The sequence below is a fragment of the Triticum aestivum genome, chromosome 1D (genome assembly GCF_018294505.1).
Source record: "Triticum aestivum cultivar Chinese Spring chromosome 1D, IWGSC CS RefSeq v2.1, whole genome shotgun sequence".
Lineage (NCBI taxonomy): Eukaryota > Viridiplantae > Streptophyta > Magnoliopsida > Poales > Poaceae > Triticum > Triticum aestivum.
Genome location: NC_057796.1, coordinates 327,885,270 through 328,028,330, shown reverse-complemented (window position 1 = coordinate 328,028,330; position 143,061 = coordinate 327,885,270). Strand labels below are relative to the sequence as shown.

Here is a 143,061-nt window from a genome sequence, read left to right as displayed (position 1 = left end):
TTTTCTTCATTACATTTCCATTTGTCGACAATGTTTGTACATTAAACTACTCTTCCCGTGAATCAGCCATTTGGGTGGGAGATGGAAAATCTGGAGCGAAAACAAGGCCTTCAGAGCAGACAGTGCTACATGTCGAAGCAGATCTCTTGTTGGGTCCCGATAGCTCCTCAAAGATGGATTCAGAGATAGATGACCAGCCCTATTCCCCCACCGAGGTGTATGCTCTAACTTGGCATGGTTATACTGCTCATATCATGCGTATGGTGTCTTGCATTGCATAGTTTAGACATCATATACACAATATTCAACACCATGTTCTTAGTTCAAAGATCATATCGAATGCCCTCTATTTAGCATATAAATCACATGTGTGAATAAAATCATGTGATCCTGATTACTTAGATAATATGTATGTGAATTATGTCATGTGATCCTATTTAGTTATTCATCATATCTTTTGAATTATGTTATGCTATGCTATCTAGTTTAGATAGACATCATATATGTGAAATTATGACATGCTATCCGTTTTAGTTAAACAATATACATGTCAACTATTTCATGCCCTCTTTTTTCCACACTATCTATTGCATCTGTCTCTCATACAATGTCTGTACATTCAACTATGTTTCCTGTTTATCAGCCATTTAAATTGGAGCGGGTGATGCTAGTATCTAGCGGAGTAAAAACACGGTCTTCAAATAAAACAGTGCTACCTCTTGGTGGAGATAGTACCCCAGTTGTACATGCACGAGAACCAGCCCTACCACACATAACCTAGACTCTCGCAAATTGTACCCCTACTGCGATGGTCAGAGAACCAGCTTCACCCAATCTAACTGTCGGAGTTCTAGGAACGGGGGTCCCCAGACTTGCCTGCCTGCGGCCCACGGCGTGGCTAAGCCAGCAGGCCATACGGCCCATCTTCGTCAACAAGGCATCCAAGACCCTCGCGAGGCGGACGACGCAAGACCTCCTCTGGAGTGGCCTAGCCAGGCAGACTCATGAGGAGCAGAGATATCAAGGCGTGGCAAACCTCACGAGGCTCTCGTGACATGAGCCATGACGAACGACACCAGGCGGGCGCCAGCGCGCGCAGCGTCCTTATTTCCTCTTTGGTGCTAAGGAGGCCAGCGCATGCGAATAGTACCGAGGCATCAGGCAAAGGTTTCTATATTGGTGCAACGAGACCAAAACCAGGAGGACGGCAAGACGGAGGTCATCATGGAGCCCAAGACGGCGTCACCACCAGAGCTTTTCGCAGGCGAAGACCGCTTTTGTCAGGATAGCTTGTACTAGCTGTCCCCCTTCAAATTTGCCCGCCATTGTTGGCTCCCTTCCCGCTCGATATTTGGGAAGAGGACCAGGGCCTATATAAGTAGAGCTAGCCACCATAGTAGGGGCATCTCATCTTAGCTTGATCCAACCCGATTGAGAGCCTAACCTAGCCACAAGAACACCTCAACCTCAGGAGGCTGTTCTTCCCTTATATTGTTCATCATCAGCCCTAGAGGCAATCCACCACCACCACACTGGAGTAGGGTATTACACCACAACGGTGGCCCGAACCAGTATAAACCTTGTGTCTTTCTGTGTTGCGAGTTCGTCGAGTTCGTCCGGGAGATCTTAGCGAGCTAGGGCGTAGATCGGTAGGAGGGAAAGACTTCATGCGCACCCCAGTGTTCGAACCTTAAGGGCTTGCCGGAACCCCACATCCGACATTTGGCGCGCCAGGTAGGGGTGCGCCGTAGCTTCCCTTCCATCAGTTCGACGCTCCGTCGCTCCGTCGTCTCCATGGCGGACGCTCGCCGTGCTCGAGCTGAGCGTCGGGCTGCCCTCACCGCCCGCGTCGCTCAGACGGCTCCCGTCGGCGGGCCACCTCGTCGTTCTCCGTCTCCCGCCGCCAACGCTGCCACCGGCCCGGCGGGGAACGAGCAGCAGGCGTCCTCGCTGCACCCTTCGGTGCGGCAGGACGGCCGCACCGCCACTCCATCGCTGACCCCTGCCGGTTCTTCGTCTCACGCGCGCCGCGCTCCCATGGAGGCGCGGGCCGCTCCTCGCGGCGAACGAACTCCTGCGCTACCGCCCAGTCGACGACCTCTATGAGGAGTGGCTCGACCGTGTCGCCGAGCTCGTCCGCGCCGCAGGGGGCTCTCCGGCGCCGTCCCTCTCTCTACCTCCCCCTCAACCAGCCATGGGCGACGAGGCTCATGGCGTGCCTCCACCACCCCTGCCTCAAGACGGTGCCTTGGCACCAAGGCGCGCGGCCCCGCGGCATGATCCACCGCGCCCGGTGCCCGTGCGCGAAGAGAGAAGCTGCCAAGAAATCCCTCGGCCGCGAGAAGCTGCACCTGCGCTTCCCGCGCCGCCTCCTCAAGACCGCGCACCGCCCGCAGCGGCGCAGCGTGGACCTCGTCAAGACCAAGCTCCACCTCCGAAGCGGGCCCCGGCAACCACGGCCGGCTGCCGCGCCTTCACCCCCGAGCTGCGTAGCGTCGCCTGGCCAGGCAAGTTCAAGCCGGATCTGCCTCCTCGCTACGACGGCACCGCCGACCCCGCGGAGTTCCTGCAGCTCTATGAGCTGAGCATCGAAGCGGCCAACGGCGACGAAAAAGTCATGGCGAACTGGTTTCCCATGGCTCTCAAGGATGGAGCCCGCTCCTGGCTCCTGAACCTGCAGCACGGCTCGATCTCCTCTTGGGACGAAATGCGCGACCGCTTCGTCGCCAACTTCCAGGGCACTCGCGACCGCCCGCCGGCCGCGGGTGATCTACGCCGCATCAAGCAACAACCAGGAGAGACCCTCCAGAAGTACATCCAGCGCTTCAACAACACCCGCCTCAAGATCCCCAAGGTCACGGACGAAGCCATCATCTCCGCGTTCTCAGACGGCGTCCGTGACGTCAAGATGAAGGAAGAGCTCGCCATCCACGAGGAGCTCTGCACCTCTCAGGAGTTGTTCAACCTGGCGACCAAGTGCGCAAGAGCTGAGGAGGGGCGTCTCTCTCTCTTAGAGCTGCCAGCCGCGGGTGCAGAGGAGAAGAAAGCCAAGGCCAAGGACGTGAAGCGCAAGGAGGCGGTTGTGCTCGCAGCGGAGCCCGACACCAAGCGGGGCAGAGATCAGCCCGAGTCGTCTAAGAACAGCCGACCGTTCTGCGCCTTCCACAACCTGAACACCCACAACACCAGCGACTGTCAAGAGCTCAGAGCCATACGAGAAGGACGCTTCGGTCGACGCCCCGAGCGCAGCGACCGGGGCTACGGCCGCGGAGGAGGACGTGGGGGCGGACGCTGGGACGACCGTGGCCCGCGCCAGGAATGGCGCGACAGGCCTCGCGAGGACCGCTGGCAGGACCAACCTCGCGAGGGCGCCTGGAGAGACCCGCCTCGTGAGGATCGCCCTCAGGGCAACACCGGTCTTCCCCCACTGCCGCCACCAAGAAGGAACGACGACCACCACCAGGACGAGGGGGCTGGGGGCTTCCAGGAGCCGCGTGCGATCGCTTGCATCTTGGGCGGCGCCCAGGCCCCAGCCTCTCAGCGCATCTTCAAACAGTTCGCTCGCGAGGTGAACGTGGTGCTTCCCAAGCTCGAGGCCACGCGCCCGCTCAAGTGGTCCCAATGCGCCATCACTTTCAGCTCGGCAGATCAGCTCAAACGCGCGGCCACCGCCGGTGCCGTGTTCCCCAGTCATCAGCAATGTGCAGGTTACCAAGACCCTCATCGACGGCGGCGCAGGGCTCAACGTCCTGTCCGTCGACACGTTCGACAACCTCCAAGTGCCATATGAACAGCTCCAGCCCAGCAAGCCTTTCTCAAGAGTGACCGACGAGTCCACCACCCCGATAGGGCAGGTCCGCCTGCCTGTCACCTTCGGGGAGCACAAGAACTACCGCACCGAGCTCATCGACTTCGACGTCGCGCACATCCGCCTGCCGTACAATGCCATCCTCGGGTATCCGGCCCTGGCCCAGTTCATGGCAGTCACCCATCACGGCTACAATGTCCTCAAGATGCCAGGAAGCGGAGGAATCATCACGGTCCCATGTGAATAGAGGGATGCGGTCTGCTCCCTCGAGCGCGCCTTCCAAGCTGCGGCAATCGACGACCCCAACAACAGAAGTGAGGGCCCTCTGGAGGCCATCCCCAAGAAGAAGCAGCTGCGCCGCGCAGGACCTCAGGAGGATGGCGTCGCGGCAGGAGCCTCATCAGGATCAGCGCCCGTCCCAGGGGCGCCTCCCTCTGTCGCATAGGAAGGCGCGCCCGGCGCCCTCCTCAGGCAGGGCTCGGGGCCTCTCTTCTGGAGGGCCTCAGACCTTGCCGACCTCACGAGGGAGGCGCTTGGGCACTACCTGGAAGCATGCTTCGCGGCACATGTTCCTCAGGAGAGCACGGGGCAAGGAGTGCCCACCACCCAGGAGTTCATCACCAAGACCACCCAGGAACTGCAAGACGCAAGAGCCATGCGCGGCGACCGCCGCTCACGAGGCGCAGCCCCCCATCCTGGCGAGGATGCTGGGCTGCGTGTCTGCATCAACGTCCCAGGGCTCAACAGGGCTGCGTCTCAGGAGCGCTTCTGGCCTTCGCGTGTGGGCCGCTGCGAGGGCCCGCCACACAGCTACGTTCGCATGCCCTTCGGCTTGCCGAGCGTGGCGTCGGCCTATCAGTGCAACATGCGGCGTGTCCTGGCGGCTCAGGAGGCCAGGTACCACGCCGTCCTGGAAGAGATGGAGACGGTCTTCAGGGAACCTCCCGAGCCTCCAGAGCCTCCCGAGGCTCCGGACTCCGGTGGCTCGTGAGGAGTCATTTCTTCAACGCACGCCTTCAGCCACACCGACTCTACTTCGTCTACAGAACCAGGTGACATCTTCCGAGCTCGTTTAGCTGGGAGCGCCCCTCGGGCTGCATTATTCCCAGGCCGCATGGGTCCGTCCCTGCGGCATGTATCCCTTTTGCTTATGTCTTTAGCTTACCTTGCTGGGGGCGCCCCTCGGGCTGCATCATCCCCAAGCCGCTCGGGCCGGACCCGGTGGCATGTATCTTCCTGCATTTATCCATGTTGATCTGCTTTTCATGCTTAACCTGCCAACTGCTATCGCCTGCTCGATCGCTGCCCGTCACGAGTCTGTTCATCCTATGCAATTCGCTTGCGCGTTAAAAGGGGGGCTCCTGAGCATCGCGACTCAGGAGCTCTTACTGGCTCTCCAGCCCTCACCCCCTGGCCTTGACCACGGCATCGCGACCTGGCATACCAGCGGCGGCTGAGCTCGCTCGAGGGCCGGGACCTGAGGACGTAGAGTGCTTGCATCTAACCGCCTTGCAGGAACACACAGTCACCAAGGCCCAAGACCAGGTGCAACCCGCCTTGAGCTAGGGCCTCGTGAGTCCCGCGCTGGCTCACGAGTGCCCAGATACACCTCGCAGCCCTGCCCTGCAAGCCACGTGTCAGGGCGGGGCTGTACACGCCCCGGGGCTCCTCCCGGAGGGGGGCCCCATCCCACGCACAAGTGGAAGCACCATGCTCCGCGCTGGCTGACGACACTGCCGAGGAGCGGCTATGCCCGTGCACAAGCGGAAGCACTATGCTCCGCGCTGGTGATAAACAACTGAGGGCGGCCCCATGGTCGTACCAACCTCAGGGAGCCCAGAGCTCAGCGTCCAGCCTCACCGCAATGCCTCCCCTCGGGAGAGCCACGCGAGGGGGCTGGGCACGGGGGCTGCGCTCGGGTCGCGCCCCAGCGCACGCCACCCAACCAGGTCTCCCGGACCTGGGCGTCGCGCACCCCTCCCGAGGCCTCGGCGAGGGCAGGTATGGAAATTGTTTGCACGTCAAGGGGGACTCCTGAGCATCGCGACTCAGGAGCCTAACTGGTCACGTAGCCCCTCACTCCTTGGTCCGTCCTGGTCTCCGGTTGGCCCAATGGCGGTTGAGGTATGCGCGGGGCCGGGCTCTGCCGACGTAGAACATTAATCTATCCTCGCGAACTCTCCCTATAGGCTGTTTGCGCGTCAAGGGGGACTCCTGAGCATCGCGACTCAGGAGCCTAACTGGTCACGTAGCCCCTCACTCCTTGGTTCGTCCTGGTCTCCGGTCGGCCCAATGGCGGTTGAGGTATGCGCGGGGCCGGGCTCTGCCGACGCAGAACGCAAAGCAAATAGGAAGGAAATCGCAAAATCTCGAAGAAAATATTACAAGCATATTGTCCTCACAGTACCAAATGAAAAGTCTAAACGCCTCCACGAGGCCTGATACATGTTGCAGGAACGAAACGGGAGAAACAGCCGCAGGTCACCCCTGGACGTCGCCATCGCCTGCGGAAGGCGCTTCCCCGTGGGCAACGATGTTCTCGCCTTCACCACCCGCCGCAGGATCGGCGGCGTCGCCGGACAGAGGAGCGGAGACAAAGCCGCGGAACTTCTTCAGCAAGGCCTCCACCTGACCTTGCACGGCTGCGGCGGCGGCCTCGCATTGATCTTCAGCAACAGGCTCCAGCAGCTCGTCAAGGCACGCGCTGGGGTCACGAAGGTGCAGGTGGCTGAAGACGCGGGTCAACGCAGCTGAAGACAGGACGCGAGCTTCCGCCTCCGCCATGGGACCAACGCCATCAACGACTTCCTCCAGCGCCTCCACCAAGAGAGGAAGCAGCTGGGCGGGGCCGTCCTCGTCAGTGGCAAGCGACTTCTCCAGGCCGTGCTCGTACAGCGTCTTCAGCGCCTGGCGAGATCTCTTCTCGAGATCGGTGAAGGCCACGCGGTCTTCGGCCAGGAGTCGCGCCTTGGCATCGAGATCGGCCTCCCTCGCCGTCGCCTTCCGCTCCAGCTCTTCCAACTGGTTGCGCTCGGCGGCCTGCAGCCTCCCCAACTCCGCCAGCTCAGCATCACGGTTTTTGACGGCGTCCTCCCGGGCCTTCATCTCCTCCTCCCTTGCTTGGCGGCAGCGTGCTTCTTCGGCATGCTTGTCGCGCAGACTCTGCAGCTCGTCCTCCAGCACCTGGCAGCGATCACGGGCGGCCTTGGCGTCTTTCAGTGCCGCCTCGCGATCGGCTGCGGCGTTGGCGGCACTCTGCTTCTCCTTCTCAGAAGCCGCAGCGGCCCGGCCCAGCGCCGCACGAACAGCCAAGTCGGAGTGGAGCCAGCCTGAGGCCAGCTCCAGGCGCCCGGCCACAAGGCATGGGTCCGCGCTCAGGAGATCCGCCTGCAGCTGGGTCATCTCCGAAAGAGCGCGTTCCAGAACAGCAGCAGGAGCAGAAGAACCTGGGAGTGGAGGCGCAGCAGTGGGAGGAGGCGACTTCGTCACCAGGACCTGGGAGATCACGGGTTCCGGAGCAGCTGGGACCTCATCAGCCGCGCCAAGAGCCGGCACCTCCGGAGCCAGCGGGGCCATGGGGGCTGATTCCACGCGGCGATGCTCCTCTTGGCCTCGCGAGGACGATCGGGCTGGGGAGATGCGGGCGCTACTGCCTCCTTTCTCCGCGGAGGGAGGCACGGCCGCCGTATCCTCTTTCCTCTTCTTCGCCAAGGACGTCGGCCTGATCAACCAAGGGCGAGCATCAGGAAATGGCGAGCACAAACAAGGACAAGGCGAAGCTCAAGACACTTACCGATACACTGTGATGTATTCCACTGTCCGCTTGGGAAGCTTGAAGCCTGACAGCTTCGGGACCTGAGGAACAGGCGTTCGGGCTCCGGCGGCGCCAGGTGGAGCAGAGGCAGAGCCGGAGCCAGCCCCAGGAGGTGCCAGGGCGGAGGCGGCACCGCGGGCCACCAGCGACGACCTACCCCTCGTCGGGACGAGGGGCTGCTCTCTCTCCCCTTGGTAGGCGTCGGCCTCGGCATCGTCAGGAAGGGCGCGGAGAATCTCGGCCTTGCTCAGAGGGGAAGTCTCCCCCACCTCTTCCAGAGTCTTCTCCGAGTCCACCTCCTCTTCCCCCTCTCCGCGGGACTCGCCAGAAGACACCTCCACCGGTTTCTGTGCCGCAGGAGCCCCTAGAAGCGCCGGCGGCACCAGCCCGCGCGCGTCAAAAGTCGGCCTGGAGGCGACGAATTCCTCCCGGTCCCTGCGTTGAAACAAGGGAACGAAGGCGCTAGGCGGGTACTCCTGGTTGTCCCCGACTATGAGGCGCAGGACGGCGTCCAATTCATCGCCAGGCAGGTCCCCCGGCCTCAGGCGGGTCTTGTTTCCCTCTTCTTCAAGCTCCCACAGGGGGCGCGCGCGCGCCTGGAGTGGGGCAACCCGCAGCATCAAGAACTCCCTCAGGAGCATTGCCCCCGTTACCTTGGCCGCCCTCGCGTTGCCCGGCTTCAAATCGGTCATCATCTGCCCCAACACTGGCGATGCCCGCTCATCGGCAAGCTCCGCCTTGGGCCACCCCCCGTTGGAAGGGGGCGCCGCCGTTGGCAACGCCAGGCGAGGGTCGGCGTGCTTGGCGTCCATCATGACCCATTTGGATCGAATGTTGTTGGCCCTCTTCCCGGTGCTCGAGATCGAGTTGGCCTTGCCGCATGCAACGAAATTAGCGCATCCGGAGATGTGCGTCTCGCTGACACGGAGGAAGAAGAAATGGCGCAGGAGCGCCACGGACGGCATAACGCCCAGGTACGCCTCACAGTAGTAGGCGAAGATGGACAGGAGGAGGACAGAGTTGGGATGGAGATGCAACGCCTGCAGACCGTAGTGGTCGAGGACTTCATAAAGAAATCGGAGAAAGGAGGGACCAACCCAACGGCGACGCTGCTCGAGAAGAAGGGGAAGAAGGTGCTCCCCTCAGGCTCCGGCTCGTCGGAGGCGAGCCGGAGCTCCGTCTTCCCCCACTCATTGCTCTCCCCCGCCGTCAGTAGGCGCACGGAGGCGAGGCTCTTCTCCGTGACGGTGGGCGCTTCAAGAGCGGGCTCATACCAAGCCGGTGCCGAGGAAGTCTTGACCTTGCGCGGCGCCATGGGATGCAGATGCAGAGCAAAGTTGGAGCAGATCTGGAGGTAGCGGTGGCGAGGAGCGAGAAAGGGGATCTGGAGCGAGGCGATGAGGAAGCAATGAAGGCAAGAACTGCCCGCGCCAGCCTTTTGTCAGATCAAGCAGTTGCCGAGGCAGCGTGGGAAAGCGGAGACGCCCACGTCCAATCGACCGCCACGCGTCAACCGAGGCCGCAGGCTTTTGGGGCCCGCGGTGCTCCGAACTTGACCCTTGGCTTCGCCGCGAAGCCAAGCCCGAGCGCACCTTGGGCCCGGGGGCTACTGTCGGCGTTCTGGGAACGGGGGTCCCCAGACTTGCCTGCCTGCGGCCCACGGCGTGGCTAAGCCAGCAGGCCGTACGGCCCATCTTCATCAACAAGGCATCCAAGACCCTCGCGAGGGTCCAAGCCTCGCGAGGCGGACGACGCAAGACCTCCTCTGGAGTGGCCTAGCCAGGCAGGCTCACGAGGAGCAGAGATATCAAGGCGGGGCAAACCTCACGAGGCTCTCGTGACGTGAGCCATGACGAACGACACCAGGCGGGCGCCAGCGCGCGCAGCATCCTTATTTCCTCTTTGGTGCTAAGGAGGCCAGCGCAGGCGAAGAGTACCGAGGCATCAGGCAAAGGTTGCTATATTGGTGCAACGAGACCAAGACCAGGAGGATGGCAAGACGGAGGTCATCGTGGAGCCCAAGACGGCGTCACCACCAGAGCTTTTCGTAGGCGAAGACCGCTTTTGTCAGGATAGCTTGTACTAGCTGTCCCCCTTCAAATTTGCCCGCCGTTGTTGGCTCCATTCCCGCTTGATATTTGGGAAGAGGACCAGGGCCTATATAAGTAGAGCTAGCCACCATAGTAGGGGCATCTCATCTTAGCTTGATCCAACCCGATCGAGAGCCTAACCTAGCCACAAGAACACCTCAACCTTAGGAGGCTGTTCTTCCCTTGTACTGTTCATCATCAGCCCTAGAGGCAATCCACCACTACCACACTGGAGTAGGGTATTACACCACAACAATGGCCTGAACCAGTATAAACCTCGTATCTTTCTGTGTTGCGAGTTCGCCGAGTTCGTCCGCGAGATCTTAGCGAGCTAGGGCGTAGATCGGTAGGAGGGAAAGACTTCGCGCGCACCCCAGTGTTCGAACCTTAAGGGTTTGCTGGAACCCCACATCCGACACTAACCCCAACCCCAGCAGATAGTAACCCAGTTCCTGTTGACACAGCACCATCTCCACCACAGATCCCAAACAAGAGCAGTTAGTAAGGCAGCTCCAGTGCCCAAAGGGCCAGTACTACCACGGCGAACCCCAACTCCACCAGTTAGTACGCCTATTCCTGTGGAGGAAGCACAACCAGCCAATCGTAGTTTCGCATCTATCGCATTTGATGTTGTTAAATCCTATGTGCGTATCTACCCATCTTGGAAATATTATATTGAAGATGAAGGAAAATGCCAGTTGCAGGTGTTTGTCCAGGAGTTATGTGTAAGTATGTTATTCATGGCAATTACTTTGCTTTGTCCAATACATTCTACCTCCATGATGGTTATAATACAGCAAATTTTCCCATTTTTCTCTATAGTGAAGGACCGATTTGGAAACTCAGGATGAGGTAACTTGTGCTAATACCTCTGCTATCTTCAAGAATGCTTGGTGGCAGTATCGGAATTACCTGAAGAAAACGTACTTCACTGGGAAGGAAACTCATCAAATTCCCTTACGTTCTCCTGAGACACATTTACTGGACGATGACTGGGAACGCCTTGTTCTGTACTGGTCCCGAACCAAGAATGTGGTAAGGTCTATGAGCTCATTTTTTTAAGTACTATATTCTTGTGTCTTACTATACTCTGTTCATGTAAAACAAGTGCTTAAACCTGAAGAACAACTGTTCTAATTTAAGATTCCATTGCTATCGTGCATACTGCTTTGCTCTTGTATCACTGTATTTACTCATACAAACTTATTTTTAAATTGAAGGATCCAATCGAAACTCCAATGGCACAGCAGGTATGTTCACGCATGTTTCTTTAACAAGTTTGCTCTTATCAATAGCTCTGTTGATTTCAATTTCAATTGTGTATACAGTTGACTTCTCATATCATGCACATTACTAGCATCACAACAGAGCCAATAGTGTTGTTGTACATGTAGACCTGTGGTACCCATCTTAAATCTTGTTGTGCCGTGTAGTTTCCCACACTTCGTATTCTTTCACTGCTGCTTTGTCTTGAACTGATATGATTTGAACCGTGTCTCTATTTTGATTTGGCAAGACAATGCAGTGACCATAGGACATAGATATATGTTTGTTTGATGCTTTTATTATGTACTAGTACTTGGCAATAGAAGACTTGGTAGTTTAATCCTGTCCACCTTACTAATGAACTAGTTCACCGAAATGAGTTTCATATACTAGTACATGCTAAACATGTTATGTGTCTGCTTGTTTCTTCTTTCAGAATGCTGACAGAATATTGGGGAAGAGTGCCTTATTAAGCAATGGTAAAGGAAGTAATGTAGATAAGGTTCAGGATAGTGAGATATCCTTGTTGGTCTCCAACAAAGCTGATAAAACAGCTAAGGAAGACTATCTTGAAGACAGTGAGACAACCCTAAAGTCCTGTCTTGGTTTAGTGTTCGAGTTACTGGCTACTACCGCTTGCACAAGCTATTCAAACTCACTGTCTGAATCAGTTCGGTTTCTTGAGTCTCAACTACAAGCTGAAAGGCATCGATCAGTTGTGCTGCGACAAGAAGCAGAAGGACTGCGGAAGTCCCTGAAGCATTCAGATGCATACTTTCTGGTGCAACAGCAAGCGTTGGAGGATTTTAGCGCCAAACAGGACAAAGCTAATAAGCTTGCTAAGCTTATTGCAAGCATGGTGGATACCCAGGATAACGTTTCTTGAGCTCTCCTGAAGTTGTTTCAGTTATGCTCTTGTTTTGCTGTCGCGTTTATTTGCACCGGTGGCTAATTTTGACGGCTAGTGTATGTAATATGCTGCTTTGTTCCCTATATTTGCATTGGTGGCGAACTTTGATGCCCAGTGGGTGTAATATGTGCTGCAATAGGCTAGCATTAGTTGCTTGCTTATTTATTTCCTTATTGTCTTGTTTAGTTGTTTGCTTGTAGTCACTGCAGTTCATTTTCCGCGTTTTTCTAGTGGCCACAATAACCTATTTTTGGTAACTAGGCCACAATAATCATGGCAACACACGGGCTGTTGTAACCATGGGCCTCCTGCGGGCCGTAGGATCCATGGGCCTTCTACGGGCCGTAGGATCCATGGGCCTTCTATGGGCCGTAGGATCCATAGACTTTCTACGGGCCTTATGATCCATGGGCCTTCTACGGGCCGTAGGGTCCATTGGTCTTCTACGGGCCGTAGGATCCATGGGCCTTCTACGGTGCGTATAATCATTTCGCCAAACATGGGCCGTACTATTCATGGACCATAACGGGTCGTTAATAGGCCGTATTTGATAACGCTATGAAAACAACCCAATGGTTTAACGGGCCACAAACAGGCCGAATGTAACCACGGGCTGAATTTGGCCCACAAACGGAACATGCCAGTAACGGACCGTAACTAACAGAATTCTAGAAATGAGCCCAAGAATAAATGGGCCCTTAGAAGGCCTAAAGTTAACACGGGCTGGAAACGGCCGACGGAATAATGGGCCGTTAATGGGTATAAAGCGATACATTGTTCATTATGGGCCATTTTCATCTCGGGCCTTTATTGGGCCCAGAGTTACAAAGGGCCTCATATGGGCCGAAAGACATCATGGGCCATACATGGGCCGGAAGTAACAACGGGCTGGAATCATATTGGACGGCCCAGATGAAGCTATTGGGCTTAATTCCGATAGGCCATAACGGGCCGAGAGTTAGCGGGTCGTAAATGGGCGATATACGAACATGTCGTTAACAGGCTTTCTGTGGGCTAGCCCGTTACTTTTTAACCAAGTCAAACGGGCCGGCCTTTTCACCGGAATAGGCCTCTGTTGGGCCGTGTCACGTGTCGACGTATCATAGGCGCCTCCTATCCAATGAGTGGATGACATCTGTCCCAACGGTGAGCCAACACGTGTTTCCTCTGGCCAATGAGAATTTTACACGTGGAAAATCCCCATTGGTCCGGGCTATTAACGGGTTATCGGATCCAAAACCGGACCCGATAGCTTAACGTCGACCTGTTATGGTGGATGCCACGTGTCGCTCACCCTTGACGAAAACACTTCTATGATGCATGATTTATCGTCATGGAAGTGGACACTTCCGTGATGATAATTTTGGTAATGTCATGGAACACTTCTACGGCAGCACAGGTATGGCTATCTTGATTCTGTCATAAAATCGTCATGGATGTACATGCATGACAGAAAACGTGACCTACTGTGACAAACACGTATCATCATGGAAGTGTATTTTTTTGTAGTGTATGGGGCCGTCCGCCCCTTGTGGTTCGGCAAGGGGGAGGGGCACGTTGCACAAAGAGCAAAGACCTTAAAGCGGCATGGCAATGGTGACGCGCGTGGTTTGTACCCAGTTTTGGGCCGTTGCGAAGCATAAAACTCTACTCCTGCTTTGGTGGATTGGATGGAGGACCGTGGCGAACACGCGGCGCTCAAGCCCGGCAAGGTCGCCTTGAGGAGAGCAGCTACGCGCGTAAAAGTGTACAAGGGTCCGAATCCTATTCTAGGTTGCCATGGCCCTCCTTTTATAGGCTAAGGGATTACCATGGTGGCAAATCAGTCATTATACACTGATTAGATAGCCCACAGTGCTATCATACCTAACTCTGGTAGTTAGGACAAAGTGCATTAAATGCACTGCTAGGTGTCATGCTGAGGATGAAGCCCGGCAAGCCTGCCGCGCAGCTCAACCACCCTCTTGTCTGTCTGCATGACACGCCTCTGGACGGGTGTCATACATGATGAATCTTCTGTCCAAATGGCTGCCACATGCCAAATGACAGCCACTTAATCACTCGGGGGCTCGACACCGCACTGATAAGTGACTTGCGTCGATATGTGGTGGAGCGGCGGAGTCTTGGCGGGGTAACTTGCCCTTGGCGGCCCTGGCAAGCCTGCTGGGGAGATCTTAGGACTAGTATTTGGTGATGTTGGGGAACGTAGTAGTTTCAAAAAAGATCCTACGAACACGGAAGATCATGGTGATGCATAGCAACGAGAGGGGAGAGTGTTGTCCACGTACCCTCGTAGACCGATAGCGAAAGCGTTAACACAACGCGGTTGATGTAGTCGTACGTCTTCACGATCCGACCGATCAAGTACCGAACGTACGGCACCTCCGAGTTCAGCACACGTTCAGCTCGATGACGTCCCTCGAACTCCGATCCAGCCGAGTGTTGAGGGAGAGTTTTTGTCAGCACGACGGCGTGGTGACGATGATGATGTTCTACCCACGCAGGGCTTCGCCTAAGCACCGCTACGATATTATCGAGGTGTAATATGGTGGAGGGGGGCACCGCACACGGCTAAGAGATCAATAGATCAATTGTTGTGTCTCTGGGGTGCTCCCCTGCCCCCGTATATAAAGGAGCAAGGGGGGAGGCGGCCGGCCTAGGAGGAGGGCGCGCCAAGGGGGGAGTAGGACTCCTCCTTTCCTTATTGGAGTAGGAAAAGGGAAGGGAGAAGGAGAAAGAAGCAAGGGGGCGCCCCCCCCCCTCCCTAGTCCAATTCGGACTAGTCCATGGGGAGGGGTGCGGCCACCCTTTGGGGCCTTTCTCTCCTTTCCCGTATGGCCCATTAAGGCCCAATACGAATTCCCGTAACTCTCCGGTACTCCGAAAAATACCCGAATCACTCGGAACCTTGCCGATGTCCGAATATAGTCGTCCAATATATCAATCTTTACGTCTCGACCATTTCGAGACTCCTCGTCAAGTCTCTGATCTCATCCGAGACTCCGAACTCCTTCGGTACATCAAAACACATAAACTCATAATATAACCGTCATCTAACTTTAAGCATGCGGACCCTACGGGTTCGAGAACTATGTAGACATGACCGAGACACGTCTCCGGTCAATAACCAATAGCGGAACCTAGATGCTCATATTGGCTCCCACATATTCTACGAAGATCTTTATCGGTCAGACCGCATAACAACATACGTTGTTCCCTTTGTCATCGGTATGTTACTTGCCCGAGATTCGATCGTCGGTATCTTAATACCTAGTTCAATCTCGTTACCGGCAAGTCTCTTTACTCGTTCCGTAATACATCATCCCGCAACTAACTCATTAGTTACAATGCTTGCAAGGCTTATAGTGATGTGCATTACTGAGTGGGCCCAGAGATACCTCTCCGACAATCGGAGTGACAAATCCTAATCTCGAAATACGCCAACCCAACAAGTACCTTTGGAAGCACCTGTAGAGCACCTTTATAATCACCCAGTTACGTTGTGACGTTTGGTAGCACACAAAGTGTTCCTCCGGTAAACGGGAGTTGCATAATCTCATAGTCATAGGAACATGTATAAGTCATGAAGAAAGCAATAGCAACATACTAAACGATCGAGTGCTAAGCTAACGGAATGGGTCAAGTCAATCACATCATTCTCCTAATGATGTGATCCCGTTAATCAAATGACAACTCATGTCTATGGCTAGGAAACATAACCATCTTTGATCAACGAGCTGGTCAAGTAGAGGCATACTAGTGACACTCTGTTTGTCTATGTATTCACACGTGTATCAAAGTGTCCAGTTAATACAATTCTAGCATGAATAATAAACATTTATCATGATATAAGGAAATAAATAATAACTTTATTATTGCCTCTAGGGCATATTTCCTTCAGTCTCCCACTTGCACTAGAGTCAATAATCTAGTTCACATCGTCATGTGATTTAACATCAATAGTTCACATCACCATGTGATTAACACCCATAGTTCACATCGTCATGTGACCAACACCCAAAGGGTTTACTAGAGTCAGTAATCTAGTTCACATCGCTTATGTGATTAACACCCAAAGAGTATTAAGGTGTGATCATGTTTTGCTTGTGAGATAATTTTAGTCAACGGGTCTGTCACATTCAGATCCGTAAGTATTTTACAAATTTCTATGTCTACAATGCTCTGCACGGAGCTACTCTAGCTAATTGCTCCCTCTTTCAATATGTATCTAGACCGAGAATTAGAGTCATCTAGATTAGTGTCAAAACTTGCATCGACGTAACCCTTTACGACGAACCTTTTGTCACTTCCATAATCGAGAAACATATCCTTATTCCAGTAAGGATAATTTTGACCGCTGTCCAGTGATCTACTCCTAGATCACTATTGTACTCCCTTGCCAAAATCAGTGTAGGGTATACAATAGATCTGGTACACAGCATGGCATACTTTATAGAACCTATGGCCGAGGCATAGGGAATGACTTTCATTCTTTTTCTATCTTCTGCCGTGGTCGGGCTTTGAGTCTTACTCAATTTCACACCTTGTAACACAGGCAAGAAACTCTTTCTTTGACTGTTCCATTTTGAACTACTTCAAAATCTTGTTAAGGTATGTACTCATTGAAAAAACTTATCAAGCGTCTTGATCTATCTCTATAGATCTTGATGCTCAATATGTAAGCAGCTTCACCGAGGTCTTTCTTTGAAAAAAACTCCTTTCAAGCACTCCTTTATGCTTTGCAGAATAATTCTACATTATTTCCGATCAACAATATGTCATTCACATATACTTATCAGAAATGTTGTAGTGCTCCCACTCACTTTCTTGTAAATACAGGCTTCACCGCAAGTCTGTATAAAACTATATGCTTTGATCAACTTATCAAAGCGTATATTCCAACTCCGAGATGCTTGCACCAGTCCATAGATGGATCGCTGGAGCTTGCATATTTTGTTAGCACCTTTAGGATTGACAAAACCTTCTGGTTGCATCATATACAACTCTTCTTTAATGAATCCATTAAGGAATGCAGTTTTGTTTATCCATTTCCAAGATTTCATAAAATGCGGCAATTGCTAACATCATTCGGACAGACTTAAGCATCGCTGCGAGTGAGAAAATCTCATCGTATTCAACACTTTGAACTTTGTCAAAAACCTTTTTCCGACAAGTCTAGCTTTGTAGATAGTAACACTACTATCAGCGTCCGTCTTCCTCTTGAAGATCCATTTATTTTTATGGCTCGCCGATCATTGGGCAAGTCAATCAAAGTCCATACTTTGTTCTCATACATGGATCCCATCTCAGATTTCATGGCCTCAAGCCATTTTGCGGAATCTGGGCTCACCATCGCTTCTTCATAGTTCGTAGGTTCGTCATGGTCTAGTAACGTAACCTCCAGAACAGGATTACCGTACCACTCTGGTGCGGATCTTACTCTGGTTGACCTACGAGGTTCAGTAACAACTTGATCTGAAGTTTCATGATCATCATCATTAACTTCCTCACTAATTGGTGTAGGTGTCACAGGAACCGGTTTCTGTGATGAACTACTTTCCAATAAGCGATGAGGTACAGTTACCTCATCAAGTTCTACTTTCCTCCCACTCACTTCTTTCGAGAGAAACTCCTTCTCTAGAAAGGATCCATTCTTAGCAACGAATGTCTTGCCTTCGGATCTGTGATAGAAGGTGTACCCAACTGTCTCCTTTGGGTATCCTATGAAGACACATTTCTCCGATTTGGGTTTGAGCTTATCAGGATGAAACCTTTTCACATAAGCATCGCAACCCCAAACTTTAAGAAACGACAACTTTGGTTTCTTGCCAAACCACGGTTCATAAGATGTCGTCTCAACGGATTTAGATGGTACCCTATTTAACGTGAATGCAGCTGTCTCTAATGCATAACCCCAAAACGATAGTGGTAGATCGGTAAGAGACATCATATATCGCACCATATCTAATAAAGTACGGTTACGATGTTCGGACACACCATTACACTGTGGTGTTCCAGGTGGTGTGAGTAGTGAAACTATTTCACATTGTTTTAACTGAAGGCCAAACTCGTAACTCAAATACTCTTCTCCACGATCAGATCGTAGAAACTTTATTTTCTTGTTACGATGATTTTCCACTTCACTCTGAAATTATATGAACTTTTCAAATGTTTCAGACTTGTGTTTCATTAAGTAGATATACCCATATCTGCTCAAATCATCTGTGAAGGTCAGAAAATAACGATACCCGCCGCGAGCCTCAACACTCATTGGATTACATACATCAGTATGTATTATTTCCAACAAAACTGTTCATTGTTCCGGAGAACGGCATTTTAGTCATCTTGCCCATGAGGCATGGTTCGCAAATACCAAGTGATTCATAATCAAGAGGTTCCAAAAGTCCATCAGTATGGAGTTTCTTCATGCGCTTTACACCGATATGACCTAAACGGCAGTGCCACAAATAAGTTGCACTATCATTATTAACTTTGCATCTTTTGGCTTTAATATTATGAATATGTGTATCACTACGATCGAGATCCAACGAACCATTTTCATTGGGTGTGTAACCATATAAGGTTTTATTCATGTAAACAGAACAACAATTATTCTCTAACTTAAATGAATAACCGTATTGCAATAAACATGATCAAATCATATTCATGCTCAACGCAAACACCAAATAACACTTATTTAGGTTCCACACTAATCCCGAAGGTATAGGGAGTGTGCGATGATGATCATATCAATCTTGGAACCACTTCCAACACACATCGTCACTTCACCCTTAACTAGTCTCAGTTCATTATGCAACTCCTGATTCGAGTTACTAATCTTAGCAACTGAACTAGTATCAAATACTGAGGGGTTGTCATAAACACTAGTAAAGTACACATCAATAACATGTATATCAAATATACCTTTGTTCACTTTGCCATCCTTCTTATCCGCCAAATATTTGGTGTAGTTCCGCTTCTAGCGACCAGTCCCTTTGCAGTAGAAGCACTTAGTCTCTAGCTTAGGTCCAGACTTGGGCTTCTTCACTTGAGCAGCAACTTGATTGCCGTTCTTCTTGAAGTTCCCCTTCTTCCCTTTGCCCTTTTCTTGAAACTAGTGGTATTGTCAACCATTAACACTTGATGCTTTTCTTGATTTCTACCTTCGTCGATTTCAGCATCACGAAGAGCTTGGGAATCGTTTCCGTTATCCCTTGCATATTATAGTTCATCACGAAGTTCTAGTAACTTGGTGATGGTGACTAGAGAACTCTGTCAACCACTATCTTATCTGGAAGATTAACTCCCACTTGATTCAAGCGATTGTAGTACCCAGACAATCTGAGCACATGTTCACTAGTTGAGCAATTCTCCTCCATCTTTTAGCTATAGAACTTGTTGGAGACTTCATATCTCTCAACTCGGGTATTTGCTTAAAATATTAACTTCAACTCCTGGAACATCTCATATGGTCCATGACGTTCAAAACGTCTTTGAAGTCCCGATTCTAAGCCATTAAGCATGGTGCACTAAACTATCAAGTAGTCATCATATTGAGCTAGCCAAACGTTCATAACGTCTGCATATGCTCCTGCAATAGGTCCGTCACCTAGTGGTGCATCAAGGACATAATTCTTCTGCGCAGCAATGAGGACAATCCTTAGATCACGGATCCAATCCGCATCATTGCTACTAACATCTTTCAACACAGTTTTCTCTAGGAACATATCAAAAATTAACATATGAAAGCAACAACACGAGCTATTGATCTACAACATAATTTGCAAAATACTACCAGGACTAAGTTCATGATAAATTTAAGTTCAATTAATCATATTACTTAAGAACTCCCACTTAGATAGACATCCCTCTAATCCTCTAAGTGATCACGTGATCCAAATCAACTAAACCATGTCCGATCATCACGTGAGATGGAGTAGTTTCAATGGTGAACATCACTATGTTGACCATATCTACTATATGATTCACGCTCGACCTTTCGGTCTCCGTGTTCCGAGGCCATATCTGTTATATGCTAGGCTCGTCAAGTTTAACCTGAGTATTCCGCGTGTGCAACTGTTTTGCACCCGTTGTATTTGAACGTAGAGCCTATCACACCCGATCATCACGTGGTGTCTCAGCACGAAGAACTTTCGCAACGGTGCATACTCAGGGAGAACACTTATACTTGATAATTTTAGTGCGGGATCATCTTATAATGCTACCGTCAATCAAAGCAAGATAAGATGCATAAAAGATAAACATCACATGCAATCAATATAAGTGATATGATATGGCCATCATCATCTTGTGCTTGTGATCTCCATCTCCGAAGCACCGTCATGATCACCATTGTCACCGGCGCGACACCTTGATCTCCATCGTAGCATCGTTGTCGTTTCGCCAATCTTATGCTTCTACGACTATCGCTGCCGCTTAGTGATAAAGTAAAGCATTACAGGGCGATTGCATTGCATACAATAAAGCGACAACCATATGGCTCCTGCCAGTTGCCGATAACTCGGTTACAAAACATGATCATCTCATACAATAAAATATAGCATCACGTTTTGACCATATCACATCACAACATGCCCTACAAAAACAAGTTAGACGTCCTCTACTTTGTTGTTGCAAGTTTTACGTGGCTGCTACTGGGCTTAGCAAAAACCGTTCTTACCTACGCATCAAAACCACAACGATAGTTTGTCAAGTTGGTGCTGTTTTAACCTTCGCAAGGACCGGGCGTAGACACACTCGGTTCAACTAAAGTGAGAGAGACAGACACCCGCCGGTCACCTTTAAGCAACGAGTGCTCGCAACGGTGAAACCAGTCTCGCGTAAGCGTACGCGTAATGTCGGTCCGGGCCGCTTCATCTCACAATATCGTCGAACCAAAGTATGACATGCTGGTAAGCAGTATGACTTATATCGCCCACAACTCACTTGTGTTCTACTCGTGCATAACATCAACGCATAAAACCAGGCTCAGATGCCACTCTTGGGGAACGTAGTAATTTCAAAAAAAATCCTACGAACACGCAAGATCATGGTGATGCATAGCAACGAGAGGGGAGAGTGTTCTCCACGTACTCTCGTAGACCGAAAGCGGAAGCGTTAACACAACGCGGTTGATGTAGTCGTACGTCTTCACGATCCGACCGATCAAGTACCGAACGTACGGCACCTCCGAGTTCAGCACACGTTCAGCTCGATGACGTCCCTCGAACTCCGATCCAGCCGAGTGTTGAGGGAGAGTTTTTGTCAGCACGACGGCGTGGTGACGATGATGATGTTCTACCGACGCAGGGCTTCGCCTAAGCACCGCTACAATATTATCGAGGTGTAATATGGTGGAGGGGGGCACCGCACACGGCTAAGAGATCAATAGATCAATTGTTGTGTCTCTGGGGTGCTCCCCTGCCCCCGTATATAAAGGAGCAAGGGGGGAGGCGGCCGGCCTAGGAGGAGGGCGCGCCAAGGGGGGAATTCTACTCCCACCGGGAGTAGGACTCCTCCTTTCCTTGTTGGAGTAGGAAAAGGGAAGGGAGAAGGAGAAAGAAGGAAGGGGGCGCCCCCCCTCCCTAGTCCAATTCGGACTAGTCCATGGGGAGGGGTGCGGCCACCCTTTGGGGCCTTTCTCTCCTTTCCCGTATGGCCCATTAAGGCCCAATACGAATTCCCGTAACTCTCCGGTACTCCGAAAAATACCCGAATCACTCGGAACCTTTCCGATGTCGGAATATAGTCGTCCAATATATTGATCTTTATGTCTTGACCATTTCGAGACTCCTCGTCAAGTCCCTGATCTCATTCGGGACTCCGAACTCCTTCGGTACATCAAAACACATAAACTCATAATATAACCGTCATCTAACTTTAAGCGTGCGGACCCTACGGGTTCGAGAACTATGTAGACATGACCGAGACACGTCTCCGGTCAATAACCAATAGCGGAACCTAGATGCTCATATTGGCTCCCACATATTCTACGAAGATCTTTATCGGTCAGACCGCATAACAACATACGTTGTTCCCTTTGTCATCGGTATGTTACTTGCCCGAGATTCGATCGTCGGTATCTTAATACCTAGTTCAATCTCGTTACCGGCAAGTCTCTTTACTCGTTCTGTAATACATCATCCCGCAACTAACTCATTAGTTACAATGCTTGCAAGGCTTATAGTGATGTGCATTACTGAGTGGGCCCAGAGATACCTCTCCGACAATCGGAGTGACAAATCCTAATCTCAAAATACGCCAACCCAACAAGTACCTTTGGAAGCACCTGTAGAGCACCTTTATAATCACCCAGTTACGTTGTGACGTTTGGTAGCACACAAAGTGTTCCTCCGGTAAACGGGAGTTACATAATCTCATAGTCATAGGAACATGTATAAGTCATGAAGAAAGCAATAGCAACATACTAAACGATCGAGTGCTAAGCTAACGGAATGGGTCAAGTCAATCACATCATTCTCCTAATGATGTGATCCCGTTAATCAAATGACAACTCATGTCTATGGCTAGGAAACATAACCATCTTTGATCAACGAGCTAGTCAAGTAGAGGCATACTAGTGACACTCTGTTTGTCTATGTATTCACACGTGTATCAAAGTTTCCAATTAATACAATTCTAGCATGAATAATAAACATTTATCATGATATAAGGAAATAAATAATAACTTTATTATTGCCTCTAGGGCATATTTCCTTCAGGTGAAGCCTCGACCTGACCAGGTTCGCCTGCCCTACAAGGGAGATTTTTCCTTAGTGAAATCTTGTTCCTTTTTCTTGTCTTGGTCTTCTTGATCCGCCCTTTGATTTCTCAAAGAGCTATCTCTCCAGTTTGGCCTTGCCTTGTCATTGTAACCTTGCCCTGGTGCCTGTGTACAGTCCGAGCAACATACGCCAGTGCTTGTTGCACCGACATGCTCATCTACTCTACCCACACCCATCTATTCACAGGGTCAGTTGCAGCAATGTCAGGAGCCAGTGACCGTCAGAATAAGTCTAAAGAGCAAGTCAATCTCAGTCAGGGCACTAGTCCCTCCAGTAGCTATGATGATGGGAGCTGGAGCACTCCCAGCAACTTGCCTAAAGTAGCTACTAGGCAAAGAAAGAAAAGAACTTATGAGAGTGAAGATGATCTTGATGTGTATGGCAAGCCTAGGAAAGATCACAACTCTATGGCAAACATGTACAAGCCCATACCTGATGCAGCTTTGGAGACTCACAAGCTTGGATCTATCTATTATCTGCTTGCTGGTTTGACTACGATGAACACTATCTTGAGGCACACTCTGTTTCCCAAGTCTGGAGATCATAGGATGATACGTGGTCACTCCATCAATTTACTTCATTTGTTTGATATCCCTCAGAAATTCAAAGTCACGAGCTTGATTGTTGAGACAGCGAAGAGGACAACAGCCGACCAGAAGAGGTCTTGTGGATATGCCCGACACATCCAGACATTGATCAACTCAAAGGTGGGAACTGGGACATATCTACTGGACAGAGAACATATACCCCTGAGGCCAGACTTTGAGGACAACGAGGTTGTCATGGATGCTTCACATCCTACTTGTGCTAAAGCCCAGGAGAATATTGAGAGAGCTAAGGCTGCAAAAGCAGCAAAGGCAGCAAGTGCCCCAGATGCTTCAGTTGCGAATCTCAAGATCAAGCAAGATTAACTCAGTTATCTGCTTGAGGCTACCGTGAGAATTGAGAAAAGCTTGGCCACTTTGTCTCAAAATTAGGAGAGTCTTGAAAGGATCATTGAGACAAAGATACATGACCTTGATGTGAAGGTCACTGAGATTCAGTCCATTGTGGAGAAGCTTTGGGATGATGCTGAGGACAGTGATGATAGACCCACAACAGACACATTCCAGAGTGTGCCAAGGGCACAAAGATCATCAGTTGTGTCAGTTGCCAAAGACTCCAGGACTACCATCTCAGCACCTGCAACCACTGCCACAGTTGCCCCTCCAGTGTCAACTCCTCCAGCTCCATAGACTTCAGCAGAGGCATTTGCAGACGCAGTCATCTCAATGCCGTCTACGCACACCGGAGCGGCAAGCCAGAAGACCCCTTCAAGATCTCCTGGAGATCGTGCTTAGAGTGTCGTATAGCACTATACATTTTCGAACTTTTTGATAGCTTGTTGCCAAAGGGGGAGAAAGTGTATAGATCATAGGCTTTGAGAGAGAGTACCTTTTGCCTTTTGTTGGTTTTATTTGCCTTGCTACTCTTGCTACTTTGGTTGTTTGGTTGTTGCTTCCTATGCTACAATTTGTGCTATGCTCGTGAGATACTTATGTGATCATGTGTTTGATCATATTACGCTTAATGTGTGCTTGCATGATTATATCTATGAATGTTTGTGTATGATCAATCACTTGTATCCTTGGTGATCAGTGCATGTTACTTAACTCTTACCATTTTGTGCGCTCCACCAAGATGTATGTGACATGGAAGAGTGACCCATGACCCTAATTAGTTGTGCATTTGCATTCAAAAGCACATTTTTAAATAATGCAAAATTTTAGGGGGAGCTCTTGCTTATCACATACTTCTCAAAGCGACGACGTATTTCATTCATATTATCATTTGTCGAAGCTTTGATCTATATGTTGTCATCAATTACCAAAAAGGGGGAGATTGAAAGTGCAACTAATCCCCGGGTGGTTTTGGTAATTCATAACAACATATAGCTCATTGAACTAATATCCATTCAAGTCTAATATTTCAGAAAGTTCAATGAATGGCATGGCATGGACTAGAGATGTGGACCCCTCAAATGCTAAGGACACATATTGGCAAAAGCTCAAGACTCTTCATCTCTATTTTAGTGATCCAAGATCACATTGAGTCCATAGGAAAGCCAATACTATTAAAAGGGGGTGAGGTGTTGCTTAATGGTCTACTTTGTCAAAATGCTTAGTGATGTTGCTCCAAAGCCCTCAACCACTTTGTCATTCCAAATATGTCCAAAACTCAAAGTCAAACTCGGCCCCACCGAAATTTCCTATCCGGCACCACCGAGTTCATTTGACATAGCCACTACCAGAAACTCTGACACTTCGGTCACACCGATATGGATCTCAGTCTCACCGAGATGGCCTTGCAAACTCTTTGTTGCCTGTTGCATTTATTTCGGTCTCACCAAAATTGTGATCGGTCACACCGAGTTGGCTTGACATCTTCTCTGTTGCCTTATTGCTTCACCTCGGTCTCGCCAAGTTGATGCAATCGGTGCCACCGAGTTGATGTTTGCCCTAAGCCCTAGCACATCGGTCCCACCGAGTTGTTCCAGTCGGTCCCACCGAGATTCCTAACGTTCACATTTTAAACTAAATCAGTCTCACCGAGTTCCTCTATTCGGTCTGACCAAGTTAGGTCAAATGTGTGTAACGGTTGGATTTTGTGTGGAGGCTATTGATACGTCTCCAACGTATCTATAATTTTTTATTGTTCCATGCTATTATATTATCTGTTTTGGATGTTTTATATGCTATTGCTTAATATTTTTGGGACTAACTTATTAACCTAGAGCCCAGTGCCAGTTTCTGTTTTTTCCTTGTTTTTTAGTTTCACAGAAAAGGAATACCAAACGGAGTCCAAACGGAATAAAACTTTTGCTATGATTTTTCTTGGACCAGAAGAGACCCCGGAGACTTGGAGTTCAAGTCAGAAGAGCCACGAGGCGGCGACAAGGGGGGAGGGCGCGCCCCCCTGCCTTGTGGGCCCCTCGTGACTCCCCTGACCTAGTTCTGCGTCCTATATATTCACATATATTCCCAAACCATCAGAAGCATCAACGAAAACACTTTTCCACCGTCGTGACCTTCTGTTCCCGTGAGATCCCATCTTGGGGCCTTTTCCGGCATCCTGCCGAAGGGGGATTTGATCATGGAGGGTTTCTACATCAACTCTATTGCCCTTCCGATGAAGCGTGAGTAGTTTACCTCAGACCTACGGGTCCATAGATAGTAGCTAGATGGCTTCTTCTCTCTCTTTGATTCTTAATACCATGTTCTCCTCGATGTTCTTGGAGATCTATCCGATCTAATCTTCTTTTGCGGTGTGTTTGTCGAGATCCGATGAATTATGGATTTATAATCAGATTATCTATGAATATTATTTGAATCTTCTCTGAATTCTTTTATGCATGATTTGATATTTTTGTAATTCTCTTTGAATTATCGGTTTGGTTTGGCCAACTAGATTGGTTTTTCTTGCAATGGGAGAAGTGCTTAGCTTTGGGTTTAATCTTGCGGTGTCCTTTCCCAGTGACAGTAGGGGCAGTAAGGCACGTATTGTATTGTTGTCATCGAGGATAAAAATATGGGGTTTACATCATATTGCTTGAGTTTATTCCTCCACATAATGTCATCTTACTTAATGCGTTACTCTGTTCTTCATGAACTTAATACTCTAGATGCAGGCAGGAGTCGGTCGATGTGTGGAGTAATAGTAGTAGATGCAGGCAGGAGTCGGTCACAGACGTGATGCCCATATTTCATAATCATTGCCTTAGATATCATCATAACTTTGCACTTTTCTATCAATTGCTCGACAGTAATTTGTTCACCCACCGTATTATTTGCTATCTTGAGAGAAGCCTCTAGTGAAACCTATGGCCCCCTGGTCTATTTCCCATCATATAAGTTTCCGATCTACTATTTTGCAATCTTTTACTTTCCGATCTATAAATCAAAAAACCGCAAAAAATATTTTATCTTTTGTTTAGCTTTATTTATCTATCTCTGTTGGATCTCACTTTTGCAAGTGACCATGAAGGGATTGACAACCCCTTGATCGCGTTGGGTGCAAGTTATTTGATTGTTTGTGCAGGTCTTGGTGATTTGTGCGTTGTCTCCTACTAGATTGATACCTTGGTTCTCTAACTGAGGGAAATACTTATCTCTACTTTGCTGCATCACCCTTTCCTCTTCAAGGGAAAAACTAATGCAAGCTCAAGAAGTAGCAGCTATATATACCCCTCCACCCTCTTCTCCATATGTGAGAGAGCCATCAGAACGTGCCTACACTTTCAGCTTACATTTTCTGAGAGAGAACCACCTACTCATGTGTTGAGATCAAGACATTCCATTCCTACCACAAGAATCTTGATTTCTAGCCTTCCCCAAGTTGCATTCCACTCGAATCATCTTTCCACCATATCCAAATCTGTGAGAGAGAGTTGAGTGTTGGAGAGACTATCATTTGAAGCACAAGAGAAAGGAGTTCATCATCAACACAACATCTATTACCTTTTGGAGAGTCGTGTCTCCTAAATTGGTTAGGTGTCGCTTGGGAGCCTTCGACAAGATTGTGGAGTTGAACCAAGAAGTTTGTAAGGGCAAGGAGATCGCCTACTTCGTGAAGATCTACCCTAGTGACGCAAGTCCTTCGTGGGCGATGGCCATGGTGGGATAGACAAGGTTGCTTTTTGTGGACCCTTCGTGGGTGGATCCCTCCGTGGACTCACGCAACCGTTACCCTACGTGGGTTGAAGTCTCCATCAACGTGGATGTACGATAGCACCACCTATCGGAACCACGCCAAAAATCTCCGTGTCATCATTGCGTTTGCACTCTCCAAACCCTTCCATTTACCTTCATATGCAATGTTTTACTTTCCGCTGCTACACCCTTATAATTGCATGTGTAGGTTGATTGCTTGACTTGTGCTAATTGCTAAAATTTGCCCATAACTAAAATTCGGAAAATGTTAGATTTTATTTGGTCAAGTAGTCTAATCACCCTCTCTAGACCTACTTTCCAACGTGTCGGTTACCCTTGACGAAAACGCTTTCATGTCGCGCCATTTCTCGTCATGGAAGTGGACACTTCCGTGATGATAATTTTGGTATTGTCATGGAACACTTATACGACATCACAGGTATGACCATCTTGATTCTGTCATAAAATTGTCATGGATGTACATGTATGACAGAAAATATAACCTACTGTGCAAACACGTATCATCATGGAAGTATTTTTTTAGTGAGTGCACACTGTATGAAGGTCAGCGGACGAGAGTGAGTGACGCGCATCTGCCGGCATAGGGGATCGGCACACCAGCGGCAGCCAGCAACATAGTTGGCGGTGTTGGAATAAGCCACGGCGGTGATGATCAGTGTGCCTGCGTCTGCGTGTTAGTCGAGCCGCGCACTGGTTCGTGGCCGTGCTGTGTCTGTAGGCGTGCTTGCGTGGAGTGCGTGTCTGTGTCGCGTATGAGTCCTACACGCGTACGAGTCACAGTCCCTATGGCCGTGGCAATCTGTTGCGCCAGTCGCGTTGAACGCATCATAGGAGGGCAGCCGGGGCAAGCGAGACATGGGTGCCAGATTGTGGGGGAGGTGGGCTGCATCATGCGCACCAGCCCCAGTATAAACACCCTTCCGTGATCTGAGTTTGAGATTGTTACAGAGCGACTTGAGCGACTTGGTTCGTCCAGAAATAACAGAAAACTAAGCGTTCGTTGCCTAGGTGTTCGTCGCCAGATAGAAACAACTAGCCTACTACTTCATCTACCTTGGTCCAGCAGTGAGAGTAGGGTTCATTCCCAACAGGCCGCCAAGGCACGTCTGCAACACTACGACTCGCGGTGGGCCGATGGCATGCTGGCATAATGGTGCGGGTCTGCGACCCAGCGATGGCCAGCACACGTGACTCGCGCGACGTGATGGTGGTAGATGCTCACGGCGTGCCAAGCCAACTAGGAGTGCTGCGGCGACTCCTACTGATAGGCGTGAAGCTTGCATCAGCGCACACATATGAAGAAGGTCAGCAGGCGAGAGTGGGCGATGTGCATCTGCCGACATGGGCTCGACAAACCAGCGGCAGTGGGCGGAAGCATCAGACCACGAGGCTAATACTAGGGTGGTGCGAGTAAGCACGGCAGTCTACGGAGCCAAAGCACGGCGGCGTGCTCGACCAACACTGGCTGTGGCGGCCCGTACCGGCTGCGTATCATGGAGCCTGTTCAGTAAACGGTTGCATGTTTACTGTGCAAACGTGAAACATAGGCCGGCTTACTTGAGGCATCTAGCTAGCAGCCAGTAAGCACATTTCTATGAATGTTACACAGGTATTTAATTTGATTTTCTTCATAGAATTATTTTTTGAATTTGATCAGACACATAGGAATGTCTACACACTGCCAATGCATGTGATAACAATGCAAGTTCCATTGCATGTTGTATTTTATTTATTTGATAGATTACATTGTTTTGCAAGTGCCCATATGCCAACAGAGCTAGCTTATAATGGATTTAATTAGTGTTGTGTTAAAGTTGCACTGTAGAACTTTAGCACTTAACTACTCTTCTTGTCATGCTTGCATTGTTAGAACCTATTTTGTCTAGGCCAGAGAGCTATTTAAGAATTAGGTGCAATTTAGTCATATTTTTATTTCTTTTGTACAACTTCTTCTCTAAGTAAAAATTTAATGAATGTAGAATAGTGGTACTGATGTTCCTTGTGCTATGTTCTTTTAGTATAATAGTGGCGCAATCGTGCAAGAATATTTTTTCTTGCTTTGCCATGATCGGGTGTAGGTGCCAATTATGTATGTTGCAGCATGGCAGCGGCAGTGCATTCATCTAACAACTCTTCTAGAGTTGTCGTGCTTCAGAGTTCAGCTAGTTCGATGGCGACGGGCTCCGAGACATCAACATAGATGAGCGAGGTGTGTGATAGCCGAGTCCGCCGCGTTGGAATTGACCACGACCAGATGTCTCATTGCCACCATGCGTTGACAAGTGTTGGAAAGGAGGATAAGCGGCAATACAAGTGAAATGATGTGTTGAAATAAAGAACGTGTACATGTGGGAGGTCTTGAGCCATGTTTATCACACGCTCAAGGTGTATGCTCTTTTTTATCTCCCCTTGCAACGCACAAGCATTTTTTTGCTAGTCTTACTTCTCAAGTAAGAGAACTTCCTTTGTCTTCTTGTCGAGTCGATGTCCCAGGTGCTGGGCCACGAGCCAGTCTGCTTTATAAGTCGCCCTCTGGGCCTTGACCTTTGGTCATCACGGCCCAATTGACGATGGGTCTGCTCCTTTGAGTCACCACTGGATAACCCGGCCCTGAACGGGTGGGTCATACCATGGGTTATATCCCCAACACTAGGCCTTACCCCTCTACTCTGGCATTCTGCAGTATAGTCCACAAATACAGCCCCTTCCCATTGATACCGATGCATACTTAGCTTAGATCTGATGTAAGTCTTGTGAGTACTTTGGATGAGTACTCACGGTAGCTTTGCTACCTTTTTCCTCCCTACCCGGTTGCTGCGATAAGATGACGGATCCCAGGAGCCAGCTGATCTCATCGATGACTACTACTACACCGACGGAGCCTACTACTACGTGGACACTGACGTCCAGTAGTAGTTAGGAGGCACCAGGCAGGAGGCCTGCGCCTTTTCGATCTAGTTGTCGTTGTTTTGCTCAGCCTTCTTAAGGAAAACTTGTCTATTTATGTCTGTACTCAGATATTAGTGCTTTCGCTGACTTATGTATTTGGGTCCTCATGACCCTGGCTTGTAAATAGAGCTTTATGTTTGAATTTGTGTCTAGAGTTGTGTTGTGATATCTTCCGATGAGTCTCTGGCCTTGATCGTGCATGTTATGATTAGCCCTTGCCTTTCTTGAAACTAGTGGTCTTATTAACCATCAACACTTGATGCTCTTTCTTGATTTCTACCTCTGCAGCCTTAAGCATCGTGAAAAGCTCAAGGATTGTCTTCTCCATCCCTTGCATATTATAGTTCATCATGAAGCCCTTGTAGCTTGGTGGCAGTGATTCGAGAACTCTATCAATCGCTACTTCATCCGGAAGATTAACTCTCAGTTGATTCAAGCAGTTGTAGTACCCAGACATCTTGAGTACGTGCTCGCTAATGGAGTTGTTCTCCTCCATCTTGCAACTAAAAAACTTGTCGGAGGTGTCATACCTCTTAACCCGGGCATGAGCCTGAAATACCAATTTCAGCTCCTGAAACATCCCATATGCTTCATCGTGCTCAAAACGTCTTTGGAGCCCCGGTTCTAAGCCGTAAAGCATGGTGCACTGAACTATCGTGTAGTCATCACTTGTAGTCTGCCAGACGTTCATAGCGTCTAGATTTTTGGGAGCGGGTGGTTCACCTAGAGATGCATCAACACATAAGCCTTCTGTGCAGCAGTGAGGATAATCCTCAAATTACGGACCCAGTCCGCATAGTTGCTTCCATCATATTTCAACTTTTCTTTCTCTAGGAATGCATTAAAATTCACGGAAGCTATAGCGCGAGCCATTGATCCACAACATAATTTGTGAAGACATTTAGACTATGTTCATGATAATTGGTTCAGTTAATCAAATTATTAGTGAACTCCCACTTAAATCAACATCCCTCAAGTTGTCTAAGTGTTAAATGATCCAAATCAAAACTACCCATGTCCGAGCATCACGTGAGATGGGGTCGTCATCAATGGTGAACATCTCCAGGTTGATCATATCTACTATATGACGCATGTTCGACCTTTCGATTCTCCGTGTTCCGTGGCCATGTATGTACATGTTAGGCTCGTCAAGTTTAACCCAATTATTCATCATGTGTAAAATTGTCTTACACCCATTGTATGCGAACGTAGAGTCTGTCACAGACGATCATCATGAGGTGCTTCAAAACGATGAACTTTCGCAGTGGTGCATATTTAGGGAGAACACTTTTATCTTGAAATTAAGTGAAGGGATCATCTTATAATGCTACCTTCGTCCTAAGCAAAATAAGATGCGTAAAAAGGTAAACATCACATGCAATCAATATGTGACATGATATGGCCATTATCATCTTGTGTTTTTGATCTCCATCTCCAAAGCACCGACATGATCTCCATCGTCACCAGCATGGCACCATGATCTCCATCATCGTGTCGTCACATGGTTGTCTCCGCCAAATATTGCTAACGCATAGCGATAAAGTAAAGCAATTACATGGCATCAAATCATTGACACGCAGGTCATACAATAAATTAAAGACAACCCTATGGCTCCTGCCAGTTTTCGTACTCATCGACATGCAAGTCATGAACCTATTACAAAACATGTTCATCTCATACATCAACATATATCACATCACGTTTTGGCCATACCACATCACAACATGCCCTGCAAAAACAAGTTAGACGCCATCTACTTTGTTGTTGCAATTTTTACGTGGCTACTAGGGCAAACTATAAGAACCGTTCTTATCTACGCAAAACCACAACGGTGATATACAAGTTGCCTTTTAACCTTCTACAAGGACCGCTGTTGTTAAATCAGATTCATCTATGGTGGGAGAGTCGGAGAGACAGACACCCGCAAAGTCACTTTTATGCAATACAAGTTGCATGTCAGTCAGTGGAACCGGTCTCTTGTGTGTGGACAAGTAAGGTTGGTCTGAGCCGCTTCATCGCACAATACCGCTGGATCCAAATAAGACAAAGGAAGTAAGCAATTTGAACATCAACGCCCACAAACTCCTTTGTGTTCTACTCGTGCATATACATCTACGCATAGACCTAGCTCATGATGTCACAAATGGGGAACGAAGCATGAAAATAAAATAAAAATCCTATGAAGACCCAAGATCTAATCTAGGAGGTGCAAGGCAACGAGAGGGGAGTATGTCTACATACCCTTGTAGACCGAAAGCGTTAGCGTCGTAATGCGTTGATGTAGTCGTACTCTTCACGATCCAATCATGATCCAATCCGATCTAGTGCCAAACGGATGGCACCTCCGAGTTTAGCACACATATAGCTGATGACCCACAAGTATATGGGATCAATTGTAGCCTTTTTAATAAGTAAGAGTGTCGAACCCAACGAGGAGCAGAAGGAAATGACAAGTGGTTTTCAGCAAGGTAATGTCTGCAAGTGCTGAAATTGTAAGTAATAGAGTAGTTTGATAGCAAGATAATTTGTAACGAGCAAGTAACGATAGTAGTAACAAAATTGCAGCAAGGTAGCCCAATACTTTTGAGGCAAATGACAAGCCAAAACGGTCTCTTATAATAGGCAAAGCGTTCTTGAGGGTACACGGGAATTTCATCTAGTCACTTTCATCACGTTGGTTTGATTCATGTTCGCTACTTTGATAATTTGTTATGTGGGTGGACCGGTGCTTAGGTGCTGTTCTTACTTGAACAAACCTCCTACTTATGATTAACCCCCTCGCGAGCATCCGCAACTACGAGAAAAGTATTAAGAATAAATTCTAACCATAGCATTAAACTTTTGGATCCAATCGGTCCTTTACAGAATAGCGCATAAACTAGGGTTTAAGCTTCTGTCACTCTCGCAACCCATCATCTAATAACTATTCCACAATGCATTCCCTTAGGCCCAAATATGGTGAAGTGTCATGTAGTCGACGTTCACATGACACCACTAAGGGAATCACAACATACATACTATCAAAATATCGAACACATATCAAGTTCACGTGATTACTTGCAACATGATTTCTCTCGTGACCCCAAGAACAAAAGTAACTACTCACAAGCTATAAACATTCTCAAGATCAAAGGGGTATTAAATAGCATAATGGATCTGAACATATAATCTTCCACCAAATAAACCATATAGTAATCAACTAAAAGATGTAATCAACACTACTAGTCACCCACAAGCATCAATCTATAGTTCCGGTACAAAGATTGAACACAAGAGATGAACTAGGGTTTGAGAGGAGATGGTGCTTTTGAAATTGTTGATGGAGATTGCCCTCCCCAAGATGGGAGAGTTGTTTGTGATGATGATTTCCCCCTCCGGGAGGGAAGTTCCCCCGGCGGAATCGCTCCGCCTGAGGGCAAAAGTGCTCCTGCCCAAGTTCTGCCTCGAGACGCCGGCACTCCGTCCCGAAAGTCCTCTCCTTATTTTTCCTAGGTCAAAATGACTTATATAGCAGAAGATGGGCACCGGAGGTGGGCTGGGCTGAGCACAACCCACCAGGGCGTGCCTGGGGGGCCAGGCCGCCCTGGTGTCTTGTGCTCACCAGGTGCTCCCCCCTCCGGTAGTTATTTGCTCTAGTATTTTTTATTTATTCCATAAATATTCCTCATGAAGTTTCAGCTTATTTGGAGTTGTGCAGAATAGGTGGCCTGACATAGCTTTTTCAGGTCCAGATTTCCAGCTACCGGAGTTCTCCCTCTTTGTGTGAACCTTGCATATTATAATAGAAAAGGCATTAGAATTACTCCAAAAAGCATTATTATGCATAAAAACATTATAAATAACAGTAGGTAAACATGATGCAAAATGGACGTATCAACAGCTCGGCGATGTCCTCTCCTTCTTGATCCAACAAGTGAGGGAGAGGAGGTATATGAGATCTGAACCAACATGACGGCGTGGTGGTGATGGTGGCAGCGGAATTCCGGCAGGGCTTCGCCAAGCACTGACGAAACGAGGAGGAGGAGTAATGGGAGGGAGACGAGGCAAGCCGGAAGGGCTGGCTGCCCCCTGCGCCTTCCCACTATATATAGGGGTGAGTGAGGGCCGTGCTAGCCCTAGCCCCCTACCAAGGCAGGGGGCGGCGGCCAGGGGGGAGGAGTGCCCTCCAAGCCAAGTGGAGGCCCCCCCCCTTCGGGTTTCCCTTCCCCAGGCGCATGGGCCTTGTAGGGGCTGGTGCACCTAGACCAATAAGGCCAGGGCACCCCTCTACATCCCATGCTACTGTATGGGACATGGTGGAACCCTTTACGAACTTCCGGACCCCTCCGGAGTTCTCCGGAACCTTCTGGAAGCTTCCCGGTACAATACCGGAAAAAACCCGAACTTTTTCCAGAACCCCGACAACAACTTTTCATATATAAATCTTTACCTCCGGACCATTCTGGAGCTCCTCGTGATGTCCCAGATCCCATCTAGGACTCTGAACAACCTTTGTACTTTCCACTATTAATATCTCAATACTACCCTAGTGCTACCGAACGTTAAGTGTGCGACCCTACGGGTTCGAGAATCATGTAGACATGACCGAGACTCCTCTCCAGCTAATAACCAATAGCGGGAACTAGATGCCCATATTAGTTCCTACATATACCACGAAGATCTTTATCAGTTGAACCACAATGTCAAGGATTATGTGAATCCCGTATGCTATTCCCTTTGTCCGGCGATATGTTACTTGCCCGAGATTCGATCGTTGATATCTCCATACCTAATTCAATCTCGTTACCGGCAAGTCTCTTTACTCGTTTTGTAATACAAGATACCATGACTAAACTCATTAGTCACATGCTTGCAAGCTTCTTGTGATGTTGTATTACCGAGAGGACCCAGAGATATCTCTCCGTCACACGGAGCGACAAATCCTAGCCTCGATTCATCCAACCCAACAAACACCTTTGGAAATACATGTAGAGCACCTTTATGATCACCCAGTTATGAAGTGACATTTGATAGTACACTAAGTATTCCTTCGATATCTGGGAGTGGCATGATCTCATGGTCTAAAGAACTGATACTTGACATGAAGAAAGCTATAGCAAATAAACTAAAGTGATACGATCTTATGCTAAGCTCACCATTGGGCCTTGTCCATCACATCACTCTCCTAATGATGTGACCCTGTTATCAAATGACAACTCATGTCCATGGTTAGGAAACCTTACCCATCTTTAATCAACGAGCTAGTCTAGTAGAGGCTTACTAGGGACACAGTATAGTTTATGTTTTCACACATGTATTTAAGTTTCTGATCAATACAATTCTAGCATGAATAATAAAAAAATATCATGAACGGTAAATATGATAATAACCAATTTATTATTGCCTCTAGGGCATATTTCCAACAATTTATTAGTGTCTTAGTCGATTGCCTTGGCCGTCTCCGTCATGGTATCTTAGTTCGCCTCCTCCACGAAGTCCTGGTGCCCCCGAGGCCCCCTCGGTAAGACAATCGAGGTCGACAAGTTTATGGAAGTCGATGCCACTGTATGTGGGCCCTTCTCATAGTCCTTCCTGGGTTTCTATGACCCAAATAAGGAAAACATGATGTAGTAAAGTTGGTAAATCCACTTTCCCTTGACACACGGGACGCACCGGCGTGCCAGTGGCGTATAATACGTCTCCAACGTATCTATAATTTTTTATTATTTCATGCTATTATATTATCAATCTTGTATGCTTTATAGGCCATTTTATACCATTTTTGGGAACTAGCCTATTAACTCAGTGCCTAGTGTCAGTTCCCGTTTTTTGCTATTTCTTTGTTCTGTAGAAGAATCATACCAAACAAAGTCCAAACACGATGAAACTTTACAGTGATTTTTCATGAACCAGAAGAGACCCTAGAAGCTCCGAGGGAAGGCCAAAAGATCTACGAGAGGGCCACAAGCTCACATGGCGGTCTCTTCGAAGACCTATTCGATGTAATTCTTGCGGTGTGTGTTTGTTGGGATCCGATAAATTATGGGTTTATTATTAGATTGTTCATTGAAAGTAATTGAATCTTTTCTGAACTTTATTATGTGTGATTATTTTATAGCCTTGTATTTCTCTCCGGTCTATCTGTCTATCTCTCTGGCCAATTACATCGATTTATCTTCGGTGGGAGATGTGCTTGGTAGTAGGTTCAATATTGCGGTGTCCTTACTCAGTGACGGGAGGAGTTGCAAGGTACGTATCTATATTGTTGCTACTAGGGGTAAAATGATGGGGCTCGATAATATTAATTGCTCTTGCTTTGTCTACATTATGTCATCATGCTTCAAGCATTACTCTGTTTGTTATGAACTTAATACCTTAAGATGCATGCTGGATAGCGATCGAGGGGTGGAGTAATAGTTATAGATGCAGATGGACGTCGGTCTACTTGTCTCGGATGTAATGCCTATATATTGATCATGCCATGGATATCGTCATAATTATGCGTTTTCTATCAATTGCCCAACAGTAATTTGTCTACCCACTGTATTATGCTCATGGGAGAGATGCCTCTAGTGAATGCTATGGGCCCCGGGTCCATTCACTTTATATTTACTAAAACCCTAAAATTACTTGCGGCAATTTTATCACTTTTATTTTCCTTTTTATTCATCTATCTAACACTATCAGACTTAATCCTTGCAATTAACGAGTACAAGTGGATTGACAACCCTCTTGCCCGCATTGGGTGCAAGTATTTGCTTTGTGTGTAGGTACTACTTATAGGTTTTGTGTGGCGTCTCTTATTGGTTCGATAACCCTTGGTTCTTAACTGAGGGAATACTATCTACTACTATACTACATCACCCTTCCTCTTCGGGGAAATCCCAACGCCTATCACTACTAGCAGCGTCCCTCGCAACACCATCATTACAACACAGCCATCGACCCACTCAGTATCATCGTCCAACTCCCAATGATGCCCCACAATAGGGCTTTCCCTTATTGGCCAGCAGTACCGGTTGTCACTCGCAGTAGCAAAGGCACGTGCCGACCCCCGGACCACCGACACACCATCTGCAAAGCAATAGATAACATGTCGGTGAGCCCCACACCTTGCAACGCCGAGTGTCGTCATCACGCGGAACACCTTGCAAACACAGAGGGGCTCCTAGCACACATCATTGACGCACTATCGCAACAGTGAACAACACGCCAAATGTCCCCCCTCCGACCTTCCAACACCGAGTGCCGCCTTGCAACACTGGTGGGGAGGCTTGCATCAATCCATGGCGAACGACGAGTCAACCTGCAACATCGACACAAGCCGCAGTGGATGTTCTTACAGCACAGTTGTCTTCCCTCGTAGTAGTGGCATGGTGAGCTCCGCTGACTAGATGTGGAAGGGATAATGAGAAGAAAAGGGGAGCACGCCAGCGATGCAGGGAGGTACTTGCAACATTAGAATAGCGACGACGGCTTGCATCCATGGTGATATTCCCTTGTTGCGCACGACGGCAAAAAGCTTGTGGCGCGTGAATCATAAAAAAACGAGTCTAATCATGATGATGAGGGAAAGAGAGTAAATAGGAGAATGTTTGGTGCTACCGAGGCCCAGGTGCTACTGTGATACAGGCTCCTGGGCCGTCGGATTCTCAAATCGAACGACATCTGGAAGCTGTTGTATCTGCTGGATCTATGCTCAATTTTCGGACTCCTAAAAGGCTTTTTTGCAAATGTTTGCAGAGTTCTTAGGAGCCATCCAATCTGAGAATCCGACGGCACATGAGTCCGTATCACGGTAGCACATAGGCCTCGGTAGCACCGGATATTCTCCTAGAAATGAAGGTGGCTCCTGGATGATTCGACGCGTGCTACGTGAAGGATGCACGGGGACGCGTGGCAAAGACGGACAACACTTGTGGCATCGTCAACTGATGGATTAGAAACGTTTTCCTTAAAGTTGTAATTTTGTTTAAGAAAACATATAAGGATTTTATTTATCACTAATAATGACAAGCTAAAATTATTTACGCTGTCAGCAGACTGCGCAATAAATGCAGCGGCCAGGCCATCACCCCTTGTCCTCGCACGCACGCGCACGCAGCCTCTCTCTCTCCCACCATTTCCACTCCACCACCACCCCACCTCCTCAGTCCTCACCCGTGCGCGCCGCACTGCTCTGCTGTGCTGTGTAGCATACGCGGCGACGCCACAAGCCCAAACCCTAGCCAGCCTCACGTGGGTCCCGTCCCCGCCCCTGCTCTGCTCCACCCGGCGGCAATGGTGGCGGGCGGTGATGCGTGAGGGCGCGCGCCATGGGAAAGGCGGCCGGGGGGCAGCGGGAGCAGCCGCCGGGGGCGGCGGCGGAGGGAGGAGGAGAAGGAAGAAGAAGAGGAAGAAGCTGCAGCGGATGCCGCCGGTCCGTGCGGCCGCAATGCGTGGCCGCGCTCCTTCTCGGCGCCGCCGTGCTCCTCTCCGTCCTGTTCTGGCTGCCGCCCTTCGCCGGGCGCCACCGCGGCCGCCGAGCGGGGCCGCCGGATCCCCCGGGGGACGCGCTCGCAGGTCAGCTCGCATTGCGAGATCTCGGCCACCTTCAGTTTTTAAATTGCTTAGTTTTTAAATCGATCTCGTTGTGTGGACGCCAACGCCACGAGTAGTGACTAAATCAGCGACTAGACTTTGGAGATTCGCGAGTGATTCAAGCAAAGTTTGCGCCTCTGAGAGTAAATATGAACCAAAATACTTGCATCTGGTAGTTCTTTTATCTGTTTCCTTTTTTCTTCAATACATGTTTTTATTAGCTTCTGCCAGCCCAAATTCGGATACATACGGTATAACACAGTTATCTACTAGGTGCTATTCTTGCCGGTAAACATGATAGGAAATGTCGGCCAAACCACCAGACCTTCTTTGTGCCAATTTCGGCCAGCCTGGATGGCCGCTGAGTTGCCACATTGTGTTCACTCAGTTTTTTTTCCCTATCTGGAAAGCAAACAATTTTTTTAGGGTGCTCATGGTGGCGCTTCTAGGGGAGTTTCTGGTGCATATTTGTGAATTTTTTTTCTTCGTTACAGTGGAGCTCAATGTGTGAACGATGCGTGCATTTAGTTATTAATGTTAGCTTACAAAGGTTTAAAATCAGTTGTGGTGTATTCTCTTATTGTATTGCCTCTAGAACTATGGTGGAGGAAAAGAATAAACCCATTTTCTTAGTACATGCTGCAGTGGGAGTTTTTTGTGTATTGAAGATCTGGGTATTGATATATGCTTGAGCTAGCGGTAGGAGAACTAAAAATGGGCCTTGTTGGCTATCTATGGTATTTGTTGTTCATGAAAACATCGTTTTATAGATCCTAGTTCTTGCCAAAAAATTATTGAAAGGTCACATTAGAAGATCATGGCAACTGCATAGAAATACAAGATTTTACCGAATAGTTATGTATCGATGTTATGACATCCTGACACGATTTTCAGTTTAAGAAACGGCAACGTTTCATGGGCCGGTGAGATAATATCCCGACAAAAATTGCCATAAAAGAAAGGCAACACCTTTTGGATAGATTAGATCAATAGATAACGTTAGACTTCCAAGATCATGACAAAAGTTGCCGTGAAAACGTCAATGCTTTGCCGAATAGACTTGTTCACGACAAAAAGCTGCGATAGATAAGGAACTCCTTTTTCAATGGTGATGTTATAAAGTCCAAATAAAAAAATTGTGCAAGAAAAGACAACAGTTTAATGACGGGTTATGTCATGAGGTCCCAACAAAACTTGCCGTGGTAGAAGAGTCAATACTTTACGTAATGGTGACGTTAGAAGACTCGACAAAAAGTGCTTCCTGGAAAAAAGATTACTTATAAATAGTGATGCCTGAAGTTTCCATGCCTTAACAAAAACTGCCGTGATAGAAAAGGCGAAAGTTTATAAAATGGTGGCATTAGAAGTTGATGTTAGAAATAAGTTTCCCTTCATATATGGAATGGTGGTAGCTATATTGAACTGATGGAAGTGATTATGTCAGCTCTTGGAGATATAATTTTGATGTAAAGAACCTTTGAGGAGAGTATGGTCAATGCACGGAAGTGTGAGTTCGCTAGTTCAGTGTATGGCTGTATGCATAATTTTGTCTACAGTGAGCTCTAATCTTTCAGGGAATCAGGGAAATAGATTGAAACATTGAAATAATTGGGTTGCTATATGCAAGAAAGGGTATTATCAGTTTTAAGAATACCAATTTATAAATGAAACGAACACCTAGGGCATCCAACAAATAGCAAGGTCTTAGTTATGATACTAGATATTGTGTGAAACCTGTCTAAGTAGCTTTGATCACACAAAAGTAGAAAAAATGGAACATGGTCCTTCTACATTTGCATCCACATGATGGGGCTAGGAGAAAAAATGCCTTGAATCTTATTTACAAATATGGGGCATGTTTGGTTGGCCTCCATATTTAGTCACACTATTGTGCCACAAGTGCGGCATGCCACAGTTTTTGTGGTGGCCAAATTGGTCGCCACACTTATGGCAAAAGTTGGCTAGCAACCGAGTCTATGGCAAGTGAGGTATGTGACTAAAAAAGTGTGGAGTGCCACAGTTGTGGCTGTAACCAAACGGTTGCCACAGTTTGCCACACTTGTGGCACAGAAGTGTGGCAAAGTGTGGATGGCAACCAAACATGCCCATGACCTTTAACAATCATTAATAGTTTAATACTCATGTCCGCTCAGTTGAGGCAATGTCTGTCTCTTTTACTTGTTTACTTCACTAATGATTCCCATTTTGACTTCTTGAGAACTCGTGTGTTGTGATCTTTTCTGTTGAGCTCTAAAATAAATATTTCAGCATGACATTATTGAGAATATTTGACAATTGAAGTACTCCTCTTTTTGCAGCTGATATAGTGGCAAGCTTTATGCTACAAAAGACGGTGTCAGAGTTGAATGAAAGTATACCTAAGCTTGAGTTTGACATCTATGAGGAAATTGGCATCCCTAACTCTACTGTAAGGCAGAAATGCTTCACTTTATTTATTTACTTCATGTTTTTTTTTGCGAATCTTCTTCCTGTCATCTACTGTGTGCCCCACAATCTGTCAACGCAATTCCTGATTCCTAAATGATTGTACAGGTTGCTGTAAATTTTCTACAACCATCAGGTGCATCAAACTGGACAAATGTCATCTTCAGCGTTGTGCCTTATCCAAAATACTCAACTATGTCATCAACATGGTTGAGCATTCTTAGGTCTCATTTCATGTCCTTGGTTGTACAGCAGTCAACACTCCAATTGACAGAGTCGCTGTTTGGGAACTCATCATTCTTCGAGGTGCTTAAGTTCCCTGGAGGAATAACCATTATCCCTCCGCAAGCTGCTTTTCTTGTGCAGAAGCCTTATGCATCTTTCAACTTCACTCTGAATTTCCCAATCGACAAGGTACAGGATAAAACAAATGAGTTGAAAGACCAAATGAGGGCAGGACTACTTCTCGATACCAATGAGGTTGGTGCTAGCCTCTGGTTGAGTTCTATTTAATATTTTCCATTCTAGCAATAACTACCATGTCATGTTAGTTTAGTTTTACACACTTGTCACCACCAAATTGCTGTAGAACCAAATCTGAAAGGTTGGATGCTTGTTTTTTTTTTTTTTTGAAAGGAATGCTTGCTTCTTGTTATTTGTCTTGTTTCGATTCCTGCGTCCGCATGTGTATGCAAAAGCAGAACAACCATGTACATGACCACATAAAATTCATTTTATACTCATGTACCTGAACTCCATGTCCTCTGAGTAGTTTCTCTGCTAGGGACAAAGTACACCAGGAATATTGTGTTTTTGTATACATGTATGGCCGTATGGGCGAACATGCAAGAAACACATATGGGATTTTTTTCCTTTCCATTTTCCTATTTTTGTAGGGTTAAATATTAAGAACGAAAAGAACATACTTATATGCAATATAAATGATCTAACACAGCAATCAATACTCAATAGCAGTACGACAGTATGGGTAGAGATCGTAACTTGGAACTCCATACTTGCCCTAAGACTCTTATTTTGTTGAACGTTCCAAAATGTTGGACAGGGAAGCGTGATCTTCCAAGGTCATAATATGTGAAGTGAATATTATATGTTACTTTTGTTTTTTAGTTGATCCCCTGTTCACATGCTTTGCAGATCCTCTATATCAAATTGACAAATTTGGAAGGTTCAACGGTTGCTCCTCCAACAGTTGTTCGGTCCTCCATTATTCTAGAAGTTGGGAATCACCAGCCTTCCCCTCCAAGAATGAAGCAGTTGGCACAAACGATTGCTAATTCATCTTCAGGAAACTTGGGACTAAATCACACTGTATTTGGCAAAGTAAAGCAGATAAGTCTTTCGTCGTATCTGCGGCATTCTTTGCACAGCGGGAGTGATAGTGATGCACCAAGCCCCGCACCCATGACTCATGAAGATCATCGCCGTCACCACCATAATCATCACCACCACCACCACCACCACCACCATAGCCACCACCGTAGTCATGAAGTAATTAGGCATTTGCCTCCATCTCCTGCACCTGTACATCCTCCTGTGGAACAGCCCAAATATAGATCTCCATCCCCATCTGGTTATTCATATGGATACACCAATAAGCCAAAAAATAAGGCTCCTGTGGCCCCAGCGGCTGAGCCAGTAGTTAGGAATCATCATTATGCTTCCCCTCCCACCATGCCTCATGCAGTGTCACCATCTTCTATCAGTCCATCACCTTCTGCTCGTCACTCTACAAATATTCCCAACAGGCACCATAGTTCCCCTGCTCCATCTCCAGCAAATGTGAAGCCCCCGCTGCATACAGTGTCTCTTGCTCATGCGCATCATCCTGCTCAAGTGCCAGCTGTGGCCCCTGCTCCCAACACATGTGAGTCTTTTCTCTCTTCTCTCATTTCCGCAGCTGCCAGACATTGCTAATATCAATCAACATTTATCAAGGCTTGGAGTTGGTAGATTATTCTACAGAATAGCAGTTTTATTCCATGCAGACCTCAGCGATCAGTTTTTATGCTTGTCACTGCAAATTGAGTGATTTACTAAAATGATTTGGTGTACTGTGATGCTATACGAGTCCATGTAAACTGCACTGCTATGTCAGCGGTACTTATGAGACTAGCTAGTAGCTTAATCCTTTTCTAAAAAAAGCTAATAGTATCATCTTTGTTCTCTGTTTCAAAAATTTTATTCATGCTAGGAAATTTTTCATCCTGCTATCTGTGTTGTCATGTGTAAACTATCCAATTATACATCCTGATACCTACCTGTCATGTAAACTAGCATATCCTCTCCTGCTACTTACCATCCGCTGTTTTGTTATTACAGCATTTGCCACCCGAAGGCATTCCTGTCAATGGGCACTTGCGATCCTACTGTGCTTGCTGGCGGGTCTACCATGACAGAGCTGGCTAGCATGCTGAAGGCAGTCCAAAATAATAATAAAAAGCCTTCAAGAGCTAGCATGCTGTTTTCAGGAGGTCGCATTAGGCGTGAAAAACTGCGCACCCTATGAGCAGGGGGTGTTTGTTATAGCATGTAAATACTGGTGTTGGGGTATAAGGCAGGCAACTGGGCATCTCTGTGTATAGTGGTCAAAGCCAGAGGCGGCGGGCCCTTCAGTGTCGTTGCACATGTTTTGCCCAGTCTTGCTGTGCAGTGGTGAACAAAAGATGATGGAATCCAGTATAAAAGTTTATACTGTTTGATATCAGCGTATAGCGGTTGCCTCTGGTTCAAATTCTCAGGGGTTCAAATTTTGCGTGGACCGATAGATTCTCGATGATTATCCCGAATAGTAAACCTGAGCATTAGAAGGTGTGATGATGTGTTTTGACGACACATTGCGCCTTGAATTTGGCACCCTACATGATCATTCTGACAAACCAGGGTTCCAAACCCCTGATGGCCGTTGCAGGGATTTCCAGGCAAGCCATTTTTGGCCGGCTGGGATTCATCTGAGCATGTTTCCAAATTTCACTTGGGATCTAGGAAATTTGTGTCTGAAAATGTGTTTTTTTTTTAATTTCTTTCGCATGACCGGCAATAGCATATGGTCGGTGCAAAGGAGCGTGAATGTGAGCTTCATTTCAGGTGAAGCACCAACTTTGTGAAACTGTGTCGATGGAGCTGCAGTTGTGACTGAGTGGTTCAGAACAGCCACTTTAAAGTCGACTGGATGTAAATGACTCGCAGCCCGACAATGCTAAATGGAACTTGAGCTCCATGTAGGGCGAATTCATACTTTTATGTTTCAAAAAATTCTGGAAAAATTCACATATGCCAGAGACATAATGTATACATGTGTAAAACTTCATGTTGAAATACATTAAAATGAGAGCTGCAAAAAAGGAAAAACTTTGTGCCTTCTTAGCACATGAAGTCCATGATTTTTTTTCAGCTCACAATTCAGTGTATTTCATCATCAAATTTTACACACATATACATTACATCCTTGTAAATGTGTATGTTTATTTTCAGAAATTTTAAAACTGAAAGTTTATTTTTGAATTAAAATAACAGGCTCCATGGAACCCGTCCTCCAAAACGCCCTACTCCTCGCAATCGAGCTAATTTAGCCTAGTAGTAATATGTTCTTGAGGTGGTTTAGTGTGAAATGACGATCTACTCCTCGCGATTGAGCTAATTTAGCCTAGGAGTAATATGTTCTTGATGTGGTTTAGTGTGAATACGACGATCGTGCTTCATCAGAAATGTTATAGACATACTGAGAATTGCAATACTGGCACTCGTCCGCAAGCTCTGACAGAGTTTACGCGATCAAAAGAACCACAAAGACAAACCAACATGATTGTATCTGGGGAGAAATCACTTAAGTGACACATACAAGAGGTACGATCAGCTCATCCTAAAGGAAGGCTCATGATACTTCAAGAAGCCACTCCATCCCATACAGCATACGAAAAGGGGCCATTCACAGACAAAAATTCATCAAGACACTAGGGCACGTCAAAAGTGGAGGAAAACAAGCGGAATTCAGTAGAAAAAAGGGAGCAATTGAATGAATCAATGTCTGATGTACAATGGGTCTGAATCTGATGGTACAGATGCTACAACTATGCTGTGACGAAATACACACTTTAGCAGTTTTCAAGAATGTTGAATTGAATTGAGCCAAGATACACAAGCCCCCACCGACGACGACACATGGTGGACGCCAGAAGAAACAATGGGACAAACGATCAATTGTGCGACACATATGTACCGGTTTTTCCTGATCGTATTGGAGGGTATCGACTGGGCGCTGTCAATAAAGTTTATTGTGCTTGCTGTTGTCTCTCTTGAGTTGTACTTTCAGCTTTTTACCACCTAATTGGAACCCATTCATCATACTTATGGCTGCCTGCGCAGGAGCAGGAGAATCGTAGCTTACAAAACCTGCATCCAGCCAGGAACGAATTAACAAAAATCATGCCGTTATGATGCCAGTCCTAAGAAATCCAGCTAGGAGGAAGAATTAGTTACCGAAGCATTTACTAGCACCGGTCGTTTTGTCTACAAACACTTTGGCACTCAATACTCTACCAAAACTCTGAAATGCATTTGCTAGATCTTGGTCGCCGAATTCTTGCGGGATGTGATAGATAAACAAGTTGGCTCCAGGAGGACCTGTGCACATGATACACATCATCTGTAAAACATACCTGAGAAGAAATGAAAAATGGAATGACTATATTAAAGGAGACAAACCCTCTAGCTGAGGACCAGTGTTGCTGCTGGTACTTGAAGATGTGGGAGATGTAGCATTTGCATTCGGAACTTTAACTGAATTAAGAGAATTCATGTAAGGACGACTATTGATGCCACCACCAGGATATGACCCAGGATACTGCATACCAGGCCCAGCTGGATAAGGGCTGCCCAACTGCATTGAATTGAATGACCTAGCAACTGAATTAGGGGATAGTTCAGAATTAACACCCCGTATTGAGCTTCCTTGATTGACAGGCTGAACCATATTCTGGAAGCCTGCTTGATTTTGCATCGGAGATAAAGGGTACTGCATAAGCCCATAGGTTCCTTGTGGCTGCACATATCAATAACTGAGAGTTATATACCACAACACAAGGTGTATCATATTCAGGGCTAGTGTGGCGGGCACTAATCAAAGGTCATAGAGCATTAGCATGCCATTGATTCAAGCCATTTTGGACCTTGCTTAACAGTACTAGCACATTAAGAAAGATAGGTCATTGGTGTTAAAATTATATCTTGTAATGGTTCTGATGTAGTTGTCCATGTTTGGTACTCTATCTGTTATGTTTTGGCTTTGTTGCCTTACATCAACTTTAATAAAGATGGCTATGTGCATCACAATGATGCAGAGGCCGGGGGTTTCAACCTCCTATTCAATTTTTTTAAAGAAAGATAGGAAATCGCAGCAGTTCAAAACAATGCCTTTTCTGTTATCGTTTGCAACAGTACATGTGCAACAACTATACAAAGGTTATAGACATAGAACAACATGAATAGCGAAAGGTGAAAACAAACATTTCCACTTTCCTCAAAACATGCTCTTGAACAGTCATTTCTTTCAGCAAACTGAAAATCTATTCTAAGAATAAGCTCAAGATTATAGGAATAGCCTTTTATTGTATGGTCACAATAAGCTTAAGGTTTCAGTATCATAAATTCACCTGGTAGCCAAATCCATTATATGGAGGCACATATCCCATCTGTAAGGCACCAAATAATGAACTCTGTTGCATGGCATTTGCATTTGACATATTAGACGGCGGAAATTGAGCCTTTTGTGCTTTTCGAGCCTGCCTTTCCTTTTCTGTGTCAGCCCATTTTACAACCAAAGGTACACTTGAACCCTGACAAAAAAGATCAAGGCATGTCAGGGTATATTTTACGAATCATGAAGTTGCAGAAGAAAGGGAAATAACTAATACAAATGTGCATGATATTGTGCAAGATTCCAATTTCCAACCATTATATTTTTGTTCAACTGAAAATGTAGCAAATAAACTGGATAGTTCCTGTTTTTGTAAGCCTGGTTCCCATTACTTGTATAAGAGATCAAGAATGTTCAGATCAAATAGGTCAGCAGAATCCACCACACATGTGGGCAAAGCAATTTCTGCACTCATCTATGGTTGATTTGATCTGGATATATTAAAACTTTTGCTGCATATATAAGAACTTTCCTCTCCCCTCCCTCTCTTTGTGCACTGCAAGTGATTTTGAATTTGACTAAAGAGAACTGCAATTGCTTTGAGTCCTTATGTTTTCACAAACCTCTATTTTGTGCTTCCCATTTAGAGCTTCGATAGCTGCCACAGCCTGCTCTTTTGTTTCATACTTCAGAAAGGCACAGCCGGCTGCAACACCCACAGTTGGTAAGCAACTAAATGTACAAGCAAGTGTAGAAGAAAAGTAATGTTCATTTCAAGTCATAAGAAAATCAACTGGTCCCACAAGAAAATTTTACCTTTGCTCGTCTGTTGTGAACCTCTCAAAATCTGCAAATCTTTGATATTTCCATATTGTGAAAATAAATCAGTCATTTCAGCATCTGTTACATTTTTGGGGAGCATTCCGATGAAAAGTTTGTGCTCTGGAAGTAACGGTGAAGACATGTCAGCACAATGAGAAACAAAACAAAATTCAATCAATAATTGATACACAAGTTTGCTTGTGAATGAAATAATTTTAGAAAGCCTCATACCCAGCCTTTCCAACTCTCCATCGGCATATTTTACTTGCAATGGACTTGGGGCCTGATTCCAAACACAGACAAAATGGGAAGAAATGTTAATGACATTCAGAGAGAAGTAACAGCAGCCCTTGCAAAATTGTATTGATGTTCGGTGAATATGCAAAGATGTTAGTTATGCTCATTGATCATGATAAGGATGTGTCACGTCTTTCTGAAGTAGATATAGACAATTTATTCACATTCATATAACCCTGAAACGGATTGGTGCCGAAACAGCCCCAAAAGAAAACCTGTGATCACCAAAAGAACTACTACTAAGCCATTGGGCTGCCCTTTCCATATCTACCAGCCAACATGGTCTAAAATATCATAATTAGGACCGCAGTTGCATCACTCTTAGCTAAGCTTAGCCACCTGCTCTCTCAATTTATCCAAAATCGTACATATCAAAGATTCCTGGCTACAAGGTTTTAGATCTGATCAGCTACATCAATTCTACAAGAAAAGATAAGTCTGACAGAAATCCACCTGATACCAGTCATGTACAACAATGTAACATCCTTCATATTCTAGGGTTGCAAATGGGAATAGCAGGGTTAGATCAGAATCATCAGATCTTTAACCTTTCTGACCTGTCAACGACTTCCACGCGGAAGGGGTGGAAAATTGGATGGAAGTTTCTGAGTGGTAGGGGTTTATACAAGAGAGAATTCCTTATTTGGCCCTTTCTTAAAATCTGGTTCCCTATTTGGCCCGAAGATTTTTATTTTTCCCTTTTTGACACCACAAATTCATTTTATTCCTTCCATGACACTTCCGTCACTTTTTGCTGTTAAAACCGTCAAATGCAACTTGAAAAGTCTTATTTACCCCTCCTTTAGCACGCTGAAAAAAAACAGAAAAATCTAGTTTGACCAAACCGTACACATCCTCTCCCGATTCACTTCTCTGCCGAGACCCCTTCTCTCCCGATTCCCCTTCCTTCTCCCCGAGCCCTAACCCTACCGCGCGGTGCGAGGCACACAGCGGCGGCGCGAGGCATGGAGGAGGGCGCGGCCCCAACGCTGCTACGGATGGCGCGGTGGAGGGCGGCCATTGTGGGGAGGCGGAGGGCGCCAAGCAGTGAAGGACGGGAGGCGGCGCTGTGCAGGGAAAGTCGCGGCGCCGGAGGTCCATTGGTGGCAGGGGCGTCGCGGTGATGAGGAGCGACCGTCGCTGGCCATCTTCCGCAGCCAGCTGGACGACCACGTTGCGCCTTCCCGCCTTGCCCGACCAGCTTCCCCTGGCCGTGTGCCCTGCCCGAGTGAGTGCTTGGCCGGCTTCCTACATGATGCACGTGCTTGCCGTGCCTCAGTGATGGGCGTGCTAGCTGGGTTGCCGTGGATGCGTGCTTTCCATGCTTGAGTCTTGAGTGTGCTTGCTGTGTGTGCGTGATGTGATGTGATGTGTGCATTTTGTGCAAAGAGAGAAATTGAGATGGATCTCTTCTGTGTGCTGTGCGTGAAGTGAGAAACCGTGAGATTGTTGTGCCTGTGTGTACTGCTTATACATACATGTTTCTGCACCGGTTCTTATTAATATGAGTTTCTCAGTACAATCTTGTAATATAATTTTTTTGCAACTCCAATGCTTCGAGGCATTCTGTCCACGTGCCACCGCCACCGTTGCTTCTGACTTGCGAGTCATAATTTTGGTCACAAAATACATCAGGGGTAAAACAGACCTTTCATGTTGCATTTAACGGTGTTAGTTGCCAAAAATGACGGAAATGTCATAGAGGGAACAAAATGAAGTTTGAGTGTCAAAACAGGAAGATTTTTTTTACTAGGGTCAAAAAGGGAACCAAATTTTAAGAAAGGGCCAAATAAGGAATTCTCTCTTTATACAATCATACACTACAGTTTCAAGCAGTAGGGTCTAACTGTGCCATAGCTCCTGGAACTAGAGGTGCCAACAGAGCAATTTGGAGCAGTAACAACAACTGAAGTGATTCATAAAATATTTGAAACACTTTTGTCTGCACTACTGTACTGAATCTACGGCTAGCATAACGGATGATGACATGCATTCCACGTAGACATTAACACAGTTTGCCTTGACCAGATAAGGATTAAGGACACACCTGGACCAACTTTTTTTCTAAGACCAAACTAAAAAAAAGTGCCAAATTAATAAGTTAGATCAACTGTACTAGCAATCCATCAGTTGGTCAAGTGTGGGCATGGACGATTTTGCTGACAGTAATTCATCAGTTAACCAAAATCTTGAATGTAAGTCAGACAAATCATTCTTCTACATCATAGTCTATACGCAGGATCATTTGGGCCAAATAGGCAAACTCAAAATGGCTATCTTAAATGCAAATATAGCGACAATGGTCAGTAGGATTTTTTCACAGATCACCAACAATGAGCCAACTTCCTGGGAATCTCTCACTAAGTATTCACTTAAAACTTAACCCTAACTAGACCAGCGTAGACATGCACTCCATTCCTGGTTCATCCACTGCCAAGAGTACCCAACATTCAAGAGCTCCCAACAACAACAGATCCAGAAAGAACCCTTTAGATGCATCAGTTGGTTAAATTATACCCAAGTTACCCAGGCAGATACACGTGAAACAAGAAGGGTTGTGTCTGCATACCCCAGGAAGCGTGCGTTTGTTGTGATATGCATTCACTGCCTTGTCAGCCTCCTCCCTTGATGGGCAGATCAGGAAGCAGCAACCTGCAATGTACAGTATGCTGTATATCAAGATCAAACTAAAACATCATGAGGATAGCCATTTAGAGACTACAGTCGAGCAAAAACAGAACACAAGATACAACTAAAACATACTGGGACACCAATACCAACAAAGTCTTTCATATGAAAACGCCAGTGTAATATCGTAGCAAGTCGCAAACAGGATTGTGATTTTGCATATGCAGGAAAACATCTTATTTTATGACGTTCACATCTAACTACTCCTGGGAGAACAAATGTAAAACAATCAATCCCTAGTAACAAGTACAGATATAATTCAAACCAATCAAATCGAAGAAGCACAGATTCCCCATGGTATAGGAAAGTATCTCCTAGGACAAGTTCTAAATAGTTTTTAGAAAAGGAAGTTCTAAATAGTTACCATCAGATTTCATCATCTTGAATCATGATCTCATAGTAGGGAAATGCAAGGTAAATAGCCCAAAAAAAATCCAGAGCAAAACCTCAAAATGCAACGCGAAGGTAAATTCCTTGATGGGACCAATCGAATTCTGAAATCCACCGAAACGGCAACAAACACATTACAATTCCACTGGTCCTAAATTCCAGCCTATCGCACGTACAGGGAAGACACACCTTCGTCCAGCTATTGGTTGAAAATGAATATGTACTAACAAGGACAGCTTATATATGTGGTCCAATCTGCCAGCTTAAATTCGAGCTCAAGTCCATCTAAAAATTTAACCATGACCAAACGTTTAATTTCACATCCCATGATCGAAAAACACACGCGCACGCACGCACGCGAGAAGCAACAAAGTTCAAGTGTCAAGAAAAACTAATCTTCTCCAGACAAGAAAATTTACCAATCCGACACCAGAAAAATGAAATTCGGAGTTCAGACCCAACGCTTGCGAGCAACACTAAATTCCAACATTTTTTACTGGCATGGGTAAAACCCCACTGATTCAGCACAAAATCCGAGCTCGAGCGGCCGAGAAGCAGAGAATCTGATGCAGCTCGGAGCTCCTACATACGAGATGAGAAGTTGAGAACATCAAAATGGAAAACGCGGGATAAAGCAGACTTGGGCAACCGCTTTGACTTTTCTCCGCAGGGAGTTCACACCATAGCAGAAGCTAGCAATTCAACGCAGCCCTCCCCTTGCACAAAATTCCCCACGAGCAGCGAGAATTGCGCCTAAATCGGCACGGCAGAAGCCCAATTCCCAGCAGAGCGCGAGAAGTTTCAGCCGGGAGAAGCAGAAATCAGGCAGCTCAAATGGCCGGGCGGCATTGCCAGCCACCAGCAGAGCACAGACAGAGAGCACAGCGGAGCCGCCGCGGGCGGGAGGAGCAGGAAAAACCGCAAGCAAACGGGAACCGCGCCCAGATCCCGACCCAGGGAAACCAACAGAGAGGCAAAGCACGCAGGGAACGGCATTGCAAGGGGGGGAAATCCGGCGGGGCGGGGGCGTACGGATCCGGACCTCGGGACGCCTTGGTGGCCTTGTCGCGGATGACGGTGACCTCGTCGACGACGGCGACGTCGCGGAACATGGCGGCCAGCTCGGCCTCGGTCATGAGCTTGGGCACCTGGCCGACGAAGAGCTTGACGGAGCTCTCGTCCCTGCCGCCGCCGTCCTCCCCGCAGGCATGCCCTGCTCCGGGCCCCGCGGCCGCGGCGGGCTGCTGCTGCTGCTGCTGGTCCCTGTCGCCGGCGTCCTCCGCCATTGGGCTGGGCTGGGCTGGGCTGCCGAGCTAGCTGGCTGGCTTAGGGTTTGCGTGGGAATTTGGGGTGGCGACGGCGGAGGGGGCGGGGACGGAGACGCAGTCGGGGCAATTAATAGTAAAATAAATAGCGGCGTAGTGAATTAGGACAGGAGAGAGGGGGGAGGGAGCAATGGATATGGTATGGTGGCAGTGAGGGACAGGGAAGACAAGGTGGTGTGATTCCCACCTCCCTCCCCCTCTTTTTTTTCTCAGCTCCCCCTTCTTTAAAAAAAAATGAGACCAACCCAAGGGCTAACCCTCGTCGGCTTTTCTTTATAGGAGAAACTCCGTGAGCACCGCGCGTCCGTGCCGGGACTCGAACTCGGGTGGGCTGGCAGCAACCTCAGCTGCACAGTCAACGGGTCGACGCCCCGTCCTCGCTCCCCCCTTCTTTTGTCCCAACGGTTTTGCTTGCATGCTCTCATTTCTCTTTTTTTTTTGAAATTTTATTGATGGTGTTTTCCTTGTCTATGAGAGGGTTAACGTGTATCTAATTAAGCTGTTTTTAATGAAAATGATGTTTCTTATACTAGTTTAACATGGAAGCAAAGTCAAGATGATTTATGTGGGGCGACCGAGTGGCACGCCGCTCGGTAATAAGTTCAAGCAAGGTCAGCTCGTGTAAAATTCAGATACAATTGAGAAACTTTCAAAGTTCTTTCGCAGAAAATGCGAGAAAATCTTCACATCTCAAACGATGTGATGCTTGCAAACATGTCAAAATCTCGACAAGAAAAAAGAGTGTGGATTGATACACATACTACAATATTTATGTTGATATAAAGGTAAAACGGCTTGCCCGCAAAAAATAAAGGTAAATGACTAACAAATTGTAGTGACAGCCGCTCCCCTCCCAGCTAGTTGTTAAAATGTTACTCCCTCCCAGTCTCAAAAAAAAAATTGCCCAGTCTCAAAAAAAAATGTTACTCCCTCCCTTCAGAAATATATGATGTTTTGAATATTTCTATATGGACCACATACGGACTGAAATGAAATGAATGAACAAACACACTAAAATATGTATTTATATGTCCAAATCAAAAGAAAGTTGAAATATTTTATATTTGTGGACGGAGGGGGTACGTGCTCGTACATGCATTTTTGGGATCTTTCCCTCTAACGATCGTCCCCATGTTTTGTTTTTGCTTGCTTGAAGGTGGCAGTGAAAGTAACTCACCAACCATGCAATGCAATGCAATGCAACGGGATTATGGAGGCATGGACAAGGACAGGCAGGCTACTGAAAGGCAGAAGCGCGCCAATTGGAACTATCCCTCTCAGTCCTCCTACGGGGGAGCTGGCATGTCACCCTCTCTCTTCTTCTTAATCCCTCTTTTTTTCGAGAAAGGGAATTCGTGATCCATCTGATAAAAATGGCAGCTGCACATGAATGGTGTCGGGTGTATTCAGGGAAAAAGAACAAATTGCTAGGCGCACCAATCTTGCTGAGCACTCCCTGCAGGTGCAGGGTCAGTTGCCCAATGAAAGGTCAATGTGTGGTGCAAATTAAAGATACTCCTCAACGTTATTAGCAGATAAATATTCTACAGAAATACTAGTATCCATATTTGTTCTGATGATAAATCAATAATACAGGAAAGGAAGATCTTCTGGGAAGCACAAATAAAATTGCAAAAGGAAAAGAAAAGAGAGGGGAACCTTCTCTTTCATCAATCAACCAGAAAAAGAAAGAGAAAAGCGACATGCATGCCATGGTGATGCTGTGCCTATCAATCGGAATGATCATTTTGTGGGTCGCTTTGGCATGTGTTGAGAAAAGGAAAAGACAGTGATGTCTAGCAGGCTGCGGAGTTGCCTGAAATGTTCCTGGGCGTTACTGCCCCGGGCATTACTGTCATAGAGGATGAAGAGGAAGAGCTACACACACTTGTTCGATCTGTTTTGCCGTTGGCATAGAGGATGTTCCAGCACGTCACTCTCGCTTCGATCCAAGCTTCCCTTCTCGTGCTCGGGAAAGCGCGAATACGACCAGGCAGGTGCTCCTCTGTATCAAAAAATAAGACGTTTTTTGCAGTTCAATGCAGAGGTAGTAGCATAAAAGCCGGCATTTCGATGATAGAAAGAATGTCCGAGTAAAGTTCATCATGACACGCAGCACGCTCGACGCCAGCGAAAACCCCCTCTGCGATAACAATCGAGTTTAACTTGGCGCGCGCGGGAGAGAGAGGGAGAGACAAGGCACTAATCGCACGGAGGAGGCCAGCGCATTCCAGTTGTTGGGAAAGGGCCAAACGAAGGAAGGGAGAGAGAGATATACTACTACTCCGGCGGGCGCGGCGGGACAAAGACAGGGCGGCGCTGGATGGATCGGCTGGCGCCTGGCGGGCTCACCGGTAATTGTTCCGGACTGCGGAGTACCAGCATGTGCCCGCCAGCGCTAGGCTGGCGTCCAGTGCGGCCACATGCCGCATGCCATGCCATGCCGGTTGGCCAGCAACTGGTGCGAGCCATAGCAGGCACGGTCAACTCATAACCACCACCACCGATTTGATGCTGCTACATTCCGTTCTGCAGCACCCACTGAGCTAATCACTATAACTAATTAGCCTACTCCTCCTGGAGGCTGGAATACAACTAAGCATGTGTGATTGCTTTTTTTTTCTCTCGGAAGCAATCACCTTTATCGCAGTTGTGTGCTCTTTTGTTATCTTAGAAAAATAGCCAGATCGTTGGACCTCCGCCCACGTTAGGATACAACGGCTCGGCTCATTTCCCGCGTTATTATCTCCGCCCGGCCCTACGAGAAACCAAGAGCTTTGTTGCACGAAGTTGGCTTTTGTTTCAGCAAGGGAAAGACAGACGCTTTGAAAATGATGAGTTAAGTTGACTAATTTCACTCCCTCCCTATTAATTCCGCATCAATGGAACTATGGGAGTGTACATTATGTTTCTGCTTCAAGGATAATACCAAAACCCTTGCGCGATTTCTCCTTCATTGTCTCCAGCTACATGCGACTACTGGATAGCCAATGCCAGCCCATGAAAAAAATTGCATAACATACTAGATGACACTACTAACCTTAAGAAAAGAATATTGACTCTGGAATAGATCGAGTGTGCTACGAGCATGCAAAGATTTCATGGACAAGTGGTATTTTAGGAGAAAAAGTAAAACCGGCCTTATATCTCTGCCTGAGACTAGGAGGAATTTCATTTGAATAAAATGATTTCTTGTTTCACCAAGGAAAAGATTGAAGATCATTAGACAAAAGAGACGAGTCTTGGATACATTATAGTATGTCTCTGCTTAACAAATGTCATACTAAGCCTCCTGGAATTTTTCTCCTTCATCTTCTCCAGCAACAGCCAACAGGCGACCATTGATAGCCGACCCATGAATTGCGTACCATAGATAAAGCAAAACCTTAAGCAAATGTACACAATAACAAGATGGGTCGCCTAGGAGATAATTCCTTGTCGGTGACAAAGTGGCCAACATAGCAGCAGTTCAGCGAGAAAAAACACAAGGAGGTATCTCATTTTTCATGCGTAGTATTTGCAGCGACGTTCTAAACCTGGGCGGAAAAGCTATCTACGGGGTTCAGTACCTAACGTAGGATGTGGAGAGCGGAGGCGACGGGAGTTAGTCAGACAGATAGACGGCAGAATCTATACAATTGCCAGCTGGTACGTACGCGCAGACCAGCTTGTGTGGGGTGCGGGCCCGGCGGGGTTCCTTCACAGCTGGGGAGGAGGAGGGGGGTAGGCTGGCGGCGCTGAGGCGTGCTGGGGCGGTCGCGGCTTGATGTCCCGGGTGCGCATGTACTCCAGGAACTGCCCAGGCAGCTCCTCCAGCAGGCTCTGGACAACGGTGACCTGCCCACCTGCTGATAAAATCATCGATCATCGGTCACGCTTGTTTCGGCGGTGGTACTATGAGCAAAGAGCTGGAGTAAGTTGATGGTAACAGAATGCGAAGCCGATACTGACCTTGGACTTCCCTCATGGGGACGAACTGGACGATGTCGCGCGTCGCAACCCTGCCTGTTGAGCTTTCAAGCCGCTTACCGAAGTCCGCATCCAGGATCTGACAAAGCCAAAGAAAATTGCCAGATAAGATGTTACTGCTACTTCATGTTGCTGTGGTGACAAAAATAAAGATCAGAGAGCAGCATGTTCCGGTCCCGGCGGCCTTTGATTATCAGGCAAACTGCATGTGGTAACTAGAGCAAACTTTCTGGTAGGTGCAAGTGCATGCCTGCGGCTTCGTTGGACGCATGGCACTACAGATGCAATTAACAAGTGCAGCGACAAACTGCCGGACCAAAACTAAAGCTACTAAGAAATAGCCAGATGCCAAGGCGCAGCATGCAGATCATTCAAGACCGAGATGATAAGAAAAATGTTCAGGGGATGAAATATTTATCACGTATTCAGTAAATGATTTACCCTCATTTGAGTGAAATCGGCATTCCCGACTCCCACGATGAGAATCGACAATGGCAAATCTGATGCCCTTACAATAGAATCTTTTGTTTCTTGCTGGTCGGTGATAACTCCATCCTGCATACAACAATGCTCGGGTAAAATTTTTGAACAGAGGTCACATGAGGATATATATATGGTTACATACCGTGATAATGAGCAGGACAAAATATTTGTTGTTTCCATATTGCACAGAATGGCTGGCAATTTCTGCAGCTTTGCTGATCACTGGCCCAAACAAGGTTGGCCCCGCGAGAGAAACGCTGTAAAGAGTAGAAGAGTACGCTGACATGATGCCTTCAACTCCAACTACCTGTGATAGGAACAGAAAAATCTCTAAACATCAACTGCGGTGTAAGAAATCTAGGTGCCATCAGCGGGTAAATATAAAGATCCGAAAAACTGATCTAAGCAATATAAATACCATCAGTTATTCTATAGGTTGCTCTTATTTTTTGGCAACATTCGGCAACCTTTCAGGAACAATACCACACATCATTTGTAGCACTATATTTGCCATGCCAATAGATGACATTTGTGACTACTAAAAGAGACGTTAAGAGAAAATATAAGTAATTAAAGAGGATGAGACAGTGCAAGTATGATAAAGCCATATCACTATTTTGTAACTAATGAGATTCATGAGTCCAACAGGAATCTAATTTCTTAGTCATCAATATCTGCACACTAACATTTGTAAGGAAGCCAAAAGCAGGAGATGCAGCTGAACACAATTTGGGTTTGTAGCACTACATTCTCATGTGTGAAGCATTAGTTGTTCAGTTAATACTACTACTGCAAAAGCAAAACAAGGAAAGAAACAAAGCTCATAGCTTAAAATACACAAATGTCCAAGAGTTGGTTTATAGGGGAATGTTTCTTTTTTATATCATCCATTGTCAAAAACTAATAAAATAAAATTGGCAGTAGCTCATCAGGCATTAATCTCACCTCACAGTCATTGGTGCTTGCATTCAAGTTGAAACAGTGGGATACAGATCCTCGTGGTATCTTTGCACCAAAACCCCATGCAGGGAATCGTCTATCATTGTCATAAAACTGTAGAACTTCGCTTACCCCTAGAATTGCCTGGTATACATCAAATGGTTCAGTGAGAAGGCTTTCAGTTTAAAGAATATCCTAGCAACGTCAGAAAATTCGAAACCTGCTGGTATGAGTTTGGTCTGCCAGAGGGGTCAATGTAGTGCAAAGATTGTGGTACGCGAGGGTCACCATTTGAAGCTGGAAACACATGGAATAGTAACCACACATAAGCCACAAATGATTGACAGAGCTACAGATAAACCATTGAAGCTCAAAATTAGAACTAACCAGTAAAATCTACAGCCACCATAAAATTGAGCTCAAACCCACTGGAAATATAGTCCAAGAAAGTATGTTGAACTTTTTCCTGGAACTTATCCAAGAACAACTGTCCTTTCAACTGAACACAGATTGGTTACGTCGAGAGGTTAGATGGAGTAATTTTTTGTTAATTATTGTGTCATATAGTTGAAATCTAACCTTCTTTTGTCCCTTATGGCTGTAAAAATTTGCTCCAGCCTTTGAGTTATATAGATTTTCAAGCTGAGCGATAGTTGTCTGGAGAGACCTATTTGTCAGAAAAATAACAAAGATAATTAAACTTGGGATCAATGACAAAAGATGCCAGAATACTTCCTCACCCAACCTTCCTCACCCAACCTACCCAATAAGTTCGTGGTTGCCACTGGCATCAAAATCAAAACACTCAACTAGCAGTGGGTCATCCTGAAATAAAGTCACATATTAGAAGAAAAAACTTAGATTAACCTTGAATTACACATGTGTTAAACAAGTCCGACACAAAAATCATATACTAGAAAAATGTTACTTGCCTTGCTACTGTACTGCTGTGATGTCAGTGTTATAGGCCTCCAAACAGGGTTTAAATTGTTCTTGATCACTTCTGTTTTACATATAGGAATGGCAACAGCACTTTCTGAGAGTCTTGATACTCTCAAGAAGGGATCCTGCACAATAAAAACCATTTATTTAGATCTGCAATTAATTTGCCACCTTATAACTACCAAGGAAGTTATCCATACACTTTTGGAGAACGTGTCTTTGTTATCCAGATTCAGGCAGTGGAATTGCATATCAACTGCCATCCTTGATGAAGCAGTTTCTTCCGCATGTACTGTCACTGTGCCCTGAAGGGCATGTCCAGAACCATTTCGGAGGTTCAAAGTCAGGCTATGGTTGAACTTTGTGACAATCTGTGAAAAGAGCAAAGGGGTGCAAAATAAATATCAGGAGAGTGCATTTGTGTGTCTCTCTTCTTCATTTGCATTTATTTAGAGAAATTATATACTGCAGCTAGATTATGCATTGTACTGTATCGTATAACTGATTTTGCACAACCTCAGATAAATTGCAGAATGCTTCCCCTAGAAAATCTTGCTGAGCCAAGTTCAACGTCTGCATAACACAAATGATTCAGGCTTCTATAGTTGCATATAAAGTAATAGACTATAAATTCTAAGCAGGCTATAATGTTGCTGTCTTGTGTGAGTCACTGAAGGTAGAAGATAGCCCACAGCAAACTTATAATTATTTTCTGCGCAATGAAACTGTTAAGACAACTCTACCATCACCTCATCACCCAGATTATTTTGACCAAATATTGATAACTGTGAAAATTCTGCCGCTTGTTTTGAGCACTCATTGACTGTATGTGCACAATATTTATGTAAATTTTCATACCTTCCATCTTTTGACCCGATGTTACATTATGCAGGGCGAAAAAATGAGCAAACAAACAACAGCTAGCATGCTACATGTGTGAGGAAAAAAGAATGAGGCCCTAAACATGCAATCTGGCTACTATATGTCTAACACAGTTACTCAGTCCATTAGTTTAGGAGGGTTAACTCTTTGATGAGCAAATATGCATCATCCTGTAGTACTTTTTGGTAGAAAACATTGGACTGAAGTTCTTCACCACTTTACTTGGCACCTTCACTATGTTTTAACATAGTGGCCCTTTTCTCCTGCATGACTGCCTTGTCTTGTACTGACCACAAACCTCTTTTCAAAAATTATTATTTTATATTAGCAGGAAAGGTTATAGAAAATTGAAACACTAAATGTAGCCATAAGAAAATAACAAAGAACAGCGAAATAAAACAAGAAAGCGTGTCTTGATTTGAAGCATGGCTACACAGATATTAAGCACTCAAACTGAATTTGGGTGAAGCAAAAACATGAATTAAGGGCACAGAATATACCTTCAGTGGTGTGTTATGGTACTTTGTGTCAACGTCATATATCCTGAACCTATCATGAGCCCAAAAAGAGGTAGCAGTAAGTATGAGCTTTCTACAAGTAATCAGTATGTATATAGTTTTATAAACTTACACGAGCGGTTGCACAATCTCAAATTGGTAATTTATCATAGCTTTTGTGATCCACAATGGTTCCAGTGAATTCAATATCACTTCAGTGCGGCCGATCTCTTCTAGCCTTCCATCCATTTTTGTGTAAACCACCAACATAGGATCACTCTGCACCAAGCAGAGTTATAGCTGAGGAGGATACATACACATACACAAGAAAAGCAACCAAGCAGAATTAAGCACCATAATTTTCTGTTACACACTTTGTTGTAAAAGATTTTGTACACTACAATGAAAGTTTTGACAGTACGATGCATGTTTCTAGTGTAGCTGGTGCAAAGGAAACATACTTAAACACAATGATTGAATATGAATAGATTGGCAATGCAATAATCTTTGATGTACAAACAGATATCAAAATAAACTGACAAAAACAGCAACATATCTTGAAAATGAGCATGCTGCTTTCCGGGATGGTGGTTTCATGTTTCAGCTATTCAAAATGTAAGCCATCTTGTTGTTAGCTAAAACTGAATATTAGCTTCAGCTTGCATTGTTGTTCTTTACATATAACTTATAGGGCCAAAATAGAAATTTATTTCTATTTTCCTTATGTATCACAACTTTGATCATAGAACAAGGAGAATCAATGACAATTTAAAACTTCAAATATTGTTCATGTACACTTATTTTGGCTCTAGAAAAGGTGGAACGGTACAATAAGAGGGTAAACAAATGACATGTGGATACAGAATCACAATTCTGCACCTGTTCATACATAATAACATATAGTTTTCTTTGTTTTAAACTTGACATTTTTTAGCAAAAAGCCCCAACATTGAGCAGCATCTACCTCAGTTTCAACAGGGTTTAACTTCACTTTTTAAGTTAGGGTACAGTAAGATGCACTACAGGAAAGGGAATATAAATATATGTACAGATCGAAATGCATGGTAGTTTTTACCTTAGAAAGAGCATCCATATTTCTCAACTTGGAAGCTGAAAAGGATAGCTGCAATGCAGGAAGATGGCGACATGTCAATCAAGGCAGATCATATTGACATCCACTATCGGTTTTTTATTTATTTTTACTATTGGCTAGTTGAGAACATATTAGCATGCAGCACCGACATACACCAAACTAGTTCTACATTATCGCTGGCTTGAACATATCCAAGCATATGGTATCCTTGAACATGCATTGGAAACATTATAAATGTTCTAACAGATGAACTCTAAAATATGAAACAAGAGACCACACATTTCCTGTACCCATTGTCACAAATCATCACAAATCATGATACATAGGTGGCGCACAACTCACTGCAAGCACATCCTTAGATCCTTGAGAATTCGAAGACATGGTATTATATTGTCTGAACAACTTCTTTTAATTGAAATAGATTGAGTAAATCTTAATAAAATAAAATAAATTGTTTGGTAGTATGTAGGACATAAAGTTCATCGTCCAGTGTGTGAACGTTAGTGCGACTCTCTGCACAACATGGTTCCATTTTTAAAGCAAACGATTGATGTCCACCACCCACTTCGACCTAAAATATCTTTGATCATTCCTGACTCACTTCCAGAAAAAACTCCAGCGTCAAAACATTAATCAATATTAAAAAAATAATTCCAGAGACCAGTCCATCAAATTATATGTGATCACCAATTGAGGAACCGCATGTGGAAACTGAAAAACATTACTTCGTCAATTCCGTCAGGATCTTATTTTTTGCACAAGCAGGTCACTGGGAACTCGTATGCCGTTTTGTAAATAAAAAGTGTAACGAATATAATTGCACGCATGCAGTTGATGCAAAAACAAAAAAAACGTAGGGAACACAGTGCATCCGAGTTGACTCTGACAAAGAGGAATTTCCCAAGTACTTCGATGAGAACTTATAAGAGTATAAAGGACACGTCACACGATAGCACCGAGCAATCTTCGTGGACGCAGACCAGCCTACAGAATATCCCCAAAACAGAATCCCAATTCAGAGCCGAGCGCCGGCATTTCACAAAACCCGCCTCAAACCCAAACTCTCGAGTAAAAGCCCCCTAAATTGTGCGCATTAAAAAATTGGCGCAAAGCGAGGTGCTCTTGCAGATAAAAAAAATGTGGGATCCAATCATCCAAACCAAAATCAAAGCGACAATTGCAATGCCGAGGGGTTTGGTGGCAATAATCGAAACATCTGTACGTTGTGACAGCGGAGCACATTTATTTACAAGAATAAACAAACAATGACACCCGAAATCCACCTCACTTGACAGCGAAAGCCCACCAAATTCCGGTCGCCAGAGCCGATCGCGATTCGCGACGGCCCCCAAATTCCTTCCTCACCCCAAAAAACCCCCGCTCCAATGGTGACCACGAATCCGCGAACCATACCATTCTGGGAAAGTCTCCGCGACTAGCGAGCAGCGCTGGACTGGACACTGGCTAGGGTTTCCCGTGGAGGGGAGGGGAGCGAGCGTACCTCGAGAGGGGTGTAGAGGCGCAGCGCCTGGCCCTGGAAGAAGTGGTCGACCGCCTCGTTCGGCCCCGCCGCCGCCGCCGGCCCGCGGCCCCGCGCGCCTCCGCCGCCGCCGCCGCCGACGGCCTCCATGCCGCCGCGGACGTCGCCGGAGAAGCAGCCTCCCATCCCTGATCTCGGCCCTGGAGCCGCCGGAGAAGTTTGAAACGAGTTGACTTGTCTGAGAGTTGAGAGGCAGAGAGCGGGTTCGCGAATCCCGTGCCTTGGGCTTCCAGCGGAGCAAGCGTATTTGTAGGGCGCTTCGCATACGCAGCCTACAGGAGTCGGGAGCCGAGAGGGGCGACGGAGGGCGCGAGGTTTGGTCCAAGAGGCCCACGCGCCTGTGCCTTGCCCTGTTCCATTTTAGGAAACCGAAGGCTGGCGTGAGTTGGCTGGTGATGATTTTCGTCGAAAAGGAAAAAGCTCCGATTCTTGGGCCTATTATTGTTCACGCGGCACCGCAGTGCACGGGAAAATGCTGAGAACCAAATCTGAGATCGCCGCGATACTTCGTGAGTGGAACAAGGGGGCCTCATACGCGGTTCCGAATAACGAGAGGGCTGATTTACTTTTATTTTTATTTTGACCTTACGAGAGGGCTGAATGATCAGCCAGATGAAGCGACGGGGGCAACCTGGCTGATGGCGTTTCATTTTTATTTTATTTTGACATTACCGATGGCGTTTTTTCTTCTTTTACCAATGTTGTGTAGTCGTGTACATTCTCGCTGATCCCCCGCACAACAAAATACTAATAATTAGGAATTTTTTGATGGTCCAAATAATCACCAAGCAGGTTTAAGACACAGCCAGGCATACAATGACGAGGACGTCAACCAAACGCACCCTCAAAACCACGGCGAACCAGCGTCTGCTTCCGGTACGCGGCGTATTCTCTTTCCTCGAAATGGGCATGCCACCAAAGCCATGCACGTGTCGTCGACCCGGATTCGTAGGTCCTGCGTCGCCCGTGCGCGTCGTGACCTTGACTCCTTCCTGACTTCCGAGCGGGCGGTCAAAAGGCCTCCACGTTTCCGTCCGTCAATGATAAATTGCTTGCACTTCCCCGCACAAGAACAGCCAGATTGCGCTGCGTTTGCTGTCTAGCCGGACTTCCGCCTTGAGGACCAGCACCACCTCTCTTTCTCTCGTACTCAAAGACCATGGCAGAAGATTGACGTCCACCCCAATGCTGCACTAGTCTTGGATCCATAGATCCCAACAAAGTCAAAGTATTTGCTTGGCTGCTGTTCTTGGAAGCGGGGAGGCCCTCCTAGAGATCCGCCCCCGCGAGCTCCAGTTCCTCTGTAAGTATCCAGTGCAGTCCCTTGTTCCTCCTCCTCCCCCTCCCCCTCCCGATCCCTCCGCGGCTGGACGGACGGAGCGTGCCGTCGCGCGTAAAATCGGTGGTAGTCTCGGTGCGGCGCGCTTGTGGTTGTGAGTGACGCGTTGAAGCTTCGCTTCGTTCTGCTCATGGCGCGGCGTGCCCCTGATCAGCAGCCAGTCCAACGCCGTACTTCCTTTTTTCGGTTTATAGGGCTTATCTTAAAATTTTAGTTTTTTTATTTTATAAGGCTTAATCTGGTTGTTCTCCATCACATGTTCAGATTCCAAGGTGCATTAAATCATTGCATGTAAGTATTAAGAGAAAATTGATCAATGCATGTACTTTATGCATGCATGCATTGCAATTAATACATTGATAAACATAATTTTTTGAGAAAAACAAGAGCATTAATTAGGTGCTTTTGCAAACTACAAAAAGTATTCCACCACTCATCATCTACCTTGTTTGGTGAGATTTTTGAATTGAGCCCTATAAGCCGGAAAGGAGGGAGTAGCTGATTAGTGGGTCATGGGTCATTCTGGCTCGTTTCCTGTTCTCTCTCGCTTGTGTTAGACTGGGAAACGAGCGAGTGGATTCGTGTGAGGTTTTAAATTATAATCAGCAGTAAACTTAAATCAAAATGTAGTTTGGTTTTTGGTTTGAACCATGTAATGCATCGTTTTATTCGCTAGTAGTTTTTTATTCAAATTTTCTCTCACTGTTTTGGTAATGTTACAGATTGCTTAAATTTCGAGAATTAGTAAGTGCTCCAAAAAAAATGCAGTAACGCTGCATTATTCTCCCGTATTAATCCAGGTGAAACTACAATACTAGAAATAATGCTAGTTTAATTGGAAAATTTATGGCCTAACTGTGGGCATTAACATTTCTGTAACGTGATACATAAAGCAGGGGTTCCGAGGTCTAATTCCTCCTATGAAGCTGTCACTTTAGGAGGTTGTGCCATTTGTCTTTCTGGTCAGTGGCGGAGGACGGATTGAAATTTTGGTATGGCCAAGTCAGCACCATGGACCAAAAAGTATACGCAAAAAAGTTAGTGGCAAGCAGTACAGTCCGTTATTTGCTAAGAAGCATTCAGTTAGAGCAATGTCTTGGTGAACCAATCATACATTCATAGTAAACTCCATCTATGATGTGTGGCCAGATTAAGCTTGCCACTGTAGCTCCCCCGCCCCTGTTTATGGTGGAATTACTGTGGAAGCAGTGTGGCCGGTTGTGACTTTTGAAGGCGTAGTTTCCATAGCACGAGTGGTGTTCTTAAGTTTGCTGCATATGCTGTGCGTTTGGTGAACTGAGATTTCTACATTCCGTGCGGGTTTGTTCATTATACTTAAGCTGTGTTCATTTTACAATGGATTAAGCTGTCACTGTGGACCAGTGGCAACATGGGAGATAGGACTAGGCTAGTTACTTCCGTATTTATACCAAACAGGTTATATCTGTGATTCCGTTAGATCTTGCAAGATGATCTGAGTAAATGCCTTCTCCGTCTATGACAACATATATTTAACTGACTACACGTGATTCTGTTAGATCTTGCACTGAATGGGAATGTGTTGTCTTTTATTCCTCCCTGTATTAGGAGTTTGGAACTGTGAGATACTGAGATCCCTTTCCCTTATCCAAATTGACCTGTTGCATGTACACGGTGAACGTTTGAAACCTAACTTTATTTTCTCCATTGGAGTTTCCATACCATTTATTTTTATTTATGTAGTAATCTGGATGCATTCTTTACATATATTTTTTATATTATATCTTTTTTTCTTGTTGACAGTTGAGGTGAGGAAGCAAAGTTCATGTTCGGTCCATCTTGTGAACAGAACAGATGAGTATGTTGCATTCAAGGTTGGCATGCAATTTGTACTTACATTTAAGTTTATGTGTGGGCTTTTTGTCATAATGGTAACATGCACAAATATGCTGGACATCTGTCGTCTAGCTTTTGCACTTAGTGTTGCATAGATATACAATCAGCAATGCACTTGTTTATTACTTTAGTGATCTAAACAATCTTATATTAGTTTACAGAGGGATTACTTGACATAATGAAGAATACATATCTATTATTGATCGAACATTTTGACCAGGTTAAAACAACTTCCCCAAAAAGATATTGTGTTCGACCAAATATTGGAGTTATTCTTCCAAGGGCAACTATGGCTTTTACAGGTGCGTGTAGTCTTCCACTGGCCGATTTACTGGAAGGTATGATTATTTTGAAGTGATTTGGCACTGTTGTGTGTATTCCAGATTTACACATCAAATTATTGGTGAGCAGTGAAAAGATGAATGTTAACAACATGTTATGGTTGAATCAAAGTATTGAAATCCCTCATGGTACAGACGTTGGAGTACAAAGAGAATGTAGGAAACTAAAGAACTTGCATAACTTATTACAGGAATGGAAGACACTTCTTAATGCTCTCAGGAGATGCATTTATTAACTCCTAAAAATACCATACAATATTAATTAGTTTTCAGTAACAAGATTATGGCATTTATTGGCCTCCAAAAATTACATTCAAAATTAACTGATTCCAATACTATATCATTGGACAGTAATGGTTGCATGTTAAACATGATGCATGTCACGTTAGGTGATCTAACCAGGAGATATTCGCATAGTATAGATAGAGATAGATTCGGTTGTTAGGTAGCTCAAATATCTCACAATTGTAACTATCTCTATCTCCTCTTTCCAAGTAAACTCTCCTGGCAAATCTCTCTGTAACGATCATAGGGTGTTCGCGCCCCCTCCTTTATAACATGAACCACGCCCCTCGAGAGAGGCAAGACGTGTTCCGCTATTCGCACATGGTAGTCAGAGCCTTCCTTTTCCCATCTGAAGCTTCTGTCGAATCCATCTAGCCTAGCCATGTCTTCCTCCTCCTCCTCCTCCTCCGGTGTCTCCTGGCAAATTCTCTTGGATCTATCTTTTAAAAAGATATAGAAGAACTCCCCCTGAAGATGTGCATAGTGAGGAATTTGCTTTTGAAGCAATGCACACTTGAAGAGTTGAATCATGGATATCTCCCCCTATATCTTGTAATTCATACACGCATTTGACATAATATATGAAGAATTTGAAATGCATGATGAAATATGGTGACTGATATAATTCAGAATGCGTGCAATAACATTAACGAGGAATAAGCATGCAGAAAAAACAATCAAAAGTATCAGGCCACCATAGAGTTTAAGTTTACAACTCGATCCAGCAAAGTCTTCAAAAGAACGAGAGTTGCAACTTAGAAAAAACGCCCATAAGATAGACCCGCTTGAAGACTAACTCAAATTTCTCCCCCTTTGTCATCAAATGACCAAAAGGGTTGAAAATGAGGACTAACGCCCCTGAAGAATATCAAGGTGATGAAGGAGCGTCAGCGTTGTTGGGGTCGTTTGTCGATGTAGGGCCTGCCGTAGTGTCGTCCAAATCTTCATGTTCATCAGTGTCACGTGATGAAGAATAGGAGCTGGCCACCAAGGAAGGAACCTTGACCTTCTTGTACTTCTTCGAAGGAGGTGCAGCCCAGTCAAGATCGTCCTTGAGGCCCATTGTCTTCAGATCTTCTTCACTGTAGACTTGAGACAGAACAGCCCAGGTGCGGTTGAGGATTTCATGAAGGTAGTAGTGGTTTTTCTTCACTGCATTGTGGGTAACAGTCATGTTGTGAAGAATTGAACCAAACTGACGTTTGACCCATTTATGATTGCGATCAACCTTCTGGTGAAGACTGAGGAGAAGCTCACGGTCAGTCATCACCCTGGGTGCTGTGCCTTGAGGCTTTTGCTTGGGTGCGTTGGCGGCAGAGTCATGGGTGGCGGAGTCATCATTGGTGGAGTAGGATGCAGCCTTGCGAAATTGTCCATCCAATGGACGAATGCCTTCATCAATTACTGCAGTAGCCTTGCCCTTTTCATCAGCTGAGGAAAATGTCCGTTTGAGGACTTCAATTGGGGGCAAGTAGCTGCAATGGTTCAGTGTATCAGCTTTATAGTTGAGTGAAGACCTTGTCCTGATGAATCTCATAATCCAAGGTGCATAAGGCTTCAGCTCAAACGGTGACATGGCGACGTTGGCCAGAGTCCTCATGAAGAAATCATGGAAGTTGATGGGAATGCTATGAATGATATTGAAAAGCAGATTCTTCATGATGCCAACGACTTCTTCTTCATTTGAGTCGTGGCCCTTGATTGGACTCAATGTCTTCGTCAGAATGCGATAGATAGTCCGAGGCACATACAACAATTCCTTCACAAGGAATTTTGTTCTTGAGGTCTGACCTGGCTTCAAAGGCTTCATTAGCACTTGCATATAGTGATCGGTTAGCTCAGGCTCATTGTAGACGCAACAAGCACCTTCAAGGGGCGGACTGAGAGGTAAGGCACGAAGCAATTCAGTAGCTGGTGCCTTGTAGTGAGTGTTTTCAGACATCCAGTCCAGCACCCATGAATTCACATCTTCAGAATTTCCAGTGATGTGTAGTGTTGCGTAAAATTGAAGAATAAGTTCTTCATTCCAATCACAGATGTCAGTGCAGAAATTTAACAGTCCAGCGTCGTGAAGAACGCTAAGGACTGGCTCGAAGCACGGCAGGGATTCCATGTCCACGTGAGGAATGTGCTCATGATCGAAGACTTTGTCTTTGTCGAACAGCACTGAGGAATAGAAATTTGCCTGGCTGGAGGTCCAGAACCGCCTCTTCCTTATGCGAGCAGAGTCATAAGGGTTGTAATCAGTGAAGAATACATGCTCGCCAAAGAAGGCATCAGTCTTGAATTTCTGCTTCCTGGAGAATGGATCCTTTGGCTTGGGCAGAGGAGTGTCAGTGAGTTGCATCACAACCTCAGGAATCGCAATCTCAGGTTCTTCAGGCTGAGGAATTTCTGGTTCCTCTTCAGTGGCAGCCTAGTTCTTCATTTCTTCATTTTCATTTTCTTCAGCACTAACGGCTGGAATGTCTTCATGAGCTTCATCAGATCCCAGTTGAACTGTAGTGACTAGGGACTGAGGAATTTGCTGCAGTGGAGTGAAGAGTGGAGAATTGGGGTGCTGACTTTCCCAAAAGTCATCATTCATCACTGGTGTAGTACATCCAATGTCCACATCTTCATCTTCAATTTCTTCAACGCCGACCTCTTCAGCAGTAAATTGAGGCACAGGCGAGGAAACAACTGGGGTTGAAGGGATTTCATCCACTTCAATTTCTTCATCCATCTGCTCTGACGTAGCAGCAGAAGGAGTTTCTTCATCAGATCCGCTAGGGATCACATATTCTTCATCAAAAGAAACAAGGTCCTTTGATGGCATGGTTGAGATTGGAACAACATCAATCGGGTTTGCAAAAGAGCTGGTCATGGTCTTCATTTTCTTCGGAGCTGAAGAAGCTGATGCTTTCCTTTTCTTCACGGCTGCACGCTCTGCAGCCTTGGTCTTCTTCACATCTGATGTAGATGGAAGGATTGGTGTTGGAATTGGCGCATAAGGAGCAGAGGAATTTGGTTCAGTTTCTTCAGGCACAACTGATGCAGTTGCCCTGACCTCTTCATTTTCTTCAGGCGCACCACTAGTGGGTGCCCTGGGAATTTCTTTAGTGGCTGGAATGCAGTCATCAGCCTTGGAACTCACATTATCTTCAGCAGCCTGATTGTCATCAGCGGTGCTGGCATGTTCCTCAGTTTGCTGAGCAGATGCTTCAGCCTGAGTGACTTCAATGTGCACAGGGGCAGCGGCACTTGAAGTGAGTGTCTTCGTTAGATTGACGAACCTGACCTTGGCTCCTTTCCAATCAGCATAGTAAGCGTTGAAATCATCGCTGGGGACTTTGATTTCAGACTGGAGCTTTACAAGTTCATCAGTTGTCATAGAGACAACGTTGTTCTTCAGGAACTTCTCCTTCCCGTACTCTGCTTTCTTGAGCTGCCTGACCTTCTCATATTTCCATTTTTCTTCACTGATGAAATGAGTCAGCATGTGACTTTGGCCAGGTGTCAACTTGAAATCAGGCATATGAGTGTTTGGGTCCTTGTGCCAGAGATAAATATAGTCGAGGATCAGTTTTGGATCCAAAAGCAGTGGCACTTCTGTGCCCTTGGCTCTAGCGGCCCTGACTTGCCTGTCTCTGATGATTTCAGCAAGTTCTTCATCATCAGCATCGTCTTCTTTAGACGGTACTTGGAAGGCGACCTGCTTCTTCTGAGGACTTGGGCGAGAGCCTCGTCCAGCGGTGGTCTTTGTCTTCAGCAGAGAGGGTCCTGTTGAAGAATTTGGTGCAACTGAGGAACTAGCTGAAGCTCCTGAGGCAATGGAGATGCCTGTGGTCCTTTGGCACGTGGCAAGATGCACAGGTGCTGAGGATTTTGTCGGAACAGCTGAGGACTTTGGAGGAGCAGGAGCGGCTTGAGGAATTGGCCGTGAGGGCTTGGCTGAGGAAATTGGCCGTGAGGGCATTGAAGACGAGGCACTTGGCTTGTGTGCAAGCTTCTTTGCCATGGATTTCTTCGGCCTTACAGAGGCCTCTACAGCAGCAGTGGAATCTTCGTTGAATTTCCTCACTGCATCTTTAGCCTGTTTGGCCAGCTTGGCCTGGCGCTTGGTCCATTCTTCAGGAAATTCCTCACCGCGCTTGATGCTAGTGGGATCTGCCTCTTGGCCAGGTGCCAATGGAGGTCTTGAGCATGGAGGAGTAATAGCGAATTTCTTCATGTATTTTGGAGTCACATACCTGTACTCCCTCCACTCTTTTGCCCATCTCCTTTCTATCCTCTGAATGCGCACCTTGCGCTGATTTTTGTCTTCCTCAGGGGGTGTGTAGTACCCAACATAAATGTCCTCAGGGATTTCAAAGGCACTATTGACCTCAGGCCTCTTTCCTCCTTTCTGTGGCCTCTTTTCACTAGCCATTTTCTTCAGTTGAGGAATTTGAACAATTGAACTCTCTGAAGAAGTATGCAACTTTTCTTCAAGGAACGCTGCAAATGAGTTAAGTTGATGAGAACCTAGTGATTCAGCAGCGGACATGAGTACCTGTGAACAGAGTATAGTTGCGAGGAATTTGGAGAGGTCATATGCGTTCTCAGAAGGTTTTTCAAAAAGAACAAGTTTGAGGAATTTGACCAGATGAGTCTTGAAGAATTTCACTAAGCGTTCTTTGTCTTAGGTTCCAGAGTTGTATAGATCGAAGATCCACACAATTGAGGAATCTTGAAGAAAAATGATGCTTAGAGAAACGAATCAAGAACAGATGACATGTGAGGTGTTTTAGCGTGTGAGGATTTGAAGAAAAACACCTTTGAAGATTTTGTAGTAAATATTTGAATCAAAGAGGGCAATAAAAGTAACTTTTAATTACCCTGAACGAAGAACACGACGAACTGAGGTGTGGAGAAGTGAAGCTCGTCTGTGCAGATCTTCCACGCCCTAACTTGGCGGAGGAAGACGGCTACGGCGGCGGCAGAGTGAAGATTTCCGCGGCCGGCGTGAGTACGGCGACGACGAGGTCGAGGCAGTGAAGCTCTTCCTCACCGGCGACGATGATGTAGCGGCGGCGCTAGGGTTTGAGAAGCTCGAGCGGGAGAGAGGTCGAGCGGAGTAAAAGAAGTGAGGAAGGGAGAGGGGGTATTTATAGCCACGGTGAAAAACGGTTCGCCCGAAGAAATTGGACGAACGTGCCCCTGACCCTTCTCATCCGCATGACATGTGTCACCCACGTACTGAGGAGTGGAGATTGTGTTAGATCGTGGGTGAATAGATAAGTATATCGTGGGAAGCGGAACGGTTTGAGCGGCAAAGCCGAAAATTTTGGATAAGATAAGTTAAAAGTTCCGTTCGCAAATTCTTCAGCTGTCAAGGACACAGTGAAGATTTTGAACGAGTTTCAAATGGAACGCACATGAAGAATTTGTGAATAGATTGGGTTGAGTATTGCATAGAGGGGGAAAGGTCCGATCACATTCACTTAGCAGAAAAACCAACTTGAAGAATTAGCCATAAGTGAATGCTGTAGAGGACATAAACTTATATATATATCCAATGAAGAAAAACGACGGAAACAGTGAACATTTTGCAAAGTTGAAGAATATGAACAACTGAGGAATTTCAAGGCTGAGGAAAAACTCAAATTGAAGATTTTCATCTTTTGTGGTGGCGTGACCCACCGTATAAGAATGATGATTTCAGACACCGCGTACAATTGTCGCAGGGTTCTGAGAATCAAATTCTTCATTAATTTCTTCACACTTAGAGTGTTATTCTTCATTGATTGAAGAAAAACGTTTCTTCATGTGTTGCACATCTAAGTCATCAATTTTGCATAAGTGTTAGGATGAGTGTCCTTTTCAAAGAACATTCGAAGATTCTAAGATATTTAGCTCACACCACAACTTGCTAAATCTCTTCTCATCCAAGGGCTTTGTGAAGATATCAGCTAGCTGTTCTTCAGTCTTCACATGCTCAATAAAAATGTCGCCCTTCAACACATGATCGCGAAGAAAATGATGACGAATTTGAATGTGCTTTGTCTTCGAGTGCTGAACTGGGTTGTGAGCAATCTTGATGGCACTCTCATTTTCACAGAAGAGAGGCACATTCTTCACGTTGACGCCGTAGTCCTTGAGAGTTTGCTTCATCCACAGCAATTGAGCACAACAAGAACTAGCAGCAATGTACTCAGCTTTAGCAGTAGACAGTGATACGCAGTTCTGTTTCTTTGAGGATCAACAGACCAAAGATCGTCCGAGGAAATGACATGTACCAGATGTTGACTTGCGATCCACACGATCACCAGCATAGTCAGAGTCAGAATATCCAACGAGATCAAAAGACGAGCCCTTGGGGTACCATAATCCTAGTGTTGGTGTGTGAGCTAGATATGGAAGAATATGCTTCACAGCCTTATGGTGTGATTCCTTTGGTGTAGCTTGAAATCAGGCACACATGCAAACACTAAGCATAATATCTGGCCTAGATGCACATAAGTACAATAAAGAACCAATCATGGAGCGGTATACCTTTTGATCGAAGTCAATACCATTTTCATCAGTGCACAGATGGCCACTTGTGGGCATTGGAATTTTGATGCCTTTGCAATCTTGCGTGCCGAATTTTCTCAGTACATCCTTGAGGTATTTCTCCTGAGATATGAATATGCCATTACACTGTTGATGAATTTGAAGACCTAAGAAGAATTTCAACTCTCCCATCATAGACATTTGATATTCTTCACTCATCATATAGGCAAATTCATCACTATAACGTTGGTCAGTACAACCAAAGATGATATCATCAACATATATTTGGCATACAAACAATTCATCATCATAGGATTTAGTAAAAAGAGTAGGGTCGAGTGAACCGGGTTTGAAGCCTTTCTTCATGAGGAATTCCTTCAAAGTATCATACCACGCCCGAGGGGCCTGCTTGAGGCCATAGAGGGCCTTATTTAGTCTGAAGACTTTGTCAGGATGCTTAGGATCTTCAAAACCTGTGTGTAGCCTTGAGCTACTAGCCGTGCCTTATTCCTCACCACAAGGCCATTTTCATCTTGCTTGTTGCGGTAGATCCACTTTGTGCCAATTATATTGTGTTTGCGAGGATCTGGACGATTGACCAGTTCCCAAACATTGTTGAGCTCGAACTGATGTAATTCTTCTTGCATGGCCTGAATCCACTCAGGCTCCAGAAATGCTTCATCTACCTTAGTGGGCTCTGAGATAGAGACAAAAGCATAGTGCCCACAGAAGTTAGATAAATGTGAAGCTTTTGAGCGTGTGAGAGGACCTGGTGCTTCAATGTCATCGATGATCTTCTCAACTTGCACTTCTTTTGCAACGCGAGGATGGGTAGGTTGTCGTCGAGGAATTTGATCAGCATTTTCTTCAGCAATTTCTTCAGGTGCATTAGCTCGACGTTCTTCACGTTCTGGAATGAATTCTTCAGCAGATTCTTCGGTAGGAATGACATCCTCAGTTGCCTTGAACTTGATAGTTTCCTCAGGTGTTGGTTCATCTATCACAGAGGGTAGGTGCTCTCTTCGCGAGCCATTAGTTTCATCGAACCGCACATCTACAGTTTCAACAACCTTGTGAAGAACGGTGTTGAAGACTCTGTAGGTGTGTGAGTCCTTTCCGTAACCAAGCATAAAACCTTCATGTGCTTTCGGTGCAAATTTAGCATTGTGATGAGGATCTCTAATCCAACATTTAGCACTGAAGACTTTGAAATAACTCACATTGGGTTTCTTGTCAGTGAGGAGTTCATAGGCAGTCTTCTTGAAGAATTTGTGAAGATATACCCTGTTGATGATGTGGCACGCAGTATAAATTGCCTCAATCCAAAAGTGACGAGGCGTCTTGTACTCATCAAGCATAGTGCGAGCCATCTCAACAAGAGTTCTATTCTTGCGCTCCACGACGCCATTCTGCTGAGGAGTGTAAGGAGCAGGTAGCTCATGAGTAATACCAAGTTCATCAAGATAGTCATCAAGACCATAATTCTTGAACTCAGTTCCATTTTCACTTCTGATGTGCTTGATCTTCACACCAAAGTTGGTTGAAGCTCTCGAGAAAAATCATTTGAAGACTTCCTGCACTTCATGTTTGTAAGTAACAATGTGTACCCATGTGTAGCGAGAGTAATCATCAACAATAACAAGCCCATAGAAAGATGCGTCATTTGTGATATCTGAGTAATGGTTAGGACCAAAGAGGTCCATGTGAAGCAATTCGAATGGTCGAGTAGTGGTCATGATAGTCTTCGCTGGATGCTTAGCCTTGGTCATCTTTCCAGCTTCACAAGCTCCACATAGGTGATCCTTGAGGAATTTGACATTCTCAATGCCAATGACATGCTTCTTCTTCGCAAGCATGTGCAAATTTCTCATGCCTGCATGACCAAGTCGTCGATGTCATAGCCACCCTTCTGAAGCTTTTGCAAGTAGGCACACGGCTGGTTGCGGTCCTGTAGAGAAATCAACAATATACAAGTCTCCTCTCCTAAAGCCTTCGAAGACTTTGGAATTGTCAGCTTCCAAAACCACAACACAACGATACTTGCCAAAGACAACTACCATATCAAGATCACAAAGCATTGAGACAGACATAAGATTGTATCCTAAGGACTCGACAAGCATTACTTTGTCCATGTGTCGATCCTTTGTGATCGCAACCTTACCTAGACCCAATACCTGACTTTTGCCTTTGTCAGCGAAGATGATATGCTTCAGATGCGATGGTGATAAGGGAGCATCAATCAATAGATTCTTGTCACCAGTCATGTGATTTGTACATCCACTATCGAGGACCCACTCAGTGGCTTTGGGTTGATCATCCTGCAGATGAATTAGTGCAGCTTACGAACTTCATATACTTCATCAGTGAAGAATATGACATCAATTCATCAGATCAATTTCATCAAGCAATAGAATAGATAAAGCAGTATGAGGATGAGAGAAATGAAAGTTCACCTCTTCATGATTGGCCTGCGTCCTTTCAGGCATACATCTGGTCTCCAGCAAATTCTTCAGACGTTTAAGTACGACTGGAGACCTGACCCTGCAGAAGAGATTAGTTCTTTTTCTTCACCACCCACATCTGAAGGGGTGGCAAAGAGTTCATCACTCTGCGAGCTCCATATGAGAAAGGTGGCATAGCAGCCAATCCGTTTCGTTTCTCATAAGAGAAGTTAGGGTAAGCGTATGAATAAGCAGAGAAATTCTTCGAGGACTTATGAACATAATAATTAGAAGAATAATGCTCATATTCATAGCCCTTAGCTCTTCCCTGCGAAACAGAGTTGTTAGCACGATGATGTTCATATGAGGACTTTGATCCTTTTGAGGAATATGATCCATGTGAGGAATTTTGTCCGTATGAGGACTTGGATCCATATGAAGAATCTGGTCCATATGAAGAATTTGATCTGGGGTTCCTATTCTTCACAGGTGGTGTCATGAGGACATTCACCTGAAGACTTTCAAGGCATCTTTTGGGAACCCAGATTTTCTTCATAGGAGGACCGTTTCTGCAGTTAGTGCCAACATATCTAGCAAATACTTCACCATTCTGATTTTTGAACGGTTTATAGTTGGAGTCAAATGACTCATCAGAAGAATGAGAAGATTCACATGTAAAGCCAGATAAATTAGATGGATCAACTGGAGGTCCCTTTGCAGCAACCCATGTGGTTTTGGGGTACTGCTCAGGCTTCCAATATGTACCATCAGCATTGAGTTTCCTCTCAAAGGCAATACCCTCTTTCCTAGGGTTCCTATTGAGGATCTGCTTTTTAAGCACATCACAAAGAGTCTGATGCCCTTTGAGGCTTTTGTACATGCCTGTCATGTGCAATTCCTTCAGCCCTGCATCGTTAGTGATCCTCATATGAGGAATTAATGATAGCAGAGACAGTTGAGGAATTTGTAGCATTTAACATTCAGGTGAAGAATTAGCAGATTCACTTTCAATGCATTTCAAACATGGAGGAACAAATTCTTCCTGAGCAGCGCTGATTTGTTGAGCAAGTAATTAATCGCGCTCCTTCTGAAGATCTTCATAACTCACTCTTAGCTTGTCAAGATCTTGCTTTCTTTGAAGAAATTCATAAGAAAGCTTCTCATGATCAGATAAGAGAGTGTTATGATGACCTTGAAGGTTGTCAAACTTAGTATGAAGTCTCTGAAGACTTTCAGCCAAAGCTTTTGACTGATCCATTTCTTCACCCAACATATCATCGCTCTTACTAAGCATGTTTTGAACCTTTTCCAACGCTCTTTGTTGCTTACCAGCAAGGGAAACAAGTTTGACATAACTTGGTCCTAATTCATCATCAGATTCATCATCACTAGATTCAGACAGATAGCCTTCAGTTACCTTTTCACCATCTGCCATAAGGCATGGTGAGGAGGAGGATGATTCTGGTTCAAATGTCATCGATTTGAGAGATTCCTTGCAGTCCTCAAACTAAGGATCATGACGGGTTCGATGACCTTCATAGACATCAGAGAGACGGTCCCAGATAAGCTTCGCATGATCGAGATGCATGACGTTCCTAAACTGATTTTGAGACAGACAGGAGCAGATGACGCCCTTCGCCGTGAGGTTGAGAAGAGTGTACTTGCGAATGTCATCAGCTTCCGCCGTCTTGCACAGATCGGTAAGACCAATCTCAGTGACGGTCCACAGCTCGCTGTTCATCGCCATGAGGCGCTTTTTCATCATGGCCTTCCACTTGGGATAATCATGACCGTCAAAGATGGGACATGTTACTTTCTTCATACCTGCGGTCGACATAACTAAAACTCCAGGCGGTTAAACCAAAATCACATAGAACAAGGGAGTACCTTGCTCTGATACCAATTGAAAGTGCGTTATATCGACTAGAGGGGGGGTGAATAGGCGATTTTTAGAAATTCTTCACTGAGGAATTTGTGGGTGAGGAAATTCCTTAGCGAAGAACTACTTGCAGCGGAATAAGTACTCAAAAGTATGCATAGCAGAACACAAGCATAGTCATCATGATGAGATGAAGACAATCACAGCGTACAGAAAGCGTAAACACAGGATAACATAGGATGAAGACAAACAGACTGAAGAAATTGAGAAACTCTTCAGTCAAAGTCTTCAAACACAGATATGAACAAGTGCACAACACAGTAATGAGGAAATGAAAGAGTTGAGGAAATAGAACCAGTTGGCTTGGTGAAGACAATGATTTGGTAGACCAGTTCCAACTGCTGTCTCAGTTGTACGTCTGGTTGGAGCGGCTAGGTATTTAAACCTGAGGACACCCAGTCCCGGACACACAGTCCTCACCGTATTCTCCTTGAGCTAAGGTCACACAGACCTCGCCCAATCACTCGTGGTAAGTCTTCAGGTGACTTCCAAACCTTCACAAACTCGGTCACTCGGCGATCCACAATTTCCTCTTGGATGCTCTAGACCATGACGCCTAACCGTCTGGAAGAAGCACAGTCTTCAAAGGTAACAAGCGTCGGATCCACGCAGGATCAATCTCTTCAGTGATGCTCAATCACTTTGGGTTTGTAGGTGTTTGGGTTTGGGGTTTTCCTCACTTGATGATTTTTTCTCAAAGTCCTCGGAGGATGGGATGCTCTCAAATGACAAGTGTCAGTTTCTCTCGGAGCAGCCAACCAGCTAGTGGTTGTAGGGGGCGGCTATTTATAGCCTAGGGAGCAGCCCTGCATGATAAGACATAAATGCCCTTCAATGATATGACCGTTAGGTGGATAAGATATTTTGGGACAGCTGGCGCGCAGCACAACAACGGTCGAAAATTTGAGTATCAAATTTCTCAGGGCTATCATGTTCCTCACTGTGTAGGCAATCCGCACCGGCGAATTCCTAACTCCTCAGTCAGAACAAATTCCTCAGCGACCAGAAGAACTTCGTCTCTGTCACTGAAGAATATGACTGAACTGTATGAGATTTCCAATGGCTTGACTCGAAGGGATTGGTAGGTGTAGGATTTTGAGTTGAGCAGCACATGGAAATTTTTCCTTAGTATTTCCTCGACCCCCTTTAACAGTACGGTGTTTCCTATGACTCAAGAAATAGAAAATGAAACTTCGAAAACAAAAGTCTTCACGCTTCATATTCCTCAAATGAATACTAAGTCTTCAAGGTCACACCAATTTCTTCACTTTCAAAGTCTTCAGAAATCCAAAGTCTTCAGTCGAAGAACTTCATTTTTAGGGGTCGACTTTCTCTGTAAATATCAAACTCCTCATAGACTTATAGATCTGTGTACACTCACAAACGCATTAGTTCCTTAACCTATAAGTCTTCAATACACCAAAATCACTAAGGGGCACTAGATGCACTTACAGCTCCCGTTCACGCGGCACTCCCCGCAACAAGGGGCGATCTGGCGGCGGCAGCGGCAGCGACCGCGGCTCCTCTCCTTAGCGCGCGGGCGGCAGGGGCCATCGTCGCGGTCGTGGCGGCAGCAACAGGACGTGTCCCGACACTCCAAGGTGCCAGATCTGCGGGAAACCTGGACACACAGCCAAAGATTGCAGGTACATGTATGAGGATGATGATGATGACTCCCAAGATGATGACAAGGTTGCTGCGGCTGCTGATGGGTCCTACGGCGTTGATACAAATTGGTACGCCGATAGTGGGGCCACAAACCACATCACCAATGAGCTCGAGAAGGTAACCATGAAGGAGAAATACCGCGGCAAGGATCAAATCCACGCTGCTAGCGGAGAAGGTATGAGTATACGTCACTTTGGTCACTCAATATTTCATACCCCTAGACGTAAACTTCATCTTAAGAAAATTTTGCATGTCCCTAGTGCACACAAAAATCTTCTTTCCGTTCATCGAATTGCCATTGATAATCATGTTTTTCTCGAGTTTCACCCTAATTTCTTTTTGATCAAGGATCAGGCAACGAGGGAAATTCTCCATCGAGGTAGATGTGTTCGAGGGCTCTACCCGTTGATTCCGGAGTTTAGAAGATTCAATAAACAAGCTTGTGGTGCTATCAAGCTTACGTCCACACGATGGCACGATCGTTTAGGACATGCCTCTTTTTATTTAGTTGAAAAGTTTCTTAGGAAAAATAAGCTCCCGTTTGTTGGTGAGCGTCATGTTGAAACTATTTGTGATTCATGTCAACGAGATAAAAGTCATCAATTGCCATATCCTATTTCTACTAGTGTTTCTACCAAACCTTTACAACTCATTTTTTTCCGATGTTTGGGGTCCAGCCCCCAACTCTGTTGGTAGACATACTTATTATGTGAGTTTCATTGATGACTATAGTAAATTCTCTTGGATCTATCTTCTAAAAAGAAGATCATATGTGTTTCAAGTTTTCCAAAATTTTCAAGCTCTTGTTGAGCGCAAGTTTGGCAGCAAAATCATTGTTGTCCAATTAGATTGGGGAGGGGAGTACGAAAAGTTGAACCCCTTCTTCCAAAATCTTGGCATCTCTCACCACGTATCATGCCCACATGCTCACCAGCAAAACGGCTCAGCTGAACGTAAGCATAGACACATTGTTGAGGTCGGCCTTGCACTTTTGGCAGGAGCCTCCATGCCTCTCAAATTTTGGGATGAAGCATTCCTCACGGCCGTTCACATTATCAACATGCTACCCAGTGGTGTCATTAATAATGAAACTCCGGTAGAACGCCTTCTTCACACCAAACATGACTATAAGTCTCTTCGTGTCTTTGGTGTGCATGTTGGCCAAATCTCCGTCCTTACAACAATCGCAAACTCATGTTTCGATCAAAACAGTGTGTCTTCCTAGGGTACAGTGCTCAGCATAAGGGCGTAAAGTGTCTAGATGTCTCCACTGGTCGTGTTGACATCTCACGTGACGTTGTATTCGATGAAACAAAATTTCCGTTCGTTGACCTCCACCCTAATGCTGGCGCACTACTTCGAAAAGAAGTCCTTCTTTTGCCTCCTCATCTTACTAGTTTTGATCAAGGGGGACAAAATATTGATGATCAATTGTTGACTAACTCATCTAATGATCTGCATGAGCTTTGTGTTGATGAAACAGGAGAAAATCGTGAGAAAAATGCTGCTGAAAATAATCTGGACAGGCCATATTTCATGTGTTCCACTTGAGGAGACAGATTCCTCTCGGGATCCGCCCAGGTGCAGCGGATCAGATCCGCCTCGGGATTGCCGCCCGCTGACGAGGCAGGCACAGGCGAGCGCGTTGTAGCCTTCCCAGATTCGCGCAGCGCCGGTTCCGCGGGTGACATGCGGGCTTCGTCGGCTGGCTGCGCCGGATCTCCCGTCCCGCGCCAATCGCCGCTTGCCACCTGGCAGGTTCCAGGTGGCCCAGGAGGTGCGCGGTACGCCACCCAACCTGTGACGTACAAGCGGCGCGACAGCACGCGGTCCAGGGAGGGCGTGGTACTGGGCGCCGGTCCGACCGGCGTGGAAACCCGAGTGGATGCGCCATCATCACGCGATGATGAGCCGCACGCCCGCACTCTAGGATCCTCTGCGGCTACTCCAGCCGCCCTGCATCACGCTTCAGCCGTAGAAAATCCGATGCTGCTGGGTGGCGCTACTGGATCAGGATCCTGCTCGGACTCCGGTGTTGCAAATGATTTGAGCGCTGCTGGATCTTCTGTGGCAACAGAGATGATTGCTCAGCAGCCACGTCGCACAGGTCTGCAACAAGGGGTAATTCAACCTGTCAACTACAAGCATATAACCAAGTATGGTATGGTTTGTTCCACAGGTGAACCAGATGAACCTAACACTCTTGAAGCAGCATTGTGTGATGAGAGGTGGAAGAAAGCTATGAATGAAGAGTACATGGCATTGAAGAGAAACAAAACATGGCACTTGGTTCCCCCACAACAAGGTAAAAATTTGATTGATTGCAAGTGGGTTTTCAGGATTAAAAGAAAAGCTGATGGAACCATTGATCGTTATAAGGCTAGGCTGGTAGCAAAAGGTTTTAAATAGAGATATGGCATAGACTATGAGGACACCTTCAGTCCAGTGGTAAAGGCTGCCACCATTCGTCTTGTCCTATCTATTGCTGTTTCCAGAGGATGGAGTCTCAGACTGCTTGATTTTCAGAACGCGTTTCTCCATGGTGTTCTGGAAGAGGAAGTGTACATGAAACAACCTCCTAGGTTTGAGAGTAAGAATGCTCCTTCTTATGTGTGCAAGCTTGATAAAGCACTATATGGGTTAAAGCAGGCTCCTAGGGCATGGTATGCTCGCCTTTGTCACAAAATGCAAGCACTTGGTTTCGTTCCTTCTAAGTCTGACACATCTTTGTTCATCTACAACAAGTCCAACACATGCATATTTGTTCTCATATATGTTGATGATATTATTGTAACCAGCTCATCTGATGAAGCAATCAGAGGACTTCTTAACGATTTAAGTGCAGACTTTCCTCTAAAGGATCTTGGTGACTTGCATTACTTTCTTGGGATTGAGGTGAAGAAGCACAAAGATGGACTTCTCCTCTCTCAAGAAAAGTATGCAACTGATTTGGTTATGAAGGCTGGGTTACAAGGATGTAAACCCTCATCTACTCCGTTATCCAGCTCCCAAAAATTATCTCTTGCAGAAGGCGAGCTCTTGAATCAAGAGGACATCACCAAATACAGAAGTCTGGTAGGAGCTCTTCAGTATCTCACACTTACCAGACTTGATATATCCTTTGCTGTTAACAAAGTCTGCCAGTTTCTTCATGCACCTACCCAAATTTGATATCATGGTGTGCACGTAAACAGGCCACTGTATCCAGGTCCAGCACAGAGGCAGAATACAAGGCATTGGCAAATGCCACAGCTGAGATAATATGGGTTCAGTCCATGCTGAAGGAACTTGTTGTACAAAGTAAACAAGCTCCCTGCTTATGGTGTGACAACCTTGGTGCTACGTATCTCTCTGCAAATCCGGTGTTCCATGCCAGGACAAAGCATATAGAGATAGACTTTCATTTTGTCAGAGAAAGAGTTGCTCAGAAACAACTTGACATTCGCTTTGTGCATTCTAAAGACCAACTTGCAGATGGATTCACAAAGCCTTTGCCTATAAGAAGTTTTGAAGACTTCAAGCATAATCTCAACTTGATGAAGTTGTGATGAAGGGAGGGTGTTAAACATGATGCATGTCACGTTAGGTGATCTAACCAGGAGATATTCGCATAGTATAGATAGAGATAGATTCGGTTGTTAGGTAGTTCAAATATCTCACAATTGTAACTATCTCTATCTCCTCTTTCCAAGTAAACTCTCTTGGAAAATCTCTCTGTAACGATCGTAGGGTGGTCGCGCCCCCTCCTTTATAACATGAACCACGTCCCTCGAGAGAGGCAAGACGTGTTCCGCTGTTCGCACATTGCAAAGTACCAACTTATGTAACTCAAAGTTGATATAGTTCTAAATACTGATACTGGTGGTTTACCAAATTCAAAATTGATCCCAATCAGATATTTTGCTCCTGTTGTATCCTCCTTTCGTCTGTAGTTGATCTGAGTGTATGTCATTAAAAATATTTTTCTGCCCCCTTCTCGTGAAATCGATTGATATAATAGCAACTTAAATTATATCTACCATCACAAATTCTCTTGTCTGCTCATGTGATTCATTCATGATCAGCTGGCTCCTGGTGTATTACTTCTTGTATTGATCCAACGGAGGAGATAAGCTTGCTTCGAGGAAGAGAGAAACATATTTTCAGTGTTCATATGCTTTGGTTAGTTTTAGGTTTTTGTAGCTTAAATTACACTTGCTTTTAACTATATGTTTTGTTAACTTTGCTGCCAACTGAATTGTAGTTACTATGCAAGCACAAAAGACTGCTCCACCAATTATGCAAATAAAAGACAAGTTTCTTGTGCAAACCACCGCTGTTCCTTCTGGTATAACTGATGAAGGCATCCTTCCTGCTTTTGTAAGTTCGCACTACACCGTAATTTATGTTCCGTTCGTGATGTTGTCTTTGCATCTTCCATTCCGAGTTTTAATCTGCTTGATTTCCTCTATTCCTCTTGTAGTTCTCCAAAGAGACCAGAAGATACGTCAAGGAGAATAAGCTGAGAGTTGTCCTTGTTAGTGCAACTCGGCCTGAAGCAGAGCAACTCATCAGTGGAATTCCCGGTGCAAAGATTGCCATTGAGGTTCCTGTGGGAAAAGAGATTGAATATTGTGAATGGAGTACCTAACGTGGCGAACCAAGTCCCAAGCTTTTCCTCCCTAAGAGAATCTCCAGCTATTCTGAGTGAAATTCCTTTCCCTGTAAAAGGAACTCCCACTCTTCTGAGAGATTTCCCTGTCCCATTGAAAGAAGCTCCAGTTACTTCATCAGAACAAACTATCCATTTGAAAGGAACTCCTATTAGTTCTGTAGAAACTCAGTTTTCTTCAATAGAAATGAATACAACCTTAAAAGAAACTCCTACTGTTCTGAGAGATTTCATAGTCCCGTTGAAAGAAGCTCCAGCTACTTCAGCAGAATCTGTTACTCATTTGAATGAAACTCCTACTGATTCTGTAGAAACTCAATTTTCTTCAACAGAAATGAATATGACCTTTAAAAATGCTCCTGCTGTTTTGAGAGATTTCCCGGTCCCATTAAAATAAGCTCCAGCTACCTCAGCAGAATCAGATATCCATTTGAAAAGAACTCCTATTGTTTCTGTAGCAACTCAGTTTTCTTCAACAGAAACTAAGAGGGCCTTAACAGATATTCGTGCTTCAAAAGTAGTTGCGATCTCGAGTGATATACTTGTCAACACAGAGAATCTTCATCCATACCATGTAGGTTTCAAATTCTCAATTATGTTGCATGTCCTTTTGCCCTTGCTTATCCTATTATAAAACCAACTTTAATGTGTGACGTTAACCCACTGTTTCATTAACCCGGTGTTTTGTTGCATAAGCATCAGCGCAATTAAAATGTTCTAAATGTTACTGATTACTTCTTTCTCGAAAAGTATATTTTATCAAAGTGGTCGGGCCCTTTCCCGGACCCTGCGCAAGCGGGAGCTACATGCACCAGGTTGCCCTTTGCGTTAACTGTGCTGTCTTCTGGTTAACTTATTCATTACTCGTATCAGGTTGAAGATGTTCAGAATATGAAGTCAGAACTTACTTATCTTGAAGATAAACTAAAAGAGGTAGGAATTTTGTAAGGGATGGTTTGAATCAGTTCTGTGGACACTTTTGAAATCTCCCCTTCTTGACAGGCCGAAAATTTGATCATAAAACTGAGGGAAGATGCCACAACCACCATCCAAGAATGGGATAAGTTGCGGCATGGAATGGTAGGATCTTAACTTCGTTCTTGATGTACACTTCTCTTGAACAACCTGTTCTCATTTGTCATATATTCGTTATAACTCAAACTTCGAAGATAAATCTAAACATTGCACACCCTGTTACAAAGAGCTAAACTTCAGTGATTCTTGACTATAACCTATGGGCCCAACCCTGTCTTCGATGCATGCATGGCTAGATGCATGCATGGCTGCATGCACCAGCAGCAGCAGCAAGTTACTTAACTATGAAGTGAAACAGCTAGCATGCAATTGGTAGGTCGGCAGCGGCGGTTGCATGGCTTACTAGGTAAGGTAGTGACGCAAGTGCTTAGCTCACTACTGGTAAAATATCCTAGCTCTAAATCGGTCTAGACTGCTATAAAAGGGGCTGCACCCTCCCGGTTGTAGTCATTCCATTCCAAATCCAGCAAAGGAAGCAAGCTAGCTTCTAGTAGTACTGTAGTAGTGGTAGTACTAGTACACCGTGAGTTTCTCACTTGTATCAGTGTGTGTTTGAGTCCACAATATATCAAGTGTGTGCTACTAGTTTGTACTAGCTCCAGTATACTTTGTTTTTCATCGACTTCGTCTGATCCTTGACACCCAGCTAGTTACGAGTTTAGGCTAACAATTGGCATCAAAGCCTCAGGTTGTGGTAGCCATGGCCGGTGCAAAAGGAGTGCAACAGCGCACCACCTCGGGTGGTTCCCAGTCGCGGCTATCACATGACGGCTCCTAGTCACCGCCTCTGAAGGAGCAGCAAGGGCGCAGCCGGTCGAGGCACGGCCATCGCGGTGAGGTCGTGGTTAGGGAGATCGTGCGCGAGACCGCAGTCAGCGGTAGCGTACCCATCATCTTCCCGATGCTCACGCGCTCGAACTACAACGAGTGGGCGTTGATCATGGAGTGCAACCTCCATGCCGCGAGCCTCTGGGTGCCCATGGAGGACGACCTGGTCGAGAGAAAGGAGGACAGGAAAGCCGTGGCGGCGCTTATGCGCGCCACGCCGCCGGAGATGCGCGGCATGCTCACGGCGAAGGCAAGCGCCAAGGAGGCGCTTATGCGCGCCACGCCGCCGGAGATGCGCGGCATGCTCGCGGCGAAGGCAAGCGCCAAGGAGGCATGGGAAGCCATCCGTACCCAGCGCCTCGGCAGCAACCGCGTGCGCGAGGCGAACGTGCAGAAGCTGCGGGCGGACTTCGAGAACATCGCCTTCAAGGAGGGCGAGCACGTCGACGACTTCGCCATGCGGATCTCCAGCGTTGCGTCACAACTCCGAGCGCTCGGCGACACTATGGACGACGCGAGAGTCGTGCGGAAATTTCTCCGTGTCGTGCCACCTCGCTTCGCTCAGGTAGCGGTCTCCATCGAGACCTTGCTTGACCTGAGTGAGCTCTCCATAGAGGAGCTCACGAGCCGGTTGCGGGTGGTCGAGGAACGCCTTGAGGACGGCCGTGAGAGCTTCGGTGGAGAACAACTCCTGTTGTCGAAGAAGTGGGAGGCGAGGAAGCGTCAAGGACGTGGTGGAGGTGCGCCGAGCAGTGGAGGCGGCATCGGCAGAGGCGGCGGTCGCACCCAGGGCGGAGCCGGACGAGGTGCCGGCAACGATGACCGGGACAAGTGCCGATATTGCAGCATCAAGGGCCACTGGGCCCGTGAGTGCCGCAGGAGGATGGCTGACGAGGATGCCGCAGCCGCGGCGAACCTCGTCCAGGCTGAAGAGGACGGTGGGCCAGCAATGATGATGGCTTGCGTCGAGACCATGCAGGAGGGCCCAGCGCCTCCGGAGACCATGGTCTCGACAAGCATCGAAGCCGTGCAGGAGGGTGCAGCACCTCCGGCGACCACGGTGCCGGCAACCGTTAAGTCCGTGCGGGAGGCACAGAGCTGTTCAACTGATCCCGTCCCAACATCGGTAGCGCTTTCCCTGACAACAGCGTTCTCGGGGGCCTACGATTGGGAGGAGATGAAGACCCGGGTGTGGGGGAGCCACACCCTGGCAACCACGTCCCTTGTGACGCCGTCAAGCCCGTGCAAGTTGGCACGGCAATCGCGGCCCCGACATCCTCGGGACCAAACAAGCCCGTGTCAGGAGGCACGACAACGACGCATATGGTGGGCCACGTCCCAACCATGATGCTGGTGAGCAGTGAGCCCGTGCAAGAGGCACGACACTCTCAGGTCGGCCACACCCCGACAACCAGGTTCTCGGGGTTCTGCGAGCCCGTGTGGGCAACACGGCACTCTTCGACAGGCCTCAACAGCTGGGAGGCCATGAAGAGACGGTCATGGGGCGGCAAGGCCTCGACCGTGACTCTGGCGACCATCGAGGCTGTGCAGGAGGCGCAGAGCTCTCTGGTCGGCCATGTTGCGTGCTCGGGGTCCATCGAGTTCGTGCGGGAGGCACGACACTCTCTGGAAGGGCACGCCCCAACCACACTGGTGGCGACTGTCGAGACCGTGCAGGAGGCACGGTGCTCTATGGTCGGCCACACCGCAACCCCGACGCGCTCGGGGTCCATCAAGTCCGTGCGGGAGGCACGACTCACAACTATCGGGGGAGACCCGACAAACAAGTCTGATGGGAAGAGTGACAAGTGAAGGAAATATGCCCTAGAGGCAATAATAAAGTTATTATTTATTTCCTTATTTCATGATAAATGTTTATTATTCATGCTAGAATTGTATTAACCGGAAATATAATACATGTGTGAATACATAGACAAAACAGAGTGTCATTAGTATGCCTCTAGTTGACTAGCTCGTTGAATCAAAGATGGTTAAGTTTCCTAGCCATAGACATGAGTTGTCATTTGATAAACGGGATCACATCATTAGGAGAATGATGTGATTGATTTGACCCATTCCGTTAGCTTAGCACTTGATCGTTTAGTATGTTGCTGTTGCTTTCTTCATGACTTATACATGTTCCTATGACTATGAGATTATGCAACTCCCGAATACCGGAGGAACACTTTGTGTGCTATCAAACGTCATAATGTAACTGGGTTTATAAAGGTGCTCTACAGGTGTCTCCGATGGTGTTTGTTGAGTTGGCATAGATCGAGATTAGGATTTGTCACTCCGATTGTCGGAGAGGTATCTCTGGGCCCTCTCGGTATTGCACATCACTATAAGCCTTGCAAGCAATGTGACTAATGAGTTAGTCACGGGATGATGCATTACAGAACGAGTAAAGAGACTTGCCGGTAACGATATTGAGCTAGTATTGAGATACCGACGATCGAATCTCGGGCAAGTAACATACCGATGACAAAGGGAACAACGTATGTTGTTATGCGGTTTGACCGATAAAGATCTTCATAGAATATGTAGGAACCAATATGAGCATCCAGGTTCCGGTATTGGTTATTGACCGGAGACGTGTCTCGGTCATGTCTACATAGTTCTCGAACCCGTAGGGTCCGCACGCTTAACGTTCGGTGACGATCGGTATTATGAGTTTATGTGTTTTGATGTACCGAAGGTAGTTCGAAGTCTCGGATAAGATCGGGGACATGACGAGGAGTCTCGAAATGGTCGAGACGTAAAGATCGATATATTGGACGACTATATTCGGACATCGGAAAGGTTCGAGTGGTTCGGGTATTTATGGGAGTACCGGAGAGTTACGGGAATTCGCCGGGGAGTATATGTTGGGGATCGTAGCAGAAATTAAAATTTTTCTACGCATCACCAAGATCAATCTATGGAGTCATCTAGCAACGAGAGAGAGGAGTGCATCTACATACCCTTGTAGATCGCGAGCGGAAGCGTTCAAGTGAACGGGGTTGATGGAGTCGTACTCGTCGTGATCCAAATCACCGATGACCGAGCGCCGAACGGACGGCACCTCCGCGTTCAACACACGTACGGTTGGGGAAGACGTCTCCTCCTTCTTGATCCAGCAAGGGGGAAGGAGAGGTTGATGGAGATCCAGCAGCACGACGGCGTGGTGGTGGAAGTAGCGGGGATCTCGGCAGGGCTTCGCCAAGCTCAGCGAGAGGGAGAGGTGTCACGGGAGGGAGAGGGAGGCGCCAGGGGCTTGGGTGCGGCTGCCCTCCCTCCCCCCCTATTTATATAGGGCCCCTGGGGGGGCGCCGGCCCTAGGAGATCCAATCTCCAAGGGGGCAGCGGCCAAGGGGGTGGCTTACCCCCCAAGCCAAGTGGGGCGCCCCCCACCCCTAGGGTTTCCAACCCTAGGCGCAGGGGGAGGCCCAAGGGGGGCGCACCAGCCCACCAGGGGCTGGTTCCCCTTCCACTTCAGCCCATGGAGCCCTCCGGGATAGGTGGCCCCACCCGGTGGACCCCCCGGGACCCTTCCGGTGGTCCCGGTACAATACCGGTGACCCCCGAAACTTTCCCGGTGGCCGAAACTGGACTTCCTATATACAATTCTTCACCTCCGGACCATTCCGGAACTCCTCGTGACGTCCGGGATCTCATCCGGGACTCCGAACAACTTTCAGATTTCCGCATACTAATATCTCTACAACCCTAGCGTCACCGAACCTTAAGTGTGTACGGGTTCGAGAGACATGCAGACATGACCGAGACGACTCTCCGGTCAATAACCAACAGCGGGATCTGGATACCCATGTTGGCTCCCACATGTTCCACGATGATCTCATCGGATGAACCACGATGTCGAGGATTCAATCAATCCCGTATACAATTCCCTTTGTCAATCGGTACGTTACTTGCTCGAGATTCGATCGTCGGTATCCCAATACCTTGTTCAATCTCGTTACCGGCAAGTCACTTTACTCGTACCGTAATGCATGATCCCCTGACCAAACACTTGGTCACATTGAGCTCATTATGATGATGCATTACCGAGTGGGCCCAGAGACACCTCTCCGTCATACGGAGTGACAAATCCCAGTCTCGATTCGCGCCAACCCAACAGACACTTTCGGAGATACCCGTAGTGCACCTTTATAGCCACCCAGTTACGTTGTGACGTTTGGCACACCCAAAGCACTCCTATGGTATCCGGGAGTTGCACAATCTCATGGTCTAAGTAAATGATACTTGACATTTGGAAAAGCTCTAGCAAACGAACTACACGATCTTGTGCTATGCTTAGGATTGGGTCTTGTCCATCACATCATTCTCCTAATGATGTGATCCCGTTATCAATGACATCCAATGTCCATAGTCAGGAAACCATGACTATCTGTTGATCAACGAGCTAGTCAACTAGAGGCTCACTAGGGACATGTTGTGGTCTATGTATTCACACATGTATTACGATTTCCGGATAGCACAATTATAGCATGAACAATAGACAATTATCATGAACAAGGAAATATAATAATAACCATTTTATTATTGCCTCTAGGGCATATTTCCAACAGTCTCCCACTTGCACTAGAGTCAATAATCTAGTTACATTGTGATGAATCGAACACCCATAGAGTTCTCGTGTTGATCATGTTTTGCTCTAGGGAGAGGTTTAGTCAACGGATCTGCTACATTCAGGTCCGTATATACTTTACAAATATCTATGTCTCCATTTTGAACATTTTCACGACTGGAGTTGAAGCGACGCTTGATATGCCTGGTCTTCTTGTGAAACCTGGGCTCCTTGGCAAGGGTAATAGCTCCAGTGTTGTCACAGAAGAGGGTGATTGGTCCCGACGCATTGGGTATGACTCCTAGGTCGGCGATGAACTCCTTCATCCAGATTGCTTCATGCGCTGCCTCCGAGGCTGCCATGTACTCCGCTTCACATGTAGATCCCGCCACGACGCTTTGCTTGCAACTGCACCAGCTTGCTGCCCCACCATTCAAAATATACACATATCCGGTTTGTGACTTAGAGTCATCCAGATCTGTGTCGAAGCTAGCATCGACGTAACCCTTTACGACGAGCTCTTCGTCACCTCCATAAACGAGAAACATATCCTCAGTCCTCTTCAGGTACTTCAGGATATTCTTGACCGCTGTCCAGTGTTCCATGCCGGGATTACTTTGGTACCTTCCTACCAAACTTACGGCAAGGTTTACATCAGGTCTGGTACACAGCATGGCATACATAACAGACCCTATGGCCGAGGCATAGGGGACGACACTCATCTTTTCTCTATCTTCTGCCATGGTCGGGCATTGAGCCGTGCTCAATTGCACACCTTGCAATACAGGCAAGAACCCCTTCTTGGACTGATCCATATTGAACTTCTTCAATATCTTGTCAAGGTACGTACTTTGTGAAAGACCAATGAGGCGTCTTGATCTATCTCTATAGATCTTGATGCCTAATATATAAGAAGCTTCTCCAAGGTCCTTCATTGAAAGACACTTGTTCAAGTAGGCCTTTATGCTTTCCAAGAATTCTATATCATTTCCCATCAACAGTATGTCATCCACATATAATATGAGAAATGCTACAGAGATCCCACTCACTTTCTTGTAAACACAGGCTTCTGCATAAGTCTGTGTAAACCCAAACGCTTTGATCATCTCATCAAATCGAATGTTCCAACTCTGAGATGCTTGCACCAGCCCATAGATGGAGCGCGGGAGCTTGCATACCTTGTTAGCATTCTTAGGATCGACAAAACCTTCCGGCTGCATCATATACAATTCTTCCTTAAGAAAGCCGTTAAGGAATGCCGTTTTGACGTCCATTTGCCATATCTCATAATCATAGAATGCGGCAATTGCTAACATGATTCGGACGGACTTCAGCTTCGCTACGGGTGAGAAAGTCTCATCGTAGTCAACCCCTTGAACTTGTCGATAACCCTTAGCGACAAGTCGAGCCTTATAGATGGTCACATTACCATCCGCGTCTGTCTTCTTCTTAAAGATCCATTTATTTTCTATGGCTCGCCGATCATCAGGCAAGTCAGTCAAAGTCCATACTTCGTTTTCATACATGGATCCTATCTCGGATTGCATGGCTTCTAGCCATTTGTCGGAATCTGGGCCCGCCATTGCTTCTTCATAGTTCGAAGGTTCACCGTTGTCTAACAACATGATTTCCAAGACAGGGTTGCCGTACCACTCTGGCGCGGAACGTGTCCTTGTGGACCTACGAAGTTCAGTAGGAGCTTGATCCGAAGTACCTTGATCATCATCATCATTAACTTCCTCTCTAGTCGGTGCATGCACCACAGGAACATTTTCCTGAGCTGCACTACTTTCCGCTTCAAGAGGCAATACTTCATCAAGCTCTACCTTCCTCCCACTTACTTCTTTCGAGAGAAACTCTTTCTCCAGAAAGGATCCGTTCTTAGCAACAAAGATCTTGCCTTCGGATCTGAGGTAGAAGGTATACCCAATGGTTTCCTTAGGGTATCCTATGAAGACGCATTTCTCCGACTTGGGTTCGAGCTTTTCAGGTTGAAGTTTCTTGACATAAGCATCGCATCCCCAAACTTTTAGAAACGACAGCTTAGGTTTCTTCCCAAACCATAATTCATACGGTGTCGTCTCAACGGATTTCGACGAAGCCCTATTTAAAGTGAATGCGGCAGTCTCTAAAGCATAGCCCCAAAATGAGAGCGGTAGATTGGTAAGAGACATCATAGATCGCACCATATCCAATAGAGTGCGATTACAACGTTCGGACACACCATTTTGCTGAGGTGTTCCAGGCGGCGTGAGTTGTGAAACTATTCCACATTTCCTTAAGTGTGTGCCAAATTCGTGACTCAAATATTCCCCTCCACGATCTGATTGTAAGAATTTTATTTTTCTGTCACATTGATTCTCAACCTCACTCTGAAATTCCTTGAACTTTTCAAAGGTCTCAGACTTGTGTTTCATTAGGTAGACATACCCATATCTACTCAAGTCATCAGTGAGAGTGAGAACATAACGATAGCCTCCGCGAGCCTCAACACTCATTGGACCGCACACATCAGTATGTATGATTTCTAATAAGTTGGTTGCTCGCTCCATTGTTCCGGAGAACGGAGTCTTGGTCATTTTGCCCATGAGGCATGGTTCGCATGTGTCAAATGATTCATAATCGAGAGACTCTAAAAGTCCATCAGCATGGAGCTTCTTCATGCGCTTGACACCAATGTGACCAAGGCGGCAGTGCCACAAGTATGTGGGACTATCGTTATCAACTTTACATCTTTTGGTATTCACACTATGAATATGTGTAACATCATGTTCGAGATTCATTAAGAATAAACCATTGACCAGCGGGGCATGACCATAAAACATATCTCTCATATAAATAGAACAACCATTATTCTCGGATTTAAATGAGTAGCCATCTCGCATTAAACGAGATCCAGATACAATGTTCATGCTCAAAGCTGACACTAAATAACAATTATTGAGGTTTAAAACTAATCCCGTAGGTAAATGTAGAGGTAGCGTGCCGACGGCGATCACATCGACCTTGGAACCATTCCCGACGCGCATCGTCACCTCGTCCTTTGCCAGTCTCCGTTTATTCCGCAGCTCCTACTTTGAGTTACAAATATGAGCAACCGCACCGGTATCAAATACCCAGGAGCTACTACGAGTGCTGGTAAGGTACACATCAATAACATGTATATCACATATACCTTTGGTGTTGCCAGCCTTCTTGTCCGCTAAGTACTTGGGGCAGTTCCGCTTCCAGTGACCACTTCCCTTGCAATAAAAGCACTCAGTCTCAGGCTTGGGTCCATTCTTTGGCTTCTTCCCGGCAACTGGCTTACCGGGCGCGGCAACTCCCTTGCCGTCCTTCTTGAAGTTCTTCTTACCCTTGCCTTTCTTGAACTTAGTGGTTTTATTCACCATCAACACTTGATGTTCCTTTTTGATCTCCACCTCCGCTGATTTCAGCATTGAATATACCTCAGGAATGGTCTTTTCCATCCCCTGCATATTGAAGTTCATCACAAAGCTCTTGTAGCTCGGTGGAAGCGACTGAAGGATTCTGTCAATGACCGCGTCATCCGGGAGATTAACTCCCAGCTGAGTCAAGCGGTTGTGTAACCCAGACATTTTGAGTATGTGCTCACTGACAGAACTATTTTCCTCCATCTTACAACTGAAGAACTTGTCGGAGACTTCATATCTCTCGACCCGGGCATGAGCTTGGAAAACTATTTTCAGCTCTTCGAACATCTCATATGCTCCGTGTTGCTCAAAACGCTTTTGGAGCCCCGGTTCTAAGATGTAAAGCATGCCGCATTGAACGAGGGAGTAATCATCAGCACGCTGCTGCCAAGCGTTCATAACGTCTTGGTTCTCTGGGATGGGTGCGTCACCTAGCGGTGCTTCTAGGACATAATCTTTCTTGGCAGCTATGAGGATGATCCTCAGGTTCCGGACCCAGTCCGTATAGTTGCTGCCATCATCTTTCAGCTTGGTTTTCTCTAGGAACCCGTTGAAGTTGAGGGTAACATTAGCGTGGGCCATTTGATCTACAAGACATATTGTAAAGATTTTATTCTAAGTTCATGATAATGAAGTTCATCTAATCAAATTATTCAATGAACTCCCACTCAGATAGACGTCCCTCTAGTCATCTAAGTGAAACATGATCCGAGTCAACTAGGCCGTGTCCGATCATCACGTGAGACGGACTAGTCAACATCGGTGAACATCTTCATGTTGATCGTATCTTCTATACGACTCATGCTCGACCTTTCGGTCTTCCGTGTTCCGAGGCCATGTCTGTACATGCTAGGCTCGTCAAGTCAACCTAAGTGTATTGCGTGTGTAAATCTGGCTTACACCCGTTGTATTCGAACGTTAGAATCTATCACACCCGATCATCACGTGGTGCTTCGAAACAACGAACCTTCGCAACGGTGCACAGTTAGGGGGAACACTTTCTTGAAATTATTGCGAGGGATCATCTTATTTAAGCTACCGTCGTTCTAAGCAAATAAGATGTAAAACATGATAAACATCACATGCAATCAAATAGTGACATGATATGGCCAATATCATTTTGCTCCTTTGATCTCCATCTTCGGGGCGCCATGATCATCTTCGTCACCGGCATGACACCATGATCTCCATCATCATGATCTCCATCATCGTGTCTTCATGAAGTTGTCACGCCAACGATTACTTCTACTTCTATGGCTAACGTGTTTAGCAATAAAGTAAAGTAATTTACATGGCGTTATCCAATGACACGCAGGTCACACAAAAAATAAAGACAACTCCTATGGCTCCTGCCGGTTGTCATACTCATCGACATGCAAGTCGTGATTCCTATTACAAGAACATGATCAATCTCATACATCACATACATCATTCATCACATCCTTTTGGCCATATCACATCACATGGCATATGCTGCAAAAACAAGTTAGACGTCCTCTAATTGTTGTTGCAAGTTTTTTACGTGGCTGCTATAGGTTTCTTAGCAAGAACGTTTCTTACCTACGCCAAAACCACAACGTGATATGCCAATTTCTATTTACCCTTCGTAAGGACCCTTTTCATCGAATCCGATTCGACTAAAGTGGGAGAGACAGACACCCGCTAGCCACCTTATGCAACTAGTGCATGTCAGTCGGTGGAACCTGTCTCACGTAAGCGTACGTGTAAGGTCGGTCCGGGCCGCTTCATCCCACGATGCCGCCGAAACAAGATAAGACTAGTAGTGGCAAGAAAATTGACAACATCTACGCCCACAACAAGTTTGTGTTCTACTCGTGCATAGAAACTACGCATAGACCTAGCTCATGATGCCACTGTTGGGGATCGTAGCAGAAATTAAAAAATTTCTACGCATCACCAAGATCAATCTATGGAGTCATCTAGCAACGAGAGAGAGGAGTGCATCTACATACCCTTGTAGATCGCGAGCGGAAGCGTTCAAGTGAACGGGGTTGATGGAGTCGTACTCGTCGTGATCCAAATCACCGATGACCGAGCGCCGAACGGACGGCACCTCCGCGTTCAACACACGTACGGTTGGGGAAGACGTCTCCTCCTTCTTGATCCAGCAAGGGGGAAGGAGAGGTTGATGGAGATCCAGCAGCACGACGGCGTGGTGGTGGAAGTAGCGGGGATCTCGGCAGGGCTTCGCCAAGCTCAGCGAGAGGGAGAGGTGTCACGGGAGGGAGAGGGAGGCGCCAGGGGCTTGGGTGCGGCTGCCCTCCCTCCCCCTATTTATATAGGGCCCCTGGGGGGGCGCCGGCCCTAGGAGATCCAATCTCCAAGGGGGGCGGCGGCCAAGGGGGTGGCTTCCCCCCCAAGCCAAGTGGGGCGCCCCCCACCCCTAGGGTTTCCAACCCTAGGCGCAGGGGGAGGCCCAAGGGGGGCGCACCAGCCCACTAGGGGCTGGTTCCCCTTCCACTTCAGCCCATGGAGCCCTCCGGGATAGGTGGCCCCACCCGGTGGACCCCGCGGGACCCTTCCGGTGGTCCCGGTACAATACCGGTGACCCCCGAAACTTTCCCGGTGGCCGAAACTGGACTTCCTATATATAATTCTTCACCTCCGGACCATTACGGAACTCCTCGTGACGTCCGGGATCTCATCCGGGACTCCGAACAACTTTCAGATTTCCGCATACTAATATCTCTACAACCCTAGCGTCACCGAACCTTAAGTGTGTAGACCCTACGGGTTCGAGAGACATGCAGACATGACCGAGACGACTCTCCGGTCAATAACCAACAGCGGGATCTGGATACCCATGTTGGCTCCCACATGTTCCACGATGATCTCATCGGATGAACCACGATGTCGAGGATTCAATCAATCCCGTATACAATTCCCTTTGTCAATCGGTACGTTACTTGCCCGAGATTCGATCGTCGGTATCCCAATACCTTGTTCAATCTCGTTACCGACAAGTCACTTTACTCGTACCGTAATGCATGATCCCGTGACCAAACACTTGGTCACATTGAGCTCATTATGATGATGCATTACCGAGTGGGCCCAGAGATACCTCTCCGTCATACGGAGTGACAAATCCCAGTCTCGATTCGCGCCAACCCAATAGACACTTTCGGAGATACCCGTAGTGCACCTTTATAGCCACCCAGTTACGTTGTGACGTTTGGCACACCCAAAGCACTCCTATGGTATCCGGGAGTTGCACAATCTCATGGTCTAAGGAAATGATACTTGACATTTGGAAAAGCTCTAGCAAACGAACTACACGATCTTGTGCTATGCTTAGGATTGGGTCGTGTCCATCACATCATTCTCCTAATGATGTGATCCCGTTATCAATGACATCGAATGTCCATAGTCAGGAAACCATGACTATCTGTTGATCAACGAGCTAGTCAACTAGAGGCTCACTAGGGACATGTTGTGGTCTATGTATTCACACATGTATTACGATTTCCGGATAACACAATTATAGCATGAACAATAGACAATTATCATGAACAAGGAAATATAATAATAACCATTTTATTATTGCCTCTAGGGCATATTTCCAACAGTATATGGGCCTTATTGGGCTTTAGGGGAAAGAGAGAAGGGAGGTTGCGCGCCCCCCAAGGCCTAGTCCGAATTGGACTAGGGGGAGGGGCGGCGCCCCCTCCTTCCTTCTCTTCTCTTTTCCCTTTCCTTCTCTCCTACTCCTACTACATGGAAGGGGGGGGATCCTACTCCCAGTGGGAGTAGGACTCCTCCAGGGCGCGCCATAGCTAGGCCGGCCCTCCCCCTCCTCCACTCCTTTATATACGTGGCCAGGGGGCACCCCATAGACACACAAGTTGATCATTGATCTTTTAGCCGTGTGCGGTGCCCCCCTCCACCATAATCCACCTCAGTCATATCGTAGCGGTGCCTAGGCGAAGCCCTGCGTCGGTAGCATCATCATCACCGTCATCACGCCGTCGTGCTGACGGAACTCTCCCTCGAAGCTCTGCTGGATCGTGAGCTCGTGGGACGTCACCGAGCTGAATGTGTGCTGAACTCGGAGGTGCCGTGCGTTCGGTACTTGGATCGAACCGATCGTGAAGACGTACGACTACATCAACCGCGTTGTCATAACGCTTCCGTTTTCGGTCTACGAGGGTACGTGGACACACTCTCCCCTCTCGTTGCTATGCATCACCATGATCTTGCGTGTGCGTATGATTTTTGTTGAAATTACTACGTTCCCTAACAACAAGGAGTCCACTACCTTGGGAGAAGCCACTCCGGGTAGTGCGATGTCCGAAAAGTCATCCCCGAGAAGGGAGTTCCCAGGTAGCATGACGTCTGACTCGACGACCCCAGGAAGGGAGTTCCCGGGCAGTGTGATGTCAGGAACTACGACTCCAGCAACACTAACGCCTACGAGCGAGGTGGTTTCTGGGCAGTTCATGTTCCCGCCAACAGCGCAGTCGGACCTGTTCGATGCCAACAACAACGTTGGCGCTCCATATAGGTTCCGACGCCTAGGGGGATCTTCTCGGCGAACCTGCGGGACGATCACAGCACCCCGAGATGAAGAAGGACGAGCACGGCGCCTTCATCAAGCACAAGGCGCGGCTCGTCGCAAAAGGTTACATACAGCGCACGGGGGAGGACTTGCAGAAGGTCCTCGCTCTAGTGGCAAAGCACGAGCAGGACGTACGGGCTACACAGACCCCGAGAAGGCGGACATCCCAACCAAGGCACTTGGTTGCGTCGAGTTCCAAGAGCCGCGCGACAAGATCGGGATCATCGACATCAAGACCCTCCGACAGGGTTGAGGGGGAGATTGTGGGCCCAACCCTGTGTTCGATGCATGCATGGCTGCATGCACCACCAGCAGCAGCAAGTTACTTAACTATGAAGTGAAACAGCTAGCATGCAATTGGTAGGTCGGCAGCGGCGGTTACATGGCTTACTAGGTAAGGTAGTGACGCAAGTGCTTAGCTCACTACTGGTAAAATATCCTAGCTCTAAGTCGGTTTAGACTGCTATAAAAGGGGCTGCACCCTTCCGGTTGTAGTCATTCCATTCCAAATCCAGCAAAGGAAGCAAGCTAGCTTCTAATAGTACTGTAGTAGTGGTAGTACTAGTACACCGTGAGTTTCTCACTTGTATTAGTGTGTGTTTGAGTCCACAATATATCAAGTGTGTGCTACTAGTTCGTACTAGCTCCAGTATACTTTGTTTTTCCTCGACTTCGTCTGATCCTCGGCAGCCAGCTAGTTTCGAGTTTGGGCTAACATAAACTTCACTAATAGATCTGTTTTTGACATCCAATAAATTGAGATCATGCAGTCTTTAGCATATGCTTGTTTTGCTACACGCACGCTACCGAGATATTTACATTGCAATGATAACCGGACGCAGTGTCATCAGTTGCTAACAACTGTGGATGTTTATCTGCTGCTCATGAGTCATGAGACTAGCAGCTTCTCACTTTCTCTGACGGTTTGCACGTCTTACTGTGTAGTTGTTCTTCAAATGGAAGGGCGGTCCACGGAGCCAAGCGGGCTTCCCGCCGCTGTTTGTGGCGTACATAGCGGTTCTCGGCGTGTCACTGGGTTACCTGCTGCACCTATGAGTCTGATTGGTGTGTTGGGAGATCGACGAAGAGGCTGGTTGGTTGTACGGCAGCTGAGGCCAAAAAACCTTGCGTCAACTGATCAGAGATGAGTCCTTGTCTGATTGTATCAGATGATCGCCACGTCATCACTCTGGATGTCCTTACTCGCTCCCTGCCGAGGGCAGTAATCACTGGAGGGCATAAACCTGCTTACTTTTTGGGAATGAATATATAACTTGGTAAAGGTATGCTTGCCCTGGAGTCTACCAATGCTACGTTGGGTTGGTAAATTGTCAGCTTGGTTCTTATCAGAAATGTTCATGCATGGATGCAGTCAATTAGGACAAATGGACAATCAATCATTGGGATGCACTATAACTTTTGTTGCTACGAACACAAGCTTTGCTTCTTGTCTTGTTTATAAAGTTTAAACACGTCCAATCGTCTGTCCTGGCCACTTGCCGGCTAATGAAGTTCAATCGCCGGGGAACAATAAACATTTGAGCACGCAAACGACAAGCTGGTGGCAACTAAACTAACAGAGTTCCGGCGCGCCGGCGAGCCGGCCGGCGGAGTTTCTCTAGGGCATAGGCCGGTTGTCACCTGTCAGCCGTTACAAAGCTAGGCTGGAAATGATAACAAAATAAGAACCCAACTCAACAAACTGAAGGCCACTAATCCTTCCCTGGAGGTCGACCGCCGGACGGTTCCTCTCCTTTCCCTCTCTTTGCTGCTTTCTCTCCCTCACCTCCTCCCTCCGCCGTCGGCGCCGCCAGCGCCGGGTGCCATGGGTTGCGGTGGCTCCAAGGAGGACGTGGCCACCGGCAACACCACCGCCAACGGCGCCGGGCGCGGCGGCAAGCTCTTCCGGAGGAAGTCCACCATGTCCGCCAGCCACCGCTCTTCCCACGCCTCCTCCCCCTCCTCGTCCGACGACTCCTCCGTCGTCGTCAAGGAGCCGGCGGCCAGCGAGCCCAAGACCGACGTCGTCGAGGTGGCGTCGGACGAGAAGCCCGCCGCCGTCGTCGAGGATAAGGAAGAGGAGGTGGTGGTGGCCAAGAAGGATGTCACCCGCGACGAACTTTCTGCCATGGTGGACGAGGCGGCGCAACCTCCTTTGAAGGAGGAGGACGAGTTGCTGAAATCCACCATGGCCGATGAGGCGCCGGTGGTGGAGGAGGCTAAGGTTGATGAGGCGAAGGAAGCAGTAGTAGCACTCGTCAAGGAGGAGACCATACCCGAGGAGACCAAGGAGGAAGAGACGTCTCCTGCTTCCACAAATGAGCGTGGTACGACTCGCACTAATTTGAATTTAGCATCTACAATCGTGATTTAAGCAAAGTTAACGACTTTTTTTACACTAAGTTAACGACACTTGTGCAACAAGTGAATGTATTTTTTGTTTCTCTAGTCGTTTGATATTTGTGAATTTTTGCAACTCAAGGTCACCTCGGTGGAATAAACTGTGCTTTAGAAAGCCTCAAACAACCAAGATGTTGCAACTTTCAGTTTCTTTTTTGGAACGGATTTTATCCCCTCTAATGTTTTTTTCTTAGACATAATTTTATCTTTTCCACTTGTAGTTGTCCGGCTTCACAAAAGAAAAAGTCCAAAACAAACCTTAAATTTGTAGGCGAAAGCTAAATCAAACCCCGAACTCTCAGTCCCTAAAATTGGCACACCAAACTCTCTAATCCCGGTCTATTTTAAACCTTGAGAAGACTCGGCCGGTATTTGCTAAATTGGGCCGGCCCAGTACCGCAGTCGTTCGCGCGCGCACCCTAATCTGGTTTTTCTTAGTTTCTTTTCCATTTTTACACATATCTAATTTTTGTCCGTACCCAATGTAATTTTTAACGCACACATTAAATATATTTTGATAAAGTTTTAATATTTCAAATACATTATGTACATTTTTAAATTAAATGTTTTCAAAACTTTTTTGAATACATGGTAATATTTTTCCAAATATATGTTTTACATTTTCATAATTACAATAAATATTTTATAAAACTATACGAACACTCTTTTACATGGTTCAAATTTTTTAAATTTGCATTCACTTTTTACAAACACATTTTCTGAAACTTGTGAGCATTCTTGAAATTTACATTTTTTGAATGTACGAAACATTTTTTTCGAATCACACGAATATTATTGTACATTGTATAAACATTTGTTTGGATTGACCCCTTACGTTTATTTTGGCCTATATAAATTCACATTGTGTCATATACCGAGTGAGAACAACGTGGGAATGAGAATGGTTGTTCGTCGATCCGAACTCACAGGGCCAATTTTTGACCCAAAAGGAGTTTTATAGATTTTCATTCTGGAACCTAGATTTTTTCTATAAAGGCTTCCGTAGAAATAAGTTGGATGCAGTTCCAACAGAAAACTTTCATTGAGCTAGTCCAGCCTTATGGATTCTCTCTTTGTTTCTATGCTGTCTATATTATACTTAAATAAAACAAGTTTCTTCGCCTTCATTTGTGGTGCAATGAAAAATTCATTGTCATATATTAATTGTTTTGAAATATCTCTAGTACTCAACGTGACATGATATTTACCTTTTGTGTTTCCGGATCTCTGCTTTACTGCATTAAAAATTTCTTTCGTGGAGACAGTAAGAAGATGTAAACATGTGTGGTATTTGCAGGAGAATCGGCCGGGCAGAGCACCACAAAACACATGGAGGCCAACCCCATTGACGAACACAAGGTAAAGGATGATGTGCCCCCCGTGTCGGAGCTGTTGTCGTCACTGGAGAAGAGCGCATCTGCTGTTGTTGCCCGAAGCAAATCGCCGGTGAACTAACCGAGCGAAGGCGGGAAGGCACAAACGTTGCAAGTAGGCATGCGGGGACACATTTTTTTTTCGAAAAGGGGGGTTCGTCCCAGCCTCTGCATCTGAACGATGTATACGGCCAATATTATTAATAAGCAAAAGGTCCAACAATAATCTTCAAGTCTCAAACAAAGAAACACAAAAAAGACTCACAAAGAGCTAAGCAGTAAATATGAAGGCCACAACCGGCTAGCAAAAGATAGGAGCACTACATGCCTATCCTATTACATGACCGCCATTCAAACCGGTTGAAAATATCCCATGCTACCATCTCCCATTGGGTAGACCCAGTAACCAAACGCTCCCTGGCCTCCGTCGGAGTGAGTAGCGACCACATACGGATCAACGCAGTGGCTCTGAAGATAACCTGCAAAAAATGAAAGTTTGTTGTTCTGTTAAAGACCAAATCATTTCTGCAGTCCAGACTGCCCATAACAAAGCACATATTCCCACACGAATGTGTCTCGCTGTATCGGTATCTATCCCATTAAGCCACGTCTCAAATAATGTGTTGATAGAATTCGGTGGAGTAATGTTAAAGGTTATGTGAACCGACCGCCATATAATTTTTGCCAGAGGACAATCAAGAAAGAAGTGTTTGATTGATTAATGTTGATCACAGAAGCTACATCTTGTAGATCCTGTTTAATTGCGTTTTGCCATGATGATACATGAAGATGATACATGTATGTAGCCATGATGCTGTTGGTGGATGTGCATTTCTTTTCATATATACATGCCACGCTTGTCCGCATCCGTTTGGGAATCCGAAGGAAGTCAATCTGTGCACCGAATGCACATGCGATTTTAAGATGTTGGATAGAAAACCGAGGGATGAGACTTGACCCGAAGACGGGCTGCTGATGCATTCACATAAATATCTCAACATTTCATCATAACAGATCCGCAGCCCACCCCTACAGTCTGACACTCTGACCATTTTTGCTATAAGATATCACTTTTCACTAAAATCAACCCACATTAATTATGGTATGGCTGTGGAAACTAGATTGTGGGTTTGTTTTCTTTTTGAAAATTACATTTACATCCCGGTCTCTTCTTTCATCTTGTCCATCGCTTTTCTATCCAGTGCTCAAAACCACCTAGGTGCATAGATTACCCCATTTCACATGATATGTTCTTGAGATGAAGGGGTTGTTTGGCTTGCATTGTCACTTGCATGAGGTCCCAGGTGCCAACAGAGTCTGCCCCGCCTCATGCTGTGTGCATCGAGCCAAGCCAAGTCAATGCCACAACCAAACGACGGGGAAAAGTAAGGCCTCGTAGAAAAGTAGGTGGGTGTTGATAGATTTGCATGCACAACATTTGGTTGTGGCGGTGTGTTGTATGCCGTGTGAGATAGTCATGCAAGGTGTAAAAGGATTTTTCTTGACTCATGTTGTGTGACTCCCTGCATGAGGAGAAACCGTCGATTCGTTTGTTGCGCTTGAGCCAGGTTTTGAGCTGCTTTAAGCACCGCGGTAGCCAAAACACACGGATGCGTACATTGTCAAACAACTAAAAAAGTGAAAGATCTCGTTTTGTTTCTTGTCTACCAACTTTGCTACGAGCACATCTATTTTTCTAACACAAACAAACAACCCCTGAAGCGTATCGAGGGAGACTGTGAGCCTCTCCATTAGAGCTCATGTTTTCATGCTTAAACTACGCTGACTCAAACTGATCGGCTCTCCACTTGATCTTCATCGGAACAAAGTTGTAGGATCCAACGAAGTCTCTCTTTAGATTATTGATAATCTCAAGGAAATATAATGCAACATGTACCTTGCACTACTAGGAAAGGGCTATAAATGAAATGATCACTAATAGCGCACCAGACATATGGTGCGCCACTACTATATAGACACACGGTGCGCCACTAGTAACAATTTTTTTTTCCAAACATACTAATGGCGCATCAGGGCATAGTGCGCCTAGTAATGGCGCACCAGCCTCATAGTGCGCCACTACTATATTTTTTTATTTTTATTTTTTGCAAAACTACTAATGGCGCACCAGTGTATAGTACGCCATTACTAGTTTAAACTAGTAATGACGCACTGTGCCCTGGTGCGCCATTAGTGTATATTTTTTTTTGCGAAACTACTAATGGCGCACCACCAGCAGGTGCGTCATTAGTAACCAGGGTTACTAATGGCGCATTTGTAGGTGGTGCGCCATTTGTAACCTGAGACCAGCTAGATATTTTGGACAGCCACACCTACACACTCACTTTCCCCACATCATTCTCTCCACCTCCTCCTCCAAGCTTGTCTCGGCTGCCTGCTCCTCCTCACCTCATTTGCACCATAAATTCATCCAAATGAAGTGGTTAAATTACTTTTTTTGATAGGTAAGTAAGGGGGAAGCTATCTTTATGTTGTTCTCCCTCCAACAACGTGCACATGCACTTTTTATGGCCTAGCTAGATCTATGTATGTTTGTGGTGTTGCATATGTTTGTGGTGTTACATATATGTTTGTGTTTGCAGGTACCGGTATTTCAAATGCGATAGTTGCCAATATTTTGCCGGAATGTTGATTCATTTCCGTTTCGGCGAGAATTTTGGCACTATGCATTCTTTTTGGTCCTATTTTTAGGAAAAGTCATGTCAAATTTTTTCTTGGTTCTAAAATATCGTTTTGCTCTACCCCGCAGGCGACCATGGTCCGCACGATGACCGAAGGCATCGTGAATAGGTTTTTGAGCTCCGCGAAGGCCGAGATGCTTCAAAAGAACGAGACGGAGATAAGATGCCCGTGTCGAAGATGCAAGCTGAAGAGCCTTATTGCGGACTCGGATTCCGGGCAGGTGCGGGACCACCTGCTCTTGCGTGGTTTCATGGATGGCTATCGGTGGCAAGGTGATGAAGATGACTATGAAGTCGTCCATGGGGGTCGGGCAAGAAATGAGGAAGGGCAGCAAGACAACCACCGCGGCTCGGGCGGGCGAGAAGACGAAGAATCTCCAGGACATGATCACGACGGTGATGCTGTACACAGTCATCATGTAGAAGATGCCGGACATGATGATGAGGAAGATGCCGGAGCAGACGAAGGCCATGATCATGAAAATGAAGATGCCGCGGAGCAGACGACGATGGACCATCGATGGGCTGGGTGCAGGACCCTCATATTCAAGAGCTGCTTCTCAAGCAGACGGATAACGCAAGAGCTGCCGCCCGAGAGAAAGCCAAGCTGGATCAACTGGAGATAGACGCGGTTACTCCATTGTATGAAGGATGCAGGCCCGAGGATACCCGCCTGAAAGTAACGCTCATGGCTCTGGAGATGAAGGTAAAACACAAAATGACCGACGCATGCTTCGACGAGAACATATCATTCTGGCACGAACGTCTTCCCAAGGGGAACAAGTGCCCGACCAGTTTCGAGGAGGCGAAGAAAATCGTGTGTCCTCTGGATTTACCGCACGTGAAATACCATGTGTGCATGAACAATTGCATCATTTATCGGGACGAGCACGCGGAGTCTACCATATGTCCGGTGTGCGGCGTCACTCGATACAAGAAGAGGAAGAAAGCTCCTCGAAAAGTGGTGTGGTACTTTCCGATCACTCCTCGTCTGCAGCAGTATTTCGTGGACCCTAAGGTAGCAAAGCTCCTGCGTTGGCACGCGGATAGGGAGGAGAAGAAGCGAGAAGATGACGCAAATGATCCGGAGATAAATAAAAAAGACAAGATGCTGAGTCACCCTAAGGATGGGAGCCATTGGCAAGCGTTGAACTTTGAACACCCAGAATTTGGGAAGGATCCAAGGAACATCGTGCTGGGCGCGAGCACCGATGGAGTCAATCCGTTTGGCAGCCAGAGAAGCACACATAGCACATGGCCTGTGTTTGTGTGGATGTACAACCTTCCCCCTGGTTGTGCATGAAGATGAAGTACATTCACATGAGTATGCTAATTGAAGGGCCGAAACAACCAGGGAACGACATCAATCTGTATCTGGGGCTGCTGAAAGAGGAGCTAGACACGCTATGGAAAACGCTAGCCAATACGTGGGACGCCGCAGAGAAAGAATATTTCCCTATGAGAGCCGCACTGCTCACGACGGTGCACGACTATCTCGGTTACGGATATCTCGCGGGGCAGGTGGTCCACGGATTTTTGGATGCGTCAGGTGCATGGATGACACAACGTATCGCCAGCTAGATAGGGATCCCGGGTCTTCGAAAACCGTGTTCATGGGACATCAAAGGTGGCTTCGCGACGATGACCCGTGGAGGAAATGCAAGGATCTGTTCGATGGTGAAACCGAACCCCGAAGACGCCTGCGTACGAGGAGCGGCGAGGAAATAGACGAGCTGTTGAAAAATTGGAAAGATTGCCCACTGCCGGGAAAGAAGCGAAAGGCGCCAGAGCCGCCGCTGAAGGTATGGAAAACGAGGTCTGTTTTCTGGGACTTGCCGTACTGGAAGATCCACCGTGTGCCTCACAGCCTTGATGTCATGCATATCACGAAGAACGTGTGCGAGAGTCTGCTTGGTACCCTGCTCAACATGCCAGAGAGGACCAAAGATGGGCCGAAAGCAAGGGCAGACTTGAAATCAATGGGCATCAGGGAGGAGCTTCACGCTAATGATGATGATGAAGCGAAGCAGGACACGGAAAGTCGTCGCAAAGGCAAAAAGGCCAAGAAGACCGGAAATGACTTCCCTCCCGCGTGCTTCACTCTAAGTTAGGAGGAGATCGATCAGTTTTTCACCTGCCTCGTAGGAGTAAAACTTCCTTACGGTTATGAGGGGAAGATAAGCAGATACCTAGACTCAGCGAAGCAGAAGTTTAGCGGGATGAAGTCTCACGAATGTCACGTGCTGATGACGCAGATACTTCCAGTTGCAATCCGTGGGATCATGGACGCGCACGTCCGTGAAACGCTATTTGGCCTATGCAACTTTTTCGACGTCATCTCTCGGAAGTCGGTTGGCGTGAGGCAACTCAGAAGGCTAGAGGAAGAGATCGTGGTGATACTATGCGAGCTTGAGATGTACTTCCCGCCCGCATTCTTCGACGTTATGGTGCATCTGCTGGTCCATATCGTGGAGGATATCATCCAACTCGGGCCGACGTTCCTGCACAACATGATGCCATTCGAAAGGATGAATGGTGTCATCAAAGGACACGTTCGCAACATGTCACGTCCAGAGGGAAGCATAGCCAGGGGCTTTCTGACCGAAGAGTGCATCTCCTACTGCACGAATTATCTAGGCATCGAGAACCCCGTTGGTCTGCCCGTCAACAGGCACCTTGGCAGGCTCGCTGGATGGGGTCACCATGAGGGTCGCCGCGAAATGCATGTCGACTTCGAGGGTCGACTCGCCGACTTTGAAAGAGCAAACCTAGTCACGCTACAACACATAGACGTGGTCGATCCTTGGGTGGTAGAGCACAAAACCTTTATTGAGAACACGTACAATGACCGAGGCCAACAGAGGACGGACGGAGATATAATCAAAGAGCACAACTCATGTTTCACGCGTTGGTTCAAGCAGAAGCTTCTGTCGTACCCTTTACATGAGGATTCTTCCACGGAAGAACAACTCATATTCGCCTTGTCACAGGGCGCCGAGCACAACCTGATGACATATGAGGCGTACGATATCAACGGCTACACATTCTACACCGAGGACAAGGACATGAAGAGCGATGGTTATCAGAACTCTGGGGTAACGATGGAATCCTACACCGGTAACGACAAGGACAGATACTACGGAAGGATCGAGGAGATCTGGGAGCTGAGCTACGCTGGAGAGAAGGTCCCGATGTTCCGTGTCAGATGGGCCAAGAGCATCATAAAAGAAGACCGGTATTTCACCACCATGGTTATACCCGAAGCCAAATCCAAGACCGCAGGCGCGAACGTCACCGCGAAAAATGAGCCATGGGTACTGGCTTCCCAAGTGGACCAATGCTTCTTCATTACCGACCCGTCAAAGCCCAGTCATGTTGTCGTGAGGAGGGTGCGCCATTGCTATCAGAAAAAAAAATTACTAATGGCGCACCAGAGGGGGGTGCGCCATTGCTATCAGAAAAAAAGTTACTAATGGCGCACCCCTAGATGGTGCGCCATTACTAACCTTCACCCTTGTGTGTGTTGTCCATCTTGCGTTCGTCCTTCTCTCCCAATCTCACATCTCTCCGACCCACTGCCCGACCCACTACGCCGCCGCCCCTACTGCGCCGCCACCCCTACTAAACCGCCGCCCGTAAGCCCCCCTCCTCCTCCACCCATAAGCCCCCCTCCCCCTGACTGACTCCCCTGGCCTCCGTGCGCAGTTCACCGTCCCGGATCTCCGACTGCATCGCCTCCCGCGGCGGCAACATCCACAGCGTCGACGTCTTCGTCCCCGACGACGCCCCCGCGTCCACCAGGAGAGGAGGCCCGAGCACCTCGCGACCTCCCCGCCGTCTATCCCCGCCTCCCCCAAGCTCGCCGTCTCCGCCCTCTGTCGTCTCCGCTCCGGCCACCACCTCATCGTGGTCAGGTAATCTTCATTGCCCTCCTCCCTCTGCCTCTCTTCCTCCTCTCCTCCCTCCCGGCCATGCCCTCTTCTTCTCTCTTTTGCTAGGTTTAGGTCAAATCCCTCTCGAATTTAGGTCAAATTAGGTTCAAATCCCTCTGAAATTAGTATGTAAAGCTCACTGTTCTAAAGTTCTGATCAGTTCAGTACCTTAGTAAGCAATAAACTTGGCAAGTTTTAGCAAGATTTAGCAACAAGATTTGACATGTGCAGGCTGTGCTACCTATACATTGTTGCCCTTTTTGTAACTGATGATTGTTAGATTGGGTTCCTACTTTGGTGCAGATTGGAACTAGAGATAATTTACCTCTTCTGCCCATTTAGGACGAGCTTTCTTGCCGGGTGAGGGTAGTTTGTCACTGAGGTGTAATTACAGAAGTAGTGGAGGGATGGATACTGTCTTTTATGTTTTGTTCTGGCATTGTTTAGTTTGTGGTGGTAGCTTAGCACAACCTAGGACCATTGATTTTGTTTCATCATGTTCATCATACATACTCAACCTCCTAATTTTGTTTCATCATGTTCATCATACATAGCCAACCTTTTAATTTTGCTGGGTGCGTGTTTTTATGGTCCATATAAGTTTCTTGTTTTATTTAGCTGAAGAGCGTGTTACAGTTTTTTTGAGGCAAACATAAATATTAATTTGTAGCATATGTACATTTATTTGTTTATTTTGAATTTGAATGCTGCAGTGTTTTGTCTTTCTCTTGAGAAAATAAGCATCTGTTTGGGAGCTTGGCTAAGCGTCTGTTTATTTGGCCTCTTGGTCATGGGAAAAAAATGAGCTCACTTAGGTTCAACGCCAGTCTCTGTAGACTTGGTGATGGCGGATTTTGGCAGCCAGACGCAGTAGCATATCAATCTGGATTTGTGTTGATTCTGAATTTGTGGAGAGAGGAGTGCATTCAGAGAAGAGAAGAGAATACAAACTTACATACTCCTTAACTAGACACAAACTTGGCAAGTTTTAGCAACAAGAATACAAATGATAGTCACTCTAGCCACTGTTTGTAGTTCTAGCCACTCCTTGATGTTAGTTCCTCAAGGAGTTCTGCACAAAATTAGCTCAACAAGTTGCATCTGGCTTTTACAAAGTTGTTTTGGCTTAAGAGGATAAGTTGTTGTATATACTGTCATAAAGTTCAGCAAGAACAGGGCATCAACAGTGCTACTCTAGTATCTAGTTGGGGAGGGACAAATGGACAGGGCATCACTGTAGCTGTACCGCACAACAAACTATTAGTCTTAGGATTAACACTCCTCATATGAGATGAGAGGATTTTTTTTAAATGGCTTCTTGCAGTTTTGAAAATTCAGTTTATTCGGTTACTAAAAATTCAGTTAATTCAGTTAGGCACACAAATTTCAGAACTTTTGTGTGCCCTAGTACTTGGTGTTTGTAGAAAACCAGGAGTGTCAATGTGACTAGAATTCACTTGTTCTTATATGGGTGAAACTTCACTTGTTTTTAGGCTAGTGCAGGGTGTTGCTTTATTCTGTCATCATTTGTAACTATGTCACAAATAAATTGTTCCTTCTTCTGTATTTGACAAGTAATGACTGTTGATAAGCTGAGGCATGGATTAAGCTGTTTCTTTGCTGTAACATACTGTATATCACTCCACAATGAAATACAGTACATATTGATGTGCTTTGTAAAACTTGTTCATGTACTGAACTACTAATGCCTTGTGATGCTCTGAATTACTTGTGATGCCTCTGAATTACTTGTGATCCCATTGAGAAAGACTTGTAAAGATGATGATCATCTTTTACAGAAAACAATTTCTGTAAACACGTCAGTAACTTTGCTAGTTTGCTGGGTTTTGTCTCCGACCATCGTGTCGTGATGATTTTGCAGGTACCCCGAGAGGCCCTTGAGTTTGCTGGAATGTCGATTAACTTCCGTTCTGGCAAATTCGGGTACTCCATATGTCCTATTTTTAGCAAATGTCATGCTAAAATTTTCCGTGAATTTTAGCATGACTTTGCTAAAAATAGGACATATGGGGTACTTGTGACTAATGCATGGGCCGGGGTCTTAGTAATTAATTAAGTAGGGTCACCTGCCCCTTTATTCTTGTTGCATTAAACCATAGGTGGCAATAGAGCCAAATGATTAGGCCCAACTTAGAATTCTCCTTCCCAGCTTAGCTTTTAGGGTGCCTCGGTGTCGATGAGAACCTAAATGATGTACGCTTAGGCTTTTAGGGTGCCTCGGCGTCGACAAACCCTAAATGATAAAAGCTTAGCTTTTAGGATGCCTCGGTGTCGACAAACCCTAAATGATGAGACCATGATCTTGTTCCTTGACAATAACCAACTTTTTGACCAAACTTTTTTCCTATTTAGAGCGAAACATGGCCCACAACAATGAGGCTGGCGGTTCGGGCGGCAAGCAATTCTGGGAGTTGTCCCAAGAGCTGGAGGAAGACCCTCACCGCTACAAGGACGCCGCGGAAGACACCGATCCTGACTACACAACCCCTAGTGGCGTCGGGGATGACACCACTGATGGTGCCGCCGAGGATGCCACCACTGATGATGGTGGCGCACGCACAGATGGCAGCCAACCGAAGAGGCAACGGAAGGACCGGCGCCTAAGCGTGCTCGGCACCGTCAAGGAGGAATTTGCTGAAGTGAACTCCGACGGGCATCCAATGGCGCCCAAACAAGTAGTCAAGGGGTACTCGGTTCAGCTCGGGTGCATTCTCCGGAGCACCGTCTCGATCAACACCGAGAACCTAAGGCATAAGGACCGAGGGAATTTGCGCAGCCTCCTCTTCACGAAGCTGCACGAACGATACAAGTTCCCCGCTGACTTTGCAAACACACGCCTCTCAGGGAATAAAGTGAATAGTGCCGCCCTCACGAGGATGAGCACGGCCCTGTCTACTTGGAGAAGCACGGTGAAGGCAATGATTGAAAAAGGTGATAGTTATGAGAAGATCAAGGAGAAATATCCTTTGATCAGCGAAGATGACTACAAGGAGTTCAAGATCAAGTGCGAGAGCAGCGCAACCTCCGAATCAAGTCAGTGGGGGAAAGAAATGCGGCAGTTGAACTTAGGGGTCCACCAACTCGGTCCCGGCGGTTACAGAGTGGCGGAGCCTATATGGGACAAGGAGGACGCGGAGCGTGCCGAGCAAGGCCTACCGCCCCACTTCGAGAAATTCTGTGACAAGCAGACCAGGAACTTTGTCAGGGCCTGGTACAAGGAGGACCCGGTAACAAAGGAGCTTACCACGGATCCGAAGACCAGGGCGCTTGAGCTTGTTCTGGTAAGGAATACACCCCCGCGTAATTAGCTCCATATGGTTGCATTCTAATTAATGAAGCCAAATTTCTAAATGGTTCACATTCCTTCCGCAGGAGGCTGAAAGCAGTAGCGCGGGGTCGTCTCAGAGCTCCCCTTTTGACACCCCTTTAAATAGGGCGTTGAACGTAATGAAAAACAAGGATAAGCTCAGTAAGCCGTCGTCAGCTGGTCGTGTGGCCGGCAAAGGCTTGTCCACAAAATGGTCGTCATACTATACCGCTGGTGGGCGAAAGGAGAAAAAGACCAGCTCGGAAAGCCAGTCGCGCGAGGTTCAAGAACTCAAGGCACAAGTGGCGCGGATTCCGATGATTGTCCAAGAGCAAGTGCAACAACAACTGGGAACGACGCTCACCGCCATGGTGCCTACCTTGATTCAGGGGCTGACGACGTGGATTGCGGGCGGCCAACAGGGGTCTCCCCCGGTTCCCAGCTTCACGGCCAGCAACTCGCACAACGCGCAGACGGCGCCATTGGTGTCTCCGGCGGAGGCGGTATTCGTGTCTCCGGCGCCGGCACGGGCATTGGAGCTTAATGCACCCGGGTGTACGCCGGCCGACACCTCGCCAGCAAGTGGCCCCTCCGTCAGTTGCACGCCTGCCGTTGGCGGTGCCTCGACATTAGCCGAGCTCGACGGCATCACGGTAACTAAGCCTCTCGGCCGATGACTTCATCTCCTTGCCTTTAACTGGGCATCCCTGACGCCCTACATGTTTTCGCAGGGCGCCGCCGACGTTCCTTGCACTCTCCTGCACTTCGTGGGCGGCGAGTTGGTCGATGTCGCCAAGGGCAGAATCGTTCAACCAGGCAACCGCGTGTTCCACGGTAATCCGATGCCACCCACCTTGTATAGGGTTGAACTGGTTCGGGTGTTGCCAGGCTGCAACGAGTTGTTACCTCCGATTCGACACGCTGGGGCCGACGAAGATGATGTGATGACCCTTAGCGCCTGCATAAGCTGGCCCCTGCTTTGGCCGAAGAGCCAGATTCGTTTGGGGGCGGGGGACACCACCCCACAAACAAGACCGCCAGTCGTGCCAGCGCCAAGCCATGGCAAGAACGCCGCAACGCTACTGGACATGCCGGACATCCCTATGGCACAGGATCCGAACATGCATATGGCACAGGATCCGGACGACGACGACAACGACAACGGTACATTTTCCAACGTCGATAAGTACTTTGCCGAACATGGGTACGGTGACGAGTTTTGCGGGCCTCCTTCTCAAGAACCCAACCCTGAAAAAGACGACCGCGATCTAGCTGGTACGGTGGAGAAACCCAATTGCAACAGGCGTCGTCTGGCGTTCAGTTCTCAGGAGACGCCTCCAGCTGCCGCCTTCACCGAGCCTCAGATAGCTGAGGTGCAAAATATTATCAGCCCCAACACGCTCAAGAAGGCGGTCTGTGAGCTGAACTCGATCCCATTACAGCAGATCAGGAAGAAGGGACGGAAACGAAAGACTAACAAGGGCGCCGGTGCGAGCCAGCCGGCACCGAGTACGATCCGTGCTCAGGACGGGCCACCTTCACCTAAGGATATCTCGAGGAGGGTGCATGTGGCGGGTAGGGCGATGCTACCGACAAATATGCTCAATGCTGCAACCGGTGCTATGCGGAGTCTGCATGACAGTGTTCTTTCTTTGGAGAAGCGGCGTCTCAGAGAGAATGATGTGGCATACCCAGTTTTCGTGGCCAAGGTGCCAGAGGGCAAGGGCTTTGTGGATAGCGCCGTCGGGGGTACGATCGTCCTATGGTTTGATGACATCTTTGCTATGTTTAACCTTCATCCACTGCACTACACCTTCGTTCGGCTGTTTTCGCTGAGTATGGAGATGCGGATCATTAGAGACAAGACCCCGGACATTGTGATAGTCGACCCCTTCTACATGCGTGCCAAGATCTTGGGCAGCGCTGGGGACCGGCAAGTCGCGAGTTCACACCTCGAAGGCGTCATTCTGGCAAACCCAGATAAGGATAACTTCCTCGTGCCTTACTTTCCCGAGTAAGTCATCCCCTAACCGCCCCGTAACATATGATTTCTTAGATTTCGATCGTTCTTTTTTTCTCTAACATTCCGTGTTCTGTGCAGTGACACACATTGCACACTCATCCTCTTAAGCCCGAAATATTCCATGGCCGCGTATTTCGACCCGGACCATGACTCCAAGATAGACTACACAAATATCAAGAAAGTTCTTGATGATGCTCTCCCCGGCTACGCCGCATCTGGAGGCACCTTTAAGAGGCCAGCTCGTAGGTACGGCAGGCACGTGTTCACCCACAATACGACGTTCCCCTGCGTCAAGCAGCCGCCTGGCGCTCAGAAGGATGCCTACTACGCCCTCCATCACATGCGGGCGATCATACGGGACCATAATCACCTTCTGCTACCAAATAATCTCAAAGATTGGGCCGCAAGCTTGGCAGCAATCCAGGACGCGGACATCCGACAAGAATTCTTTCGCATCCAGTCGGAGTTTGCAGAAATCATCCATCAAGATGTCCTTCGTACCTCGGGGCAGTTCTACCTCAAATATCAACCGTCCAACAGTGAGATAGACACAACGCTACAAATGCAGGCTGGCAACGCCCGCGACTTCATGACCATCACGACAGACGGCGGCTTCATCCACGCTCCGGTCCCATGAGTCGAGTCGAAAGTAGTGATGCTATGTGTAGTTCTGAAACATCGATTAGCTCATGTTGTAATTAAACTTTAATGAACTTGTATGTCTCTTTGGTTTGGACAGTCGTTCAACTTAGATGTAATCGATGCTATTTATTAGTAGGACCATGAATCATGCTATTAATGTCTTGCTTTTCTCTTCCGATCCTTTTGTTGCATACTTATATATTGCTTATGTATTGTCTATTGTTTGGCTAGTGCATAGAGATGCCGTCGTATGTCGTGTACAAGGGTAAGGTTTCCGGAGTCTACGACGACTGGGAGGAGTGTCGGAGACAGGTTCACCGTTTCAGCGGTAACAGTTACAAAGGGTACACCACTAGGGCGGAGGCGGAATCTAGATACGCGCGCTATCTAGCGGGAGAGAGGAGGGAGCGTTGGAGGAACCGGATGAAGACCAGTTTCATCGCGATGATGCTCAGCGTGATGACCGCAGCTCTCTTCTATGTGATGGTAGTTTAGATGATCGATATCGACTTGTAATGTGAAGACAAACTCGCTACTCGCGGTCTCGAGACTTGTAATGTTCTATATTTGTTCGGTCTTTTGAATTCGGAGACTAATATGATGAATTGTATTCGGAGACTAATCTTCTATTGTATTCGATGAATCTGCTGTTGCTGTGTGGTGCTGTCTATATTCTGTCCAATAATATATTTTGTAATCTGTGCAAATATCAGAAAAGAAAAAATCCCTAATATACATACTAATGGCGCATCGCCCCAACGTGCGCCATTAGTATGCCAAAGGATACTAATGGCGCATCACCCCACAGTGCGCCATTAGTATGGCAAAGCACATGTGTAAATATCGCCCCCTGGGAGGCACACTAATGGCGCATGTTGGTCTATACTAATGGCGCACGACGTGATGCGCCATTAGTATACCAGATACTAATGGCGCACCAGTGATGCGCCATTAGTATTTAATACTAGTGGCGTGATACTAGTGGCGCACCAGTAGTGCGCCATTAGTAGGCACAACTAGTGCGCCACTAGTAGGCCTTTTCCTAGTAGTGTTGCGTTTGCCAAGGTCCTCAGCAAGCACAAGAGCTTCTCTACACACCATAACATTGCAGGGTCAGAGTACCCAGAGAAGGTCATATTTGATGCACCCATGAAAGCACCATCTGGAAGCCTGCAAATCGCTAAGACTGAATTGACACCACCACATCTTTCCTTTGCGGCGTCCACATTCAATGTAACCATCCCCGCAGGTCGCAGGATCCATCATATATAGGTGACTCATTATCGGTTGCGGGTGCTAGGCCAGATTCTTCTCTTCATCCAGTAGGCCTAAGTCATGAAGAAAGCGTTAAATGTACATGTGGGCTCTATTGCTCCCTGTCATGGATAGTCCTCCCGTCGGGCATAAAAATATCAAGGAGAAAGGGAATTGTGAGGCTCACGATTCAACTCAATTAGTTTGTGGTGCTTCCACATTCGATCCAACACAAGCAACAAAGCACGCGTGGCAGGAAGACCGAATACGGAAGGGCCGGGGCACGACAACACATAGGCTTACAGAAACTCTAGCCGCCACTACTAGGAAAAGGCCTACTAGTGGCGCACCAGTTTTGCCTACTAATGGCGCACTAGTACCATGCCACTAGTATTAAATACTAATGGCGCACCACTGGTGCGCCATTAGTATCTGGTATACTAATGACGCATCACGCCGTGCACCATTAGTATAGACCAACATGCGCCATTAGTGTGCCTCCCAGGGGGCGATATTTACACATGTGCTTTGCCATACTAATGGTGCACTGTGGGGTGATGCGCCATTAGTATCCTTTGGCATACTAATGGCGCACGTTGGGGTGATGCGCCATTAGTATGTATATTAGGGATTTTTTTCTTTTCTGATATTTGCACAGATTACAAAATATATTATTGGACGGAATATAGACAGCACCACACATCAATAGCAGATTCATTGAATACAATAGAATATTAGTCTCCGAATACCATTCATCATATTAGTCTCCGAATTCAAAAGACCGAACAAAGATAGAACATTATAAGTCTCGAGACCGCGAGTAGCGAGTTTGTCTTCACATTACAAGTCGATATCGATCATCTAAACTACCATCACATAGAAGAGAGCTGCGGTCATCACGATGAGCATCATCGCGATGAAACTGGTCTTCATCCGGTTCCTCCAACGCTCCCTCCTCTCCCCCGCTAGATAGCGCGCGTATCTAGATTCCGCCTCCGTCCTAGTGGTGTACCCTTTGTAACTGTTACCGCTGAAATGGTGAACCTGTCTCCGACACTCCTCCCAGTCGTCGTAGACTCCGGGAACCTTACCCTTGTACACGACATACGACGGCATCTCTATGCACTAGCCAAACAACAGACAATACATAAGCAATATATAAGTATGCAACAAAAGGATCGGAAGAGAAAAGCAAGACATTAATAGCACGATTCATGGTCCTACTAATAAATAGCATCGATTACATCTAAGTTGAATGACTGTCCAAACCAAAGAGACATACAAGTTCATTAAAGTTTAATTACAACATGAGCTAATCGATGTTTCAGAACTACACATAGCATCACTACTTTCGACTCGACTCATGGGACCGGAGCGTGGATGAAGCCGCCGTCTGTCGTGATGGTCATGAAGTCGCGGGCGTTGTCAGCCTGCATTTGTAGCGTTGGGTCTATCTCACTGTTGGACGGTTGATATTTGAGGTAGAACTGCCCCGAGGTACGAAGGACATCTTCATGGATGATTTCTGCAAACTCCAACTGGATGCGAAAGAATTCTTGTCGGATGTCCGTGTCCTGGATTGCCGCCAAGCTTGCGGCCCAATCTTTGAGATTATTTGGTAGCAGAAGGTGATTATGGTCCCGTACGATCGCCCGCATGTGATGGAGGGCGTAGTAGGCATCCTTCTGAGCGCCAGGCGGCTGCTTGACACAGGGGAACGTCGTATTGTGGGTGAACACGTGCCTGCCATACCTACGAGCTGGCCTCTTAAAGGTGCCTCCAGATGCGGCGTAGCCGGGGAGAGCATCATTAAGAACTTTCTTGATATTTGTGTAGTCTATCTTGGAGTCACGGTTCGGGTCGAAATACGTGGCCATGGAATATTTCGGGCTTAAGAGGATGAGTGTGCAATGTGTGTCACTGCACAGAACACAGAATGTTAGAGACAAAAAAACGATCGAAATCTAAGAAATCATATGTTACGGGGCGGTTAGGGGATGACTTACTCGGGAAAGTAAGGCACGAGGAAGTTATCCTTATCTGGGTTTGCCAGAATGACGCCTTCGAGGTGTGAACTCGCGACTTGCCAGTCCCCAGCGCTGGCCAAGATCTTGGCACGCATGTAGAAGGGGTCGACTATCACAATGTCCGGGGTCTTGTCTCTAATGATCCGCATCTCCATACTCAGCGAAAACAGCCGAACGAAGGTGTAGTGCAGCGGATGAAGGTTAAACATAGCAAAGATGTCATCAAACCGCAGGACGATCGTACCCTCGACGGCGCTATCCACAAAGCCCTTGCCCTCTGGCACCTTGGCCACGAAAACCGGGTATGCCACATCATTCTCTCTGAGACACCGCTTCTCCAAAGAAAGAACACTGTCATGCAGACTCCGCATAGCACCGGTTGCATTATTGAGCATATTTGTCGGTAGCATCGCCCTACCCGCCACATGCACCCTCCTCGAGATATTCTTAGGTGAAGGTGGCCGTCCTGAGCACGGATCGTACTCGGTGCCGGCTGGCTCGCACCGGCGCCCTTGTTAGTCTTTCGTTTCCGTCCCTTCTTCCTGATCTGCTGTAATGGGATCGAGTTCTGCTCACAAACCGCCTTCTTGAGCGTGTTGGGGCTGATAATATTTCGCACCTCAGCTATCTGAGGCTCGGTGAAGGCGGCAGCTGGAGGCGTCTCCTGAGAACTGAACGCCAGACGACGCCTGTTGCAATTGGGTTTCTCCGCCGTACCAGCTAGATCGCGGTCGTCTTTTTCAGGGTTGGGTTCTTGAGAAGGAGGCCCGCAAAACTCGTCACCGTACCCATGTTCGGCAAAGTACTTCTCGACATTGGAAAATGTACCGTTGTCATTGTCGTCGTCGTCCGGATCCTGTGCCATAGGGATGTCCGGCATGTCCGGTAGCGTTGTGGCGTTCTTGCCATGGCTTGGCGCGGGCACGACTGGCGGTCTTGTCTGTGGGGTGGTGTCCCCCGCCCCCAAACGAATCTGGCTCTTCGGCCACAGCAGGGGCCAGCTTACGCAGGCGCTAAGGGTCATCACATCATCTTCGTCGGCCCAACGGGTCGAATCGGAGGTAACAACTCGTCGCAGCCTGGCAGCACCCGAACCAGTTCAACCCTATACAAGGTGGGTGGCATCGGATTACCGTGGAACACGCGGTTGCCTGGTTGAACGATTCTGCCCTTGGCAACATCGACCAACTCGCCGCCCACGAAGTGCAGGAGAGTGCAAGGAACGTCGGCGGCGCCCTGCAAAAACATGTAGGGCGTCAGGGATGCCCAGTCAAAGGCAAGGAGATGAAGTCATCGGCCGAGAGGCTTAGTTACCGTGATGCCGTCGAGCTCGGCTAATGTCGAGGCACCGCCAACGGCGGGCGTGCAACTGACGGAGGGGCCACTTGCTGGCGAGGTGCCGGCTGGCGTACACCCGGGTGCATTAAGCTCCAATGCCCGTGCCGGCGCCGGAGACACGAATACCGCCTCCACCGGAGACACCAATGGTGCCGTCTGCGCGTTGTGCGAGTTGCTGGCCGTGAAGCTGGGAACCGGGGGAGGCCCCTGTTGGCCGCCCGCAATCCACGTCGTCAGCCCCTGAATCAAGGTAGGCACCATGGCGGTGAGCGTCGTTCCCAGTTGTTGTTGCACTTGCTCTTGGACAATCTCCGGAATCCGTGCCACTTGTGCCTTGAGTTCTTGAACCTCGTGCAACTGGCTTTCTGAGCTGGTCTTTTTCTCCTTTCGCCCACCAGCGGTATAGTATGACGACCATTTTGTGGACAAGCCTTTGCCGGCCACACGACCAGCTGACGACGGCTTACTGAGCTTATCCTTGTTTTTCATTATGTTCAACGCCCTATTTAAAGGGGTGTCAAAAGGGGAACTCTGAGACGACCCCGCACTACTGCTGTCAGCCTCCTGCGGAAGGAATGTGAACCATTTAGAAATTTGGCTTCATTAATTAGAATGCAACCATATGGAGCTAATTACGCGGGGGTGTATTCCTTACCAGAACAAGCTCAAGCGCCCTGGTTTTCGGATCCGTGGTAAGGTCCTTTGTTACCGGGTCCTCCTTGTACCGGGCCCTGACAAAGTTCCTGGTCTGCTTGTCACGGAATTTGTCGAAGCGGGGCGGTAGGCCTTGCTCGGCACGCTCCGCGTCCTCCTTGTCCCATATAGGCTCCGCCACTCTGTAACCGCCGGGACCGAGTTGGTGGACCCCTAAGTTCAACTGCCGCATTTCTTTCCCCCACTGACTTGATTCGGAGGTTGCGCTGCTCTCGCACTTGATCTTGAACTCCTTGTAGTCATCTTCGCTGATCAAAGGATATTTCGCCTTGATCTTCTCATAACTATCACCTTTTTCAATCATCGCCTTCACCGTGCTTCTCCAAGTAGACATGGCCGTGCTCATCCTCGTGAGGGCGGCACTGTTCACTTTATTCCCTGAGAGGCGTGTGTTTGCAAAGTCAGCGGGGAACTTGTATCGTTCGTGTAGCTTCGTGAAGAGGAGGCTGCGCAAATTCCCTCGGTCCTTATGCCTTAGGTTCTCGGTGTTGATCGAGACGGTGCTCCGGAGAATGCATCCGAGCTGAACCGAGTACCCCTTGACTACTTGTTTGGGCGCCGTTGGATGCCCGTCAGAGTTCACTTCAGTAAATTCCTCCTTGACGGTGCCGAGGACGCTCGGGAGCCGGTCCTTCCGTTGCCTCTTCGGTTGGCTGCCATCTGTGCGTGCGCCGCCATCATCAGTGGTGGCATCCTCGGCGGCACCATCAGTGGTGTCATCCCCGACGCCACTAGGGGTTGTGTAGTCAGGATCGGTGTCTTCCGCGGTGTCCTCGTAGCGGTGAGGGTCTTCCTCCAGCTCCTGGGACAACTCCCAGAATTGCTTGCCGCCCGAACCGCCGGCCTCATCGTTGTGGGCCATGTTTCGCTCTAAATAGGAAAAAAGTTTGGTCAAAAAGTTGGTTATTCTCAAGGAACAAGATCATGGTCTCATCATTTAGGGTTTGTCGACACCGAGGCATCCTAAAAGCTAAGCTTTTATCATTTAGGGTTTGTCGACGCCGAGGGACCCTAAAAGCCTAAGCGTACATCATTTAGGTTCTCATCGACACCGAGTCACCCTAAAAGCTAAGCTGGGAAGGAGAATTCTAAGTTGGGCCTAATCACTTGGCTCTATTGCCACCTGTGGTTTAATGCAACAAGAATAAAAGGGCAGGTGATCCTACTTAATTAAGTACTAAGACCCCGGCCCATGCATTAGTCACAAGTACCCCATATGTCCTATTTTTAGCAAAGTCATGCTAAAATTCACGGAAAATTTCAGCATGACCTTTGCTGAAAATAGGACATATGGAGTACCCGAATTTGCCGGAACGGAAGTTAATCGACATTCCAGCAAACTCAAGGGCCTCTCGGGGTACCTGCAAAATCATCACGACACGATGGTCGGAGACAAAACCCAGCAAACTAGCAAAGTTACTGACGTGTTTACAGAAATTGTTTTCTGTAAAAGATGATCATCATCTTTACAAGTCTTTCTCAATGGGATCACAAGTAATTCAGAGGCATCACAAGTAATTCAGAGCATCACAAGGCATTAGTAGTTCAGTACATGAACAAGTTTTACAAAGGACATCAATATGTACTGTATTTCATTGTGGAGTGATATACAGTATGTTACAGCAAAGAAACAGCTTAATCCATGCCTCAGCTTATCAACAGTCATTACTTGTCAAATACAGAAGAAGGAACAATTTATTTATGACATAGTTACAAATGATGACAGAATAAAGCAACACCCTGCACTAGCCTAAAAACAAGTGAAGTTTCACCCATATAAGAACAAGTGAATTCTAGTCACATTGACACTCCTGGTTTTCTACAAACACCAAGTACTAGGGCACACAAAAGTTCTGAAATTTGTGTGCCTAACTGAATTAACTGAATTTTCAGTAACCGAATAAACTGAATTTTCAAAACTGCAAGAAGCCATTTAAAAAAAATCCTCTCATCTCATATGAGGAGTGTTAATCCTAAGACTAATAGTTTGTTGTGCGGTAGTACAGCTACAGTGATGCCCTGTCCATTTGTCCCTCCCCAACTAGATACTAGAGTAGCACTGTTGATGCCCTGTTCTTGCTGAACTTTATGACAGTATATACAACAACTTATCCTCTTAAGCCAAAACAACTTTGTAAAAGCCAGATGCAACTTGTTGAGCTAATTTTGTGCAGAACTCCTTGAGGAACTAACAGCAAGGAGTGGCTAGAACTACAAACAGTGGCTAGAGTGAGTATCATTTGTATTCTTGTTGCTAAAACTTGCCAAGTTTATGTCTAGGTAAGGAGTATGTAAGTTTGTATTCTCTTCTCTTCTCTGAATGCACTCCTCTCTCCACAAATTCAGAATCAACACAAATCCAGATTGATATGCTGCTGCGTCTGGCTGTCAAAATCCGCCATCACCAAGTCTACAGAGACTGGCGTTGAACCTCAGTGAGCTCATGTTTTCCCATGACCAAGAGGCCAAATAAACAGATGCTTAGCCAAGCTCCCAAACAGATGCTTATTTTCTCAAGAGAAAGACAAAACACTGCAGCATTCAAATTCAAAATAAACAAATAAATGTACATATGCTGCAAATTAATATTTATGTTTGCCTCAAAAAAACTGTAACACCGCTCTTCAGCTAAATAAAACAAGAAACTTATATGGACCATAAAAACACGCACCCAGCAAAATTAAAAGGTTGGCTATGTATGATGAACATGATGAAACAAAATTAGGAGGTTGAGTATGTATGATGAACATGATGAAACCAAATCAATGGTCCTAGGTTGTGCTAAGCTACCACCACAAACTAAACAATGCCAGAACAAAACATAAAAGACAGTATCCATCCCTCCACTACTTCTGTAATTACACCTCAGTGACAAACTACCCTCACCCGGCAAGAAAGCTCGTCCTAAATGGGCAGAAGAGGTAAATTATCTCTAGTTCCAATCTGCACCAAAGTAGGAACCCAATCTAACAATCATCAGTTACAAAAAGGGCAACAATGTATAGGTAGCACAGCCTGCACATGTCAAATCTTGTTGCTAAATCTTGCTAAAACTTGCCAAGTTTATTGCTTACTAAGGTACTGAACTGATCAGAACTTCAGAACAGTGAGCTTTACATACTAATTTCAGAGGGATTTGAACCTAATTTGACCTAAATTCGAGAGGGATTTGACCTAAACCTAGCAAAAGAGAGAAGAAGAGGGCATGGCCGGGAGGGAGGAGAGGAGGAAGAGAGGCAGAGGGAGGAGGGCAATGAAGATTACCTGACCACGATGAGGTGGTGGCCGGAGCGGAGACGACGGAGGGCGGAGACGGCGAGCTTGGGGGAGGCGGGGATAGACGGCGGGGAGGTCGCGAGGTGCTCGGGCCTCCTCTCCTGGTGGACGCGGGGGCGTCGTCGGGGACGAAGACGTCGACGCTGTGGATGTTGCCGCCGCGGGAGGCGATGCAGTCGGAGATCCGGGACGGTGAACTGCGCACGGAGGCCAGGGGAGTCAGTCAGGGGGAGGGGGGCTTATGGGTGGAGGAGGAGGGGGGCTTACGGGCGGCGGTTTAGTAGGGGCGGCGGCGCAGTCGGGGCGGCGGCGCAGTGGGTCGGGCAGCGGGTCGGTAATGAAGAAGCATTGGTCCACTTGGGAAGCCAGTACCCATGGCTCATTTTTTGCGGTAACGTTCGCGCCTGCGGTCTTGGATTTGGCTTCGGGTATAACCATGGTGGTGAAATACCGGTCTTCTTTTATGACGCTCTTGGCCCATCTGACACGGAACATCGGGACCTTCTCTCCAGCGTAGCTCAGCTCCCAGATCTCCTCGATCCTTCCGTAGTATCTGTCCTTGTCGTTACCGGTGTAGGATTCCATCGTTACCCCGGAGTTCTGATAACCATCGCTCTTGATGTCCTTGTCCTCGGTGTAGAATGTGTAGCCGTTGATATCGTACGCCTCATACGTCATCAGGTTGTGCTCGGCGCCCTGTGACAAGGCGAATATGAGTTGTTCTTCCGCGGAAGAATCCTCATGTAAAGGGTATGACAGAAGCTTCTGCTTGAACCAACGCGTGAAACATGAGTTGTGCTCTTTGATTATAACTCTGTCCGTCCTCTGTTGGCCTCGGTCATTGTACGTCTTCTCAATAAAGGTTTTGTGCTCCACCACCCAAGGATCGACCACGTCTATGTGTTGTAGCGCGACTAGGTTTGCTCTTTCAAAGTCGGCGAGTCGACCCTCGAAGTCGACATGCATTTCGCGGCGACCCTCACGGTGACCCCATCCAGCGAGCCTGCCGAGGTGCCTGTTGACGGGCAGACCAACGGGGTTCTCGATGCCTAGATAATTCGTGCAGTAGGAGATGCACTCTTCGGTCAGAAAGCCCCTGGCTATGCTTCCCTCTGGACGTGACATGTTGCGAACGTATCCTTTGATGACACCATTCATCCTTTCGAACGGCATCATGCTGTGCAGGAACGTCGGCCCGAGTTGGATGATATCCTCCACGATATGGACCAGCAGATGCACCATAACATCGAAGAATGCGGGCGGGAAGTACATCTCAAGCTCGCATAGTATCACCACGATCTCTTCCTGTAGCCTTCTGAGTTGCCTCACGCCAACTGACTTCCGAGAGATGACGTCGAAAAAGTTGCATAGGCCAAATAGCGTTTCACGGACGTGCGCGTCCATGATCCCACGGATTGCAACTGGAAGTATCTGCGTCATTAGCACGTGACAGTCGTGAGACTTCATCCCGTTGAACTTCTGCTTCGCTGAGTCTAGGTATCTGCTTATCTTCCCCTCGTAACCGTAAGGAAGTTTTACTCCTACGAGGCAGGTGAAAAACTGATCGATCTCCTCCTAACTTAGAGTGAAGCACGCGGGAGGGAAGTCATTTCCGGTCTTCTTGGCCTTTTTGCCTTTGCGACGACTTTCCGTGTCCTGCTTCGCCTCATCATCATCATCATTAGCGTGAAGCTCCTCCCTGATGCCCATTGATTTCAAGTCTGCCCTTGCTTTCGGCCCATCTTTGGTCCTCTCTGGCATGTTGAGCAGGGTACCAAGCAGACTCTCGCACACGTTCTTCGTGATATGCATGACATCAAGGCTGTGAGGCACACGGTGGATCTTCCAGTACGGCAAGTCCCAGAAAACAGACCTCGTTTTCCATACCTTCAGCGGCGGCTCTGGCGCCTTTCGCTTCTTTCCCGGCTCTGGCGCCTTTTGCTTCTTTCCCGGCAGTGGGCAATCTTTCCAATTTTTCAACAGCTCGTCTATTTCCTCACCGCTCCTCGTACGCGGGCGTCTTCGGGGTTCGGTTTCACCATCGAACAGGTCCTTGCGTTTCCTCCACGGGTCATCGTCGCGAAGCCACCTTCGATGTCCCTTGAACACGGTTTTCGAAGACCCGGGATCTCTATCTAGCTGGCGATACGTTGTGTCATCCATGCACCTGACGCATCCAGAAAATCCGTGGACCACCTGCCCCGCGAGATATCCGTAACCGAGATAGTCGTGCACCGTCGTGAGCAGTGCGGCTCTCATAGGGAAATATTCTTTCTCTGCGGCGTCCCACGTATTGGCTGGCGTTTTCCACAGCGTGTCTAGCTCCTCTTTCAGCAGCCCCAGATACAGATTGATGTCGTTCCTTGGTTGTTTCGGCCCTTCAATTAGCATACTCATGTGAATGTACTTCCTCTTCATGCACAACCAGGGGGGAAGGTTTTACATCCACACAAACACAGGCCAGGTGCTATGTGTGCTTCTCTGGCTGCCAAACGGATTGACTCCATCGGTGCTCGCGCCCAGCACGATGTTCCTTGGATCCTTCCCAAATTCTGGGTGTTCGAAGTTCAACGCTTGCCAATGGCTCCCATCCTTAGGGTGACTCAGCATCTTGTCTTTTTTATTTATCTCCGGATCATTTGCGTCATCTTCTCGCTTCTTCTCCTCCCTATCCGCGTGCCAACGCAGGAGCTTTGCTACCTTAGGGTCCGCGAAATACCGCTACTGACGAGGAGTGATCGGAAAGTACCACACCACTTTTCGAGGAGCTTTCTTCCTCTTCTTGTATCGAGTGACGCCGCACACCGGACATATGGTAGACTCCGCGTGCTCGTCCCGATAAATGATGCAATTGTTCATGCACACATGGTATTTCATGTGCGGTAAATCCAGAGGACACACGATTTTCTTCGCCTCCTCGAAACTGGTCGGGCACTTGTTCCCCTTGGGAAGACGTTCGTGCCAGAATGACATGTTCTCGTCGAAGCATGCGTCGGTCATTTTGTGTTTTACCTTCATCTCCAGAGCCATGAGCGTTACTTTCACGCGGGTATCCTCGGGCCTGCATCCTTCATACAATGGAGTAACCGCGTCTATCTCCAGTTGATCCAGCTTGGCTTTCTCTCGGACGGCAGCTCTTGCGTTATCCGTCTGCTTGAGAAGCAGCTCTTGAATATGAGGGTCCTGCACCCAGCCCATCGATGGTCCATCGTCGTCTGCTCCGCGACATCTTCATTTTCATGATCATGCCCTTCGTCTGCTCTGGCATCTTCCTCATCATCATGTCCGGCATCTTCTACATGATGACTGTGTACAGCATCACCGTCGTGATCATGTCCTGGAGATTCTTCGTCTTCTTGCCCGCCCGAGCCACGGTGGTTGTCTTGCTGCCCTTCCTCATTTCTTGCCCGGCCCCCATGGACGACTTCATAGTCATCTTCATCACCTTGCCACCGATAGCCATCCATGAAACCACGCAAGAGCAGGTGGTCCCGCACCTGCCCGGAATCCGGGTCCGCAATAAGGCTCTTCAGCTTGCATCTTCGACACGGACATCTTATCTCCGTCTCGTTCTTTTGAAGCATCTCGGCCTTTGCGGAGCTCAAAAACCTATTCACGATGCCTTCGGTCATCGTGCGGACCATGGTCGCCTGCGGGGTAGAGCAAAACGATATTTTAGAACCAAGAAAAAATTTGGCATGACTTTCCCTAAAAATAGGACCAAAAAGAATGCATAGTGCCAAAATTCTCGCCGAAACGGAAATGAATCAATATTCCGGCAAAATATTGGCAACTATCGCATTTCAAATACCGGTACCTGCAAACGCAAACATATATGCAACACCACAAACATATGCAACACCACAAACATACATAGATCTAGCTAGGCCATAAAAAGTGCATGTGCACGTTGTTGGAGGGAGAACAACATAAAGATAGCTTCCCCCTTACTTACCTATCAAAAAAAGGTAATTTAACCACTTAATTTGGATGAATTTATGGTACAAATGAGGTGAGGAGGAGGAGGCAGCCGAGACAAGCTTGGAGAAGGAGGTGGAGAGAATGAAGTGGGAAAAGTGAGTGGGTAGGTGTGGCTGTCCAAAATATCTAGCTGGTCCCAGATTACTAATGGTGCACCACCTACAAATGCGCCATTAGTAACGCTGGTTACTAATGGCGCACCTGCTGGTGGTGCGCCATTAGTAGTTTCGCAAAAAAAAAACAACACTAAAGGCGCACCAGGGCACAGTAACTAGTAATGGCGCACTATACACTGATGCGCCTTTAGTAGTTCTGCAAAAAAATAAAAAAAATATAGTAATGGCGCACTATGAGGCTGGTGCGCCATTAGTATGTTTGGAAAAAAAATTGTTACTAGTGGCGCACCGTGTGTCTGGTGCGCCACTGCTATATAGTAGTGGCGCACCACATGTCTGGTGCGCCATTAGTGGCCATTTTATCTATAGCCCTTTTCCTAGTAGTGCGCGATAATGTCAAAAAAGTCTCCTCAAGGCTAACGCCTCGGCCCCTTCTCCTGTACAACGATTTTTTCTGGGGGGGGGGGGGCAGAGGAGTGGGAACCCGTCCCTTTCGTTCTTATTTTCCTTAGTTTTTGTTTCCCTCGCGACGTTGACGAGATGGTAGCAGCGATACCGCGTTGGAATAAGGTATCTACGGCCTCTCCCTACCTCGACAATGTCCGAACGATGCCTGAAGGGCCTGGGAGGAAGGGTCAAATTCGATTATCTTTAGATCTTGACAGTTGGCGTGTTAATCATGAAAAGAAGTTGGTTGGATCTTTGTGCGGCGATTTCAACGTCTTGTTTCGAGTTGTTCTGTAGCATGGCCCGATTTCTCCAATCCTATAGACTGGTGGTGAATGAGTACAAGCCTGCATTGTGTGGGTTTATGCTCCAACCGATATTGTTACATCGGGTCCTAGATCTCGTTTCTAGCGACGAGTGGCTATTGCGGTATTTAAATCATGGTATGGCAAGGGCGTTAGCATGTGGCCCTTTCCTTTACTGTTGATTTAGTGCATTTTTTAAACTTCGATGGGCGGCATACAATACAAAGAGTATGGTTTTCAATGTATTTATATTTGTTGATCTTTTGTCTCTTGTTATCTTTCCATTGTACCGCCTATTGTTTTCTTGATAATATTCATTTATAAATTGCTCTCTGGGATTTTTTTCAAGAAAAGTTAACTCCTCAAACAATCTCTTGAAATTTAACTTCTCAAATTATAAGGAGTTATAGAGTTGTGCACCTAGCCCTTTTCCTAAATTTCTGATAAATTTACCTTAAAATTTAGGGTCAAATATCCTTTTGAAATCTTTGGGGTGCAAACCACCTACCCCATATATTCGAAGAGCTGGTGCTTAAACATTGTTGGTTGTCATAAAATGCAGCTTGAATTTCTTATAGTCGTCCACACAATTTGGATAAAATATTCTTTGTGTACATCTAAAATGAACTATGATTAAACTTGTTTTTGCTCTAGATTACTTGGTAGTCATCGGGTGCTCTGAAAGGCCCTAGCCACCTTTAACACCTGTCACTCATTTTTTGACGGCTAACATCCATCGGGTGCTCTGGAATGCCCATGATACCTAGTGTTTGCCATCATGGGAGAAATGTAGCTCCGCCAGTGAGAGCTCTTTATCCATGCTACGTAGTGCTTGCCATCATGGGAGGGATCAATCTTGGTATTTTCTTATGGAAGGCAAGGTTCCATGTTTACCGTGAACACATTACACATCCCGTTGTGTAGATCGAGCAACATGTAACACCTCTTCAGTTAGTTTAAGCCCACCCCCCCCCCCCTTTGCTATCATAGGTGCAAGTGCCACAACACACATATGAGCTTAAACATTTAACTTTGTACTTCTGCAAGCTAGTTGGCTTGTTGTCTATTATTTTTAGTGCATCCATTTATTAAGATGCGGACAAGCAACATGATCAAATTTGTAAATGGGATATTTTACAGCTCAATCATGTACTTAAGTAATAGAAATATTAATAGATGGTAGTGAGATTTCGATTCATAGAGGGGGAGGGGGGCAAGGGCCCCCTTGCCCTAACGTAGCTTTGCCTGTAAGGGATCTTTATCCATGCTACGTAGTGTTTGCCATCATGCTACTTAAGTCATAATCTTAGTGAAGACATCTGAGATCTTCCCGAAGGCATCTTCTGATGTTTGAAACCATCCCAGCTCCACGTTCTTACGTGTATGTGTCAAAGCAAGGATGCGAATGTTGCTTGTTCCCCTGGAGTCTAAGTTAGAAACATATCATACGAATGTCGTGATGGTGTGTGATGCTGCCCAAAATGGTTTCTCATATGTCTTGTTGTTGTTCTGGAATGGTGGGTAGTCCCTTGAATTTTAATTAAGTCATAATCTTAGTTACGAGAGAACTGAGACTCTTTCCGGCTATAAGTTTTGCACAATCATCCCGTGGGCACCGAGCTATGCGATGTGTAGTGTTATATATATTCAGTAATGTCTTTGAATGAGTCATCACTACCTCACTAGTGTATGTTCTTCATGTTTGTGCTTCTTTCACCCATTGGTTACAATTTACAAGACAACATGGTTGTGGTGCTCTTTTCACCAATTCGTTACTCCCTCCGTCCCAAAATAAGTGTCTTAAGTTTAGTGCAACTTTGGTACATGACAACAGTTGTAGTATTTCACATCTTGTACTTCAGAATAGATGGGTTAGGATGTTAGATGGACTGTTGATATTCGACGAGGACCTTTGCATTTTTGTATCGTGCAGCCAATCTCTAATGAAGAGCATGCTGCTAAACATAAGGTCTATTTTTTGTATCACGTTCACAGGGTTGAGTGTATGTGCGTGTATGTCTGCGATTGTACTGTGTTAAAGAAAAAACCTTGTGGCGCAGCCTTTTGCACGGTTCCTCCTGCTGTTATTTTGCAAAATATATGTCATCTTAGTAAAAGGACCCGTGCGTTGCAACGTGAGCAATCTAGATGAAAAACATGCATTACGATGAGTCCTACATAATTAATTCTTTCAAGATTCATCGTGTTAATCGTTCAAGATCAATCCTGTGATCGTATCTAACATATGCATTCACACAAAAATTTAAGTTCATCCACATGTTGCTCATATTGCCAATTCCTTTGAGTAGTAGTGTTCAAGCTGCAAGGCATGTCGTATTTTACATACCGCTGAAAAAATCCAGTGATAGAATATGAGATGTCAACTATAGTTGAAGAAATTCAGTAATGGGTATGTAAAAAAAAGTGGCATGCATATTTAAAGTTTGTTTGCATGATGAAGTGAAATATTCCGTAAGCATACATAAAACAGTTTCTCACCAGTCCATGAGCCAAACGATGACGTACCAAAAAGGTGAACGGACGGACGAAAATACGGATAAAATTACGATGGTGAGAAGCAATAGCCTCTTTATTATTAGGTATAGATATAGATATAGATATAGATACTCATATAGATATGACATATTTACTTATGGAATTCTACAAAGGCAAGTTCCTGTCCGATACCTGCATGCATATATTTTATTTCATTTGTAAATCATCAAAAGTTAAAATGAAAAACCAGGACATAAGTTAAATGTGGTTAATAGCCAAATTAAAGCATAATATTTAGCCGTTACGAAGATAGAAACCACCGAAAACAGTGTGAATCTCTCCTGATAACAAAACCGTGTCCAGCTGAAGTTGGACTCAGCTTAGCTGAGCCAGGAAGCAATCCCTGTCTAGGAAGAAACTTCACGCTCGCTTGTCTTCTAGTGTTAGACGAAGCTGTAAGGCAACATGGCACATTTTTTTTTTAGAAAAGGAGGATGACCCCGGCCTTTGCATCTTGACGATGCATACAGCCATTTTATTAATTATTCTCACAAGATCTTACAAAGTAATACCACAGTAAGACTAAAGCTGCCGTCTAAGCAACAAACTGTCACTACACCTATCCAGTTGATGAATGGGCGCAGATAGCCTGGGCCTAATACCAAACAGACATCGCAGCAAACCTAACATCTAAGACCTGAGGACCCATCCAGGACGCCTGCCGGGCATGGGTCTCGCCGGTCCGGCGTGCTCTCAAAGGCCGCCGCCGCCAACTGCCACCGCTCCATCTTCAGAACTGTACTGATGCATCAACCTTGCTCGGTCTAGCTATCGTCGACGCCATCACGGCGCCCAACGGCACCTCCTCCCTGCGCGCAAACAGCTGTGCACGTCGCGGTCGCCACTGATACACTTCAGCACCATGCTGCCGAGTACCACCACCCGACACAGCTTGAAGTCTTTGAAAGATCTGTCGTGCGTAGCACCTGCTGACCAGACATGACAAAGCGTAGCACCTGTCGGTCAGGCATGACTTAACATGGCACATGCCATTTGCTTGGGCTTGATCCTTCTTCGGTTCTTCCCCAAATTCCCAGAAAACCCTAGTCACCGACACGCAACATGCACCACCTAATCCCTACCACCTCAAATAGATGGAGACGGGGACGTGTTTCACATTCACACCGAGATCATGCACGCGCGCTACGTTCTCTCCATCGCCATCACAATGCTATCGGACATACGGGGACAAGTAGCCATCAACCGTTTGAATTTCACCAGGAGGATATCAGAATACCAGCCCTTTGATCCTGTACTTTTCATACATGTATACACATCACCATCGATCAAGTATTGTTGTCCCCGTAATTTTCATCCGGATCGCCGTCAAGTGACCGCATCCACAAGATCGCCAGCGAGAAGCCGCGACGGCGTAAAGTTGAACAGCCATCTATCTAACATTCCGTGCTGAAAGGCAGGCGTAAAAGAAAGGCCAGATCTGTTTGCCAGATACTATGTATCTCAACATCTGGGGCGGTTGATCAGCCTAACAATGCCATCTATGACCGGCGTCAGTGGCCTGGGTGGGTGCGAGCATAGGCTGAGCTGTCTTCAGAGACGGAAGGGGAGCACAGGAGGGTGGCATCATTGAAGACCTGATAGTGACGCCCCAACAAACTGGCCACACCACGGCGATCATGGCCGTGGTGGTATAAGAAAGAACGAAACGTACCACTGCTAGGAAGCAAGCCTCACTTCTTCGTCTGACCACCACTGATCATTAGCGTAGGCAGCACCGGGAAGCAACCTCTCTGCTCAGGCTAGCATGGGGAAGGTGTGCTGCAGCAGCGAGTCGGAGGAGGAGGCGGGCTTCAGCTTCCTGGGGCTCCTCGTCGCGGCCGTCATCGCCTTGGTGTTCATGCTCCTCTGTACCCCGCCGAAGCGGCGCTGCGTCACCATCTACCCGTGCTGTTGAGGCTGAGGAGTCTCCAAGGATCTCTGGTTGCTGGGAGGAACGTTCTGTTGTTCATGGGAGGGAGCAGGCCAGGCAATGGTCCCTGGTTTTCTTCGGTTCAGAAAATAATTTCTACTACTGAATTGTAGGACTCGTCGAAACTGTAAGCCATGTTTATCGGTATATTAGGCTGTCCATCTCTATCTGTACCATGAACTGATACATCTGGGGAAAATAGATATCATCAGACTTGTTATGTTGTTTTCACTTGTCCTGCTCCCTTCTCTCTTTCTTTTCTCTGTTTGTTTTTTGTTTTCTCTTTCAGATTTTTGATACGATCGTAACAGAAAAGCCAAGAAGCTTGGCTATCTGCTAGCACTGCCAGGATGCAATTAAATAACAGAAAAGTTCAGTGATATTTTGTTGGTGATCAAGTGGTTCTGTAGTGACTCCAGGAGGATTAAGGATGGCAATGGGTAGGGTATGGGTAGGGTAGAGCAATACCAAACCCATACCCATATAGTCAATGGGTATAAAATTCTACCCATACCCGTACCCATCGGTATGAAAATTTACCCATACCCATACCCAACAGGTACCCGTACCCATTGGGTACCCAGCGGGTAGAACAAATAGTATACAAGTTGTTCACAATTTTACACTCATTGGTAGCACATTTGACACAAAAAAACAATTATCTCAGCTGAATAACAGGTAGATGAGTACGTGACACTATCAAAATATGGAAATCACAAAATACTAATAATTCAATAGGAGTAGCTGAGTCACATGACAAATTAATGATTAATTGACAACAACTCAACATTAATTCACCAGCGAGTAGGGTCTGGGTATACCCACAGGTACAAGGCTATACCCGTACCCTACCCATGACTTAACGGGTAGGGTATGAGTACAACCCATAGGTATAAAAGTGTGCCCATACCCTACCCATGCGGGTACGGTACCCGCGGGTACCCGTACCCATGAATAAAATTGCCATACTTAAGGAGGATGCACGTCTTAGTGCAAGTTCCAGTAGGAAAGCACTGACCAGAAACAGGGCTACAAAATAGTTCAATATTAGGCCAAAGATTCTACACTTCTTGGCAGATGTGAAAATTCTACTAGGTAGTTTGAACAAGATCATCATTCAACTGTTTGATTTTCTACGTATCAGTTAGATAATTGTCAGTGCATCTTAAGCCGCACCAGGAGCAGCAGGCCGGTATTGCGTTGCGGTTCATGGTCATCTCTGTTTGTTTGTCTAGGCTCTTTCCCCCGGAGGAATCTCAGACTCCAGTACGCCTCTGTAAACTCCCCAGTCGCCTCTATACCTGCAGAATGTCACCCCTTCTCTGAATTTTTCTCCTTTCGTATAGTTTTCCAGGAATGTCTGCACTGTACAGATTCAGGAATCTTGCGTGCTAGTTTAACAGAGATCCATGAAGATCTGCTCAGTCATCAAGATCTCACTGGGTGCAACGATCTCTTCATGAACACCCATTTCACACTTCAGTTCTATCCTCTGAATTCCTGCACTGAAACTCCTTGCTGAAAATTATTCCGCTCAGATAGGCATGGCTTGATGTCACTTTCTACGGGAAGTGGGGACGAAAGTGAACCCCAGGGTTGCCATTTACCAATGCCATGAGATAAACTGAACTAATCCTTCAAACTTTTTTGAAATGATGTGTCAGAGTCAGACGAAACCTAAGACCGCTACACACTCCGGGAACAAAAGAAGATGCAAGATATGACTAGCAGAACGCTCTAAGCTGATACCAGCTCACACCGCTCAGTGGGACGCGAGATAAGGGGGAACTTCAGTTCAAGAGCAAGGTGAGAGTATCAAGCTTGTCATCGCCTGCAACTGCAAATGGCTCCTTGTGTAGTTCGATGGCCCCATGCAGTTGATGAGTTTTGGGCGGCCGGTGGAGCTTTGCTTGTGTGGTGCCGACGCGACCTCACCTGCCGCTCGGACCGGACGCGGCCGGGGAGACAAGCTGCTGGCGGCCGGTTCGTCATCCGGCTTGGCTTCGCCGTTCCCGGTCACAGTGACACACTGCCACCGCCTGCGGTCAGCTGGGCTGCGTTTGCGGCGTCCGGCCGGGTTCGGTGGCGGAGCCAGAAACGTTTTATAGTGTGCGTTATACTTCCTCTGTTTCTAAATACTTGTCTTTTTTAGAGATTTCAAATGGACTACCACATACAGATGTATATAGATATATTTATAGTGTAGATTCACTCATTTTACTTCGTATATAGTCATTTGTTAAAATATCTAGAAATCAAAAATATTTAGGAACGGAGGGAGTAGTTTCAAAATTTCCTTCCTTTTTTGTATAGTTTTCTGCAGTGTCATGTTTTCCACTTCTAGAATGTATTACTCGCTCTGTTCATTTTTGTAAAACGTTTTAGACAGCTGAAACTGAACTGTTTTAAGTGTTGTCTTAAATGCCTAAAACGTCTTATATTAAAAATGAACGGAGGGAGTAGTAACAATTTGACCTCAATGCATGCTTTATTAATTAAGCATTGAAGTGCCGTAACCTTAAAGATGAACTCCAGTTCCTTCGTCTTAAATAATAAACAGAGAAAAAGAAAGAGAAAAATAGCTTGATATAGTGTCTAGATACATCCATTTCTACAAGAAGTAATTCCGAACGAAGGGAGTAAATTTTTTCAGTTTTTCTTGAAACTGAAAAGTCTGATTTTTTTTCTTTTTTTAAATAAAAAAACTGGCCTCCAAATTGCCCTACTCCTGAAGGCGGCGTTGTACAAATTCCCATGTAACAAGTCTACTACTTCTACCTTCCAGGTTTATTAGACCCTATATATTTTTTTGGTAAAATTTTGACCATAAGTTTAACTAAAAAAACTATATGTCACAAAAATTATAAGGTGCAAAATCTCTTTTACATACAAATCTATCTAATTGTATAATTTGACCCAAAATTTGTAAACCCAGATGGACGAAGTACTCAGTAAAAGCTTTTAACTCCTTGCTCCATTTTCTGTTGTTTGTTTCATTATCACTTCTTTTCTTCTTCTTACAACGTTTTTCTACTCATTGTCTACTTGAAATTCAAAATTGACAACTACTCCCTCCGTTCCTAAATATAAGTCTTTTTTAGAGGTTGAGCAAAATGAGTGAATCTACCTCTAAAATATGTCTATGTACATCCACATGCAGTTCATATTGAAATCTCTAAAAAGACTTACATTTAGGAACGGAGGGAGTATTTCCATCTTGTTTTAAAAAAAATTCAATCTGATGTAATTTGTTTTTTGAATGAATAAAACAGTTCATTTCTCAAACAACATGTAATACAAACCTGAAGTAGGATGATGTATTCTCTCGTAAAGAAAATTAATTAATACATAGACCATACAGAAATGAGAGAACATCAGATGTTAAACAGAACTGGCATTGTCAATTTGTCACCACGTCACACGTCATGGCGAGTTTATTATTTATATTGGACTATACAACAACAGTGTTTGGTATTTCCCCATCTCTATTGTTCCATACTTCCATTTACATCAAAGCAGTGCCACGAGGGCATCAAGATACAAAAGGATTGGCATATATTTACAAAAGGTCCAGCAAAGCCAAGTACAGATGTTTGCATACTATAAGTTCAGTTATTTGTACCCACCAAACTGACCTGAAGACGAAATACCTCATGGACAGCACCACGGTTGAGAATGACTAGAACTTTTGCCCCGTCGTCGCTTGTGAGCCAACTCAGTGAGTTTTTGTACGACTCATAGTCATCGGGCAACCTAAAACCATAGAACCATCGACCAAGCTTGAGCAAGCTCACACACACCTTTCTTTCTGCTACCTGGCAAGCTCGAAGTGCTTTATCCACCTCATTGGGCTGCAAGAATAATTGCATGACAAATCCGCATTTTAGGAGCATATATCCAAACTTGGTCAGATCACTCAAGCAAGAACATATGTTGTGAAGCAAAATAAAACTTCACAAGGCTTGACAATTATATTGTCCAAAGCTTTCTGATGTTACCAATCATATATTATCTGAAGTAGTAAAGTGTTCTCTTGAGGTATCTCATAGTACGTTTATACATGACCAAACATGGCATGCCTGTGCAAAGGGACTACCCATTTGTCCTTACGGTGGTGCTTCAAGCTAAAATAAGCTTCCAGAACAAAACTTGACCTTGTTTGAGGAAAAAGACAGAACGAAGCTTGACCTTAGTGCAACAGAGTGTGACACGCTGAACCTAACAATGGTGAATTTTGGAGGAAAGATGAGATCAAAGATTCGAGGGGACTAACAAAGTTTGTTTACATCTGAATGATATAGCTCTCTATACCAGGTAATAGGTAATGGTATTTCAAGAACAACAGTGAAAAATGGTTCCAACAACTTTCTATAGAAAAAAAAAAGTGGTGTAAACTTATTGGGTCACAGAGAGCATGTATCATAAGAGCAGCTCAACAAGAACATCAGGAAACACGACTCACCAGTATATGCAAATATGCAATGGAGTAATGCAATCCAATAAGGTTTATTATCGCACTGCGATTTCTTGAAAGCAAGAAAAACTGGACATTGACGAAGCCTATATCCTTCATCAATGCCAAATCAGACATGGCTTTCAAATAACATTCAGCTTCAAGCGACCCGTTATGTGTGCTGCTCTCCACAAATTCAACCACTCTAGAGATAGCCACAGCAGTTCTTCCATGGTTGTTGATGTAGAGAGCTTTCCATCCCTACAGTACAAGTTACACCAAAAAGCAAGGTTGATCTGTTATGCTTTGGGCAGCAAGGAGCAGGTGAGTGTGACGAGAAATACAATCTGGAATGGATTAAATAGTTCTTCAAGTTCATTTTATACAACAGACAAGTGAAGACCTCACAAATAACATAGGTACCATTCTGGTCCTACACCTATGAAGAACACTACATTGTAAACTGATCCGAGACATTTTAAACAGTTCTGCATAATATTCTGGCTAAGAAACCCCTCTTTTTTTTCTTCTTTTTTTTGCGAACTGGCTAAGAGACCTCATGAAGGGAAGGAAACCCGGGGTGCCTATTAGCTCTACACAAAAATTGGACCTTAGACTGAACTAGAACCCAAATTCAAGTGCGTCTTTCCTCTAAAAGAGCAAAGACACATTTTAGTAAGAAACTCATGAATTGTCCTAGTATGATATCGCGACAAAATAATTCCTAGTTGACGCATGACAGTGAAATTAGCCTCACATCAGTTTCTGCACTGAATCTAACATGACACACCGACTTTAGTAGCATAGCAAACAACACTGCAGGGTGTGAAAGCCCTGAATAAGTATTAAACTGAACTTGAAGAAGCAAAAATTAAGTGAAAACAGTACCAACTACCAAGTGCCCAAAGCCAGATGAGCTGTGAACCCAAGAGAGAAATAAGCTGGGGGGAATGGACAGGAGAGCTGTATTCTGCTCTCTGCAGTCTGTACCCACCTGCGCACGGGAAGCCCCTGCCCCTCCGGCCGCCATGGCGGCCGCGGTGGCCGGCCAGCGGCGGCGGAAGAGGCCCTCCCACACGAAGTTGGCGTCGCAGGCGCGGCGCCAGGACCGGGAGCACCCGCCGAGGGCGCACACGTCGGCCTCCTGCTCACGGCTCGAGCCAGTCAACGAGCGAGCCACATAAATACTTGAGCGAGCTACGCATGTACAGAGGGGGCGATGAGAGAGGCGCACCTGGAGGCGGGAGGCGACGGCGACGGCTATGTCGTCGGGGAGGTCGTCCCACCTCCCCTCCGGCGACGACGGCGACGGCGAGAGCCCCATTCCGATTCCCCTCCCCTCTGTTCCGATTCTGCAGTGTCAAGCTTACGTAACTGCTTTGTGTCGGGGAAGCGGCGGGACTCGGATCATTTGCGGCCGCGCGATCGGTCCACGTCAGGGCCACGTGGAGGAAGGGCCGGGGTCGGACGCGTACCCCCGGGATTCTCTGTGGCGGATCTGTCCTCGGGTCACACCTCTCCCCCTCCTTATTAATTCCTGACGGCGACCGAGGTGGACCAGCACGCCACGAGCGTAACTAGCACCTAATCAAATTAAAACGCCCCTAGTAGTAAAAAAAATCAAAATATAACGTGCCGTGTTAGGAGACCGCGGATTATTTTACTCTATTTTATCTTATTTACCGTCCCCTTAAACTTTATGCCATATATACGTATTTTCTTTCGAAAGTTTCGCTTGCCCTGCACTTCTCCTGCTCCGAATATTTCTCTCTCGCAGGCCCGACGCGACGCGCCCCCCTACCCTCCCTAATCATTGATTGATTGCCCCTCGCTCGATCGGCCCAAGGTTTCTCCCGCCGGCGAGGAGCGGGCCCGCTCGCCCGCAGACAGAATCTGGTCTGGAGGGCGATTTTGCTCCGCTCCGGCTCGGTTTGTTTGGTGGATTCTCGCGCCGCGGTTGGAGGGGATGGAGCGGCGGCGGTGGCTGCAGGCCGCGGTTCTAATGTGCTTGCTGCTGCTTTGCTCCGGGAGAGGTACTGCTGCTCGCTTTTCTCTCGCCCTGGGAAAATACCGTCATCCGCTATAGTTACTTACTGTAGTTTCTACATGTGCTGCGAACCTGCCCTGTTTGCCTGTTAGGCTTGCCTCGGGTCAGGGCAATGTTGTGGCTATGTTCAGGAATCGATTAGGAACCAGAACGCCATTACCAACCAGCCGTTATTTAATTACAAGTTCAAGACATACTCTGCAGTGATTCTAAGCCTAGCTACTCGGTTTTATACCGGGCATGATCGATACTCAACGCATTCTTGTATTCTCATGTTGGCCCTGTTTTCTTCATTCAGAACTCAAGAACAAAAGACAAGCGCCAGCATATAATTCCACTCTCGCCAAGACGCTTGCAGAGTATACTTCAGCAGTAAGCTTGCCTGTCATCTTGTCTTGTTCATCGTCCAATTCAGATTTCTAGTGTAATATTTATTCAGTAGTGATGGGTTTGAACATTGGTGCTGTTTTTTACAGGTTTATACTAATGACCTGTCACAGTTATTCACCTGGACCTGTGAAAAATGTGGTGACTTAACAGAGGTATTCTTCCTCATCTCTTATGCATGATTTTTTTTAAAGAAAGTGCAAGAAGATGGTTTTGTTCAAGATTTATCATTATTCATATGTAGTTTGGTGTGGTTGACTGATTAGGTTTGTTTTATGACGCAGGGCTTCGAGGTGATCGACCTGATTATTGATGTGAAAAATTGCTTGGAGGTTATTCCCTCTATCCATGGTCTTTCTTTTTTACCTTTAATATACTCTTCTTTCACATTGATGTTGATAGTTTTGATGAGCCAGGCATATGTCGGTTTTGCAAGTGACATGAGTGCTGTTGTTGTTGCATTCAGAGGGACTCAGGAGAACAGGTTCTTCTTCTATATCTTTTCCTTATTAGTGGTTATTACTTATTATAAAGGCTGCTTTGGAATGTATTATTCAGTAAGCATATAACATCAGAAACAATGAATTATTTCTAAGATGTAAGGTATCTTAAATTGATACCTGAAGTCTTGCTCAATCAGATAAATTTGACATAGTTCACATCCTGCTATTTTTATGTAAATAATGTTTCTCCTCCATTCTCTCAGCATCCAGAATTGGATTGAGGACTTATTTTGGAAACAACTTGATTTTGACTATCCAGGCATGACTGAAGCAAAGGTCAGCATGGCTAATATTTATGATGAAAATGCTGGTTCATGCACAGTATTAATGTTGGTGATCTATCTGTTTATAGGTGCACAGTGGGTTTTATTCTGCATATCATAATACAACATTGCGTGATGGAGTCATCAATGGCATCCAGAAGACCAGGGAAGCATATGGCAATATTCCCATCATGGTGACTGGACATTCCATGGGAGGGGCCATGGCTTCGTTTTGTGCCCTTGATCTTATTGTGAGTGCTAATATTTGTCTGAAGAAGATATGCTTTCATTTATTTAGAAGTTTCTCTACTTATCATGAATTCATCCTCCTGCTAAATTTTACTACAAGCTGTCCTTTTTGAATGGAATAGGGTGCATTGTTGGGGATTCCATTCCTCCTCTGTTCTTAGTTTTAATCGATTCATTCATGTGTATAAAATGCATTGAAAGAACTTCTAACATCACTAAAATCAATACTACATAATTAGTGCACAATTCTCAGACTGAACTCTCTTTACATTTGACAGACTAGTTATTACTAATATTTTGTCGGGAATCACAGCGAGTGTCAGCCGATCAAGAACCTCAGTGATAGTATAATTTGATTTCTGTGCTTGTTCTTCTAAATACAAAAATCTTAGACGAGGCAGGTGTAACTATCTTTGTTCATGTGTGGACAGTACACCTTCTGTATATTTGAACAGGGCATCAAGCATAAGTAGTACTAGCGTCTGTTTTTGTCTATCCTGAAAAGTAAGACATGCTTCTGATTTTAGCCACCATGGTAACACATATTTCTGTGTTCTTGTAGGTCAACTATGGGTTAGAGGACGTGACCCTGCTGACATTTGGGCAACCTCGGATTGGTAATGCTGTGTTTGCTTCCCACTTTAAGAAATACTTGCCAAACGCAATTCGAGTTACCAACGCACATGATATTGTGCCTCATCTACCCCCGTACTACCAGTACTTCCCACAGAAAACCTACCATCATTTCCCACGAGAGGTATGCATCATTCTGTTTCACTTCCACCTTTGCTAATAACTAAAACTCTAGTGATGTTTATGCTTTTCTGGGAGATGTGGTGAAAATTATCCGTCATTTAACCGTCTCCTGTCCATTTTCTGGCGCATTTCACATATATTTTCAGGTTTGGGTTCATAATATTGGACTCGATAGCCTAGTATACCCAATCGAGCAAATCTGTGACGATTCTGGTGAAGACCCCACTTGCAGCAGGTCCTTCCCGCTCTCGTGTTTTAACATTCTGTCCTTAGTGAACTCTTTGCCAGCTGATGTTCTTTCACCCTAACATTGCTTTTCTATTCAGGTCCGTGAGTGGAAATAGCGTGCAAGACCATATCCACTATCTTGGCATCAGCATGCATTCCGAGTCGCGGGGATCATGCAGGATCGTCACGGATGACAATATGCTCAGGCACAAAGTTGACACTGTAGACGGTGCTATTGTCTTCTCGAAGCAGCCTGGTTTATCAGTTGATCAGCTACTCAGTACACAGTAAACAAGCTCAAGATTACATGGATTTATTTTGATGGTTCTTTTTTGCCAAAGTACAATATTCTTGTTGGCAATCAAAGCACTATCTCATGTATATATACGCGTGTGATCCTGGCTGGATTAAATTATCCTAGCTGAGGGTGTATTTCTGAAATGTACAAACATATTTATGCTGATTAACTTGTTCATATTCTTGTATATAATTTAATTTGTTTAAGCATGGCGGTTGCTTTCATTATGTATGGTGAAGTGCACAGGTCAGTTTGTGGTATCAATGTTTTCAGAAATGTTGAGGATGTCTATACACAATGATTTTTGACATACCTCCCATCAAATGCTTTGTTTTACAATTGCCTGGTTTTGATATTCAAGTTAGTATTAAACTTTACAAGGATGTGATAAAAATCTAAAAATCTGCACGACTATAGTACATACATTTCATTGGATATGGAAATCAAGCTGTCTCCCTAAATAGAAATTCTTGGCTTCTCCTTTAAGACAGACTGAACACATGGGGTCTACTAATCAGAAAGAATTTCTATGTTGAAAATAACAGATGTGTTTATGTGTGATGGTGAACCTAATGAAGATTACATCCACCTTTTCTTTTTATGTGACTTTAGTCAGAACTTCTGGATTGCACTTGGTTTTTAATGGAATGCCATAGTTGATATGCTGATGGAAGCCAAAAATAGAAGGACCTTGATAAGTGCCACACCTGTGGCACGAACACATGACAACTCCGAACGTTTTGATGACAACTTTCTTTTCGGATGGCAATTTTCAGTTTTTTTGGGGGGGTTTATTTTTTCTTTTCGGACAGCAACTTCAGTTGTAAAAAACGTCAGGTCTGAAGTGCTTCATGCCACACGTGTGGTACTTATCATTTAGGAAATAGAATGCCAATTCCATGTTTCAAAGAGTGCCTGATCACTGGATGTTGGAGCATATTGAAGCACAGAAATAGTACAATATTTGACCACAAGCAAAGAAATCGAGAATACTGTATCAGTAGCTTCAGGGAACATTTTGCTATGGTAATCAAGAAAACCAAGCGTAGTCTTAAGGAGGGTATGCAATCATGGTCACTATTTGTAGACAGCATTTGTAAGACTCATACATACATGATACATTCATGTACTGCTACCATGTTCCACCATAGAAATAAGAGAGAATCCAAGTACACATACAT

At 46.5% G+C, this 143,061-nt stretch overlaps 8 protein-coding genes and 1 pseudogene across 10 annotated transcripts; 5 read left to right on the top strand and 4 right to left on the bottom strand.

The window, feature by feature from the left end:
* The first annotated feature begins 38,411 nt into the window (after positions 1-38,411).
* Positions 38,412-44,059, top strand: LOC123181814 (uncharacterized). The gene is made up of 5 exons (XM_044594195.1): positions 38,412-38,871; positions 41,208-41,317; positions 41,443-41,814; positions 42,490-43,219; positions 43,675-44,059. Exons 1-5 carry the CDS (start codon positions 38,625-38,627, stop codon positions 43,746-43,748), a joined length of 1,533 nt encoding a protein of 510 aa, XP_044450130.1. The 5' UTR covers positions 38,412-38,624; the 3' UTR covers positions 43,749-44,059.
* A 1,282-nt stretch (positions 44,060-45,341) lies between these two features.
* On the bottom strand, positions 45,342-52,627 carry LOC123181815 (RNA-binding protein BRN1). The gene is made up of 9 exons (XM_044594196.1): positions 52,227-52,627; positions 50,676-50,758; positions 48,041-48,092; positions 47,804-47,929; positions 47,611-47,693; positions 47,004-47,186; positions 46,057-46,393; positions 45,832-45,975; positions 45,342-45,744 (listed from the first exon to the last, which is right to left on the bottom strand). Exons 1-9 carry the CDS (start codon positions 52,468-52,470, stop codon positions 45,614-45,616), a joined length of 1,383 nt encoding a protein of 460 aa, XP_044450131.1. The 5' UTR covers positions 52,471-52,627; the 3' UTR covers positions 45,342-45,613.
* A 3,056-nt stretch (positions 52,628-55,683) lies between these two features.
* On the bottom strand, positions 55,684-63,090 carry LOC123181813 (protein BONZAI 3). 2 transcript variants are annotated; one of them, XM_044594194.1, is made up of 16 exons: positions 62,816-63,090; positions 61,297-61,344; positions 60,355-60,500; positions 60,225-60,273; positions 59,359-59,415; positions 59,043-59,213; positions 58,833-58,967; positions 58,664-58,725; positions 58,480-58,567; positions 58,288-58,399; positions 58,121-58,197; positions 57,907-58,044; positions 57,104-57,268; positions 56,920-57,033; positions 56,461-56,557; positions 55,684-56,354 (listed from the first exon to the last, which is right to left on the bottom strand). In XM_044594194.1, the coding sequence occupies exons 1-16, from the start codon at positions 62,978-62,980 to the stop codon at positions 56,209-56,211; spliced, it is 1,770 nt and encodes a 589-aa protein (XP_044450129.1). In that variant the 5' UTR covers positions 62,981-63,090; the 3' UTR covers positions 55,684-56,208. The 2 variants fall into 2 exon arrangements, with proteins under 2 accessions (XP_044450129.1, XP_044450128.1); XM_044594193.1 differs by having other exon boundaries at positions 55,684-56,357; positions 62,816-63,089.
* Positions 63,091-63,670: 580 nt separating this feature from the next.
* LOC123159139 (uncharacterized) lies at positions 63,671-85,722 on the top strand (annotated as a pseudogene).
* Positions 85,723-98,864: 13,142 nt separating this feature from the next.
* Positions 98,865-100,817, top strand: LOC123181812 (uncharacterized). Its single transcript, XM_044594192.1, has 2 exons — positions 98,865-98,923; positions 99,298-100,817. Exon 2 carries the CDS (start codon positions 100,178-100,180, stop codon positions 100,724-100,726), a length of 549 nt encoding a protein of 182 aa, XP_044450127.1. The 5' UTR covers positions 98,865-98,923; positions 99,298-100,177; the 3' UTR covers positions 100,727-100,817.
* Positions 100,818-109,990: 9,173 nt separating this feature from the next.
* Positions 109,991-119,860, bottom strand: LOC123159127 (uncharacterized). The gene is made up of 5 exons (XM_044576955.1): positions 119,498-119,860; positions 118,653-118,889; positions 118,013-118,515; positions 117,767-117,926; positions 109,991-109,999 (listed from the first exon to the last, which is right to left on the bottom strand). The coding sequence occupies exons 1-5, from the start codon at positions 119,858-119,860 to the stop codon at positions 109,991-109,993; spliced, it is 1,272 nt and encodes a 423-aa protein (XP_044432890.1).
* Positions 119,861-132,435: 12,575 nt separating this feature from the next.
* Positions 132,436-132,927, top strand: LOC123169445 (uncharacterized). Its single transcript, XM_044587322.1, has one exon. It carries the CDS (start codon positions 132,532-132,534, stop codon positions 132,679-132,681), a length of 150 nt encoding a protein of 49 aa, XP_044443257.1. The 5' UTR covers positions 132,436-132,531; the 3' UTR covers positions 132,682-132,927.
* A 3,148-nt stretch (positions 132,928-136,075) lies between these two features.
* On the bottom strand, positions 136,076-138,540 carry LOC123181811 (uncharacterized). Its single transcript, XM_044594190.1, has 4 exons — positions 138,384-138,540; positions 138,144-138,293; positions 137,159-137,410; positions 136,076-136,547 (listed from the first exon to the last, which is right to left on the bottom strand). The coding sequence occupies exons 1-4, from the start codon at positions 138,471-138,473 to the stop codon at positions 136,305-136,307; spliced, it is 735 nt and encodes a 244-aa protein (XP_044450125.1). The 5' UTR covers positions 138,474-138,540; the 3' UTR covers positions 136,076-136,304.
* A 333-nt stretch (positions 138,541-138,873) lies between these two features.
* On the top strand, positions 138,874-142,086 carry LOC123181810 (lipase). Of its 2 annotated transcripts, XM_044594189.1 has the most exons (10): positions 138,874-139,182; positions 139,495-139,568; positions 139,673-139,738; positions 139,868-139,915; positions 140,000-140,067; positions 140,290-140,362; positions 140,439-140,600; positions 141,161-141,355; positions 141,501-141,589; positions 141,681-142,086. In XM_044594189.1, exons 1-10 carry the CDS (start codon positions 139,116-139,118, stop codon positions 141,871-141,873), a joined length of 1,035 nt encoding a protein of 344 aa, XP_044450124.1. In that variant the 5' UTR covers positions 138,874-139,115; the 3' UTR covers positions 141,874-142,086. The 2 variants fall into 2 exon arrangements, with proteins under 2 accessions (XP_044450124.1, XP_044450123.1); XM_044594188.1 differs by having other exon boundaries at positions 139,868-140,067.
* The last annotated feature ends 975 nt before the right edge of the window (positions 142,087-143,061 follow it).

Bases quoted from the DNA above. Each gene is read 5' to 3' on its own strand.
- LOC123181814 (XM_044594195.1), top strand. From the start codon at position 38,625: ATGGGAAAGGCGGCCGGGGGGCAGCGGGAGCAGCCGCCGGGGGCGGCG. The intron at 38,872-41,207 runs GTCAGCTCGCAT...CTCTTTTTGCAG, and splicing joins CCCGGGGGACGCGCTCGCAG to CTGATATAGTGGCAAGCTTT. The intron at 41,815-42,489 runs GTTGGTGCTAGC...CATGCTTTGCAG, and splicing joins TACTTCTCGATACCAATGAG to ATCCTCTATATCAAATTGAC.
- LOC123181815 (XM_044594196.1), bottom strand. From the start codon at position 52,470: ATGGCGGAGGACGCCGGCGACAGGGACCAGCAGCAGCAGCAGCAGCCC. The intron at 47,930-48,040 runs GTATGAGGCTTT...CGTTACTTCCAG, and splicing joins TGGAGAGTTGGAAAGGCTGG to AGCACAAACTTTTCATCGGA. The intron at 47,694-47,803 runs GTAAAATTTTCT...TGGGTGTTGCAG, and splicing joins TTCACAACAGACGAGCAAAG to CCGGCTGTGCCTTTCTGAAG.
- LOC123181813 (XM_044594193.1), bottom strand. From the start codon at position 62,980: ATGGGAGGCTGCTTCTCCGGCGACGTCCGCGGCGGCATGGAGGCCGTC. The intron at 58,400-58,479 runs GTTAGATTTCAA...ATCTGTGTTCAG, and splicing joins GCCATAAGGGACAAAAGAAG to TTGAAAGGACAGTTGTTCTT. The intron at 56,558-56,919 runs GTAAATCATTTA...TGGCTTTGTCAG, and splicing joins CCGATTTCACTCAAATGAGG to ATCCTGGATGCGGACTTCGG.
- LOC123181812 (XM_044594192.1), top strand. From the start codon at position 100,178: ATGGGTTGCGGTGGCTCCAAGGAGGACGTGGCCACCGGCAACACCACC.
- LOC123159127 (XM_044576955.1), bottom strand. From the start codon at position 119,860: ATGAAAAACAAGGATAAGCTCAGTAAGCCGTCGTCAGCTGGTCGTGTG. The intron at 118,890-119,497 runs GTATTCGTGTCT...CCTATGGCACAG, and splicing joins TGGTGTCTCCGGTGGAGGCG to GATCCGGACGACGACGACAA. The intron at 117,927-118,012 runs GTAAGTCATCCC...TGTTCTGTGCAG, and splicing joins CTCGTGCCTTACTTTCCCGA to TGACACACATTGCACACTCA.
- LOC123169445 (XM_044587322.1), top strand. From the start codon at position 132,532: ATGGGGAAGGTGTGCTGCAGCAGCGAGTCGGAGGAGGAGGCGGGCTTC.
- LOC123181811 (XM_044594190.1), bottom strand. From the start codon at position 138,473: ATGGGGCTCTCGCCGTCGCCGTCGTCGCCGGAGGGGAGGTGGGACGAC. The intron at 138,294-138,383 runs GTGCGCCTCTCT...AGCCGTGAGCAG, and splicing joins CCGTCGCCTCCCGCCTCCAG to GAGGCCGACGTGTGCGCCCT. The intron at 137,411-138,143 runs GTGGGTACAGAC...CTTGTACTGTAG, and splicing joins CAGGGGCTTCCCGTGCGCAG to GGATGGAAAGCTCTCTACAT.
- LOC123181810 (XM_044594188.1), top strand. From the start codon at position 139,116: ATGGAGCGGCGGCGGTGGCTGCAGGCCGCGGTTCTAATGTGCTTGCTG. The intron at 139,569-139,672 runs GTAAGCTTGCCT...TGTTTTTTACAG, and splicing joins TTGCAGAGTATACTTCAGCA to GTTTATACTAATGACCTGTC. The intron at 141,356-141,500 runs GTATGCATCATT...ATATATTTTCAG, and splicing joins ACCATCATTTCCCACGAGAG to GTTTGGGTTCATAATATTGG.